The following is a 144,179-nucleotide window of genomic DNA, read 5'->3' as shown; positions in this document are numbered from 1 at the left end:
GGAAGGAAAAAGAAAGAAGAAAGGAGGAGGGAGGAAGAGGTCGGAGGAGGAAGGAGGAAAAGGGAAGAGGAGGAAGGAGGAGGAAGAAGTTTTCCTGTAGCTTGGCAATCACACCCACAAACTGCCCTTGGTGCCATGTAATCGCATCAACGGCTGAGATCCAGAGACTATTAACCAAAGCTCCTGGAAGAGAGCAATGCAGAATCCTGCCCCCATGTCAGGCTGTCTTCACCAGGACACCTCAGAGAGGGATGGGTTGAGTTTCCCTTCCCACCCCAAGCATTACCCTGGCAGCCGAAAACCTCCAGAACCTTACCCCTGCCATGCTCAAAGCCACCCTCCACATGCTCAGATGAGTCTCACCCAAGTGGGAATCAGCAGAAAAGCCCAGGTATATGGAACCCGTGACCAATATCTCCAAGCCTGCTCAGATCGGGACTGAGCCTCTTCCCCCCAGTTCCCCAATTTTCCAGTAGCTTTGCAGTTACACCCACAAACTGCCCCAAATGACATGAAATCTCATCAATGGCCAATTTGATGGCCAAAGCTCCCGGAAGAGAGTGATGCAGAATGTCTTGGAGCATGTGACCTCTTATACTCTAGCCCACTTACTACCAAAAGTAGCACATATTTGTTTGGTTTCAACATACTTGCTTGTATATTCTCTTATATATGGGCCTAAATGGCTCCAGAATAAAATACAACACCTTCACACACTTTCCTCTTATTCTGGTGGGAAGGTACTCAGTGATGGGATTGGTGTTTGAATATCTGCAATGAACTAGTGTGAGTTACTTTATGAAAATAAAATATATAAAAATTGTAAAAAATTAAAAAAATATATATGATTGTACATATGTGTGTAGGAGTATATTTAGCTTTAAAAAGCCCAGCATAACTATACGCATTTATGGAATATAAAATAACATAACATGAGACTGACACCCAAGGACAGTAGACACAAGGGCACAGAAGATTGATCCATAGTCAGAAGCCTGCCTCATGAGCTGAGGGAGAAGGTAGCTGGAATAGAGAAGGGATCACTAACAATGATGGTTGGAGGGATCGATTGGGATGGGAGATGTGGGCTGAAAGTAGATAAAGGACCAAACATGATAACCTCTCAGTATCTGTATTGCAAACCATAATGCCCTAAAGTAGAGAGAGAGTATGGGAGAAATTGCCATGGAGACAGGGGGAGGGTTGGGTGGAGGGCATAATGGGGACATTGGTCATGGAGAATGTGCCCTGGTGGAGGGAATGGTGTTTGATCATTGTTGATTGTAACTCAAACATGAAAGCTTGTAACTGTATCTCACAGTGATTCAATAAAAAAAATCCAGCATAAAACAACTGCAATGTAAATATTGACCAGCTGATAAGTTTTTTCCAAAATCATAGTAGTATCTTGATGTATAAGTAAATGAAAACTATTAAATATTCAATAAATCATCTCAAATATTCAAACAGTGCTAATCAAAGTTATTCTACTTAAAAAAACCTATTCAAATAATTACACTCAAATTAGACCCAAATGAGCCCTCCACTTGGCTCTATTGCTGTCCAATTCATATCATTTAATATTTACCATACTTCAGTTTGAATGATTTCTTCATTTATCAGACATAAAAAATTATGACTTCTTCTGACTAAACTTTAAGATATTTTATGAATCAAAATTGTTTCTTAATAACACTAAATGAGTTAACTCTTTCTTAGAGATATTTAAAATATATTTCTTTTCTTGGGTTTGGCATTATTGGATTCATTTACTCGATATGATGACAATTTACTGTCTTAGAAATGACCAGTCAGAATGTTTCTCTGATGAACAGTACACTAAAGAGATAATTATTTTTGCATAGCTTTAATATGTTAGCTCATTTTAGAGGAAAACATTTAGTATTAAATAAATGTGAAATATGTCTTAATAATAAACTTAAATATATGGCAGAAGTACTTAGACTATACAGACAATACTCACTGCAAACCCTGTCATCCAGGTGCAGTGAGCAGAGCTAATGTGTGTGCAAGTGATAACTGTGCTGTGAGTAATAACATGTGAGGATGACTATCTTCTCCATCATTGACCTACATTATAGGATAGATGGTCAGAGATGCCGATAAACATTCTATCGGCATCTCTGACCATCTATCCTATAATGTAGGTCAATGATTCTACAGTGCACAAGATAAAATTTTATAGCATCCCCATCCCCAGTCCTACCAAGGAATTATCTAGCCCCAAATGTCAGTAATGTTGTTGAAACTCTGATCATATTTTCTAATTTCTTCCTCATAACAAGGTAAATAATGTTATCTTGTGCATAAGAAATGAAGATGGCTGGAGCTATAGGACAGTGGATTAAACAAATGCCTTGCAAGTGTTGACCATAGTTCAATGGATCCAGGAGTAAGCCCTGAGCACCAATGGGCATGGCCCAAAAACAGGAAGGAAAGAAGGAAGGAAGGAAGGAAGGAAGGAAGGAAGGAAGGAAGGAAGGAAGGAAGGAAGGAAGGAAGGGAGGGAGGGAGGGAGGGAGGGAGGGAGGGAGGGAGGGAGGGAGGGAGGGAGGGAGGGAGGGAGGGAGGAAGGAAGGAAGGAAGGAAGGAAGGAAGGAAGGAAGGAAGGAAGGAAGGAAGGAAGGAAGGAAGGAAGGAAGGAAGGAAGGAAGGAAGGAAGGGTCAAAAAACAGTTGAAGTATCTTTCCACCCCACACTCCACATTTAGTGTGAGCCCATATTGCTAAAAACTCTCTTTGACCTACCTTGTAATCTTCAAGAGGTACTTGGAAATCCTGGCTATCTACTCCTTCATAAAAGTTATCAAAATCCTCTCCGCCTGGCTTTTCCTTGTTGATATGGAATAAATGCTCCCTTCATTCTGTGATGTTCAAATGAGATTAAGCAGGTAATTCTTAATTCTTAACTTGGAGCTATACACACTGTAAATGCAAATGAATGATCAGGTTATTATGTGAAAAATAGAGCTGAACTGTGTTCCTAATAGAGAGATGACCTATCAGATGTCAGGAATTGTTATGAAAATTATTTTTAGTATTATTATTATTATTATTTTGCTTTTGGGGTCACACTTAGTGATGCACTGGGATCACTCCTGGCTCTGCACTCAGGAATTACTCCTGGCGGTGCTCAGGGGACCATATGGGATGCTGGGGATCGAACCCGGATCGGCCATATGCAAGACAAATGCCCTACCCACTGTGCTATCGCTCCAGCCCCTTGATATGAAAATTAAAGAAATAAAATGTTGGCTGTTCCTCTGTCCATTATTTATTTGTTTATGTCTTGATTTTTTGTTTGGTTTTGGTTTTGGTTGCACATTAAACTCAAGGCTTAATCTGCACTCAGGAATCACTCATGATGTATACAGTGCTGGTCATGGAAACAGGGTCCACTTTGTGCAACAAAGGTGCTGTAACCTCTGAAATATCTCTAAATTATGTATTAAATCAGGGAGTTGCCTCTCTTATGGGTCAGAAATGGTTATATATTGGTTTGAATAGTCCAATCTAATGATAATTTTATATTAAAATTATATTCTGTTTAATTCTACAATCCATGAGAACTACAAATTCTACAAACCAAGAATAAAAATAATTCAATTATAGTTTTCCCTTATAAGTCTATTAAAATAATTTATGAACTGATTGTCTCATGGATCCACACACTCTTCAGAACAGCCTATCAAAACTAAGGCAACGAGGCAAAAAGTTGGTCTAGTGTGTCTAAAATTTTTTGAGTATAAAAGTTCCTGGGCATTATTGTCTAAGATCAAATTGACCAAACTTTCATTTCCTCTGTTTCCATGATCCAGGACGTGAAAGTGCTAGTGCACTATGAACCATGGAATAGCAAGCAGGAATTTCCACTTTTAAACCTCCAAATGCCACAGCAGCTGAGCTAGATGCTCCTTGGTTAGGAGAGTCTGGAAATTACAGTCCTTAAAAGCATTTACATTCTAAATGTGAGAAGCCACCCATAAAACAGCCAAATTGGAAGATCCTGAGAGCCTGCCATCGATACTGGAATTTGGTTACTCTACCCATAAACTGACCTGAGAAAAGCTTCCACAGGTAGGGGCAAGAGGGCACCACTCAGATGGATTGGAGGGAGAGAGACACTCTCTCCATAAAGAAGAACCATCCCACCCCCGCATGGTACAAATTACAATTTGGAAGAGATTCCTGAGATGCAGAACTTTACCCCGTGGAATGGGGAATAGGATCGCAGCAAACACCGGACACCCCAATCCTATCATATATTTACAACACTGGAATGCAAAGCAAAAATTATAAAGTTGGAACAGGTTGGAGTTGCTGATAGGCACCAGCTTGACATCTTTTTTCCGTCTTGCTGGTAGACAGCATATTGGCTCTCAATCTCCATGATAACCTGCCCCAAGGGAAACTTCCTGAGAACTTCACCACCCTTAGCACACTGGGCGCTAAACTGGGATCTAAAGACAATGATCAAATAGGCTTTACGTCTAGCAACCAAAGAGACCTGGCTCCTTTCAGTCCATGCCTGATAGCTAGTAAGTGAAAGGCAGAAAGTAGCCTGCAAATCTCCTCCTCAGCATATTTAGTAGACTCTCTCTTGCGTTCCATTTATGGCCCAGAGTCAGCCAGATTGCTCCCTGTCAGCTCTGGAGTGCATGCTTTGCTGCCATTTGGCACAGAGTTCCCAGACTCCTTTTATTTTTTTTGGTTTGTAATTGAATCACTGTGAGATACATAGTTACAAGATTGTTCATGATTGGGTTTTAGTTATACAATGTTCCAACACCCATCCCTTCACCTGGGTACATTTCCCATCACCAATGTCCCCAGTTTCCCGCCAACACCCCTCTAGCCTGTCTCTATGGCAGGCCTCCCAGCTTCATTTTTACTGTGCTTGGGTATTAGTCTCATACTATGTTTTTTTTTAATATATATCCCACAAATGAGTGCAATTATTGTATGTCTATCCCTTTCTGACGCATTTCACTTGGCATGATACTCTCCATATCTATCCATTAATGAGCAAATTTCATGAACTGACTTTTTTCCAGTAGCTGCATACTATTCCATTGTGTAGATTTATCATAGTTTGTTTATACAGTCGTCTGTTCTTGGGCACGTGGGTTGTTTTCAGAGTCTGGTTATTGTGAATAGTGTCCCAACCTCCTTTTAAACCCATTCTGGCATTGTTTCTCCAGCTGCCGTCTAGGTCTACACAACCATATCCCCTTAATTGGTGATCCTGAATCTCTGATCACTGCCCCAGGTCTATTCTAAGGTGATACCACTGCTGGTGCTAGGCACTCACTCGTCAATGCCACAGTCACTGGTCAGGTCAGCACAAATTCTAAGTGGAGATGAGGTCATGTGCCTATGGCTGTAAAGTGTCCAATGCCTCCCTAGGCCCACTGAACACAGGCCCCAGCCCCCTTGCCAAACACTTGTGAAACACCAGACATAACAAGGGCATAGGGGAATTCACCCATACCAGTGGAAAGAACCAATAAAATAGAGCTATGCAAGGTACCTGAGAGTTTGAAGTTTGAGTGTTTGAAGCAACAGGCCTATTGATGCTTACTCAAATAAGGTCAATGGGAGGGAAGTTTAACAAAGACACAAAAGTTTGAAAAACTTTAAACAAAGATCATAAACTAAAGAACATAGTAGCTGAATTAAATATAAAATAATGTGGCTCTACAGTAGAATGAAAGAAACAAAAGTTAAAATCAATGTGCCCTTTTGATAAGGCAGATGAGAGCTTAGAAAAGACTGTAGAATGGGGAAAAAAGAATTTAAAAAATGAAGGTTACAAGCTGGAGACAAGATGGGGGTCAAGGCACCTGCCTTGCACAAGTTCAGCACTGTAGCACTGTCATCGATTGTTCATCAATTTGCTTGAGCAGGCACCAGTAACGTCTCCATTGTGAGACTTATTACTGTTTTTGGCATATTGAATACGCCACGGGTAGCTTGCCAGTCTCTGCCATGTGGGCGGGATACTCTCGGTAGCTTGCCGGGCTCTCTGAGGGATGGAGGAATCAAACCTGGGTCGGCTACATGCAAGGCAAACTTCCTACCCACTGTGCTATCACTCCAGTCTTTAAGCAAAACAAGCTTAATGAATTTAAAAGTCATGTACCAAGTTCCCACTCAGCATCTAACTCTAGGAGAATTCCAGAATAATTGCAGCTAACGTAATTTTATTTCCCCTCCCAGAAAGGAAGGCCTTTTTGGTTGCCCTCTATGGGAAAGGGCTCTATCAGAGTTAATAGGTAATAACTGTTAAATGCTCTACATTGATAATAAAGCTTCCATGCAAACAACAATCAGGAAATACTGAGAGCCTTTGGTTATAGTGTGACTGAGAGATTGTTCCATTTCTTTTCATTTTAAATGATTTTAGTTTAAATAGCCTTATTTATCTAGTGACATCTCTATTGGATAACACTGATCTTACTCTAATGGTGCTTTTTTTTGCTGCTAGAAGGTTATATAATAATTTTATAGGGTTTTGTGAATTGAGATAAAATATGAACTAAGTTATTAGTTACCATTTCAGAGATTAAATAATAAATGCATCTATACATGTCAATATGCTAAACAGTTGTACAAATGTTATTTATACATATATATAAGTGTTATTAATATGTACATATGCATGTATACATATATATATACATACATACATATATTTATATGTACACACATATGTATACATACACATTGAATAGGGTAATTTCCAAAGCAATTTTTTTTTGTTTTTGGGTCACAACTGGCATTGCTCAGGGTTACTCCTGGCTCATGCACTCAGGAATTATTCCTGGCAGTGCTTGGAGGACCATATGGGATGCTGGGAATTGAACCCGGTTCGGCCACGTGCAAGGCAAATGCCCTACCCGCTGTGCTATGGCTCCAGTCCTTCCAGAGCAATTTTCTCAATTAATTGATACAGGTGAAGTAGTACTAAAATTATTATTGAAATGTACCACATACAAAATGTTCAATCCTATGACTTTCCCTGTTTCACTTCTTATAATTGCCATAAATCTTAACTTTCAAAAATAAAAGTCCTTTTTGGGGCTGGAGTGATAACACAGCAGGTAGGGCATTTGCCTTGCATGTGGCCAACCTGGGTTCAATTCCCAGCATCCCATACAGTCCCCTGAGCACTGCCAGGGATAATTACTGAGTGCAGAGCCAGGAGTGACCCTTGTGAATCACTGGGTGTGACCCAAAAAGCAAAAAAAGGAAAATGTTGAAGTCTTTTTACCATATCAGTAGCTATAAACATTAACACCATATAAGAGATAATAGCTGGTAGTCTCTTAACTCCTGCCACTCTTCAGGAGAGGGTCTCTTGAAATATCTATACATCAGGGATGAGAAATGGCTTCATCTGGAAAATTAACATTTAGGTGGATTTGGGGGAAGTACAAATTCCCATGATTTATAGTCTGCATGTCTAGTGCCCTTCTACTGAGGGAAGGTGCCCCTGACATAGAGGCAAAACAGCCCAACAAGACAGCTTGCATGAAGACCCAAGGGGCGTATTGGGCTCACTAATAACTGAACACTTTGACACTGACAGCTTAGCTAGACTCGGGTTGCTATACTGCTAGCAAGTAAGGTCACAACTTACATTTCAAGGTTTATGTTTGCTTGAGGAATCTGGATGCACAAATTTGATGTTTGAAGGACAAGTAGCTGCTTCCATCAATATTTGTTCTACATCTGCTATTTAATTCCCTCTGGAATAGGGATGGAACTCAAAGAAAAGGAGTCAGAGCCAAAGAAAAAGTTAAAATAAAAATAAAACAAGATCATGCTCTTTTCCTGAATTTGGACTTTCCCCTCCATCTGGGCTCAAATAGCATGTCTCCAGAGGCCTAACCCAACCAGTATACATATAAATTAAGATTTTCTATCTCACTTTTATATCTGCTTTTATCCTATCACCTTATTAATATCTGTCAGAGTTTTTGAGAATGAGTTACTTTACGTTTATAGCATTTGCTACTAGTTTTTCTGTGTTTTCCTAACCAGATGACAGAATGTCAGATTGAGACTATAGTCTCAATAACCATAGTAGCTTCATACTTCAGCATCATACCTGATACATAGTAGGCATTCAAAACATACTTATTGAATGATTGCATACAAAACAGTTTCTGTTTGAGTAAGTAACATTGGCTGCCCTTCTAACTATATATCAGAATTCTCAAAAATAGTTTCCATATTCCTAGGAATGAATGTTCCCAATTTATGATATGCTTTTTCCCCTCGATCTGAAAGTGCTTAGACTCAGGAACATTTTCCAAAGAGAAACTATGTCCCTGTTTCCATAATCCAGGATATAGGCCTTTGAACAAAGCCCACCATAAACTTATCTGAACAATTAACAAAGAAATGTGAATCTCAGACCTAAGGGCTACCTGGTCTTTGCCTCTAACTATCCCTTGCTTGTCAAAAGAAAAAGAGCAAGGTCAATGCCAACCATGGTGTTGCCCTCAACGTTCTTATTTAAATCCCCTTAAATGTGTAGTTGCTGAGAATTTCATTTCTCCACAAACATTAGAATGTGCCAATGGTGTACACAGAGCCAGGAGTTGGGCCAAATTACAAAGAAGAACGCCAGGATGAAATCGTTTAGGCACAGGCTTTTAAGTCTTACAAATTTGAATTCAATTGTCATATGACAACTTATTGGTGACCCTGGACAACTAACATCCTTCCCAAGCCTGTGATCCTTCATCTATTAACTGGGGTAATAATAGCAAATATTTCATATAATTGTGATGAACTTCAGATGAGATTGTCTTAGGAATGTATTAAGCCTAATTCCTTGACACATAGAAAGCACACAAGAAAGCACTCACTAAATATTAACCATATGTGGTGGTTTTTAAAGTTTGACTCCAAATTCTTTGACACTCTTGAGAGATGGAATTACAGCTTTTCTTTTTTGAATTTAATATGCTTGTAGGACAAAATCACTGCATCTCAGGGCCTGGACTATAGTACAGCCGTAGAGTGTTTACCTTGTACAATGCCAACCCAGATACCATCCCAGGCACCATATAGGGTCCCTAAAGCTCCACCAGGAGTGATCCCTTAGTGAAGAACCAGGAGTAAGCCTGAGTACCTATGGGTGTGGTCCCAACTCCCCCCTCCAATAATATAATAAAAAAGACTGTATCTCTTGCTTCTTGCTACATTTTTTATGGGAATCCTGAGCAGCTTCTAAGAAGTGTCATTTTCTTGAGGCAACCCTGGAGGTTATCTGGGGTGCTCTACTGAAAGTCTCACCTAAGACTGTTCTCCCAGCCATTCTTATCAAGATGATAGACTATCATGGAAGTGAACCTTTTATTTCCAGATGTTCATTTCCCAAGTCACACTTCACTGGGACTGTAAGCACCAGAAAGCCTACTCATGTCATTCTACCTATGCTGTGTTATAATTTCTGACCAATAAACTGTAAGAGACAATAGAGGGGTTGATGTTAAGCAAAAGCTACACACACTATTCATGCCTCTCATGTCAATTTCTATAAACTATCATGATAATTATTGCTATTAGTTCTTATAAAATAAGCATTGAGTTATTCTATACTTGCCCTGCTCCTGGTGCTAGCACCTGGGAGAACCCCCAGAATACTGTTTTTTATTTGGGCTTTTTTTAAAACTACCCACCGTTCACCTGGAATGCCTTTCCTTACTTCCAATTTCTTTCTGACTCACTATTACTCATCTTTTAAGATTTCAGCATAGATGTCTCTACCTTCAGGGAGCCCTCAACTCATTCTGGGGAAGACTTCCTCTGGGGCACTTCAAGGATCTCTGAGTTTCATTTCATAAGTAGCACTTGGTATATGACACAAACTTCTGAGAACTCCTTTAGGGAGAAGTCACTGCCTTATTAAACATTGTTTCCTTAAGGCCTTGCAAAGGAGAGACAGTTTCTGGTGGAGGTCTGGTCTTGGAGTTAGACTGCAGAGGGCTTCAAGGACTCTACTGCACACATAAAATTTCATACAGTTTGAAGATTAAACAATTCGATGAATAGATAGCATTTGGACCAATTCTGGTTACATATCAAACCTCCAATCATTATTGATTATAAAATTACTGACGGCTCTCAAGAGGGGAGCCCTCATCTATTTTTCTGATACTTTATATAGTTTTCCCATCCTGAATGTTTCACATTTGCTCTGTGTGGGGGGGGGGGAGGACTGGGGAAGAGGATGTGTGTTGTTAGGTAGCACTGTAGCACTGTCTTCCCATTTTTCATAGATTTGCTCGAGCGGACACCAATAGCGCCTCCATTGTGAGACTTGTTGTTACTGTTTTTGGCATATTGAATACACCATGGGGAGCTTGCCAGGCTCTGCCATGCAGGCGGTATACTCTCAGGTATTGCCGGGCTCTCCAAGAGGGATGGAGGAATTAAACCCAAGTGGGCCGCATGCAAGGCAAACACCCTACCCGCTGTGCTATTGCTCCTGCCCGTGTTGTTAGGTAACTACCACTAATTCCATAAATGAAACTCCTCTGGGGCAGTCACTTAACAAAATTCAGTTCCTCCCTCCCCAGTGATTTTACCTCTATGAAAGAAGCCAGGGCAGCAGCCACTTTAACAAATTTAGGAGACTGACTCCAATGAGGGGTTCCTTGTACAGGGACAGCATTTAGAAACATTTTAATCTAGGATTTCTACCCAATATTCACCTTACTTTATCTTTTAACTTTATTACTTAATAGGGCACCTCAGACCCACAATTCTGGCCTCTGGCAGTAAATAGAACTTTGTTTAAAACAAACACCCAAATGTCATTCCCATCTCTTTTTTTGATAAGCAGTCCTTTTTTCTTTCCTTATTTTGGGTTTCTTACCAGGTTAATATCTCACCCCTCCCATGGTCTCAGAAGAGGCTCATCATCATTTGTCGTTTATGAGTGAACAGCTGACAGTTTCTTTTAATGCAGTAAAATTGCAAATAAGGGTGATAAATTAAACTGTTCTCTAAAAGAGACCCTCTTTTCTCTTTGACCCTCACTGGTACTTTCCTTGCAGAGGAAAAATGACTGTAGTTTATTCATAAGGGAATGAATAAATGGTCAAAGATTCACTCCAGAGAGTCTGGGTTGTCAAACATAAAGTGCTTCTCCTGTTTTATATAGAGGCATGAATGCTAGAGCAGGTCTTACTAAAATGCCATTCCAGAGCTCCAAGCCTGGCAGAATTAATTTATCCAATCACCTAAACTTGATATATATATTTTAGAGAGAAAGGAGATAGTATAAAATCAATGCATTTAACAGACCTGTTAGGTCTTCTGACTAGTGCTCTGTAAATGCATTGCCCTTTATCTCATTCCCCAGTGATGCTATCATGGCTTAACTGTCATTAACACAGCTGGTCACAGCTGCAAACAAGATGCTAGCAAGAGCACAATGTCAACCATTTGTCCTCATGTGCTGCAGCTAAATTTATTTCTTTTGAGGATAGCATCTGAGATTGTTTTCTAGCAAGAATCTAATCAGCATTTCTAAAAAAACATCAGATCTAAGAAATAACATGAGTTACCATGTATGAATCTTCTTTTGGATATCTACTCCTCTCCCTGAAAAGATACCTAGTTGAGAAATAATCTCTATAGTGACTTTTTTTTGTCAGATCTTAAGCAGAAAATAACTATGGTGAAATAAATGTTCTTATAACCATATCTACACTCCATATTTTAGTGGGTCAGTTGATGCCAAAATGCTCTTCACACAAGTCAATTCAATGCAATGTCACTTAAAAATTTATTGAGTAATTACTACATGGGCTGGAGCCATGGCACAGCAGTTGGGCGTTAGCCTTTCACATGGCCAACCAAAGTTCGATTCCTCCCCCTTCTCGGAGAGCCTGGCAAGCTACCGAGAGTATGGAGCCCACACGGCAGAACCTGGCAAGCTACCTGTGCATATTGGACATGCCAAAAACAGTAACAGTAAGTCTCTCAATGAGAGACGTTACTGGTGCCCGCTTGAACAAATTGATGAGCAATGGGATGACAGTGACAGTGAATTACTACATGCCAAATCAATGCACAGCGTCAAGAACTGGAAATAAAGGGGTCTCACTGATATCATCTTACACCAAAGCAGCTGGAATACATTCAAAAGAACAAAAGCAACCAATGCTGGCCTGGATGTGGGGGAAAAGGGACCTCTTTCACAGTTGGTGGGAATGCCAACTGGTCCAGCCTTTTTGAAAAACAATATGAACAGTCCTTCAAAAAGTAGAAATTGAGCTTCCATATGACCCTGCAATACCACTTCTAAGAATATATCCCAAGGGTGCAATAAAGCACAGTAGAAATGACATCTGTACCTGTATGTTCATTGCACCACTGTTCACAATAGCCAAAATCTGGAAACAACCCAAGTGCCTGAGAACAGAAGACTGGTTAAAGAAACTTTGGTACATCTACACAATGGAATACTATGCAACTTTAGGAGAGATGAATTTATGAAATTTGCTTATAAGTAAATATACATAGAGAGTATCATGCTATGTGAAATGAGTCAGAAAGAGAGAGACAGGTGTAGAAGTACTGCACTCATTTGTAGAGTATAGAATAACATCACACAAGACCGACACCCAAGGACTGTAGATATAAGGGTCAGGAAGATTGCTCCATAGTTGGAAGCCTGCCCACCATGACTGAGTGGGGAGAAGGCAGCTGGAATAGAGAAGGGATCACTAAGAAAATGATTGTTGGAGGAAACAGTTAAGATGGGAGTTGTGTGCCGAAAGTAGATAAAGACCAAACGTGATAACCTCTCAGTATCTGCATTTCAAACCATAATGCCCCCAAATAGAGAGAGAGTATGGGGACTATAGTCTGCCATAGAGACAGTGGAAAGGTGGGAAAGGTGGGGGTATACCCAGGATATTGGTGGTGGGGAATGTGCACTGGTGGAGGGATGGGTATTTGATCATTGTGTGATTGTAACCCAAACATGAAAGCTTGTAACTATATCTCATGGTGAATCAATGAAATAAAAATATAGTAAAATCTTACATATACATAATTGTAAATGCTATAATTTTATAAATAAAGCTCAATAAAATAAATAAGTATTGCAAGTTTTAAAAAGAGGGGGGTCTCATTTCATTAGAATGTAAGCCTCATGTCTTACTCCCAAATGTTTTTAACATGCTTGGCACAGCTTAGATGTTCAATAAATGTTGAATAAATGAATAAATAATACATGCAGTAAATCAGTTGCAAATAAGATATGCTGGGAACAATTCCTAGTTGGCTACAGTAAGATGCTAAGGCACTAGCCAAGCTCAGTGAGAAATGTGACCTAACAGATTAGACATGTTTTCTCAGGGTTGAAAAGGGGTAAGAACAAATAGTCACCTTTATGGGGCTAAGTCTCAGCAATATGGTTACTCATATTCTCCTTCTCATCCACCTATTTTAATTTTTTTATTTTCCACCTCAGTTTCTGAAACCAACAGAGTGGCTAAATTAAACCAAGCTAAATGAGAAAAGCAAATCTTCTGTACTCATGATCCTCATCTTTTCTGAATCCATCTCTTTCCACTCAGAAGAGAATTGATAGATTCTAATTTGAGAGAATCAAAGAGAAGTCTGAAAAACTAATCTCTCTACCACCATGGCTCTACCTGATTGGTAAAAAATTAAAGACAAGATAAAGTGTAGAATTCAGAAAAAATGGTAGAGGTACAAGATTTATATTCCCTTGTTTTAATTTGTTTATACTATGCCACCAAATTCTTAGTGTGCAAAAACATAGCTCATTAATGTGCTTAATTCATCTGACTTTTCTGTTCCTTAAGTGAAAAGTACGAATGAATTTTTCTCTTCTTAATTTCATATTTTGATTTTTCAAAAAAAATGTTCAGGGCATCTAATTAGACAAACATTAAAACATAAACAGTGAAATCTCACACTCAACTAACAAGGTTACACTATTGCAATTTGCTCTATTAAAGATAGAGGAGTAGGGTTTTAATATGGACTACTGTAAGACATGGTACAACATGTATTTTTAAGCATTATCTTGCGATTTATCAAGGATCCATCCAAACTAAACTGGGCACACTACAGGACTGTCTGGCTAAGTCACTAATTTCTCAAGAAAGTTTCACTAATAGCCTATACTTACTGCAGTTATGTAAATTTGTCTGCTCTTTGCACAGGTAGGACTGAAGTTTGGCAACAAAATATAGCCCTCTTTTATCTATATATATTTTGAACTTGATTTGAATCTGCAACAATAATTAATACCCCTTTATACATGGGAATATATTATAGGATATAAGTAAAATACAGATAGATATATTTAAAAGTAAAAATATCTAAAATATTTACCAATCTTTACTATTAGAAGAAAGTGAACACAAATATTCTAAAGTGGATGTCTTTTAATGAACTTGCAAATAATTTTATTCTTCTTTAAATCTAAGCAAGAAGATGAGAGTGCATATTTCAATATAAAAGGAATTAAAAATAGGATTGATATCCAATTGCATAACAAAGTGTTTCTATAAAATTAATCTGTATGAAATGATATTTCATTTGATAATATTGCTTTTTTTCCAATTTTATGGAATTCTTTAGGAGAGCTATAAACACATAATGAGGAAATCAGTTCCAGATAGTATAAATTAATAAGCTTATACTGTCTTGGGACTTAGATTATAAAATAGAGACTCAGTTTTGGAATAGAGATGATTCAGGAACAAATAGGCATAAATGCTGACTATTTCATTTTGAAAAGTTTACAATGACTATATAAAATATACATATATATACAATTTATTCCCTAGTTCCCTAATATATCAATTTATTGGCCATACATCATTCTAAACTTGCCCATTCACTCATACTTTAAAAATATCAACCACATAAGCATTAATAGTATTTCAGACCAATAGAAGCATGAAATCCTTTAGCTACACACTATAAATAATAAAAATAAAAAGTACATACATAAATATGGTCAACTGAAAAGAAACTGAATTTTGCATAAAGCATCTAACTTAAGACATAATTAGTTTCCCTCAGAGACTAATTTTTCAATTACAGTTTGTCTTCAATGCCAGAGGCATGAGAGAAAATTTGTAGAATGTGATTCTCCCTTTATTCTTGCCTAAGGGTTTCAGTTAAAAGAAATGCATCAAAAAATTACAACTCTATAGCAAAAGAGAGAATCCCAGTCTGACCCCTGAGGAATATAAGGATATAATTTTAGGTCCAATATCTATGAAGACAATTATAAAGACCTCTGCAGGCAATGTTTAATCACTGTTGACCTTGTATATATTCAACTATGATATCCTTAGAGTGGGATTGAAAACTTGTAGGTATAGATCCTAGATTACCAGAGAGGATGATCAAGTACCTTGTTGGTACAGCAGAAATTGCATATTAAAGTTTTGTTTCTGGTTAGTGTCCTTCCTGAATTGGTTCGAATCTATTGTTAAGAAAGGTAAGCAGGGCTGTGTCATCTTATTTATGAACATTTGAATTGTAAGCAGAAAGCAGAATTTTTCTGAAGGGAACCATGGCATTTGTTTTCAAAATTCTGTATATTGATAAGGGCACTATCATTTGGGGCCTGCATCACCCATAACTGAACCTAATTCTAACACTGAAATTACTTTCATCCCAAATGAATGGCAATTCACTAAAGAAATGGTGTCATAGTACTTGTGTATACCAGAGTTTGAGATAAAGAATTTATTCTTGCTCTACTAAATTTGGAAAGGTACAATTATCCACAAGCTGTTCACATTGCTTCTAAAACATTGGTATTCATATGAATCAATTGAAAGACTTGTTAAATAAAGATATCTCATCTCTGCCCCAGAATTTCTAGTGTAGTCGGTCCCAGGTGGAATAAAAATGTGCCTCTGTAACAAGTTCCAAGTAATCCAAAATTCCAAACCACTTTGAGAATCACTGTTCTAGAATAGTTCTCAAACTAAGGTAAATCACATCTTTTATTTAATTTTCAATCTGTCCTATACTGATTCCTTTATAAAATATACTGCAAACACTTTCTGGAAAATGAAATAATTATAAGAAATACAGATACCAGCACTATTTAAAGTTTATTCAAATTCAACATTTGCAGAGATATAAAATTACTCTGTAAATTGCTATAAAAATTTTCAAATGCTAACTCCAATGTCTATCTTTACCTTCTTGTTGTCCAGTTAGAGGAAGTTCACAAACAAGCCTTCTTCATGGCCCATAATAGCACTCATTGTCTCATTTGAATCCTATTGGGTTAATCTGTTTCTTCTGTCTGAGAAATTCCTGTAGCAGGATCAAAAAATGCCTTCCATCCCCAAATCTAGGCCAGCATTTTCTCCCCCACTGGCAATGGCTATCAGTTCTTTTCTTGGTCACACTATTTAAAGAGAGAGATGGTTTCGTATTTAATACAACCTAGTTTCCTAGTATTACTTATACTAGAGCATTACAGAGGTGTTTCTCGACTGGAGAGGCAGTATGGGGGTTAAAGCGCTTGTCTTGCACACAGCCAACCCTGGTTCTATTCCCAGCTCAGGAATGACTTCTGAGCACAGAGCCAAGAGTGAACTTAGCATTGCTGGGTGTTGCCCAAGAACAAGAACAACAAAAAGCCGAGAGAGAAACACTTACGCTGCTGACAAACTCTTTGAGAAGATAACAGCAAACAAACACTTGTCATCAGATTTCCTTCCCTGTTATGAGATCTGCCCCTTTAAAGAACACAATCAATAACTAGCATCAGATTTTGCGTGTTTACTGTGTGCCAGGAACAAGAAAAAGTGAATAAGTTGTTTATAATATATGCACTTTACAAGAGTGATGTCACTTAACTTCCCAGTGACTCCAGAAGATAGGTGCAATCATTATCTCCACTTTCAGAGTTAAAACCAGGCCTAGAAAAGCGAACTAGCTTGGGCAAGCTTGTGCCTTGAAAAGCAAGCACTTCAACTAGTGAGCGCTTTTAACCAGTCAACTTCACACCTCATTCATTCTACTGAAGAAACAGGAAAGAACAAGCTGTGAGCTTTATTCAGAGCATCCTGCAGAAGCAACAGGAGACCCAGACATAAGCTTGGACTCTTCCCCTAATTGGAAAAGGGCTAGGAAAGACTAGCTAGAATTTATGAGCAATAATCTCAATCATATAGAATAGAAAAGTCGGTAAGAATAACAACATGAGTCTAAAAAGAGGAATCAAGTATCTCAGACATTTCTTAGAGGTTTAGGCTTCTCTGCATGTGTTAAGGACTGTTTTAAGGCATGAAATAGAAGCACATCCATTTATATTTTTATATTTTGCCTTGTTGCTCCATTTACATATCAAAAGAACTCTAATGTGACTGTAATCTGCACTGTTTAGTGTTCCTTCACTTTCTTGTCCTCTCCCTCTGTTTAGCATGGCTCACAGTCATTACCCTCTTGATCAAGTTACTGACAAAAGCAGCCTTCAAATTAGGCCTATTAGGATTTGTTTTTAATGAGGAGATAATTCTTCTAACAACACAAGCCAGATTCAGCTAGGGTATGATTACACAATCAGGCCATCTTGCAGAAAGGAAAAGAAAAGCAGATTTTTACATCTTCTTTTGAAAAATTTCAGCCGGCCCTGATTAACTCAATGCCACTTGAAAGTAAATATAATATTGGGGACTTCTCTTGAGTGAGGAAGCAATTACATGGCCCGCACTGTGATGTGACAGTACAAGAGTTTCAATTTCAAGAATCTGAACTTCTTAGAAGGCAATGCTCAGACTCCTACTATTGCAAAGCACAGGAGGAAAGATAAATGTGTTCTTTAGCTGAATTCCCTTGCCTGCTCTTGATGTGTTTCAGAAACGAATACCCTAAAAGACTTGAGCAAAATTATAATTTTATGATTAACTCCAAAGTTTTAGAATCCATCCACGTGCTTTTTAATTTTCGTTTTGGTTCTATTAAATAGTGCCAAAATAGACTTCTGGGGGCCAAAGTGCTAGTTCACTGGACTGAGTGCACGCATTGCATTTGGGAAGCCTAAGTTGATTCCTGGTACTGCATATAGTCCTCTGAGTACCACCAGTAGTATGCAGAGCACAGAACTAGGAGTAGCTGCAGAGAACTGCCAGCTCTGGACCAACAACAACAAAGAACAAAAAACAAAAGAAAACACAATAAAATTATCCTCTTCTGCAATTCATTTTCTTTTTTATTTTATTTTTCATTATTTTATTTTGGTTTGGGGAGGTCACACCTGGCAATATTAAGGGCTTACTCCTGGCTCTGCACTCAGGACATTTCTCCTGGCAATTCTCAGGGGACCAGATGGAATGCCAGGGACTGAACCTGGATTGTTGTGTGCCAGGCATATGCCCTATCCACTGTACTATTGCTCTGGGCCCCACACACTCATTTTCTAAAATGCTTTCCTAACAAATCACTTCTAGATTTATTTATGCTCTTTATGTACTTACTTTTAAATCTTGGGTCAAGAAACCTTTCACTCATGGCTTATTAAATGCCTTAAACAATAATTACTAAAATTTAAAGTGTTTAAAGTAGGTAAAGGGCCAAACATGATAACCTTCAAGCACCTGTGTTGCAAACCCAAATGCCCAAAAGTAGGATGGAGAGAAGGAGAGAGGGAGAGGGAGAGAGAGAGAGACAGGGATATGGACAGGGATAGGGACAGAGGGAGGGAGAGGAGTGGGGAGAGAGAGAGAGGGAGGGAGGGAGAAACAGAGAGAGAAGGAGGGAGGGGTAGGGAGGGAGGGAGAGAGAAAGTGTCTCTCATAGAGGTAGGATGGGAATGGGGGAGGGCAGAAGGGAAACTGGGGACATTGGTGGTGAGAAATGTACATTGGTGAAGAGATGGGTGATGAAACAGTATATTACTGAAACCCAATCATGAACAACTTTGTAACTGTGTATATCATGGTGAGTCAATTAAAAAAGTCTGTTGCATTAGACCAAGGCTTAACTTGATCATAAACACTAACACTCCCTTTAAAACACAACCCCCATCTTTTACCCCTACTAACTTGATATAATTATAAGCACTCTCATATTCATCCTTAATGACTCAGCACAGTTCCTCGTACAAAGTGAATCTTCAATTAATGTGGCCTGGTTTCATTACTGTCAATGCCTTATTTCTTTCCCAAGTACAGGCTCTTCTGGATTTCTATAACATTCTTTATCCAAATATTTATATGATCATTTTGTCTGTTCTTTTCTTTCATGGTTCATATAAATCACCAGAGAGCTTTTTCTGAGAACACTGTCTAAAGCAAACCTATCCAAACTCTGTTCTTCTCCATCTCTTCTTGTTTATATTCAGACACAGCACTTAGTTAATCTATTGTTATTATTTTTAAACCCATATAACTTACCATAGTGCAGGATTTTAGAGAATCTTTGAGAGTAAAGAAAATATCCGCTTTGTCTACCACTATACCTCAGACCCAGAGACAGTAGGATAACACTGACATTTAACTTTTGTTTGTTCAGAAAAACATATCTACTTGCTCATATTTCATTGTTCATTTTGATTTTCATTCCCTCATATAAGTTTCCTTCGCTGGAGCAAAACTTAAGTTCTATGTCCCTTCTCCTTCCTTTCTCCATATATTTGAATGTGATTTTGCCTATTACAGCTCAATGAATGTTGGAGGTAAAGAAGTTGAACTCTCTCCTTTGAGACTTTACTTAATATTTCTCCCAGATGAACATTCTACCTCACAAAAGAACTCTTTGTCCTATGAATTTAACCAGCTCTTTGTCTAGGCTGGTATCCAGCACCACAGGAGTAAAATGTCAATGCTCTCTATTTTATCAATGTTTTATTCTTGGCTTGTATTTCAATTCGGGGGGGGGGAGGGCAGGGATGAAACAAATTCACATGTTGTTGCAGATATATTTTGACCCTTATTAATACCTGGTTTATATTATGTGAATTTCATTAATTTCTAATTTATTTTTCATCTGTACAAATTCCTTGGATAAATTATTTTACTAAAATGCACAATAGCTGTGCTGACACGGTCCCCAAACTAACATTATCTCTCTCTCAACCAAAGACGTTCTTTTGTTAATTTTATTTAATATTACTCCAAACGTAGTAGCTATGTGTACCTGGGTTGAGAACTCAACATGAGGAATGACTTGGCACCAGAACTGTGCAGGAGGAAGAGAGCAGCGTGGAATGCCTTCAAGAGCGTTGAAGAAGTGTTTAAGAGGACAAAGAACCTCTGGCTCCAGGCACATCTTTTCGACTCCACCATTCTTCCTGCACTAATATACTCCTCAGAGACCTGGGCCCTACGAAAACAGGATGACAACACTATTTAGGTCTCCCAAAGAGGAATCAAAAGAGCTATGCTTGGAGTATCACCTTTCACTTAAGTGAGAGAAGGAATTCAGAGTTCCAACCTCCATCGATGATCAAGAATCAAGGACGCTGTCTTGTTTGCCAAGGTGTCAAAAATCAGATAGGCCGGACACATAATGCGATTCAGAGATGACTGCTGAACTAGAGCTGTTACCAACTGGATTCCACAGGACGTCAAAAGACCGCGTGACTGCCCACCTACAAGATGGTCAGACTTCTTCATCAAGACACTGAATGAACGGTTTGAGGCTCTTCCTGTTCCTGGGGCGAGCAGATACCATTGGGCTACATTAGCACGTGACAGGGACAAATGGAGATATTACTGTCACCCGCTTGAGCAAATCGAAGATCAACAGGATGACAAGTGATACAAGTGAATATTTACAGTTTTTGTTCAAAATTGAGAGACTTTCACAGGCTTTATTGTATACCAGTGGTAACCAGGATTCATTTTGTGCAACGGTACAATATACACTGAATGATTCAATATACGCTGAATCAATGTTTAACTTTGTATTCCCAAATAAAAATAGTTTCAATGGATTAAGAGTTTGAGAGACAAAGTATTTGCATACTACCAACTAACTCTGATACCTTTTAGAAAATCAGCTGGAAATTTAGCAAGAGGAAACACAGACTCTGGAGCCAGACTTGGGACTATGAGGATATTACTTTTAGCACTTTATTTATTTGATTTTAGCTATGTTTCACAAACTGTAGACCCCTGACCACGTAGGAATCTAGTAGAATATAAATTTGGGACACTCATTCCATATCAACTAAATCAGAAGTCATAGAGCAGAGGTAGCTTTTGCAATGATTTTTTTTCCCTCAAGCCTGATTATTTAACCTGATTATTTCCTCAAATTTGAGACAACATGGGATCACTTTTGAAAATCCTCAGAGATATCCTAACAACCACTGAATTCAAATCATCTGGGAAGATATTCAGTAGGTCCCGAGTGTGACTCTAGAGACTCCATTTCTCTTTTGCTAAATTTCCATTTTTAAGTGGATAGTGAACTGGAGTGATAGCACAGTGAGTAGGTCATTTGCCTTGCATGTGGCCAACCTGGGTTCGACTCCTTCGTCCCTCTTGGAGAGCCTGGCAAGCTACAGAGAGTATCCCACCCACATGGCAGAGCCTAGCAAGCTCTGTGTGGCATATTCATTATGCCAAAAACAGTCTCACAATGGACACATTACTGGTGCCCTCTTGAGCAAATGATGAACAATGGGAGGATAGTGACAGTGAAGCTTCAGGATTGTTGAGATTACTTGAATACTCAAGTTCATAAGCAAGGTTATAGATTACTTCCAAAATAGAACAGACACAGCACGGGGAAAAATATTTTTATAAGTTCTTACAATAGAAACTAGAAAGAGAGCCAAAGAGACACAATAGGAAGTAAGGTGCTTACCTTGTATGCAACCCATTGCACTGTAAGTTCTCCAATTATTTCTGGAGAGCGAGTGACACAAGACTTCAGCTGACAGAACTGTAAATATGTCCAGATATCTGAGCACTACTGGGTGCGATTGAACTCCTACCCCACATTGCCCCCTCCAATAAGCAGACCCCAAGGACAAAATAACTTAATTGCTCACGGATTATCTTTTCTCTGGCATCCATGGACCCTTGTGAAAATTATGAGTGGAAGTCGCTACTGATATTCCTAACCTAGCCACCTATTACAACCAACAGGGCTTCAGATATAGATACATGACACAGTCAAAAATAATTCCAACTATTCTTGAGCACAGGGATTCTTCTTGCATTTACAACTAAAAGTTAATAGCCATGTAGTTCTCGATAGCTTACATAACCATATGAGAATCAAATCCTCTCAAGTCAGTTGGAAATATTTATAGCATCTAAATAGAAAATAGAAAATTAAAATGACATTCTTGTAAAATGCTTACACTGTGGGACATAGTAAGTACTTAAAGGTATGATGATAGTGATCAAATAAAAATATCCAAAGTTTAGTCTTACAATCCAATGGAAAGCATAACATAGAAACAAAGGCAAAGTCTTCTCATGTTCCTTCCATAATTAAGAACCGCAAACTGTATATTCTTAACTTGCTTTTCTTCTCAAGCAATAGCTGTCAAAATCATCTACCTAAACATTCACCAGATGATTGATGTGGCATTTTTGAGTAGTGAAGTTGCTGCTGATTTTTATTTTCTTCTTTCTAATATGACAGGAATAAAAATGGTCCTGTAAAGGGTTTAAAACCTTCCTTGATCTCATTTTATTCCAAGGAAGATTTAGTATTTGCCTGGACTCCTAGTCTTTGGCTGTTTGAATCTAGGCACTGTACAAAGCAGTCACATGGTAAGAAATGACAGCGTTCTAGACCAGAAAGGTCTGAGAACCATGTGTAAAAGAAATGAGTCCATGGAGACTGAAATGCAGGCAGGCAGGAAGGAAAAACAGGAAGGCAGCAAGAGTCAGAATATGGGCATGAGTTTGAGAAAGGAGAAATTGTGAAAGAGAAAAAGCAGTGATGAAATTAATGGATGGTTGAGGAAGGATTTAAGGACATTTCAGGGGTTATGAACTACATTTCCTGTCCTCGCAACTCTTAGGGAGATTTTGGTAAATAGTTAAGTTTATTGTCATTGACTTCTGATGTCAAGTTTGTGACTCTGCTAACTGTGACAACCTGAGGTGACTGACCTGACGTAGTTTGTTATTGATAAGTAACATGCTTTTATATTTTTAAAACAGAAGTATTTATTTTATTTTTACTTGAAAATGTTAGTATATATCTCTCTGTCTCCTCTCTTTCTTTCTGATTCATCTCCTCTCTTATTAAAGGAACTATTCTCTCACCTTTAAATACCCAGAACTGTCTAAATTATTGTCACTTGGGTAAAATAGGGACATTTAGCAAAGTCTGAAGACAATTTTCATTATCATAACTGGGGGTGTGTAACTGGCATTTACTAGAGAGACCAGAGATGATAGATAACACAAAACATCTTACAATCATCTAACAAAAGATGTCCCACCCCCATAAGAAAGAAATTGTCTGATCTGAAATACTTGACCATTGAGAGAACTAAGGTAGAGAATCCTTTACAATATATATATACTTTTTTTAATTAGTGAATCACCATGAGAGTACAGTTACAGATTTATACATTTTTGTGCTCATATTTCCCTCATACAATGTTCGAGAACCCATCCCTTCACCAGTGCCCATTCTCCACTACCAATAAACCCAGCATTTCTTCCACCCCCCAGTCCCATCTCCCCCCATCCCACCCTGCCTCTGTGGCAAGGTATTCCCTTTTGTTCTCTCTCTCTAATTGGGTGTTGTGGTCTGCAATAGGGGTGTTGAGTGGCCATCGTGTTAAGTCTCTAGTCTACTTTCAGCACACATCACCCTTCCCCCGCGTGGCCTCCAACCACATTTTACTTGGTGTTCCCTTCTCTATCCGAGCTGCCTTTTCCCCAGAATGTGAGGCCAGCTTCCAAGCCATGGAGTCAACCGTCTGGTACTTATTTCTACTATTCTTGGGTGTTTGTCTCCTACTCTGTTATTTTATATTCCACAGATGAGTGCAATCTTTCTATGTCTGTCTCTTTCTGACTCATTTCACTTAGCATGATACTTTCCATGTTGATCCACTAATATGCAAAGTTCATGACTTCATTTTTTCTAACAGCTGCATAGTATTCCATTGTATAAATGTACCAAAGTTTTGTTTTTTTTTTTTTTTTAGGTTTTGCGACAAGACAGTTGCCTTCATCTTACACTGATCTTTGGCCTCAGTTGAGTCATGAAGTGGTTTTATTTTGAATATACATCAAAGGGTGTTTTTTCTTTTTTTTTAAATTCTTTTATTGATTCACCATGTGGAAAGTTACAAAGCTTTCAGGTTAAAGTCTCAGTTATACAATGCTCAAACACCCAACCCTTCACCAGTGCACATATTCCACCACCAAGAATCACGATATACCTCCCCCCTTTCTCCCACCTCCCCAGTCCCCCACCCCACATGTGTAACTGGTAAATTTCACTTTACGTTCACTTTACTTTGATTACATTCAATATTTAAACAAAAAATTCACTATTATTGATTTGGAGTTTCTCCCCCCTAAAGTCGATCTGCTGAAAAGAAAGCATTTGGCAATTTGTTTTCCATTGCTGAGAATGAAGAGATATGAGGTCAGGAGGCCGCACCAGCAGCAGCATAGTTTTGGATTTCTGTATTTTAGTATTTTAGTAACTAAGTCCAGAGAAATGTCTGCCAGGAATCGCAACATTGTAAGCTTGTACCTCTCAGCTACTTTATATTCCACATATGAGTGCGATCTTTCTATGCCTGTCTCTTTCTTTCTCACTCATTTCACTCAGCATGATACTTTCCATGTTGATCCACTTATATGCAAATTTCATGACTTCATGTTTTCTGACAGCTACATAGTATTCCATTGTGTAGATGTACCAGTATATCTTTAACCAGTCATCTGTTTTTGGGCACTCTGTTTTTTTCCAGATTGTGGCTATTGTAAACAGTGCTGCAATGAACATAGAGATGCAGATGTCATCTCTACTATACCTTTTTGCCTCTCCGAGATATATTCCCAGGAGTGGTATTGCTGGGTCAAATGGGAGCTCAATTTCTAACTTTTTGAGAATCGTCCATATTGTTTTCCAAAAGGGCTGAACCAGTCGGCATTCCCACCAGCAGTGAAGGAGAGTCCCTTTCTCCCCACATCCACGCCAACACCGGTTGCTTTTGTTCTTTGGGATGTGGGCCAGTCTCTGTGGTGTGAGATGGTATCTCATTGTTGTTTTGATCTGCATCTCCCTGATAATTAGTGATGTTGAACATTTTCTCATGTGCCTCTCAGCTATTCGGATTTTTTCTTTGGAAAAGTTTCTGTTCATTTCATCACCCAATTTTTTGATCAGGTTGGCAGTTTTCTTCTTGTGGAGTTCAACCAGTGCATTGTATATCCTTGTTATCAACCCTTTATCGGATGGGTACTGCATAAATATCCTTTCCCATTCTGTAGATTGTCTTTGTATTTTTGTCACTGTTTCTTTTGAGTTGCAGAAGCTTCTTAGTTTGAGATAGTCCCATTTATTTATCTTTGTTTTCACTTACTTGGCCAGTGGCGTGTCAGCTTTGAAGACACCTTTGGCTTCAATGTTGTGGAGGGTTTTGCCGACCTTATCTTCAATGTACCTTAAGGATTCTGGTCTGATGTTGAGGTCTTTAATCCATTTTGATCTGATTTTTGTACATGGTGATAGATGGAGGTCTAAGCCCATTTTTTTGCATGTAGCCGTCCAGTTTTGCCAACACAATTTGTTAAACATGCTTTCCTTGCTCCACTTCACATTTCTTGCTCCCTTATCAAAGATTAGATGATCATATATCTGGGGGTGTATGTCAGAGTATTCAACCCTATTCCATTGCTCTGCAGCTCTGCCTTTGTTCCAATACCATGCTGTTTTAATGACAACCGCTTTGTAGTAGAGTTGGAAGTTGGGGAGGTTGATTCCTCCCATTTTCTTTTTCCCAAGGATTGCTTTAGCTATTCGTGGGGGCTTATTGTTCCATATGAATTTCAGGAGCGCTTGCTCTATTTCTTTGAAGAATATCAAGGGTATTCCTATAGGGATCACATCGAATTTGTACAATGCTTTGGGGAGAATTGCCATTTTGACAATATTAATTCTCCCAATCCATGAGCAGGGGATGTCTTTCCATTTCCTTGTGTCCTCTTTTATTTCCTGAAGTAGTGTTTTATAGTTTTCATTATACAAGTCCTTTACCTCCTTTGTTAAGCTGATTCCGAGGTACTTGATTTTTTGAGGCGCAATTGTGAATGGGATTGCTTTTCTCAGGTCACTTTCTTCTCTCTCATTATTTGCATATAGGAAAGCCATGGACTTTTGAGTATTGATTCTATAGCCTGCAACTTTACTATACGAGTCTATTGTTTCTAGGAGTTTCTGGGTAGAGGTTTTAGGGTTCTCTAGGTATAGTATCATATCATCTGCGAATAGTGAGAGCTTGATTTCTTCCTTTCCTACCTGAATGCCCTTAATATCTTTTTCTTGCCTAATCGCTGTTGCAAGTACTTCTAGTACTATATTGAACAGAAGTGGAGAGAGTGGGCATCCTTGTCTTGTCCCTGTTCTCAGAGGGAAGGCTCTTAGTTTTTCCCCATTGAGAACAATGCTTGCCATTGGCTTGTGATAAATGGCTTTGACTATATTGAGGAAGGTCCCTTCTATACCCATTTTGGCAAGTGTTTTCATCATAAACGGATGCTGGATTTTGTCAAATGCTTTCTCTGCATCTATTGATATGATTATATGATTTTTATCTTTTCTTTTGTTGATATGCTGGATTATGTTGATTGATTTACGGATGTTAAACCATCCTTGCATCCCCGGGATGAATCCCACTTGGTCGTGGTGTATGATCTTTTTGATGAGTTGCTGAATTCTATTTGCTAATATTTTGTTGAGGATCTTCGCATCTGTGTTCATCAGTGATATTGGCCTGTAGTTTTCTTTTTTTGTGGTGTCTTTGTTTGCTTTTGGTATTAGGGAGATATGAGCCTCATAGAAACTGTTTGGGAGGGTTTCTGTTTCTTCAATTTCCTGGAAAAAAGCTTGAGAAGGACTGGCAAAAGTCCTCTTTAAATGTTTGGAAGAACTCGCTAGTGAATCCGTCTGGACCTGGGCTTTTGTTTTTGGGAAGACTTTTGATTACCATTTCAATTTCCTTGATGTTAATTGGACTATTCAGGTACTCCAGGTCTTCTTGGTTCAGCCTTGGGAGATTATAGGAGTCAAGGAATTTATCCATTTCTTCTAGGTTCTCTTGTTTCGTGGCATAGAGATTTTCAAAGTAGTCTCTGATGATCTTTTGAATTTCATTGGTTTCTGTTGTGATGTCCCTTTTTTCATTTCTGATTCGGCTTATAAGGGTTCTCTCTCTCTCTTTGTGAGTCTTGCTAGTGGTTTATCAATCTTGTTTATTTTCTCGAAGAACCAGCTCTTGGTTTCATTGATCTTTCGGATTGTCTTTTGGGTTTCCATGTCGTTAATTTCTGCTCTAAGTTTTATTATCTCTTTCCTTCCTCTTGGTTTGGGCACCGTTTGTTGGTCCTTTTCTAAGGTCTTGAGCTGTGAAGTCAAGTTATTTATGTGGGCCCTTTCTTCCTTCCTGAGATATGCTTGCAGAGCTATAAATTTTCCCCTTAAAACGGCTTTAGCTGCGTCCCACAGGTTCTGGTAGCTCGTGTCTTCATTCTCATTTGTTTCCAGGTACCTCTTGATTTCTTCCTTGATTTCCTTCCTGACCCACTCATTGTTCAATATAGAGCTATTTAATTTCCAGGTGGTTGATTTGGTTTTCTGCATCTGTCCACGATTAAGTTTTATCTTCAGTGCATCATGGTCTGAAAAGATAGCTGGTACAATGTCTATCTTTTTGATTCTGTTGAGGTATGCTGTGTGGCCTAGCGCATGGTCTATTCTGGAAAATGTTCCATGTGCACTGGAAAAGAATGTGTATTCCTTTTTTTGGGGATATAAAGCCCTGTATAGATCTATTAGCCCTCTCTCTTCTATTTCTTCCTTCAAAGCCAGTATTTCCTTGGTTAGTTTTAATCTGCTTGATCTGTCCAGAGGAGACAGTGCAGTGTTGAAGTCTCCGAATACTATTGTGTTGCTCGAGATGTCCTTCTTAAGGTCTCTTAGCAGCTGTTGTAGGTATTTAGCTGGTCCCTCATTGGGTGCGTAGACATTTAGGAGTGTGATTTCTTCCTGATGTACACATCCCGTGATTAATAAAAAGTGGCCTTCACTATCCCTTCTAATCTTTTTCAACCTGAAGTCTATGTTGTCCGATACTAGTAACGCCACCCCAGCTTTCTTGAGGGAGTTGTTTGCTTGCAGGATTGTTTTCCATCCTTTGACTTTGAGTCTGTGTTTGTTCTGGCTATTCAGATGTGTTTCTTGCAGGCAGCAGAATGTTGGGTTCAGTCTCTGAATCCATTTTGCCAGTCTGTGTCTCTTAATTGGTGAATTCAGACCATTGACATTAAGGGAGATTATTGTTATGGGATTTTGTGCCATCTTTGTGCAAGGGTTTGTTGTGCTTGTAGTGGTTGTTCTTGTCTTACAATAGCCCCTTTAGTGCTTCTTTTAGGTTTGGTTTTGAGTCTATGAAGTTCCTGAGCTGTTGTTTATCCCCGAAGTAGTGTATGATTCCTTCTGGAATCTTTTCTTCATCTTCTCTTTGTGGAGGGGATTTTCGCTGTTTCTTCATATTGTTATGGAATTCTAGAGTTGGAATCTTCTAGTTGTCTCTTTCTGTTCCCTCTTTCTGCAGGGGGGATTCTGTTTGTGCTAAGTTGATGATCATAGCCTTATTCCAATTCTAGAATACTTCCTTACTCTCAGGCACTCTTCTTGGTTTGTGTGGGGCCTCTAGTGATGACTTAAGGCTATGCTGTTTGGACGAGGAGTTTGTGCAGATTCTATTGTTCACTGACAGTTTTGTGAAGTTCAAGTCAGCTAAAGGACTATTTGCAAAGAATGATTGAGATGGCCAGGGTGATTTTCGAAGAAATAGGTTATAGACAGTTAGACAGTATAATGAAAAGAAAATTACAACTGCGGCCCCGTGAGCGCGGGCCGCTCAAGCAAGTAGCCACGTCCCTTTTGAGGCCACGCCCCCAGTAATCTCTTGGGGGCACAGAGCGGTGTAGGGGGGGTGCGGGGTCAAAATCGTCTGAGAGTACCTGATGGACATTTTGGGGGGTTACAGAGGAGCTGAGAGTCGTGTCCACGCGGCGCAGGGGGTTGAGTGGGTTCCAGGGGAGCCCCCGTTGCCTGGGAGCCATTGGGAGAGTCGAGAATCCTTGGTCAATATTACTAGCACAGTTCCTTCCTTAATTCCAATCTCCAGAGAGCGATCAAAATAATTTAACTCTAATTATGGGTATCCAATAATTGTAATTCTAGAAATAAAACATTCTAGGTACCAACAAAGAAATTACGCTATCTTAGGAAACTCTTTCTTCCATCTTCTTTTCTGTCACATTAAATATTTTGAGTGAATTACCATATTCTTTGGAGCTGCCTACCATGGTAATTAGCCCAATTAGTTGATAAAGAATTTAAATTCTGAAACACTGATTACTTTGGAAATTTCCCAGCAAATAACAAAACATATCATAACGTCTTTCTTTATAGGACCTCATTTTTCATGAAATTGCTATGAAATTGCTATCTTAAGGAAACTGTTTGTTAAGCAATTGAAGAGCAGTGAGGTGAAGGGAGAGAGCACTGTCTGCTTCTTCTCGGCTCTGTTCTAGATCCAGCTCTGCAGAGTGTGAGCTCATGTCTTTAGGCAATTCAAACCTCTTCTCTGACGTTTTTTGTGACAACTTGTCACAAAAAATTAGTAGAAATTGGATTAAGCCCACTCTGAGGTCCCTTCTGGTTTTCTCTAGTCTCTGAATAAAAGTCTTCTCTATGAGAAATAGTGCCTTTCAGTTGACCTTTAAAGGCGTGTTCAATAATGCTCAGGTCAGCCTGAAGCTCAAGGAAGTGTTTGTGCTAGTTCTAAAAAAAAAAAAAAAGGCCAGAAAGGAGGAGAGAGATTGGCAAATTGCCACTGTAATACCAAATATATCTAAATGGAAATTCAACATTTTCCTCTAGAAAGACAAATCTGGATCCAAATAGGATTTGAAATACAGTAAACAAAAAAAAAATGTAGATTCCCATAGAAAACAATGAATCAAGACTAACATCTGTTGGAGGTTTTTTTTTTTGTTTTTTTTTCTGCAAGTGAGGCCAACGCCATATTAGCCATGATCAGTGCTTGTTCACTCCCTCTTTTTTGCCTCTTCCACATACAAGTAAAATTTAAAAAAAACACACATAACATAAAAACAATTTGCATTGACTTCATTGTAACAGAATGTAAACCAAAACACATCTTTGAAGTTCCCTGCACAGATGGCAGGTCCCAGCTCTCCCTTGGTAGATGCTAAGCAAAGAGAGACTACACCACAGGAAACTGAGGAGACCACAAATATCTAACACCACAGAAATGGCCCAGAACTACCACTGACAAACCTGAAATGCATTAAACTGATGCATCTCTCCAAGGCAGCATTTCTGGGTCTTCTGAGGCAAGTCCTCCTTTGAATTTGAACTTCCTGGTATATTATTACATTTCAGCAATAGACCATGAGCTCTGTGTTTTAGTAAGAGAGATGGATTTGTGCTGCTTTGTTGACATCTACTACCTGATTCCATGGTGATGTATAGCAGGCATTTGTCAGAAGCCTTCCTGAGGTCTGGAATCATATTGAGCAGATATTTTAAACCTGAGTACATAGTTAGAAATACAATTTCTGTTACTGTGTATGGGTGTGCTCTCTCTCTCTCTCTCTCTCTCTCTCTCTCTCTCTCACACACACACACACACACAAACACACACACGTGTCTCCAGAGAATCAAACGTTCTCTGCTTTCTCTGGTGTTTAGACCCATAGAGCAATTCCTCCTTCCTCTCTCACCCTGTGTTATTTATCTAGATAATGTCTCAGTCAGGCTGACAAGCCTCAACAGTAGGCTCTGTGTCTTTGTTCTCTTTAAAGCAATATCATATGCCACTTAAATACACATAGAAAAGATGAAAATACACTGAATAAAATCATGAAGAAATTAATTCTGAAGACCTAATCTACCCCAGAATATCTCAGAATAAATCAAAAGACTTTGTAAAAATTAGTGAGAGCAGAGGTTGTCCATTTATGTTAGTTGTATATCAGTGGTCCATGATTAGTGTCTAAGTATTATGGATTAACATTGTAAAGAGAGAAAAACTATTCACCTAAATGAATTTATTTGTGATAAAACTGAACTAGTACATCAAATCATCACCTATTTTAGAACTTTGATTATAAAACAATAGGAAAATCTTTTATTATTCAGTTTGTACTGGCTGCTCTTTTAAACAATCTCAAATCATAAATGAACTAATTTAAAAGGTAATGGATGGTTTAAAGAAGTTTTTTTAAATAGTCATTAATTTATCTCAACTCCTAAAATTTTACAAATCTGGACACTGAGCTTCATAGAAGATAAGCAATCTCTCTAATCCCATTCAGTATATAGGGGTACAGCAAGGATGAATAGCATAAATTCCAGATTCCCTGTTAAAGGCATAATTTATCTTATTGATGTGTTATGAAGGTAGTGCATAATCCAGATTCTCTTTTAATGGGTAGTATAAAAATTCAGCAAACATAAAGATTGTCTATAATCAAAACTGTACACAATATTTATTAGGAACTACAAAGATGAATTCCTAACTATAAGACACTAGGCTTAGTAATAACTATAATAATCCTCTTGTTTGATTCAGAAAACATGGGTATAAGTGCTGTAGGTTTCCCATTTATTAGATGAGAAACTCCTATTATTGGTAACCTGCAAACAATGATTTAGAACCTGAAAGCTGTCGCTACCATATATATGACACATCTTGAGAATTCATAGGAAAAAATGATTTGTTTGGGAGATTTCTGTAAGACAAGAAAATCTGGGGTATGAAGCACATGATGGAGTTTAGTGGAAAGACTTTCAATAACAACAACAACAACAACAACTGTCTAAAAATAAAATCCAATGTCAACAGCAGAAAAGTGAAAAGAAAACTCTATACCTGATAGTTGAAGGATATCATTGGTATCAGGCTACAGAGAACCAATTGTGCTATAAAGAGAAGTTAACAATTCCCAAGGAATTTTCCACAGAGCACAGTACCTGGATTTAAATTAGGTCTCATCACAGTGTTGTGTGACCAAACAGGTTTGGAAAACATTAGATTGAAAAGATTCAGCAGGTTTTTACTTTGCAGAACTACTCAGTCATGATGTTGTTAAAGTGCATTAAAAATATCAAGAAAAGGAATAAAACCATAGCATTTCCCAGGCTTACTAGATCACAGTAATGAAATAATGATATAATCATTTTTTTCATTACTATTTTTCATTTCTTAAACAGCCTTGGAAGACAAGTGTTCTATATAGATCATACTTTAGGAAACTGCTATTTGTGCTGGGAAATAATTAACATTGGGAGTTGGACTTTGGGAAAACTGAGCCAATAAAGGGGGGAAAGGCTTCTCAAGAGGGAAGTGAGTGAGTGAATACAAGAAAACCAAATACATGCCAAGCTATGGACTTAGTGCGGGTTATGATTCACTGAAGTTGCATGCAGCAAATAAGAATATAAGTTAAAACATCGATATGTACTATAAAAATTGGGGGAGGGATAGAGAGTACAGAGGTTAAGGCACTCACCTTGCATACTGCCAACCCCATTTTGAATCACCAGCACCACATATGGTCCCCCAAGCTTGGCCAAGGGGTGCTCTTTAATACCTCTAATGTGACTCAAAAAATAATATGAACAAAAGCATTTTATTTTAATGACTGAATAATATTGTGCAGAGATTTTTTCCTCTCAGGTTATAAGAAATTATGGTTATTTTCATGTTACAATAGTATTATAACTCATAATTTTATGACTTACAATACTCAATAGTATTGAGTTACCATTGGTTAATAATACTATTGAATTTCAGGGATATAAATCCATCTCTCTCTCTCTTTCCCTCTCTCTCTCTCTATATGTATATATATGTATATATATATATATATATATATATATATATATGGCTGGTGGATGGAGCATGTCAAGGAGGAGGTGCTGTGGTTGATGAGGCCCCATAAGCAATTCTGGCCAACCAGGAGATCTGTCACTGTCACTGCTCATCAATTTGTTTGAGTGGGCACCAGTAATGTCTCTCATTGTGAGATTTATTGTTACTGTTTTTGGCATATCCAATATGCCACGGGTAGCTTTCCAGGCTCTGCTGTGAGGGCGCAATACCCTCGGTAGCTTGCCGGGCTCTCCGAGAGGGGTGGAAAAAACGAACACAGGTCGGCTGCGTGAAAGGCGAATACCCTACCGCTGGGCTATCACTCCAGCCCATAACCAGGAGATCATTTAATCAAAAGCTCCAGGATGCAATGCATCTGTGGCCCTGTGGTGCTGGCATTACCCAGGCAACCCCAGCAGAGCTGGAAACCTCCAGGGCTATACCTGTAAAGACTTAGGAGCCCTCAGAGCCGCATCCAATGATAGCATGGTGCTGGGAATCAAACCTAGGTAAGGTACATGCGAGACAGGCACATTAACTGCTGTACTTTCTCCCAGCCCCTATAAAACTCTTTAAAATATTTACATATTAGATGCCAACTAAAACATGGGTAAACAGATTTTCTTTAAAGGATTAAAATAATTTAAAAGAATTAATTGAAATAAGAATAGTAAGATTTGATGAGTTATATTATTTTCTTGGCTTTTGTGTACATTGGCTTATTTCCATGATAAAAGTTAAAAATAAAATTAATGTAAAAGAAGTTGGGTGGGAAGATTCTTCATCATTTTAGGTTGCATTCCCTGGGAAATTGGCTGTGAGCCAAAGATGTGTGAACAGTGCTCACGAGGTGAAGCTATGTGGGTAACTACAGGGAATGGAACTGGGCCCCAAAACATCTCACTTGCTACCAACTGCAATAGCCCCTCCATTCACCTGATATCTGAAAACGAGGGATTTATATACCTTCCTCGTCCTTCCTCTAACGTAAGCGATTGGCCAGTCATTGGATTGTAAACTAAAAAACAGAGTGACCAGGACAAGGCACTATTTTTTGTTTGCTTTTTGTTTTTGTGCTTGTTGGGTCACACCTGGCAATGCACAGGAATTACTCCTGGCTCTACATTCAGGAATTACTCCTGGTGGTGCTCAGGGGACTATATGGGATGCTGGGAATTGAACTCAGGTCGGCCACATGCAAGGCAAACGCCCTACCCACTATGCTATCACTCCAGCCCCAACAAGGCACTATTTGGTACAAAAGTACCCAGGACAGTGTTCAGAAATTTCCATACAGGGAACCTTGTGGGAACCACACTGGGCTCCCAGCAGTAAATTAAGGTGGCACCTCAGTTCTGAAGAAAGACTCTGGGCAGTATACCTCTATTTCTCCATCACCCTCTATTTATTCATCCCTCTTTATGTACAAGAATGACATCTTTCTTCCATGTCACATGCAGTTGATGATCATGCTTATGTTTTTATTTATTTATGCCATTAGAAAAGAGTATTTGCACAGAGAGGGCATGTGTTGACAAGAAATAAATCTATTGCTTTAAATTCATCTTGCAAGTGGTTTTCATTGAAATAGCAGGAAACTAATGTCCTTTTAAAACTTTATTAAAATCATCTGGATATACTCAACCTAATAAAAGCACACGGTACATGGCTGCTGGACTTCCTGTAGCTTAAGATATGGAGCAAAAGTAGCTTAAGTGATATCCTACATTTGAAATTGTGTAGAAAGCTCTGTTATTGGCCTAAGAAAATATGTATCTTTTATAAAGAATATTCAGAAATAGCATCCCTGCTCCATTTCTGTTGGCATGATATTTTGTGTGTCTTTTGGCATTCTGTTCTGCTTGAACTCTTCATTCGCTGGTATTTAAATACATCTGTGCTATTTTATTGGGCTGCTGCTTTATCTTGTTCAGTACAAGACATGTCACCTCTCCACCAGGAAAGGACCATTGTGAAGTGAACCTTTACAGAGTTACATCACCAGAAGCTTAAAAATCACTTCAACTTTCTCTTCCAAAGAGGCAAGCTGACTGTTAATTACCGTGAATTATAATTGGATTCTATTTCATCTATGTTAACATTAGAGTCATTTTAATGATTAATTGCAAATGGGAGGGCAGAAACAGTCATAATCAATAAGGTCACCGGGTCTCAGGTGATCCGGTTTCATGGTGGGTCACTGTAATATTTTACAAACTTTTGACAAAAAATGAGTAATTGGCACCTTTTTGTTGAATTATTTTGAAGAAACCACTTCTGTCCATTAGGAATATGAGTGCATGTAAATTCACGCAAACACATGCGTTCCCCTCCTCCTCGAGTGCAACATTCAGCCTCAATTACATTTGATTCCAGGAAACTCAAAGGAAAACGCTGAGCACAGTTGGGTAAAACTCCTTTGCAACCGGGAACAAGGAGGAAGTGTTGAATAGCCTTTCTCTGGCCAACATACACAAGCTTAACATTACTCTTTTGAACCTATGGCCATGTGCATTAAAGATGAGTATTTTTTCCTGTGAAAAACTAATGTCCCAGAGCTCTTACCACCATTGCTCTTTTGTGAAATGGAGTGTGCAAAATGTCTTTTAAAATGAAACCTTTTAGTAACTACACAGTTTCTCCCATTTAATTGGAGCTACTAGTTGGAAAGGCCCCCAAAGAGCATTAAGCAAATGAGCAAATAGATATGAAAAAGTCAACCACCTTTGCAAGCACACCGAGATGGACGGATTAAGTAAGCAGAATGTTCATCCTTGTGTGAAACAAATAAAACGTCTGTGCTATTTTCTTTTCTTGATCATTAAAAAATTGTAAAGCCCATTACTCTTTGCTTGGTTAACAGACTGTGCTTTTTAACAAAGAAGGCTCCTTTTGAAGGTCAAAAGGAAGATGACTACGTTAAAATGGCCTGGCCTGCCAGCCCTGTGAGTTATCAGGTAAATGTTATGTCTGGAGTAGAACCCGAGATAACCAAGCCACATGGGGCCATGGATCAATTTAGTTTTGATGAATGACCAGTTTGGTAAATATTTTTTACATGACGACAAAAGTCATGTCTGTTTCATTCTGGTCTCAAGAGCACGTACAATCTACCATGGACTAGCTTTTAAAGCTATCCCCGTGGGCTGCATTTCCCCAATCTTAACTCACAGCTAGAAGAAAAATTAGTAATGAGGGTGATTTGCTAAAAGTGAAAACACGAGTGAATAATTCAATAATCTAGAATTTCAGTAATTCTCAAATAGGAAAACTCAAAACTCTATTCCCAACAATCAGCAAAGTTTATGGTATTATAGTATTGAACTTTGATTATGCTTTAAAAACTGGAATTGTTGAAAAAATATTACGAGCTTATAAAGAAATGTGTGTGCTTGTATATTTAACTATAGCTCAAGCTCCTTAGTGTGTCTTTTTATTTTCTTTTCCTTGGGTGGGATGCTTCTAAGCAGTGCTTAGGAGGCCTGGAGCCACTTCTGGAAATACTCACCAAATTACTCAGTTGTCTCAGTGCTTGACACAGGGATACAGTGTTACTTAGGCACTATAATACCAGGATGTTGGGCTCAGGGGTTACTAGGGCCACATCTAATGGTACTCAGGCGTCATAAAGTCCCAGAGATCTAAGTGAGATCCTAAGAATGCATAGCACATACCCCTGACCCTGAAGCTATTTCCTGGTTCCAGAGTGTATCATCTTTTGTATCATTTTTATTGATCAGAATTTTATTATACTCTTTGTCTATATGTATTCACTTATTCTTTCACCCTATAAGTATTTATTAAGCACTTAATTGTGGTGCTTAAACTAGTGGTTGAAGCCAAGGGTCATCAAATATTTTATAAAATAGGCCTGTAATATTATGATTTATAGGACATACATATTTGATCATTCCAGAAGACCAAAGTATATTTCTCAAAAGTAGTCTTCATTCAGAGTTCCTGGCTTATAGATTCCAAAAGCTTCAGAGTATCCTAAGAGCTGAGAATGAGTTTCAACTTTGGGAAAGAACCTGAGGATGGAGATTGGCTTCCAAAAGAACCATTTGTGGTACTAGAAGATTGAAACTTTCCATTTTACCCCCAGAACTCTTAAAGATCAAACTCAAACTCTGATAGCCAGTGATTTAATCAACTGTGCCTATGTATTGAAGCCTCTGTCAAAACAAATATCTACCTGCTCATCAACCAAGAGCATGGCATGCTAGGATAAACACTGATCTTCTCTCCACCCAAACATTCCACTGTGCCCTACCTCACATTCTATATTTCTTCACTGGGCTTATGATTTAGGTGCTTCATTAGCATATTGTCAGCAAGTGGGTCTCTGAGCTCTGTGAGCCACACTTGTAAATTAATTGAATCTTTGAATCTGAGGATGGGGTGTTGGGGAGCTCTGACCTAATAGTTCAACCTGGGTCTCTGAGCTAGTTGGCCAGTAGCATAGTCAGTTGTCTAGGCTTGTGACTGGTATCTTAAGGGGCAGTGGTGGGAGACTGAGTCCTTATAGAATTGTATCATATCTTTGGTAGTTGGTGGCAGAATTAGAGAAAACTGCACTGAGTACTAGGTCTAAGAACTGATTCTTAGTGAGGAAAATTCTCCATACTCACCGACATCGGACACAGGTCCAAACACCCAAGTCAGAGGCAAGTTGTAAAAGATTTAAGGACACAATCTGTCACAACATCTCAGGTCTGATGGTGTTAAACAAAATCACAAAACATGAAAATAAATACGTATTTGGTGATGTTTCAATAAAACCTTATTTACAAATAATGTTTTATTATGAGTCAACTTTGGCCAGCTGACCACAGTGTGTAAAACCTCCCACAAGACAAACAAAACCCAGCATACATTTTCATGGCAGGAAGCTGAGGAAAAATAAGTATTTCAAAAAATAACTAGTACAGTGAAGGAAACATGTATTTCTCTTTGTTGGATTGTTGATTATGAAGAATATATACTTGTTGCTCAGGTTGTTGCAATGCTATGCTTTATTCAACAATATTTTGAGAATGTTTTCTATGCAGCTATTCAATCTTCATATATTTCCTGATGGTTCTGGCCTCATTATATCCTGGCTCATTGCTATCCCTGTATTTTACTTAAATCTTTCTTCTATGTTATCAATTTAGCTAGACCTAATTTATAAGCATACAAATGAAGGAATAAAATAAATCAAGAAATTCTTCTTCAAACAAACTTTCCCCCCTAAATCCTTTGTCTCTGTTTGAACAGAAAAACCCAGCAATTCTGCATCAGGAAAGGGAGCACAAATGAGCACAAATGCAAGAAGACTTTGCCCTGTGCTAGGAAAGTTTAGTTTGATGCATTCTATAAATTTTAGGGTGATCTCAAAAAGCAGCATCAAAAGAATGGAAGCAGATACATAGGATTATCACACAATCAGGGTCTGTTGTTTTTCCCTCAGTTTTTAGACCATTAGAAGCTTTTGTTCAGCAGACGATGTACACATAGGGTCATAGATATATTACAGGGGTTAAGATGCTTGCTTTGCACAGGCTGATCCTGGGCACCACATATGGTCTTCTAAGCACTTTCAGGAGTGATCCCTGTGTATAGAGCCAGGAGTAAGCCCCACGAATTTTTAGATTTGCCTACCTCAAAAAAAAAATCCAAACACTGAGTACTGACTAGATGCAAAGCACAGTGCTCATCATTTTGGTACTCTATTTCACTGTGTTATAGAAAAGATACATGGCAACAAAACCCCTTCTCCAGGTGCTGAGAGGAATCTTCGGCTCCCTTCATCAAATTCAAAACCAATTGTGTCCAGTGATGGAGTATATAGGATATAAACTCTTACTCCTCTCTGTTCAATGTTTAGCATAAGATAAAGGGTTTTATAATCCCTGATTCAGGAAAAGAATGCACTGGAAGCAATACTTCTCTATAAGAATTTGTTCGGTCCAAGCCAAGTTTATTATTTTGCTCTACTATTCCTCCCTTTATAAGGAAGAGTAAATTCAGATTATACAACCATTTATTATAATTTCTATGTCTTAGATACCAACCAATGTTCCCATTTATTCAATCTTCCTGACAGTTCTTTGGGGCACTTAGTGCATTCACTCCTATCTTCTAGGAGACCAAGTCACAGTGAGACTTACTCTGCTGTTTGACTGATAAGCAATATGGCCTAATTTACTTGTGCACTAGTTGTGTTTTCTTGTACAGGCCCATGTTCTTAACTTCAATGTTCTAAGATACACCTGAGGATTGAGGGTATTCTCCTCAGTTCTACCATAATACCAGAATATCTGTATAAAGACAAAATCCAAACCTTGCTTAATACTCTTTCTGTCCATGATGGAGGCACACGAGTCATTTTGATGTGCAGATACATGGGTTTCCTTGGCATGGATGATCAATCAGATTTCACAGAGGCAAAGGGTTTGTTAGTAAAACACCTAATACTTTCATCTCTCTTAGTTTGACTGCTGCATCTATTTCCTCAAAAATTGTGCCAGCTGGAAAGGGAAAGGATGTGATTATTATCCTAGGTCTCCTACATGGGATAGGTGTGGATACTAGAAGTGACATGAGACAATAATTTTAATTAGTCAGATATCCTATTAGTACTTTAGTTTATGTAGTACATACTTGAATATGACAAATCCCAAAGAGTAGAGGCTAAATGTTATGAAAAAGGAATCAAATTTTAGTTGCATGAGCTTCTGATAAATAAAAGGAATGACTGATTGACTATACAACATATTAATGGACAAACACCACTTTTGGAATTTGATATGCACAGTAAATTATTCTACCTTTCATAGGTTCAGTCACAGCAGTTGATATTCAGTTTTGTCTGAGAGTACTCAAGACATCTTTCAAAAGTCAATAAGGTCAACCCTGATTGTCTCCAGACCATCACTTACCTCTCCATTGCTGAATCCCAGTCATTTTGGGTGGATCAATTTCTCAGCTGCCCCAAGCGACTTCTTATTCTACTTCTTGTTGCATCTTTCTCAAACGTTCTCTCTTCATCTCTCTTTTCGTTTTTTTTTGGGGGGGAGTGGGGAGGACACACATAGAAATGTTCAAGGGTTACTCCTGGCTCTGCACTCAGGAATCACTCCTGCTCTCTTGGAGGACCATGTGAGATGCTGGGAATCAAACCCAGGTTGGTTTGATGCAAGCCAAATACCCTACCCACTGTACTATTGCTCTGGTCCTCATATCTGCTTACATATATGCTAGCAAATATCCTCAGGCTTCAGTTGAAATATTCCTTCCCTGCCAGCCTAGAGTTGTAAGTCCCTTCTGTTAGAGGTCCTCATTTTATCTCATTCCTACATTTTGTAGGACTTAACTTTAGCTGTGGTATCTTCTTGGGTTTTGTAGTTACCTATTTTTTGTTCTGACTTCATCTAAATATTTTTAGATGCTCCATAATAAGATTCAAATCTATCTTGCTCTTTGTAATGTTTAGCATAGTGCCTGGGACACATGAACCCAAATTTATATTGCTGAATTAAAGCCAAAAAATATACTGGGAAAGCCTGGCTCCAGGAGCACCACCCACATGAGTAATAATATCCAAGATACTATCTGGACATGTGCAATATGACAGTCTTATCTGGATAAAAGAATGGATAAATGAATGGATCATTTATGAAATCTCTGGCACAGAACTAACTTATAGCAGAGAAATATAACTGCTGTCCAGTATTTTCTAAAATCTGTAAAATACCTCATTATACCTACCTTCCACACATATCATACAGAGCAGTTACTTGGGCATTTTTGGCATTTTATGTATTTCAAATGAGACTGCTTTTGCCCTTATTTGAGTTCCACATATTCATTTTAATAATCTTGAACTTGGCTCATAACCCTCTTGGTAGCAGTATAAAATCCCACTTCAGCTTTTTAATTGTACAGAGAACTCATTTTAGACCAGCAGGTGAAAAAGAACCAAAGCTGAATCTTAGTTGTGAGTTTTAAGTACAGTTTTAAACAGTGTTCAATAGGGTCCCTGAGTAATATCTGCAGTATTACAATATGTTGGTAAAATGTATGCAATCATCAAGGAAGGAAAAAAAAGTGATAACCAAAAGAAGTTTACAGATTACAGTGCTGAGAGCTGGATGCAGCTGGTACAAGGAACTTCAGATAATGAGGTGTCTACTGAATATACAAAATGTTGGCCAAGAGGTCAACCTCCAGGTCCTGTTACATATTCTACTTAAAACACTAGGTTTTTCTGCAGCAGAAATCAAGTCATACTTATTTGTAATACTTAAGATGGGCAGGAATTTAAAAATAAAATACATAGGGTTGGGGTATAGCTCAAAGGGCAAGAGTGCATGCCTTGCATGAAGAAGACCCTAAGTTTGGTCCTCAGCACCATGTAGTCCTCAAACACTGCTGGATGAAGCACTGTTGGCCCTGAGAACTGCTTCAGCGGCACTGATAGAGCCAACACCAATGAGTGCAAGCAGCACTGCATGAGCAGACCTGAGCACTGAACCACCATGTCAAGTATCACCAAGAATAGGCCCTGGCGCCCTAAATACAGTTGGAGAGGACCCAGGTATACTTAAAATAAAACAGAATGCATGTATTCATATCTACAAAGTCTTTTTCACTTATTTGGGTTGAATAAACCATGACTTCTATGGATCAAAAATTACTGCATCATCTCCAATAATGTCCATGTTCATCTGCTACTCACATTCCCACATTTCACACTGAAGTTCTAAGATTCCCCAGACAAAATCTAGTCTTGAATTCTTTTCTGTGCCTAACTTAGACACCCTTGACAATACTGTTTACTTAGAGGATTTACAGAGTTATTCATGGGCTGACTGAATAAAATTATTAATCCAAACAGCTGAATGAAACCAGACTTCAGATTCATACTTCCCCTGATATAGCACCACACTGATTATTCCACCTAAGAGCAGTGCATTGACTTGGGCAAGTTTCTCCCCTGAATTTAATCCATCAGATAGTGAATGCCTTATCCCTTAGATGGTGAAGGCCTTGATGTGCCATGCACAAACCGATTCAGGAATAAAGGACTTATTCCCCCATGAGGGGAATGCTGCCAAACACAGCTCTTATTTTTTTATTTTTATTTATTTTTTGCTTTTTGGGTCACACCCAGAAGTGCACAGGGGTTACTCCTGGCTCTGCACTCAGGAATCTCTCCTGGCAGTGCTGGGGGACCATATGGGATGCTGGGAATCGAACCTGGGTTGGGCCGAGTGCAAGGCAAATGCCCTACCCGCTGTGCTATCGCTCCAGCCCCCAAATGCAGCTCTTGATTGCCAATGCTTTGGGAAAAAAATAACCTGCTGGGTAGATTGCCTCTCCCTTCCAAATCCTAGTCAGCTGATTCCTAAGTGCACAGTAATTTTAAAGGCTGAGTTCTCATCTTTCCTACCCAGGGCAGGTTGAAGGGCCACCTCCAGATCCAAGATTCCCATGGGGTCAACTGAGGCCTTTGCCAGGCAAGCAATGTGGTCCAGCATCTCTCTCTGCCTCACCCAGGTGTCCCTCTCCTATTCACAGGTGTTGAGTCCGAGAATACTCACTACTAAATCCCCTAAATGCTAATATTTATCCCAGGGTGAGCTTCCCACAGAGACCAGCGTATAACCTCCACAAATAATTAAACATGGAGAAATCAATCCAAGGACTTTTCCCCTCTGCAACAATTTGGTAACGAATGACGCTCTTATTTGAGAAAGAAACTGGACCTTGGGAGCAGCTGCAGTAGAGAGCTGAATTCACAGTACTCTTAAGATATCAGAATAAGACACCTTATTTTTACTATAATAAAAATATTATTTTATTTTTATTGTATTATATTTATGACAATATATTTAAAATATTTATATTTTATAAATATAAAATATTTTATATTTATAAAATGTAAATATATAAAATATTTATAAAATATAAATGGTGTGTCGGTTGTATGAAGTGACAGCAGCATTTTTCTGCATTGCATAAAACCCTAACAATTTAGGAAAGTGTGGTGGTGGGGCACAAACACATATGTCTGTGTGAAATACGCATACATATATATGAAAACCCACATGTATGGTTTCAGATCTAATTTTTCAATTGAGTCCACAAAACTAATTTTTATTTAATGACTGGCTATTGTTTGCCTATATCTACCCCCCTAAAATAGACACTAATATGAGAATGCTTAAAGAAATTTCCAAGACCTAGATTTTAAAAAGTCACCTATGTTCCGTTCTAACTACTATAACAAAGTATAGCTTCTGATGGCACTTGGGTAATTATACTTAAAACCTGGTATAATTATTGATGTGAATCTTGTATAAAACTCCTCAAAGTACAGGCTGGGTGAGAAATCCAGTCTACCATGGACCACATTTAGCTATATCTATTCATTAATATATTGTCTAAGGTAGCTTTCAGAAGATAATGTCAAAACTTGGTAGTTATAAAGAATTGCATGACTTGAAATACCTATTTACAGTTTGGCCCCTCACTAGATTTGTTTGGCCCTTCTACATTAATATAGTAACATTTGCTGTGGTATTAAATTTAGGCAATTTTGTTTAAGGAGAGTAATATGTAAAGTGTGCATACTATAACTACACACACACAAAATTATTTCTGGTCCATGAGTTCAGAAAACTTTTTTGTATTTCTTACTATAGTTTTCATATTTTCCACAATAAGCACTGGTCATATTTTTAATTTGAAAATAAATGCTATTTTAATGAAATTTGTGTGGGTTTTTTCCCCAAAACATTTAGAATTTTATCATTTAACTGGTTGTTTATAAAAATAGTTATTTATCTAAAGTCCAATTAAAAACAACTTTGAATAATGTTTCCTAATGCTACCCATGTCTAAGGAAAATATGTAAACAACATAGTGTAGAGAAACTGGTCCAGCTACTGGATTAAGCATCAAGTTGACCATCAGAGGTTTGAAAAATAAAAACAATTCTGGGTTGATTTTTGTGACAGCTGGCTCCATTTGGTCACATACACATTATGCTAGGAAATATGGCTTATTCAGCCCGTGGTTTATAATGCTTTTTCTTTTTAGTTCTCCCAGCAATACAAAGTTTTGAATTTCTAAGTATGAGTACTATCTGGACTACAAGGTAGCTCTTAGAATAATATAACTACCACTTTAGAGACATTTTCTTAACAAAGTGCAAGCCCAAAGCTTGAAGTCTGTTGTAGCATCCTTTCTCCAGTTAGATGAGAAATGCTTTCTCAGCTTATATTTCATATGAAGAAAAAGAGCTTCATGTAATTTAAGTGGGTGGCCAAAAGGTCAACACTTAGTAGGTGGCTTGTGAGAAGCCAAGCCTGCTCTTTTTGACTGATCCCACTAACCAAGCTCTGTGGAATCCTGACGGTGTTCACGTTACAAAATGTGATAATGCCCAGCACCCATTCTGGAAGAAACCTATTACTATTGGGTATTGGCACCCAATAAATAAATGCAGGCAAGATAACCAAAAGACCATGTTCATTCTTCCACTAAGAATGAGCATAAAATAGTTGTTATGATATGAAAAAATGTTGGCAGGTGGTGATTTTCATATATCAAATTATTTTGGCACAGTATTTTCAGAGTCATTCAATAACACAGAGAGGCTATTTCTATGTAACACCAAAATCACTTCTGATTTTAAATAAAACACTTGAAGAACTTTTTGTATAAAGCTAAGTTCAAATTTATTCAATAAGTATTGAATCTTGTATAGAGTTGTATCTTTGCTTAATTTAATCATGAACATTAGTGTCACAAAGAGAAATATAATTGGTTTGCATTTCTATTTTCTTGCACTCTTTTAGATACAACATCAACAGAAAGAAGGAAACGGGGCAAAAATTGTAAGTTAAGTGCAATAGTCACTGACTGGAGACTTGGTTTGTGCTTTTTTCTAACTGAGTTAAAGCAAGTTAACCTTATTTTTTAGCATGTAACCATGAATATATATAGATTCAAAAATGTATATATCCATAATTGATACTTTTCTATGACAGAATTCAAATTTGAGTCTAATATTCTGAAATTAATTTTCACTGTATCACTTGTCATCCCATTGCACATTGATTTGCTTGAGCGGGTGCCAGTAATGTCTCCATTTGTACCTGTCGCATGCTAGTGTAGCCCGATGGCATCTGTTTGCTCCAGGAACATGAAGAGCATCAAACCGTTCATTCAGGGTCTTGATGAAGAAGTCTGACCATCTCGTAGGTGGGCCAGGCGTTCTTTTGACGTTCCATGGAATCCAGTTGTTAACGGCTCTAGTCCAGCGGTTGTCTCCAAATAGCATTAGTCACATTAAATGAAAAGTCATCAAACCCTGCTTTTTCCACAAAGAGTTAAGGATCTTTCCATAGTACACACACGGAAAAAGAAAAATTTGATTCAAAACTTTTGGTTTAGGGGCCACATCCAGTGGTACTAAGGACTTACTTCTGCCTCTGCTCTCAGAGATCACTTCTGCTGGGCTCGGGGGACCATATCAATTCTTGGGGGACCATTGAGAATTGAACCCAGAGCAGCTACATGCAAAGTAAGTACCCTGCCCATGATACTATCTTTCCAGCTCAGGAACAGAAATTTTAAATTGGCAGTCTCGAATTTGTGGCAATTTGCATTTTCAAATGATGGCATTTAAAATCACTAATAAAAACTAGAATATATATGTAGTACTGTAGCACTGTAATCCCATCCTGTTGCTCATTGATTTGCTCCAGCAGGCACCAGTAATGTCTCCATTGTGAGACTTGTTGTTACTGGTTTTGGCATATCAAATACACCAGGGGAAGCTTGCCAGGCTCTGCTGCGTGGGCGGAATACTCTTGGTAGCTTGCCGGGCTCTCTGAGAGTGATGGAGGAATCGAACTCGGGTTGGTCACTTGAAAGGCAAATGCCCTACCCTCTGTGCTATCGCTCCAGCTCCAGTATATATATAAATACACACATGCATATATATATGCGTGTATATATATTATATATATTGTATATGGGTCACACCTGACAAAGCTAGAAATTGTAGGACCACCTTGCTCAGTGTGATAGTGCTCTGGGCCACCTGAGCTTATACCTACCAGTGTTCATGAGTCAAATGATATTAAGAATTAAATTTAGGATCTTACTCTTTCTAGTCAATGCTCTGCCACAATCCTCAGAATATATTTTTTAACCTTTCCAAGAATCAGATTTGAGAAAAATGTTAACAATGCAGACACTTTATTGTTAATCCTTATTTAATGGAAGATAAATCTGAGGCTCAGAGAGACCAAGATATTTCCCCAGGGCCACACAGCCCTAAAGGTGCAAATCTAGAGAAATAAGATCCTGGGACAGGGTTTCATGACCTCAGTACTATTATGGGCTGGGAAGTCCTTTGCTGTGGGAGATTGGGCACTGTAGGATGTTTAGTAGCATCCTTGGGTTCTGTTTAGTAGATGCCTCCTTCTCCACACCCTTTGCCCTAAGATGTAATAACCAAAGAATGACTTTGGGTATTGCCAAATGACTCTTGGAGGCAAAAATCCCTTTTGTTCAGGAGCACTGCCCCACAGTCTTCATCTTCTGCACTGCACTTTCCTGTCTGCCTTTCAAAGTAGGTGACTTTACCCTTGCAGAAGGGCCCCAATAAACTTGTCACAGTCTACACACATCTGGGCAGTAGCCAATTTAGTTTCTCCCTCATTTTACCTAGGAAGGAAATGCCGGCGCCCACAAACTGGGGTGGTTTGGGATATGGACCCAGGTTAAATTAATAAAAGAAAAAATAATGAATTGCTCTGGTCTCATTACCAGAAATCTGAGCCAGAGCTGAATCCATGTGCTTCGGGATGAGATTGTTTAAAAGGGAGAGTGGCGGGAAGCCTTATTCAAGTTCAGGGTACTCTCTGTTTCACTTAGAATTAATTTGATGAAGAAATAGAATAAGAATTGCAAAGTCATCAAAGATGATGGCTTTTCCTTTATGACCCTTGGCACCAGAACAAAGAGCCTATTTTTGTGGTTTTTGGGATTTCTAGAATAAAGGGAATAAAAATGTTTAGGTAATGTTTGGATGGTTTAAAGACTCTACGTACACATTAATGATAGGTCAATTAATATCTGAACAGTTCAAAGAGGCAATTATTTTAATTTATAAATCACTTCAGAGGTAGGGAGCTGCCATCCATTAATGTGGTTTTTACAAATAAGAGTGCTCATTGTTATGTGTGTTTGTGTGTGTGTGCGAGTCTACCCATGTCATTCTATCTGGCCTGAATTTTCCACCAGATTGCATACCTCTGTGATTATGTATTTGTCTCTAGAGCACTGCCAAATACATAAAGCATTGTATCTGCAATTTGACCCTTGGCTGAGACCACCCTATTTTTTGAGTTTTCACTGTGCTGAAAGGTACCACCGTGAACAATGTTGCTTCCAGAAGTGGATTTCTTACATTACACTCTAAATGGCAGGGTCTGGGAGCTAAGACTCCCCAGGGGGTTACAATGGCTGTAAGCAATCATTCAGAAAGGAGGGAAGGTCACAGTGATTTCTAGCCAGGATAGGCTTCTCAGACATTTTGACAGTCAAATGTCCCAAGAGGCAGTCTAGAGAGTTCTTTTAGAATCATGTAATAAGTATCGTTTCATTTTATTTGTTTGCCTACTTTTAATTACTATCAAGGAAGTGCTCGGTAAAACTGCACATAGTCCTTCATCAAGGCTAAAACACTAGGGATTTAAGGATATGCAGAACAACTGTGGTCTGAGAGAGGAGGCAAACTAGGGAATGCAAAGTTATAGTGTGAGAAATGCTACAATAGGTCAAGTGCAAAGTGATGGAAGGCAGGCAATGCTGGGGAAGTTCCCAGAAGGAAGTGACCGCTACATCAAAGATAAAAGATGAAAACAAAATACTGAAAGATGATTAAGTTTTAGTTTGGTGAATTGCAAGGAAGAGGGGTATTTGAGGCAGAAAGACAGGAAATGGGATAAAAGAGGTAAAAGAGAAGAGGGTGATTTCAGGAATCAGGAAGAATAATGACTAGAGTCTAGAGAGGAAGGAATCAAGGGACAAGCAATAAAGCAAGATATCTGAGCCCAAACAGCATAGTAAAATATTTTCTAAAAACATTTTAAAGATTTTGACTTTATTTAAAAAAAACACTGGCATAAAAAGGAGATGCTTTAAGCTGGGAAATGACAGGTCCAGGTTGGCAAAAATCAACAGAAGAAGCTGGGGAAAAGTTAAAGGGGGTTTAAGCAGGTAAGTTTGGGTATAGCCAATGTCAATTGGTTTAAAAACTTGGGAAAAAAAGGCCTTATGGACCATATTTAATGAAGGTAACTGCATTTAATTGAGAATGAAATAAGTTTAGATATTAATAAATTCACCGATGACTCTTTCCATTATACCTGCCCTTTCCCTTTTAATTCAGGGTACTTTCATTGCATTATATAGGTAGAAGTTCCATCTCTACATAGATATATGTAATCTGCATGTGGTTGCTTTCACTAATTTAAAAATCACCAATATTTGTTCAGCAACTACAACATTCCTGATGTTGCTCGAGGTGTTAAGAAAACTTCTGCAGACCACAAACCATAACCTACTCTCGAAGAGCTTTCATTTTGTTGATAGACACAGACAATAGCAAGAAGTCAGTGTGCAGATATTCAGATGGAAATCAAGGTCTTTTGTAAAGATGAACATTTATAGGGATGTGTAAAAGGTGCAAAGGAAGTAACTCTCTGAGACAGAGATATTTCAGTTGAAACCAGATCAAAGCAGAAGCATCCCTAAGAAGAACGGAAATGGTATTCCAGTTGTGGAAAAAGTGAAGGTCTTGGGATTGGGGATGGTAGCGATCATTACCTTTTGGGGAACTGGAGAGCCAAGTGACACAAATCATGAAAGGCCTTATTAGCCACGGTAAAGAATTTGGATACTCTTCTGAAAAAGGTTGAAATCTTGGAGTCAATCATTTCTTTAATGATTGTAAGTTTATTAAATCCTCCTCAATTATTTAAATAAAGTGCTGTCCTCTGAGTTAAGACATATCCCAATTATCAATGAAAAAACCATTTTATTTTTAAGATTCTTATTTTCCATACTGAGATGATAAACCCTTCTGTGCAGTGCATCTTAAAGGTAAAATAGAGCTGATATCTTGAGTAAAAGGCCTTAACGAGGGCAATGGTCTTATGTCCAAAGACCAGAATGCTAAGGGTTGACCCATTGTTCCAGTCATTTCTTAAAAGAAGATGAAAACAATGCTCCACAGAGTTCCCAACCCTCACTGTAGAGAGAATATATTCAACCTGAGTGACATATTTGGTCTGTGCTGGCCTGCTGCCTTGTCAATAATTAATTCAGTTCCTTAATTACAGAAAAGTCTTTCAGAAACAGAGGTAATGAGGAAAAGATCATCATCGGGAATGTGTGTGTTCCATGGATTCTCTTGGGCACTGCTGACTTTCTTTCTGCCCCTGGAGGGAATGTTGGGGTGCATGGAAGAGTAGGAAAATGTTTCTCAGAAGAGTGCATAAGGTGTTCCCACCCACTACTGGTTGTGTGGCCTCAATTTCCCAAATCTTTAAAACAGACAATAACACATGGCTCATATGACTGTGGTGAGTGAAAATCCAGAAAATAATAATCAGACTCCCCAGAGAGTAGATTTTTGTCACACTTACATGGCAGCTTTGCTCTACTAGGTCCCAGAGTTCTTTACATAATATCAGATTTTAGAGTCTCCAAATTAAGCGTAGATGTTTCTTCTGCAACCACCATCTTCAACTGCAAATGAGAACAGATTGTTACCACTTCGCTCCATTTTATTATCACCAAAGGGTAGCAGTTAATCAAGGAGCTGCTTATAAAGAGAACCTTGAAACTCTTTCTGACATAGGCTTACTAAAGGCTACTGTTTGTCATTAAAATAATACCCTAGGCTGGTAAAATTTAAAAGGACAAAAGAAAGTGAAGTGGAAAGCAAAAGAAGTATGAGAGAATTTTTAGTGGATGCTAAATTAAATTGGGCTCATCTCTAACAAGTTACAACATATTATTATGAAAACATTATCACGCTATTACAAAATGTTTATAGATGTACCATTAACATTATTTATTTTGATTCCTTGTCATTATATCATCTCATTAAAATGAAGAACATTTTCTAGTGTTGTAGATATGTTCATAGCTTTCTACTTTGAACTGTACTTATTTTGAGACTTTTCAAGTACTTTTGCAGAAAGAGTATATTTTAACATAATACTTCCAACCTTTTCTTTACAAATTTGTTTTATCACATTTAATCTCAATAAACAGAAAGAAGGAGAACACATGATTTGGAAAGAAACATAGATTGGACCTAACTCTGAAATTAACTGCTAATAATTCAAGGTAGAAAAATGTAGTTGCAAGGAATATATATTGAATTCTGGAATTACAAGACTGACATTCAAGTCCCAACTCTGCCCTTCATAACTATAACCTCTAGGCCTTACTTTTCTTATCTGTAAAACTGACATAACAACAATACTATTAATCTTATAAGTTATAATTACATTTAAGTTTTATAAACCTCGTAACAACCATTAGAATGACAGATGGTAGAGAGTAAGAGTTCAAGCCATTGATAATGCTAGTCAAATGTTTTACTTTTAGCAAGCTGCTTTACCAAAGCAGACTTTAAATTCCTAACTTATAAAATAGAAGATTTGGATTAGAATCCATGTTTCCAAAACTTCAACATCCTAGCACAGCTTTCAAAATTTGCATTGTTTTAATGGGTGAACATTTTCTACAAAGACCATCACTGTATCATTGTCATCCTGTTGATCATTCATTTGCTGAAGCGGGCACCAGTAATGTCTCCATTGTGAGACCTGTTGTTACTGTTTTTGGCATTTCAAATACACCACGGGTAGCTTGCCAGCTCTGCCGTGTGGGCGAGGTACTCTTGGTAGCTTGCCAGGCTCTCCGAGAGGGACAGTACACACAGATATTGAATATGTTTGTATACATTTATAAATTTAAACTAAATTGGCAAGTGTAATATGGATGCATTGGTTTTCATGTAAAGCTGAAAATACTCATTTTTTCAACATCCTACTGCAAAAGAGCCCATCTCAGTAATCAATTCACAAGCATATATGAGCACCAAGTCTGTGCCAAATGCATGACCACAGATCCCTGCATCCCTTTTTAGGTTTATCTTGGCAAAAAATAACTACTTACATATTTTTGTTTCAAATGCACATTATATATAGGTACAGGTGAAAATAAAAGGCACTGTGTAGCTGCTGAGAGCACAGAACCCGGATTCACCCAGCCTGGGTTCCAATCCATGCTCTGCCACTGGCTTGGTGATAATGTGTAAACCACTTAATAGCTCCATGCCTGTTACCTCATCTGTAAAATCAGAATGATAAGCATGTCAGAGTATTATTGCATAGTGAATTTAAAAGGTGTAAAATGTTGAGACAGTGTTTGATATCAGTGTTTTGGTCCAACATAGGTAAACTTCACACCCTTCAGTGAACATCGTCTGAAAGGACCTGAATCTTCTATTTTGGTGCTGAAGTCTTTAAGGAGTTGACAAAGAAATCTAATTAAATCTCCATACTTGGATTTAAGGACAAAGACACACATTGTCCTTATGACTCAGATTTTTCCTTCTCTAAAGTGATTGTCATACTACCTCCTTTTAGATATCCCCCAAGTATGGCAAAGTATAGAATCGATAATAGGTTCTACTTTAATAGGTTTAACTCTCTCGACACTTGCCAGAAGAAGATCCTATTGTTAACTGTGACTCTTAAGCCTGAGCAGAGGATCAATGTGAGAAGCAAATGTTGGTTGGTGACTCTCCTGTTTAAGCAAAACCACAAGGGAAAGAAAGCCATTTCTCTTGCTATGGATTTCCTGCCAACAACACTGAAGAAAATTAGACATAACATGAATACCATATGTCTAAATATATTACTATTCCATTTGGTCATAAAAATTAAGTCTCTCTGGTCTACCATATCTGAATCCCAAATCATTTATATCTCAGATTTAAATCCTTCCTCTAAATCTTTAAACACCTGCATTATGTTGACATCAAAAATAAGCATGATTCATTGAAAAAATATGAGATTTCTGTGCAAAAAAAAAGAAGATACATGAGGGTATGAGAACCTTTGTGCCCATAGATTTGAAGAAAGACATTTAGATAGAGGCGGTGTGGCAAATAGATTCCAGCTTCAGTAGTAGGAGAGATGGAAGAGGACAAATCAAGTGCTTAAATGACTCAAGTGGAATTATTGTGTGCTTAATTATTATGTCTCAGATGAGAGAGTTTTTGTAAATCACAGTGAACTGGCAATTACAGTCTCAGACACAGTGCAGCAAGTCTTAATAGCACGCACACCTTTCAGCTTGAATGCGGTCAGGTTTCGCTCTGGGAATAGAAAAGTTCTTGTCAGAACTGTAAGCAGGTAGACAAATCCCAGTAAAGGCAGCAAAAGGGGGTTTGATGCAATGATGCCAAGTGCAAGGTAATTGTATTATCTAGTGCTGGTTTTATTTGGTTTGAAAAGAGAGACGATCCAAAAATCAACAGGATGGCATGGCTTGGCTTCACCTCATCTGTTACTAGCTGACCACCTATAGGATAATCATTTTCTCTCCAAAGATACCTCATAATCCTGAATTCATCCATAGGTTTTTAAAAGCAAATTTACCAAAAATGTGACTACAGTCTGCTTATTCCTTAAAACTTGGTCATTTTTTGGATAGGAAAATCATAGTATAGATTATATGCTACTAAATTACAACCCACCTAGTTAAGTATGGCAGGATATTGAGTTATTCCCTATAAGCCACTATGTATATCTAGTGTATAATACCCCCCTTCAGTAATTAACTTTTCTTGTTAACCAAATCTATTTTGGTTTGGTTTATAGAAACTCAGAAGTAATATTATAATTGAGGACAAATGTATCTTTCTATCCCACTGCATCATTTTTGCATAAGTTTCTGAGATGAACTTCTTTCTTCTCCAAGCCCCGTGTTTGCTGGGTTGGTAAGGCTGGAGGGTTCTCTTTGCATATCAGTTCTTGATTGACTCTGGTTCTTTAAACTTGCCATCACCATCTTTCTAATAAAATTCATTTTGCTTAAATTTGACAAAATTTATTTCTATTACACTCAGACAAGCCCATCCCAACAGAAGATGCTAGCCAAAAAGTGATATATGTACTATAATGTACTGAGATAAAATGGCTTATTACATGTATAAATCATTTATAAATGTATATAAATAGTTTATAAATTATATGTATAAAAAGTTTATTATATGAGCCCAGGCTCACCCTCATGACAAGGGTCACCTTCATGCAGGGCTCTGCTGGGCTCTGACAGCCCTGAAGCACCTGGCCCGCCACGCCCGACAGCTCCTCGAGCTGGATTCTAGAGTGTCTACTCCACGGGGAAAGGGAGTCTCCCTTCGTCCTTCAGAGCAGATTGGGTGGGTGCACACCCAGGCTGCCTCAGGAGCCTTGGGGACAGCTGGTGGCTTCAGGGGCATGGATTGGGGGCCCCAAAATGTCCTTGGATCTCACTGGTTTTGAATTATCCAGGTCAACCCCTCACCCCTCACAGGAAAATGCCCACTGAGGTCACAGCTGTGGAGCTGTGGCTTGGTAACAGAATGGCCAGTCCCTATGGAAAAAAAAGAATGTAAATGATGAGAGAAAGATACAGGAAGGAAGGAGGTAACTGGCCACTATGTGAGTGGGAAGGGTATTCATTGAGGGGACTGGGACCGAGAATGAATCTGGACCCCTGAGAAAAGGAGGAGGAACTCAGTCCCTGTGAAGAAGTGGAGAGAGATTCGTCCCAGCCAAGCACCCATGCTGTTTAGTCAGTCCAGTCTCTTTACTGTGTGACTAGTTGATGTGATTGAGGACATCAGTAAATTTGAAGGAGTAACCAGGAATAAGGAATGGAAATCCCTGGACCCCCAATGTATATTACAGAGATGGTTCATTGTTCTATCAAAAGTTTTTTTTATATTGTACACCTAGTTCTTGTCGGCCACTATTAGAACTAGGTATATAATAATAATAATAATAATAATAATAATAATAACAATAATAAAAACCTGGACTCCACACCAGGCTGTTTTCACTTGTTTGCCCCAGAAAGGTGGGTGAGAACCCTCCCCCCACTCAAGGGAGCCAGCCCCAGCAGGCGACCTTCACTACCCAACTGCTGCCATGCTCCAGGCTGCTTTCCAGACCTTGTGACTGCTTCATGGCAGCAACACATTATAAGACACTTCCTACCTACTTTCCATAATTACCACACCATACTTGATGGAGTTCAGACAGTAGGCAACAAATCAGACAGTAATATATATAGCATCTCTCTCAGAGAGCCTGGCAAGCTACCAAGAGTATCTCACCTGCACGGCAGAGCCTGGCAAACTACCCGTGGCATATTCAATATGCCAAAAATGGTAACAATTCCCCTGACCCTGAAAGAGCCTCCAATTGTTGGGAAACATGAGTAAGTAGAGGCTGCTAAAATCTCAGGGCTGGAAGGAATAGAGATGTTACTGGGCCCATCCGAGTAAATCGATGAACAATGGGATGACAGTGATACAGTGATACATTGAAAACTTGCCCTGCACTAAACACAGTCATTTATGCTGATGTATTTATGAAGATATTAGTTTTTTGCCCACACTTCAACACTTCTGATTCTCTTCCCTGATCTACTTTTATCCTTTTTGTTTCAATACAACCTTTCTACATACTTACAATTTTTTATTATATTTACAGTTTATCTGTCTTTCTCACTGGTTGTTAAGTTCACCATTATATCTCAGCTGAACGAAGCAGTCTTTCACACTTGGCAGAGATTTTTTAAAAAAGTGTTCAATTCATTAATGAGTAGATTACCTATCAGCTATGATTTAAAGCTTCCTTTCAATCACAATGTCCTCTCACCTATTTTGCAGGACCTGCTTAGGTAAAATGTTTGTTCTCTGCTCTCAAGCTTTCTAAGTAGGGGCTAGATTTTCACCTATATGCCTTTGCACAGTAAGCAAGGGACTAGATCAAATGACCTCCAGAGAGCTCTCTGGCCCTTGACATTCTAATTCAATTCCACTTAAATGTTCTAAGAGTAATTTGTGGTGAAATTCTTTTCCTCCTCCTCCTCTTTCCAACTGGAGTACACATTTACCTAATTATTTCCTTGGTAGATTGACCTAACTTTAAAGGAGCACCATGTCAGCTCTCATGCATTTTCTCTATGTGCTTACTTTATAAAACTAAGAGACTAAAGAGACTCCGCTCTCTAGGGAATTAAATTGCATTCAGACAAGATTAAGGATTTTTGACTCACAAAAGCAAGGACAATCAGAGGCTAACTAAGACTAAGACGAAGCAATTGTTCAGCAAACTAATCCAGACATGTTACACACAAAGGGACTCTTACAATTGGTCAGGGAAGAAAAATGCCCGTAGAGAAAATGGGCCAGGCTGTATGGCGTGATGGGAGTCTTCTTCTAGGGTTGAAAGCCCTAACCCTCTACTTCTGCCATGACGGCTATGTTTAGTTTCTAAACGTAGGCATTTGCAGCCCAATATCCTCCCACTGGATTGGATTAGATTAGAGCTGTCTCAAAGAGCCTCACATTAGGCCTTGAAAGTCAGGTATGATGGATCCAAGCAAAAAAATTCCTACTATAGGGGACACAGATATACAGGGGTAAAGTTTTTGCCTTGAATGGGGTTAGTCAAAAAAAGGTACATAAAAAATGGTCTATGTAGCTAATCATCATGGAGATGCAAATCAAAACAACAATGATTTGTTGATATCATCTCACACCACAGAGACTGGCCCACATCAAAAAGACCAAGAACAACCAGTGCTGGCATGGCTGTGGGGAGAAAGGAACTCTCTTTCATTATTGGTGGGAATGCCAACTGGTCCAGTGTTTTTAGAAAGCAATATGGGCATTCCTTCAAAAACTATAAATTGAGTTTCCATATCAGCCAGCAATACCACTTCTGGGAATATATCCTGAATGTGCAATAAAGCACAGTAGAAATGACATCTGCACCTGTATGTTCATTGCAACACTGTTCACAATAGCCTGAATCTAGAAACAACCCAAGTGTTTGAGAACGGACAACTGGTTAAAGAAACTTTGGTACATCTACACAATGGAATACTATACAGCTGTTAGGAAAGATGAAGTTGTGAAATTTTCTTATAAGTGGATGGTCACGGAGAGTATCATGCTAAGTGAAGTGAGTCTGAAAGAAGGGCAGACATAGAATGACTGCACTCATTTGTGAAATATAAAATATCATAATATGAGACTAACACCCAAGGACAGTAGAGAGAGGGCCAAGAAGATTGCTCCATGGTTGGAAGTCTGCCTCATGAGCTGAAGGAGAAGGCAGCTGGGATAGAGAAGGAATCGCTAAATCAATGATGGCTAAGGGGATCACTCAGGATTGGATATGTGCCTGAAAGCAGATAAAGGACCAAACATGCTGGCCTCTCATTATCTGTATTGCAAACCATAATACCCATAAGTATAGAGAGAGCAAGAGGGAAATTGTCTGCCACAGGAACAGGGGGAGATGTGAGACAGGGGTTGGGGGAGGATACTGGGGACATTGATGGAAAATGTGCACTGGTGGAGGAATGGGTGTTTGATCGTTGTATAACTGAAACTCAGACATGAAGGTTTTGTAACTGTAACTTGTGGTGATTCAATAAAAATAAATAAAATAAAAAAAAATAAGTGGGCTAGTCCAGGTTCCAGTCCCAGTACTGCATATGGTTCCACAAGTACTACCAGAGGTGATCCCTGAACACAGAGCCAAGAGTAAGCCATGAGAATTGCCAGATGTGACCCCAAACCAAACCAAACAAAAATCTTTAAAATTCCTAGAGTAAATACTGAAGCAACGGTTCTTAAAGCCACTGACTAAGCACTATATTCAAACTCTGAGCTGCATGTGTTCATTGACATTTGTTCAAACTCATATAAGACCTGCTAAGAACCTTTTTGTGCTGGCTCAAGTAAACAATGAAATATTGCAAAAATTTTCAGTACCACCATGTGTGTTTCCTGCTTAATAGGTTCTTGTCACAGACTGGCAAAGTGCTCCACACTGCCTTAGCAGAGTGATAAGACTCCTGTCACTTTTGACCAACTTGTCCTGTCCAATTCTGGGCTATCTTTTAGTTTTAAATTATAGATGTATTTGATTTTTAGGGACACACCTGAGTGCTCAAGGTTTCTTCATGGCTTTCTGGTGGGCTCAGAGAACCATATGATATGCTGGGGATCAAAATCATGGTCATCCATGGACAAGGCATGCACCCTGCCTGCTGTACTTTCTCTCTGGTATCTGGATTATTTATATTTTAAAATGGAAAATCCTACAACCTTGGAACCCTTCAATCCCTCACCCAGGTAGATGGATGGAAAGTACTTTGGAGTTTGAATAATGGGGAGCTTTCACCAATTTATTTCTCTGGGCCTCAGCATCTTAGTCTCTAAACAGGAATAAAAATAAATGCTTTCCCCTTGTGGTTGTAATAAGCATGGCTTTTTAATTTTTTTAAAAATTTTTTATTAGTGAATCACAGTTACAAACTTATGAACATTCATGCTTGCATTTCACTCATACAGTGATTGTTTACCCATCACTCCACCAGTGCCCATTCTCCTCCACCAATGTTCCCAGTATCCCTCCTACCACCCTACCCCATCCACCACCACCTCACCCTGCCTCTGTGGCAGGGCATTCCCTATTGTTCTTTCTCCTTTTGGGTGTTATGGTTTGCAATAGAGGTATTGAGTGGCCTTCATGTTCAGTCTATAGTCTATTTTCGACACACAGCTTTCAACCCAAGTGGGTCTACCCAACATCCTCTACTAGGTGTTCCCTTCTTTATTCCAGCTGTCTTTTCCCCCAGTTTCCAACGAGGCAGATCTCCTGGTTCTTAAATATACTACTATTGGGTGTTAGTTTCCCATTCTGCAACTTTATTCCACAGATGAGTGCAATCTTTCTATGTCTGTCTCTCTCTTTCTGACTCATTTCACTCAACATGATACTTTCCATGTTGATCCACTTATATGCAAATTTCATTACTTCATCTTTTCTAATAGCTGCATAGTATTCCATTGTGTAGATGTACCAAAGTTTCTTTAACCAGTCATCTGGTTTTGGGCACTACTTTTTTTCCCCAGATTTTGGCTATTGTAAACAGTGCTGCAATGAACATACAAATGCAGATGTCATTTCTACTATACTCTTTTGTCTTTCTGGGATATATTCCTAGGAGTAGTATATCTGGGTCAAATGGGAGCTTAATTTCTAATTTTCTGAGAATCGTCCATATTGTTTTCCAAAAGGGCTGAACCAGTCAGCATTCCCACCAGCAGTGAAGGAGAGTCCCTTTCTCCCCACATCCGCGCCAACACCAGTTGCTTTAGTTCTTTTGGATGTGGGCCAGTTTCTGTGGTGTGAGATGATATCTCATTGTTGTTTTGATCTGCATCTACCTGATGATTAGTGATATAGAGCATTTTCTCATGTGCCTCTTAGCCATTCGAATTTCTTCTTTGAGAAATTTTCTGTTCATTTCCTCAACCCCATTTTTTGATAGAGTTGGCTGTTTTCTTCTTGTGGAGTTCAACCAGTGCCTTGCATATCCTTGATATCAACCCCTTATCAGATGTGTACTGGGTGAATATCCTTTTCCATTCTGTAGATTGTCTTTGTACTTTGGTCACTATATTTTTTGAGTGCAGAAGCTTCTTAGTTTAAGATAGTTCCATTTGTTTATCTCTATTTTCACTTGCTTGGCCAGTGGCATGTCATCTTTGAAGATACCATTGTAAGCATGGTTTTTTGAATAGTGTCTATGTATGACCCTTTTGGTCAGAGAAACTTTTATGTACCCGCATGTATATAGGCATATCAGAAGGATATACAAGTCAAGCACTGATAATAAATCACAATGAAATTTACTTTAAGACAAGTTAAAGGAAGCTAAAGGCAATGCCACTGACCAAGTTAGTGTAAGCAAAGATAAACAAATGGAATTACATTAAAGTAAGAAGTTTCTAAACCTCAAAAGAAAGTGACCAAGATACAAAGACAGTCCACAGATTGGGAAAAAATATTTATCCAATACCCATGGAGAAGAAATGAACAGAAACTTCCTCAAAGAAGAAATACAAATGGCCAAAATATACATGAAAAAATGCTCTTTGTTGTTAATTATCAGGAAGATGCAAATCAAGGCAACAATGACATATTTTACATCACAGAGACTGGCACACATCCAAAAGAACAAGAGCAACCAGTGCTGGTGTGGATGTGGGGAGAAAGTCTCCTTCATTGTTGGTAGGGATATCAACTGGTCCAGCCTTTTTAGAAAACAATATGGGCATTCCTTAAAAATTTAGAAATTGAGCTTCCATCTGACCCAGCAAAGCCACTTCTAGGATTATACCCTTAGTTCACAAAAACATACATCAGAAATGCCATCTGTACTATTTTTATTGCAGCATTACTTACAGTATACAGAATCTGAACACAACTCGAGTGCACAAGAACAGATGACTGGATTAAGAAACTGGGGGCTGCAGCAATAGCACAGCAGGTAGGGCGTTTGCTTTGCACACAGCTTACCCAGGTCCGATTCCCAGCATCCCATATTGTCTCCTGAGCACCACCAGGAGTAATTCCTGAGTGCACAAGCCAGGAGTAACCCCTGTGCATTGCCGGGTGTGACCCAAAAGCAAAAAAAAAAAAAGAGACTATGGTACATTTGCATAATGGAATATTATGTACCTGTTAAGAAAAAATGAAGTCAGGAAATTCACTTATAAATGAACATGGAGAGTATTATGCTAAATGAAATGAGTCAGAATGAGATAAACAGACATAGAATGATTGCATTCATTTGTGGGATATATTAAAAAATGATATGATAATAGTATACAAAAACAGTAGAAATAAGAGCCAGGAGGACTCTTGGAAGCCTGCTTCAAGTGCTGAGGGAGAAGACAGTTGGAATAGAGAAGGAACCATTATGACAAAGATAGTTGGAAATAATTACTCTGGATAAGAACTGATTGTTGAAAGTAGGTAAAGGGACAAACATGATAATCTCTCAGTATCTGTATCACAAACCATAATACCCAAAAGAAGATAGAAAAAGATAGAAAGAAGAACAGTGACTGCTATAGAGACAATCTTGGTGGGAGGGAAACTGGGAACAACAGTGGTGGGAAATTTAAGCTGGTGGAGGGATGGGTGTTAGAACCTTGTGTGACTAAAATCTAATCATGAACAGTATTGTAACTCTATCTCACTGTGATTCAATAAAAACAAAACCCTAATAAAGAAATAAATATTTAAAAGTAAAAATAAAACCATTTAAAAATTTGTATGACCCAATATGAGGTTGTGACCCACAATGTAAAAAGCTAGAATAATATGGTTTAAAAGAGCTATGCAAAATCCTGAGTGCAGGTCTGCCATATTATAAGTATTCAAGAAATAATGTTATTATTTAGATTGTGGCTGTCATATTTGTTCCTTTCTCTCTTCCCAATTTCATTCCTCCTATTACGAGCCTTACCTTTCTCAACACCTACCTAAGTCTTCAAGACTCTCCTATATTCTACTATCTAAGAAGAATTTGCTCACTTCATACACAGTAATGATTAAATATATTTAGTTGAATCACTGGAAACTGACTTCTGTAAGTCAAGAGAACTAGATTAGGTGCAGGCAACTAAAGGCGTGTGCAGATTCAGCACAAGGCATGGCAATCAGGTAGCTGTCATTTTATAAATATGTGCCACCCTTTCTTCTTTCATGCATGATCCTCTTCTTAACCTGTCAATGGTCAGTCATGCAGGTTTTAATCAGAGCTCAGATCTTATGTCTTTACAATCTTAATTATGCCTTTACAATCTTACTTAAAAGAGAAAATTTTTTAAGTAAGAATTTATTGGACTGGAGCGATAGCACAGTGTGTGGTGCATTTGCCTTGCATGCGGCCAACAGGGTTCGATTTCTCCATCCCTCGAGGAGAGCCCAGCAAGCTAGCGAGAGTATCCTGTCCGCACAGCAGAGCCTGGCAAGCTACCCATGGCGTATTTGATATGCCAAAAACAGTAAAAAGTTTCAAAATGGAGACGTTACTGGTGCCCGCTTAAGCAAATCAATGAACAATGGGCGACAGTGCTACAGTGCTAAGATAATTTATTAAATGGTTATTTTAAATGATTTTCTTTGGACACACCCACAGGTCATCAGGACCTACTCATGGTTCTGAGCTCAGAGATCATTCCTGACAGAAGTGGGGATTGAAAAGTAGTTGGTTGGTTGCATGTAAGACAAGTGCATTACCTCTGCACTATTTCCTCATCAGAGTCAGTAAAATGATTTTTAACTTTTATAAATGTAATATGAAATAAATGTAAAATCTGACAAACCAGAGGGAAAACTATTCCAGTTTGTTTTCTAGACTGTAGTCATTGTGTATTTCTTTCTTCTGGCAATAACTAATACACTGCCTTTTTTCTCTCTAATTAGTTTTTATGTATGTCTTGGGGCAAGTCTTATTCATGTCATAGTTTCCGGTTTCTTTTACAAGATTCATGTAGCAAAAACATATATAATTTTAGATAACTGAAAAGAAAACTTAAGTGTCTTAGAAATTAAATGGATAATTTGCATTGCTGAGGTTTGGGGCTCAAACGAACATCCATAAAGGTAAAGGTTCCAACTAAATCTTGGGAGCATTGCTGTCCATTATGGTAGCCTCTGTCCTCTTGTGGTTATTGAGCACCTGACTCTAAGAGCAGTTAGTGTGGTTAAGCCAGATAAAGATATGCTCAAAGTATCAAATATACACTGGGTTTTATGGACTGGAGTGACAATACAGTGGATAGGGTACTTGCCTTACATGCAGCCAAACCAGGTTTAATCCACATATGATCCTCAGAGCCGTACCACAAGTGATCCCTGAGCACAAAGCCAGAAGCACACCCTGAGCACTGCTAGGTGTAGCCCAAACAATAAACAAAACACACTCACACACACAAACACACACTAGATTTCAAAGCCTTACAATAAAGTATACAAAACATAGTATTTTTATTTGAACTACTTTATGGTAATTCACACTAAAATAATTATGTTGGGTTAAATAAAATATTATGAAAATTAATTATTCTTATTTCTTTGACAATTATGACACATAAAAATTCAAGTGTGAGATAAAATAAATTTTCATCAACAGATAATTTATCAAAATATGGTAAACACATAAAATGAAGTATTATTTAGCCTTAAGATAGTACAATTGGGGATGGAGTGATAGGACAGCAGGCAGAACTGTAGTCTTGCATGTGGTCAATGTAGTTTCAATCTGTGGCACCACATATGGTCCCCTGAGGAGCCAGGATGATCCCTGAGCACAGCTGAGCATGGCCCAAAAATCCCCAAAAAAGATAGGAAAATCTGATATATCTTTTTTTAAAATTTTTTAAATTGAATCACCATGTGGAAAGTTACAGAGCTTTCAGTCTTAAGTCTCCCTTATACAATGCTCAACACCCATCCCATCACCAGTGCACATTTTCCACCATCAGGAGCCCCAGTATACTTCTTCCCCTACCCCTGCCTGTGTCACTGTCACTGTCATTCCATTGCTCATCGATTTGTTCGAGCGGGCACCAGTAACATCTCTCATTGAGAGACTTATTGTTACTATTTTTGGCATATCCAATACGCACGAGTAGCTTGCCAGGCTCTGCTGCGCAGGCTCGATACTCTTGGTAGCTTGCCAGGCTCTCCGAGAGGGGCGGAGGAATCAAACTCGGGTCGACTGTGTGAAAGGCGAACGCCCAACCGCTGTGCTATCGCTCCAGCCTCCCCGCACCTATGTAGCTGATAGATTTCACTTTACTTTGATTACCTTCAATATTTCAACAAAAAACTCACTATTATTGTTTGGAGCTTCCCCCCCAAAGTCAGACCTGTTGAAAAGGAACCATTTGATAATGTTTTCCATTGCTGACAATTAAGAGATATGAGGTTTTGGATTTCTGTATTTTAGTAACTAAGTCCAGGGAAATTTCTGCCAGAAATTGCACCACTGCAAGCTTTTACTTCCCTTTTGTGGTGCTCATAAAATGGAAAAGCCGAGAGAGAAAAACCCTTCCCCTCCTGGTGTAGCATGGGGCAGTGGCTCAGTTCACAGTCTAGAGACATTTCTGCAAGCTGCTGGTGCCCAAAGTAGTTTAGCTGGCCTCTGGGGTCATGCTCATGCTCAAGTGGAAAGGCCACACACGTGTGGCCAGTGTGCTTAAATCTCGGCTGAGGGCGAGTCCAGTACCTCCCCCATCCTGGGATCTCCTGCTCGTCCCATTGCTTCAGGCTGGTACCTCCTTTTTGTGCTCATAAGATGGTGGTCGCCATGCTGTGCCCAGGAAGGAAGAGCCGAGAGAGAAAAATCCTTTCCTCCTGGTGCAGCATGGGTCCGTGGCTCAGTTCATAGTCTAGAGACATTTCTGCAAGCTGCTGGTGCCCAAAGTAGTTCAGCTGGTCTCTGGGATCATGCTCGTGCAGCAGTGGCAAGCAAAATCTGATATACTCTTAAGCACGGATGGTTCATGGCAACATGACCTTAAATAGAGTAAGTCAGACACCAATAGACAATTACTGCATGAATCCACTTATATTTAGATAATAGGCCAAATGAGTAGAAACATAAAACTGAACAGAGGTGAACATGGCTAATAAGAGGGAAAAGAGAACCCAGGGTTTAATGGGTACAGACTTTCCCTCTGGGAAGATCAAGAGCTTCTGGGAATGATAAGTAATGATTTATCATTATTTATACAATACAACATTGTTGGTATATTTTATGCCACTAAATTATATACATAAAATTGTCTGAAGTTCTAATATTTGTGTTCTATTTTACCACAAATTTAAAGCAATTTGCACAGGGGCTTGCTCTTCGAACCTATATTTTCCCTATCTGACTTGCTTGTCTCTCTGTCCTGTTGGTTACTTTTTTCACACCAGAGAAGCCCGTGTTCTCTCTTGAACATGGACTTACTCTCTTCCTCTCCCTTCACATCTTTCTAAGTTCGGCTTAATAAAAACTATCTTGCTTCACTTAACAAAATATTTCTTTTGACAAGAGCTGCTCTAGAACTTTGCCTACGGCCAAGAAACACTCCCTGCTGTCTGCAATACTGGTGTCTGGGTACTCAGCCTTGGAGTCAGAAGATGTTAGGATCTGAGCGCCAGTTCTGCCCCTGGCTGGTCAAGAAACAGAACTTATGCCAACTTCAGTTTCCAAAGCAGAAAATTAAGGATTGTAAAGGAAGCACCAGCTTCTTTCCATCTAAGAGAGTATCTAGGGCTTAGGGAGATCAGAGGGCTGGCACATATCCTTTCTATGCAGGAAGCCCAAGTTTGATTCCCTAGTGCTACACGGTTCCCCAATCACCACCAGGAACAATCCTTGTGCATAAAATCAATCACCCCTGAGAACCACAGATTTAAACCAAAACTAAAAAAATTGAAAACTAAGAGAATGTTTATACACATTCTCACATACTGAGTAGTAGAAACATAGGAGCTGCTACTACTGGTACATTGAAAAAAACGCTACTCGTTTCATTGTAATATAGATGAAATCAAGATCTTTCCTTTTTATAAGTACTTGCCATTTTGCTAATATCTGAGGGAAAAGCCCAAAAGATTTACTTATTTGGGTGAAATATAACCAGTGAAAGCAATCTTCTTTCTGGGGACTGTGGGAAAGAGTTCCATTTTATTCTGTGGAAAATAGTATTCGTTTATAACTCCTTTCCCTGTTGTCCACAGGAATATCACCTCATAGTGTGATAAGTAAAGGTCTTAATCGATCTTCTTGTGAGCAAATGCATGTGCTGAAAAGAGCGGTGATTATGAAGTTTAAAAAGTTGGGGCATGCCACTCAACGTCTATGCACCTTCGCAAACATACTAGTCAAAATGTACAACTGGTACATAGGAAAATCTGTTGGCAAGTCAAAGGATTTTGAGGGACCTAATGAGGAACCAGTGAAGTGAGGCTGGTGGATTGGAGGTTATATGCGAGGGTTGGAAGTGACTGTTTATCTATGAGTTCAGAAATATTTATTATCTTCATAACCAATATGGCTGCTCTGTTCATATTATCCCAGGATGGGAAGCAAGTTATGAATTTCACTCAGAAATCTCTTCCATCAGACTTTTAGCAAAAAGTACTTACTTCTCCTTTCATCTTTATTGAGGTGTTCTTAATAACCATAACCAAAGAAGGAGGTACTTTGGTTATGAGCATGGTGTTGCAACTCCACAGGGCTAGAGGCTGAACAATTGGTTTTAAACAGACATGCTAACACACATGCACCCACACACAAGTAGAGGATGCTGGAGGTGTGTTAGATGAAAGAGGGTAGCAGAAAATGGAGGGTGGAAATGCAGCACAGTTATGGAATTGCCATTAAGGTGAGCATCAGAACATGTAACCTGTATGAACTAAATGCTGAGCAAGGTGAGTTCATTCCTGGAGAAGGAACCTCAAGTGTGAGAACTTTTGTTAAAATGCCCTTTAAAAAATAGTCTGGTAGAAGGGATATAGCTCAACTGGTAGTATACACACCTAGCATTTGCAAGGCACCGAGTTTCTCTCTCTCTATGACCCCCCAGCATTTCTGAGTGTGGCCCTGGTAGGCCCCATCCTCACTGCACCAAGTCCTCTGGGTCTAGGGCCACTTCAGGTGGCAAAATTAAAAAATAAATGAATTAAATTAAAAATAATTCAAAATTCTTCTGATGCCAATACTACTGGCTGAGTTGAATTTTCCTTCCTTGCTGAACCTTTTAAATAAATTCCTGCTAATTCAGTTCTCCTTGCTTAAGGAAATAGAAAAAATCACATATAAACACTGTCTTTTCGCATGGTATCCACAGCAGACCTCTTGTAGTCACATTTCAGAATTATGTACATGTCTGCATCTTTTCTTCAGGGATGGTGCTACATACTTGGCTGTGATTATTATTCACAATAGCTCTATATAACTATTGTGTATGCCACTGTGATTATGTCTATTTTAAAGTCAATTACTTGTTCAATGATCCTGTAATAAGTAGCACTTGTATTCACATTATGGGCTTATCAAAAAACCTATCCTCTTAACCACTGTTCTAGATTACCTGGTGTTTTCAGAACATCCAGGTTATGACAAATGAACTGGAATCTTCAGCAAATTTTAGGTTTACTTTATCTAAGCTCATCTCAATCTTTTCTGTTGCCCTTTCTGAATTTCCCTCATACAATATTAATGGGCATAGATGAAATGATCAGGCATATTTCTTATTTTAAACTACTTGGGACAAGTAAGAGGTATAATGTCATCTGTTAAAACCTCTAGATTTGAATTACTGTGAGTTTAACTTTTGAAGGTAGTCATTCATTGATTTGCTCAAGTAGGCACCAGTAAAGTCACCAATGTGAGACTTGTTACTATTTTTGTCATATCGAATACACCACGGGTAGCTTGCCAGGCTCTGCCATGCGGGCAGGATACTCTTGGTAGGTTACCGGACTCTCCAAGATGGACAGAGGAATCGAACTCAGTTTGGCCGTGTGCAAGGCAAATGCCCTACTTGATGTGCTATCACTCCAGTGAAGGTATAAAATGAAAATCATTTAGGCTATTGTTTTATGTCCCACTAAGTTTCCAGGTGATAAGCTAACAGAATAGTATCTAGGCAGAACTAGGAATGTCCAAACTACCAGCTCAGTTACTGTTAGGAGTCATGATATGCAAACAAGTCTTAAAGATTTTTTGCTAACAGAACTGGAGAGTTCAGTCCACAGAGCTGAGTTTGTTGGGGATGCAGTGGGGTAAAAGGTGGGGTCTTTGGGAATTTGGTGGAGGGAAGGAAGTACTTTGGTTATGGGCATGGTGTTGGAATAATAGTATTGTACATAAGAACACCTCAATAAAAGATTAAAGGATAAATAAATACTTATTGCTAAAAGTCTGATGGAAGATATTTCTGAGTGAAATTCATAACTTGCTTCCCATTCTGAGATAATATGAACAGAGCAGTCATATTAGTTATGAAGATAAATATTTCTAAACTCATGCATAAACAGTCACATCCAACCCTCACAATAACCTCCAATCCACCAGGCTCACCTCGATAGTTCCTCATTAGATCCCTCCAAATCTCTTCATAGTTCAGGAAACTACAGAGCTCACTTCCTGTCCATGAATTCTCCAGCTAATACTCATTCTAACTGATTAATGACTCCATCAGACTAACTGTTCAGTCTTTCCAATTAGCTTTGCCTGACTCTTGATAGCTAAATAGTTGACAAGATCACAGCTGCCCATGTTTATAGAAATGAACTCAGGGATGCAGATGAAAGGAAATACTTAAAAAACAAAAACAAAACATGATCCCACAGGATAATTCACCTACTTTTTGAGTGTGAATTTTTTAAATTTTGAATTCATTTATAGAAAGTCTTTAATTTAAAGATTGGAAAGTTTTAGGATTGTCCACCTTTGCCTACAGTGGTCTTTTTTGAATGGCATAGCATTTGATAAAATATTGAATTCAAAGATTAGGCAAAAACTAAGCAAAACCAAAAACTGTTTCTCTCCACACTTCTGTTTTGGCTGATAACTCAACTACACATTTGAAATCTTAATCTGCTCCCTGAAGGTATTTAAGCTGAAATCCCCGTTTCACATAGAACATTGTCTCAGTCCTTTTATTACTTACTCATCAGTGCAGGCTAACACCCAACATACATCTGACTTGAGCAATGATGTTTATATTTTGCTTAAGCAATATATGTTAAGTCTACATTCAGGGGAAGCCAATTAAGATTAATTAAACTTTTCACCAGACTTAACAGATCTAATTAGATTTGATTCATCTCGAGTTTTATTACCAATGAGCATGTTTTGATGATTCTTTTTACATCTTCACTTCACAGGAGACAAATGCTCATCTCTTCCCCTTGGGCTTTTCCCATTTCTCTAAGGGGTGTCATGATGAGTCATCTTTAAGAGTCCCTGTTCTCTCTAACTCTCTGCCCCATTAAATCAGCCCATTTGGAAGCTAGGATGCAATCTGGGACTCTGGGCCAGCCTTTGGCTTTGGGCCATCTGCTTGGATTATTCATGTGGAGCTAGGCTGAGTGAGTGTCCAGCCACAAAGATCCAGAATCTAGGCCAAGGAAAAGATACTGGTCTAAAGTAATTGAGGAGCCATCACTGACGCCAATGACTTGGCAGCTCCAAGTAGAAGCACATGATTTCAGTTCCAACCCAGTGCCCCTTGACCCACTACCCAGCATTCTTATGTCAGCTATCAAAGAAGCTCCAAGGACCCATGGTAGCTCTGTGATCTAGTGTAAATTCAATACTTTGGATAATTCCTCTCGACAATGCTGCAAAAGATTCTGAAAAGCCTTGGGATTTTCAGAATAAATATAATCTCCTAACTTGAGTTTCTCCCTTTCACTCTAGTAATTATCTTCTTGGTTTTAAGTTGATTGATCATTTTTAGTATATTTACAGAGTACCTATTATGAGCAAAATAATCTGAGGGTCCTTAGGAGAAGAATAAAGAACTAAACATAACACAGATTCTGATCATTAAACATATTAAATTTCATTTGTAATCAACACGGTAGTAACCAAAGTAAGTGATATCTTCAGGAAAATACTAAGGATTCAAGGAAAACATATAGAAAGAATAAGATCTAGTAATGATGTCTATTCTGCTACCACATGGATTCAGAGTCTATTCCTGGCATAAAGCCTAGCAAGGAAGCTAAATACTCTTTGTTTAAAAATAACAAACAGAAACCCCACCCCCCCACACACACACCAAAAAAACAATCACTAACTTTGGGTCAGAGCAATAATACAGTGGGTTGGGTGTTTGTCTTGCAGGCAGCCAACCTGCATTTGATCACCAGTATCCCATATGGTCCCATTAGTCTTCGAATAGTGATCCCTGAGCACAGAGTCAGGAGTAAGCCCTGTGTACTACTGGGTGTGGCCCCAAAACAACAACATAAAGGTATCATTAATCTTACTCTGTATTGAAAACATGCTAGAGTTAAGTACTAAAAAACACTTTTAATCTCATGGTTAAATATGACATTGTTTCACCTTCATCATTTATGGCACTTTTAGATTGAGGCTTGACTAATTTGATTTTTTTTTTGGCTTTTTAGGTCGCATCTGGTGATGCACAGGGATTACTTCTGGCTGTGCACTCAGGAACCACCCCTGGCAGTGCTCAGGGGACCATATGGGATGCTGGGATTCAAACCTGGGTCGGCCGAGTGCAAGGCAAACGCCCTACCCGCTATGCTATCACTCCAGCCCCAACTAATGTGATCTTTATGATCACCCAATTCCATATGCAAAAGTTCAAAAGCTTACTTTCCTAGAATGTGGTAAAAGGGGGATTTCTTGAGTTAATTCTCAGGTACTAACTAGTAAGTCATCTAATCTATGCAGCCATCATTTTCCAAAATGTAAAATGCTGAGAACAATTTGATAATTGCTCAGGTACCTTTCATCTCAGGTCCTCTAAGGAAATTCAGTTTATTTCACTACTGTATGAATAGACTTAAAAGAAACTGACAGAAAATGATCCAAAAAAATCATACGCACTTCCCTATTCCATAAACAACCAAAGAGGCTTAATTGTTTGTTGTCATTCCAAGAGAAGAAAAGGCTGCTGCTGTAGTAACTTCATGTGACCCATTTGGATAGATTTTGGAGTCCCTAGGCTTATGGACAATAGAGTCAATGAAGTTGTCAAGGGTATAGTGACCTTAGCATATCAAATAAAACAAATGAGTTATTGTCTCATACTCATGACCAGGTCACTGGAGGTCACTGAAGGTATGTGGGGGGATAATATGTTCTGGCAGAGGTTACAAAACTGTTAATATGATTTTGCTGGGGGCACACAGCATTATGGAACCTACTGAGTAGAACATTGTCAAAACCCTCCTCAGTTACCATTCAGTGATTCAAATAGCTCTCGGGAAAATTTGCTCATTTCTTTATTCAGGAAGTTTCCCCATTCATGTAATTTTAGAGGTATTCTTTCAAAGAATCCAATAGCTATAACAAATAGCTTTCTAATTTTACACTTTCCTTCATCAAATTTTAGATAAACTAGATTCATATGTACTATGTGGGGATTCATATGTACTATGTATTGTGGTCATGACTAGGGTGTTCGGAACTTATTCCTGGTTCGAGGATCACTTGAGGCAATGCTCTGTGGACCATAGGCAGAGCTAGTGATTAAACCAGGAGTGGCTGGGTGCAAAGGAATATCTTCACATCTGTAAAGTATCTCTGTAACACTTTTCTAGTTATATTTCCTGGTTTTTTTCCCCAGAATATTTTTGCAGAATATAGTTTTAAGGAGCTACAAGAAAAATTGATATGGAGGCCCTCCCGCGCCCCGCTTCCCGCCGCCTGGACTCCCCGAGACCTTCCAGCCGCCCCAGCCCGTGTCCTCTGCGCCCCGGCTCCTCCCCGGGCCCCCTAACTGCGGCCCGCCCTCGCAGGAAGACACTGGGGGCGTGTCCTGTATGTTAGTGGGCGTGGTCTAAAAGTGGGCGTGGCCTCCTCTCAGAGCGGCGGCCGCTAAGGCGGCCGCAGTTATTCTTTGTTACCTCAGCTCAATCAGTACTTGTATGTTTTTGAAAATTCACTTTTGCAATCTCTAACACACAAAATAGCCATTAGCTTAGTCTGACACTATAAAAGCTCTCAGTTAATAAGGGAAGTTTAGCACGATCAGAAAACCTTCTTTCCACAAGAAGGAAAAAGGAACAAATAACTACAGAGCTCCAACTCTATACTTCCGTAACAATATGAAGAAGCAGCGAAAATCCCCTCCACCAAGAGAGGGAGAAGAAAAAATTCCAGAAACATCAATGGGGGCTACTCACATCTATGACCTCTCAGATAAACAATTTAGAGAGGAGATCTGGAGGAGAGTCGACCTACTCCAAGCAACCATGGAACAGACATCCAATAAACTAAGGGAGGAGATGAATGAAGCGCTGGAACGGTCTACCAAGAAAATTCAGGAAGAAATGAGAGCAGAAATGAGAGCAGAAATTTCAAATCTTCGAACGGAAATCTCACAAATAAAGGAATCGGTAGATGAAATAAAAATCTCACTAGATGCCCTCAACAGTAGAATGACTACAGCTGAAGAAAGAATCAGCGACCTGGAAGATGAGCTGCAGAAAGCTTATAGACAACAACAAATCATGGCCAAAGACCTCAAAATGGCTATAGAGCGAATCAGAGCCCTGGGGGATGACTTCAAGAGAAACAACATAAGAATCATTGGAGTACCAGAACCACAGGGAAGTAACCCCAATGAAAAAAAACACAGTCAAAGACATCATTGCTAAGAAATTCCCAGAGCTGGAGAAGGCAGGCATCCAGATACAAGGAGTCCGAAGAGTACCAGCAAAAAGAGACCCGAATAAAAAGACTCCAAGGCATATCATAGTCAGAATGACGGATGCTATGGATAGAGACACAATTCTGCAAGCAGCAAGGTCAAAGAAGGAAATTACATACAAAGGAGCACCCCTCAGATTTACAGCAGACCTGTCAGAGGAAACCCTCCGAGCCCGAAGACAATGGTGGGACATAGTGAAAAGACTCAACGAAATGAATGCCTCACCAAGAATACTTTATCCGGCTAAACTCTCACTCAAACTCGAAGGAACCATACACTACTTCTCGGATAAACAACAGCTCAGGTCCTTCATAGACTCAAAACCAAACTTGAAAGAAGGTCTCAAGGGGCTACTGTAAGACAAGGTGGAGCCACATAAAAACAACAAATACCACAGAAATATGACACAAAATCCTATCACAATAATCTCTCTCAACGTCAACGGCCTAAATGCACCCATCAAGAGACACAGAGTGGCAAAATGGATCCAGAAATTAAACCCATCATTCTGCTGCCTGCAAGAAACACACCTGAACAAACAGAGTAAACATAGACTCAAAGTCAAAGGATGGAAAACAATCCTGCAAGCAAACAACCCCCGTAAAAAAGCTGGAGTGGCCATCCTAATATCCGACAACATAGATTTCAGGTTGAAAAAGATTAAAAGGGACAGCGAAGGTCATTTTCTGTTTATCAAGGGATATGTTCAACAGGAAGAAATCACACTCTTAAACATATATGCACCTAATGAGCGACCAGCTAAATATTTAAAACAACTCCTAGCAGACTTCAAAGAGGACATCACTAACAGCACAATAGTAGTCGGAGACTTCAATATGGCCTTATCGCCTCTAGATAGATCGACAAGAACAAAACTCAACAAGGAAACACTGACTCTGAAAGAAGAAATTGAAGAGAGAGGCCTAATAGACCTATACAGGGCCTTACACCCCCAAAAGAAAGAATACACATTCTTTTCCAGTGCACACGGAACATTTTCTAAAATAGACCATGTACTGGGCCCCAGAACATACCTCAATAGAATCGGAAAAATAGAAATTGTATCAACCATCTTTTCAGACCACGATGCGCTGAAGATAGAAGCTAACCACTCACTGACACGGAGAATCAAGTCAAACACTTGGAAATTAAACAATTCAATGTTGAACAATGAGTGGGTCAGGAAGGAAATCAAGGAAGAAATCAAAAAATACTTAGAAACAAATGAGAATGAAGACACGAGCTGCCAAAACCTATGGGACGCAGCTAAAGCCGTGTTAAGGGGAAAATTTATAGCTCTCCAAGCATTCCTCAGGAAGGAAGAAAGGGCCCACATAGACAGCTTGACTTCACGACTCAAGACCTTAGAAAAGGACCAGAAAAGGGAACCCAAACCAGATCGAAGGAAAGAAATAATAAAAATTAGAGCAGAAATTAATGACATGGAAACCAAAAAGACAATCCGAAAGATCAATGAAACAAAGAGCTGGTTCTTCGAGAAAATAAACAAGATTGATAAACCGCTAGCAAGACTCACAAAGAAAGAAAGAGAAAGAACCCTAATAAATCGAATCAGAAATGAAAAGGGGGACATCATAACAGAAACCAGTGAGATTCAAAAGATCATTAGAGACTACTTCGAAAGTCTATATGCCACAAAACAGGAGAACCTAAAAGAAATGGATGGATTCCTCGATTCTTACAATCTCCCAAGACTGAACAAAGAAGACTTGGAATACCTGAATAGACCCATCAATGTTAAGGAAATTGAAGCTGTGATCAAAAACCTCCCCAAAAACAAAAGCCCAGGCCCAGATGGCTTCACTGGCGAATTCTTCCAAACATTTAAAGAAGACCTGCTGCCTGTTTTCCTCAAACTTTTCCAGGAAATTGAAAAAACAGGAAATCTCCCAAACAGTTTCTATGAAGCACACATCTCCCTAATACCAAAAGCAAACAAAGACATCACTAAGAAAGAAAATTACAGACCAATATCCCTGATGAACACCGATGTGAAGATCCTCAACAAAATACTGGCAAATAGGATCCAACAACTCATCAAAAAGATCATACATCACGACCAAGTGGGATTCATCCCAGGGATGCAAGGATGGTTTAACATTCGGAAATCAATCAACATAATCCAGCATATCAACAAAAGTAAAGATAAAAACCATATGATCATATCAATAGATGCAGAGAAAGCATTTGACAAGATCCAACATCCTTTCATGATGAAAACCCTCGCCAAAATGGGGTTTGGAGGAACTTTCCTCAAGATAGTCGAAGCCATTTATCACAAGCCTACGGCAAGCATTATCCTCAACGGGGAAAAACTAAGGGCCTTTCCTCTGAGATCAGGCACAAGACAAGGATGCCCACTCTCACCACTCCTCTTCAATATAGTACTGGAAGTACTTGCGATAGCTATTAGACAAGAAAAAGAGATTAAGGGCATCCAGATAGGAAGGGAAGAAATCAAACTCTCAGTATTTGCAGACGACATGATACTATATCTAGAGAAGCCTAAAACCTCTACTAAGAAACTCTTAGAAACAATAGACTTATACAGTAAAGTTGCAGGCTACAAAATCAATACCCAAAAATCCATGGCCTTCATATATGCAAACAATGAGGCAGAGGAAAGGGACATGAAAAAAGCAATCCCATTCACAATCGTGCCCCAGAAAATCAAGTACCTCGGAATCAGCTTAACCAAGGAAGTAAAAGACCTTTACAAAGAAAACTACATAACGCTACTCCATGAAATCAAAGAGGACATGAGGAAATGGAAACATATACCCTGCTCGTGGATAGGGAGAATCAATGTTGTCAAAATGGCAATACTCCCTAAAGCATTATACAGATTCAATGCGATCCCTATAAATATACCCATGACACTCTTCAAAGAAATGGATCAAGCAATCCTAAAATTCATATGGAATAACAAACGTCCAAGGATAGCTAAAACAATTCTTGGGAAAAAGATGATGGGAGGCATCACCATCCCCAACCTCAAACTTTACTACAAAGCAGTAACAATTAAAACAGCATGGTACTGGAACAAAGGCAGAGCCGTAGACCAATGGAACAGGGTGGAATATCCCTACACACAACCCCAAATGTATGACCATCTAATCTTTGATAAGGGAGCAAGAGATGTGAAGTGGAGCAAGGAAAGCCTCCTTAACAAATGGTGTTGGCACAACTGGACAACCACATGCAAAAAAATGGGTTTAGACCTTGACCTGACACCATGCACAAAAGTCAGATCAAAATGGATTAAAGACCTCAACATTAGACCACAAACCGTAAGGTACATTGAAGACAATGTCGGCGAAACCCTCCACGATATTGAAGATAAAGGTATCTTCAAAGGTGGCACGGAACTAAGCAATCTAGTAAAAACAGAGATCAACAAATGGGACTACATTAAACTAAAAAGCTTCTGCACCGCAAGAGATACATTGACCAGAATCCAAAGACTATCCACAGAATGGGAAAGGATATTTACACAATACCCATCAGATAAGGGGTTGATATCAATGGTATATAAAGCACTGGTTGAACTCTACAAGAAGAAAACATCCAACCCCATCAAAAAATGGGGCGAAGAAATGAACAGAAACTTTACCAAGGAAGAAATACGAATGGCCAAAAGGCACATGAAAAAGTGCTCTGCATCACTAATCATCAGAGAGATGCAGATCAAAACAACCATGAGATACCACCTCACACCACAGAGACTAGCACACATCCAAAAGAACAAAAGCAACCGCTGTTGGAGAGGATGTGGGGAGAAAGGGACCCTTCTTCACTGCTGGTGGGAATGCCGACTGGTTCAGCCCTTCTGGAAAACAATTTGGACGATTCTCAAAAAATTAGATATTGAATTCCCATTTGACCCAGCAATACCACTGCTGGGAATATATCCCAGAGAGGCAAAAAAGTACAATCGAAACAACATCTGCACATGTATGTTCATCGCAACACTGTTTACAATAGCCAGAATCTGGAAAAAACCCGAATGCCCCAGAACGGATGACTGGTTGAGGAAACTTTGATACATCTATACAATGGAATACTATGCAGCTGTTAGAAAAAAGGAGGTCAAGAATTTTGTAGTTAAGTGGATGGGCATGAAAAGTTTCATGCTGAGTGAAATGAGTCAGAAAGAGAGAGACAGACATAGAAAGATTGCACTCATCTATGGTATATAGAATAACAGAGTGGGAGACTATCACCCAAGAACTGTAGAAATAAGTACCAGGAGGTTGACTCCATGGCTTCGAGGCTGGCCTCACGTTCCGGGGAAAGGTCAACTCAGAGAAGCGATCACCAACTACATTGTAGTCGAAGGCCATGTGGGGGAAGGGAGTTGCGGGCTGAATGAGGGCTAGAGACTGAGCACAGCGGCCACTCAACACCTTTATTGCAAACCACAACAGCTAATTAGAGAGAGAGAACAGAAGGGAATGCCTTGCCACAGTGGCAGGGTGGGGTGGGGGGGAGATGGGATTGGGGAGGGTGGGAGGGATGCTGGGTTTACGGGTGGTGGAGAATGGGCACTGGTGAAGGGATGGGTTCCCGAACTTTGTATGAGGGAAGTATAAGCACAAAAGTGTATAAATCTGTAACTGTACCCTCACGGTGATTCTCTAATTAAAAATAAATAAAATTAAAAAAAAAAAAAAAGAAATAGATTCTTATTGTATCCTGAGGAAGCATACCCCTACTAATATCTTTATTTTTACTCAATAAAATAGATTTCATGTTTTTAGACTCCAAAAAAAAAAATAAAAAAAAATAAAAAATAAAAGCCTAAGGTTTTTCAAAAAAAAAAAAAAATTGATATGGAAACAGGAAAATCTATTCATTTTTCAAATAAATTCCTGGATACTAAATAGTTTAATACAGAAAAACACCTTTAAATCAAATATTATTTACTATTTTTGTTTTATATTTATATTTAAGTAGGATTCCTTTGTTAAAATTAAAATTTAAGGTCACAACATTCAAAATGTAATATATTTTAGAAATAAATTTGCATCACAGTAAAAATTCTAGTTGAAATGTAAATGAAAACCCCCAAAACTTGGTCTGGTAAAGGCACAAATTAATATTTATGCCAGAGACTTCAATACATATTTTAGAAAATCAAGTGTAAGTAAAGGCTGTTTAATGATGAAATGTTTAATTTTATACCACACAACCCAGTGGAACTCCATTAAAAGCCATTCCCTTGGTATTCAAATGTGTGAATCATACAAAAGGTTGGCTGGTTCCCCCCCACAAAACCCTCTGAAGGTTATAGTGAAGAAATAGTGCCTGAGGCAGGAAAGTAAGTTTCATTTGCCTTCTATTAAGATTCTGCTCACCAACCCAGCCAAGGAGAATCCAGAATAAACACCCAAAGAGCTACAAGGGAAATGTAAGGCCTGAGAAAGAAAAACTCATCTCTTTCTTTCATACTATCTTATATCTTTCTGCATTCATTTCTTTGCTCCCTTTCTCATCGCTCAGCTGCTAGTGAACAATAGAGAAAATTAACTGCTGCATATTAACAACTAGCAATCACTAGATGTATCCAACTCTTCCCATCAAAAAATATGTCTTGGGTTAGAGAGATTCACCTATAAGGCCCCCTGAGCACTGCCAAGAGTCATCCTGAGCACATATTTAGGATGAAGCCATGAGAATTGTTGAGTGTGCTCTTGCCTACCAAATAATATGCCTTAGTTATCTATCCTTGAAACAAAGTTTGGGTGCTTATAATAATGATTTGACTTCCACATGGCTTGAGTTCAGTCCTGTGAATTGTGGTCAACTAAATTATTCTGTAAAGTCTCATCTGGCACTAGTTATGAAGTTTGCATTATCTAGAAACTCTAAGAGGACCCCACTCACACAGTCTTATGTGACATTGGTACTGGTTCTATCTTGACTCACATGTCTAAGAAGAATAGACTGGGTTATTTCATAATTTAACAGTATTCTGAGAACCAGGCCCCAATGCAAAGGGCTTTCCAAGCAGATATTTCCACTGCATGTTCTGAGTTCCCTTGGCCCACGGAGTCAAATTAGCATGCCCAGTCAGTGGGGAACTGGGACTGTGTCAGAGATGGGTAGAGGAAGAGATGACTCAGTAGGGATCATACTATAATAATCTACCATAGTAGGCATGTGTAAATAAACGGCAAGGGGGAAAAAATCTTATTCTAATTGATCGGAGTAGCATGTTTAAAAGAACAAAAGAACCAGGCTCCAAGACTGGGACTACAACCTCTGATTTGGATTCTGATAATATAAGAGAAGGATACAAAAGACTAAGAGTGTCAGTCCCAGCCCTGCTGATGAAAACTGGCTTACTCTAAATTACTTGGGTCTTTCAAACACATTTACTTCCCTAAGCCAATCTAAAAACAAAGTAACTCTACTTTTGTTGATTATTAACTCAACTAGTTTCCAGATATTTCCAAACACCTGTGTTATACATTGTAAAAATAACATAAACTTGTGTGTATATATGTATATATATTTATATATGTATAAATATATATAAACACATTTGGTCATGGCGTATTTTTGTTATCAATTGGAAGGAAGATCTTAGTCCAATGTTTAAGGATCTGGTAATTTTAAGATCATAGTGTCGTAGAGTGTCATCAGTCACTTATTTTTGGAATTTTAAAATGAGAAACTTTCCTTGCTATATCCACTACTCTAAGAACCCCAGCTATGTAACAGACATTCTAAAACATACTTGTTTTTGAGGTATCTGCCCAATGGCCCATCTGTAAGATCAGAGAATCACAAAGTTGGAAAGAATTTCAGCAGTTTCCCCTTTGCTAGTCAACTTGTGGTCTAAATTATTCAAGACAGATGGACCATCATCCTATTTTAACATCTTATACTGATGTTTGTCTCTTGCCAAATTCCTCTCCTAACACACATCTTTTTTTATGATATAAAAGAAATTGTAATCTCTCCCTTGCTTGATCCATTTATAAGCCTATATAAGATGAATGAAACTTGGAAAAGAGTCAAGGTTTGGCTAAATTCATACAGATCTCAAATTTTTAGAGAAAGAGAAAGAGAGTTATCCATTCACATGAAGCATACCTTCCAAAATGGAACTAAGCATTTAAGATGCATGTCCCATTTCTAAAAATTTCCTCATGTGCTTCATAACATCAGCAATAAGTAATACGGATTGACTGCTGTGCCAGGCAATGGGCCCAATGCATCGGAATTTTAGCATGAGATTATGTGTCACTGGGATGAGGATGTGGCTCAGTGGTGGAGCACACGCTTTGCATATGAAGATCTGCTTCAATCCTGGGGGGAAAGAGCAAAAGAAATAGAAATTAAGTGTGTGAGTCCAGTGTGTCAGACTGGATTCATGATAAACAGTCATTTCACCAACATGTGAAGAAGATATTAAGAAAAAGCAGAGCCAATAAGGCAGCCTTTAGGGAGCAGCAAAAATGTCAGTTCTATCATTTCATGCATAATGGAACACCATAAGTCAGGAAGAAAGTTTGCAACGGATCCTAAACTTTTAAAGGATTTTCTCCTCCACAAATTCAGAAAGAAGAACTAAACATTCTCACAGAGTTTTGCAAACAATTCCAGTTCTCATAGAGATCCAGAAACCTAGTGGACAATTTGGAGAGCAAGCGAGAGAGAGACACAGCTAGAGAGAGTGAGAGAACTAGGAAGAACCCTGGTTCTTATTCAAGTCTTCACTGTGGCCTTGACATACAAAACAATTGACATACATGACACTTGACACACATAACAATGACCTTCACAATGGCCATGAAAGATGGGGTTTGAGGTTCCTATTTGGCAGATCCAGAAAATAAGATTTCCCCCAAATTAAATATATACAAAGGTCACACTACTAGCAAGTCCTAGACAGAGATACAAAGTTGTTCTTGCCCCCTTTCGTCCCTAGGCCTAGCTCCACTAAATATAAGAAATTAGAATTCAACACGAATGGGCATTTCTATAAGATTTTGCATATACAAACTACCTGATACCTCCAAAAATTACTGTTAAATATATCATGATTAATTGGCTAATGGAATACTATGAGCATTAAAATGTTCACAATAGTAAGGTCACAGAAGGAGGATTCAAATACAGATAGTTAAGAATATCTCTTCAGGGCTGGAGCAATAGCACAGTGGGTACGGCATTTGCCTTGCATATGGCGAACCCGGGTTTGATTCCCAGCATCCCATATGGTTCCCTGGAGCACCGCCAGGAGTAATTCCTGAGTGCAGAGCCAGGAGTAACCCCTGAGCATCTCTGGGTGTGACCCAAAAAGCCAAAAAAAAAAAAAGAAAAAAGAATATCTTTTTATATAATCACTTATTTAGATATATATGCAAACACTCTCAGAAAACTTTGATGATAGAAATGCTTTATTGTCATTTTATTCTTTATTCATGTTTGCATTAGAATGATCATTTGATTTTTTTTCCTTTTTGGGTCACACCCCGTGATGCACAGGGGTCACTACTGGTTCTGCACTCAGGAATTACCCCTGGCGCTACTCAGGGGACCATATGGGATGCTGGGAATCGAACCCTGGTCGGCCACGTGCAAGGCAAACGCCCTACCCGCTGTGCTATCACTCCAGCCCCTATCATTTGATATTTTATGAGAAAATATTCAATCTTTTTAAAAGTTGAGGTACAGTACTTAAATGTCAAAAATCTTCTCTAAGACAAAATGAGAAACTTTTTTTACTATGTATTTTGAGGTACCTACATTTACAGCACTATTTATTATACATTTCATGTATACATCATTCCATCACCACACACATTAGTGCCTGAGTCTTTCCACCAGTGTCCCAAAGGGCCCCTTTTTACCATTTCTTCATGCAGACTCAGTTCTATAGACAAATTCTCCAGTTTCAATGATTATGGTCATTTTTTGTTCCCTTAATATGTTTCTTTACAGCACACATATGAGAAATTTTTTTTGGAGGGAAGACTTTTTATTATTATGGAGATGGTGACACCTACACATAACAAAGCTTAACTTCTAAGGTTCCACAAAATTGTAGATAAATGCTAAGTTGATAAAAATTTTTTCAAAAACTTTGCTATATACTTTTTATAGGTATATGCAATTTAAAAATAGTATAAACAATTTATGATAATACATTTTTGAAAGTTTTATAAAGCAATAAATCCTACAAACAAAATTTAGTAAGAATAAAGAGAAGAGAATTTTTTTTTAATTAAGGGAGGGGACTGGAGATACAGAACAGTGGTTAGGGCTTTTGCCTTGCACACAGACGACCCAGGTTCCATTCCCAGTATGTCAAATGATCCCCTGAGCACCACCAGTAGTAATTCCTGATTGCAGAATCAGGAGTAACAAATGAGCACCTTCAGATGTAGTGCAAAAACAAAAACAAAATCCAGGAAATAAAAAAGGAAAAATTTAAGGGAAAATCTGAATAAGCCTATGAAGGTATAAAGGTATGTTCCATCATTAAAAAAAGAATATTGGCTTTATTTTAGAACAATTGGTAATGTGTAAACACCCATATTAAAATATTGTAATAAAATTTTTATAAATGCAAAGAAATCACTTGAATAGAGATAGAACAATTCCTTTTTAATGAGGAGGAAAACTAAAGCCCATATATGTGTTCCCTAAAACTAAACAAAGTTTGCTTAAAATTGATGGCAATGTTGTACAGTATAGCCTATTATTTTCCCTTCTATGTGCTTTATGAAGAAGTACAACCTTATCTGGAAAAAATGTTCTCACACTGAAGCAATGTTTTGAATCTCTGTGGTTACTATGTATGTGTGAAAACAAAAAGAAGTTTCTGTTAGAAAGACAAATTGCCCAGATCCTGCAAACTCCAATTCTCTTTCCCTCAACCTTTTTCCAAGGGCCTACCCAGGTTCCCCCTAACCAGAATTTGAAACCAAAAGAACAGGGAATCCAGCTTCTGTTCCGGAAGGCCATTTTCTACCAAAAGTGACTCCTTCTCTCAGATTCTCCCTTCTGAGTGTATCTTCTAAGGCCTAGGGTAGTTGAAAAGAAGCAAGATATCCTCATGACCCAACTTCCTCAGCTGAACCCACCAGAATTTTTCTGGCAAAGGTTGAAAATGGATGCATTTCAACCTCTGGGGAATATTCAAATATGTGTATATTTGCTTCCCTAATCACCTTAAATATTTACATTGTCCTTATCAGTAGATTACAATATGTATTTATTTTGAACTATCATTTACAGTGTTCTCCCTAATTAGGAAAAGAAACAGCTGTTTGGCACTGAAAGGAACCCGTCAGGTTCCCTTTGACTAATCATTTAAAGGGGACAAGGATTATGAGTATTTACTTAGGATTTCTAAATTACAGAAGACCAAGAATAGGCTAAATGAACATGATTTCTCAGGAATCTTTGGCTATGCATATTACAGAGGAATAAAGAAGACTAATGAATGGAAGAGTAGTTCCTTAGGAACAAATGGCATTTGTCATAAATTTAGATGAGATCAATTTGTGCTGTATTTGGTGTTTCAATTTGAAATGCCTGATGTCACAATTCTGGGTCACAAGTCTTACAGCTGAGTATGAGATGGTAATGATGAAAGTCTTGAGGTTGGTGGCTCCTTGTGAACTAGGACTCATCTCTAAGAAAATGTTTTCTTAAGTAACTGTTTATACCAAAGAAGGGAAATGCTTTTACTTTTGTCATTAATCCAAATTATAAAAAACAAACATATTGAGTTTTTAAATGACTAATTTGTATTAGCATTAAATATTAATGGAATTATAGTATTGCCTTTCATATAAATGGAAAAGAAAGACTAAAGACCAAGTATTGTTCCTTTTTAAAAAAGTAACTCAGATGTAAAACTACTTTTGTTAGTACTTACAGGAACTATAAAATACATAGTCAATATTGTTTTTTTTTTTCCTGGCTTGGCGCACATGAAAATGTTATACTAACATGTGAAAAAGTGACTGTACTTTGGGGAAAAAATAAAGTGAGTCTACCCTTAGAGTAGCTATGTTAATATAAGAGGAAATAGTTGTGTTTACTAATGCCATATCTAGTTAGTAGTGTGTGAAGTTTAATTTAAAAATCCTTTATGAACATTTTATTGCATACAAATGTGGTCAGTTAAAACATATTTATTAAAGAATATCGGATTTAAGTATATTTGTGTTAACATAGCTCTCCAATCCACCATTATTATCAAATTATTTCACATTATCTTCAAGGGAAATGGTTTTGGATCCAGTGGTAAACACAGTTTATCATTCTACTTTGAAGGGGGGCTGGTGGGGGAAAAAGGGTTGTATTTAGTGCGGAAATAACTCACCACTTTAGTTCATGGTATTAGACATTTTTGAATAGTAGCCAAAGGGGTCTTGTCAGTTTCAGGAATTTACTGAGTACACACTTTCGCTTTTCAAAGTGGGCCTGGAATCAAACTCTTAATAAAATGAGATAGCAAATCTGTGTCATGGACTCCAGAAATGGCTTGAGGGCCCTTTTTAGAATTTCCACATACTAGGAATGCTCAAGAGTCAATAAAACTAAACTTTGGAGTCAAGCAGTCATGGTGGGAAAGTGACTACTTAGAGATTATTCGCAGAAAAGACAAACATGGTAAACTTCAAATAATGATGGAGAGATGAGGCCCAGAGCAAAGCATTGCAAAGTGGTTTCCAATGAAGTTTTCAAGTACAGGATCAAAAGTTAGGCTTTTCTGATTTGGGCTGTGTCCTGAAACAAATTAAAATCATTTTTCTTAAAGCTATTTATTTCTTCTATGGCACAATAGTGCCATGTGTCTCCACTGGGCAGGTAGCATTTAACACACTAAAAGCTACATTCATTTGTGTAGTTCTTTGTTTAACATTAATCTTCTCTTTTAGACATTAACTTTTTTAAGAGTTCAGCTTATCCTTATATCTCGAGCATCCATCACATGCTTGGCATACTGAAAGTATTCGCTGATGATTTGTTGAAGAAGACCTTATAGTGCTGGGATATTATGTAGAACAGATGAAACAAATCATGGGAAGTTTAGCCCAGTTTAGTACAAAGTGAGTCTAAAATGTAATGGAGAGGCCATTGTTATACTGTCATCACCATTAGTTAGGTCTGTTAAATAAAATAGCGAGTACCGGGCTCTTTGGGGATAAATCTCACCAGGTCACTCAAATTAGATGATGCTCAAGAATTATGTTTTGTTAATTCAATTTGTAGTGGTCAAATCTAAACCAAACACAAGTTTTGTTTCTCAGTTCAAAGAAAATTTATACTTTCTTACATTTACAATATCCAATACACACCAGTAGCTTGCCAGGCTCTGCCGCGCGGGCGCAATGCTCTCGAGAGAGGCGGAGGAGACGAACAGGGGTCGGCCGCGAGAGCGTTTCGCCTTTCACACGGCTGACCCCAGTTTGATTCCTCCGCCCTTTTCGGAGAGCCTGGCAAGCTACCCGTGCGTATTGAATATGTCAAAAACAGTAATAATAAGTCTCTAAATAAGAGACATTACTGGTGCCCGCTCCAACAAATCGATGAGCAACTGGATGACAGACAGACATTTACTATAGAGTATTTTTTTCTATGGGTAATGTCTTCTCTAAATCAAGGCATACTGGCCATAGATGTATCCTGACCCAAATTTTACCAACAAAGTCACCGATACCTTTCCAGTGACTGACAGCTCTCTTCTCCCTCTCTCCCTCCTGCTCTCCTCTCTCCCCCTCTCCCCCTTCCTCCTGCTCTCTCCCCCTCTCCTCTCTCCCCCTCTCTCCCCCTCTTTCTCTCCCCCCCATCTCTCTCCCCCTTATAGAATAAAGGATTAAAACTGCAGAAATGTCCTATCGATAATAAAAGTTTATTGCTGAATGATTTTTTTGGAAACTACTTCTTTAACTGGACACTAATTTTCTATATGACAAAAGTGAGTCTCTAACTAAAAGATGACTTCCAAAATAAACCCAAGGATTGAACACTGATTTTCTAAATATGGTCCTTCCAGTTTATCACTCCACTTAATACTAATATACCTTATTGAGGCTGCTTGAAAAATTGTTTCCCAAATATTATTCCCATCATTGACATGAAGATATAATCTATAAGTATTGCTTTCCAAGGAGAAAAAAATCTTTGCTTGTATGATCCAGATGGAAAATTTATGTTGGATTTCCAGGTAGGATTCTAAATGCAATTACATATATCTCTATAAGAACTAGGAAGGGTCAATAGAAGCAAACATCAAAAAAGGTTAAGTGAAGACAAAGAGAAAAGAAAAGATGCTGTCTTTAAAGACCAGAATGCTGTGATTACAAAACAAAAGATAATTGGTGGCAACCAAGGGTTGGAAAAGGCAAGAAAGAGTTTTCTCTAAATCCTCTGAATGGAACAATGTCCTGTCAATACCTTGATTTTGACCATTGATAATTACTCGAATTCTTAACCTCCAAAATAGAGAAAAAATAAATTCCTAGTGTTTTAAGTCATTAGTTTTATATTAATTGCAATAGCAGGCCCAGGAAATTGATATACTTAAAACAGCAGTGGTAACATTTTCCTATTTTTTTCAAATAATGTATGCACATGATATGACCATAGAACAAGATATTTCATACTCAAAATTTCTAGGATATTTCACACTACCCTCTACCCAAACCACGTAGTAATGTCTCAAAGCAAATAAATATTGTTTATTTTGTATTATATAGATATAGATTGATATAGATATTTAGAAGGTATTTTGCGGATAGTATTTTTCTTTAGATGTCTTTAGGAGATGCCCTGTTCTTAATGGGGAGTTGAGATATGAGGTTATTAGGCATTGACTCGATGGCATGTACTCTATTTCCTCTAGATGCCCCTGTCTTTAGTTTTTAATATTTTTATCTTTATGGAGGTAGAATATTTACAATATTGCTAAAGATCGTTTTATGCATACATCATTCTAATACCACACTCATCACCAGGAAACTTTCCGCCTTCCACCAATGTTCCAAAGATCACTCCCTGTTCAGATCCACCCCCTCCAATACATATTAAGTTCTATTGTCTTTGGCCCACTATAGCTACTTTACTATGTATCTTTAAATCTCACATATGAGAGAGATCATCTGAATCTATGCCTTTCCTTCTGAATGACTTCACTCAACATGATATCCTCTGATTCTATCCATGTCACATCAAATTGCCTGATTTTTGTTCTTTCTTATAGCTACAGAGTACTTCATTGTGATTGTGTATTTATACCACAACTTCTTTTTCATGGGGACAGGGGGAATGGGCACACCTAGTGATGCTCAGGGGATACTCCTGGCTCTTCACTCAGGAATAACTCCTGGTGCTCAGGGGACCGTATGGAATACTGGAGATCTAATCTAAGTCCACTGTGTGCAAGGCAAACACCAAGCACCTGCTCTACTATTACTCTGGCCCCATATATATATATATATAACAGCTTCTTGATCCATTCATTCAGACTAGAGCATCTTAGTTGTTTTCATACCTTGGCTGTAATATTAGGCAATGTGATAAACATTTAGAGTTAATGTTTTTGCTGGAGCAATGACACAGTGGGTTGGGCTTTTGCCTTGAACATGGCTGACTCAGGTTCGATTCCTCCATCCTTCTCAGAGAGCCTGGCAAGCTACTGAGAGTATCTCACCTGCATGGCAGAGCCTGGCAAGCTCCCTGTGGCATATTCAAGTCTTACTGGTGCCCGCTTGAGCAAATCGATGAGCAATGGGATAACAGTGATACAGTGATGCAGTTTTTGTATATTAAGGATAGATGCCAAGAACTGGATACCCTTATCTTATAAGCAGTACATTGATGAATTATAATTTGGCATGATATTTCAGGGGATGATGATTCAGAATTTCTCCAGAATTTAGATAGACTTCATATGAGGGAACTACAAGTCCCAGTCACTCTAAATAGCAATAATGACTCATCTATTTTTCCAGTATATGGATTTATGCATTGCATAACATTAGTTTTTATATAATTAGTGGATAATTTTTATCTAAATGAAATTAATTTTGGCTTAATTACTGAAAGCATGTAATCTAGCATTGGAAAGGATGGGATGACATGATTGAAAAAGTTTTTTTTCCATCTTTTCTTCTCTTGATAGGTTTTATTACAGTAATTGATTTGTAAACATTGAAAACATCCATGAATTTCTGGAATAAATCACACTTGGTTATGCATGATTCTCTTAAAGTACTATCAGATTTTGTTCACTAAGATTTTGTTCATTAAAGTTACTGGTCTGGTCCAGAGATAGCATAGGGACTATAGATTTGCCTTGGGTACAAAAAGTCATATGGAATCAGAAAAGACATTCCAAAGCCAAACAAATCCTAAGAACAAAAGATGAACAGAATCACCATATTCCCCAAATTTAAACTATACTGAAGAGCTACTAAAATTAAGACAGTATGATGTTAGACTCAGAATAGACACACACAGAAAAAACAGAATTGAGAGACCAAAATTAAACCCTCATTCATTTGAACAGTTAATTTTTACTAAAGAGACAGAAAAGAAATTGTAAAGTAAAAATCTCTTCAATAAGTGATCTTGGGAAAACACCACCACCATATGCAAAGGAATGAATTAGATGACTATCGCATACCTTGCACAAAGTTAACACAAATGGATTTTAAAGACTGGGTGGTATCACCACACTGTAAGCTATAGTACAGAGAATATAGTAAAATACTCCATGAAACTGGTTTCAGTGATGAATTCGGAAATTTAATTCCCATGATAAAGAAATGAAAGAAAGAAAATGAGCTTACATCAAGTTTACATCAGGTTTATAAATTTCTGTCAAGAAAAACAGCTAGTAAAATAAACTATTATTAAAACGTCCTATGAAAAGTGGGGGTAATATTCTCACAAACCAAAAAATAATAGTTAAGGTATTCATAAAACTCAACAGTAACAAAATAAACATCCATAAAATGAGAATAGCTGAACAGATATTTTACCAAAGAAGACATAATTATCAAAAACTAAATACTTATAATTACTTGCTCTTAGGGAAACAAAAATCAAAGCAATAGTGTAATATTACCTTAAATTTATAAGAATCATCTACATCAAAAATGCTGGAGGGGCTGGAGTGATAGCACAGCGGGTAGGGCGTTTGCCTTGCACATGGTTGACCTGTGTTCAATTCCCAGCATCCCATATGATCCCTTAAGCACTGCCAGGAGTAATTCCTGAGTGCAGAGCCAGGGGTAACCCCTGTGCATCGCCAGGTGTGACCCCAAAAAAAGCAAAAAGAAAAAAGCTGGAAACAAGTAGAATTGATGGAAGTGTAGATAAATAGAAACACTCGATCACTTTTAGTGAGAATATAAATGAATCTAGCCTCTATGGAAAACAATATGGAGATTTCTCAAAATATTAAAAGTAGATCTTGCGTATTATCCACATTTCCACTCCTAGGTATCTATTCAAAGAACATAAAATACTAATATAAAAATATATATGCACAACTATATTCACTGTAGTGATATTTACAATAGTCAAAATCTAGAGATGTTCCATATGCCATGATGAGTTGATAAAGTAGTATATATACATATCTCATACTACTGAACCTTAGGTAGAGAGTCTCTTGCCCCCAAGCCTGGCTCTCTTCACCGGGGTCCCTCGGAGGGGGTGGGTTTCAGTTTCCCTTCTCACCCAGAGCAGAGCCCCCTGCAGCCGAAGACCTCCAGAGCCCAGCCATAGCCATGCTCAAGGACCCTCTCCATACATTCGGACAAACCTCATGCATGAAGGAATAGGCAGAGGAATCCAAGTATGTGAGACCCGCGGCTAAGATCTCCAAGACTGCTCAGATCAGGACTGGACCTCTTCCACCTAGATCCCCCATTTTCCAGTAGCTAGGCGGTCACACCCAGAAACTACCCCTAAAGCCATGTAATCCCACCAACAGTCAACATCCAGAGACAATAAAACCAAGCTCCTAGACATCTTATAACCTAGTTCACCCTCTCAGAGAACCTGGCAAGCTACCAAGAGTTTCCTACCCACACAGGAGAGCCTCGCAAACTCTCCATGGCGTATTCATATGCCAAAACCAGTAACAATTATGGGTCTCATTCTCCTGACCCTGAAAGAGCTTCCAATATTGCACCATTGGGAAGGATGGGTAAAGAAAGTCTTCTAAAATCTCAGGGCTAGGATGAATGGAGACGTTACTGAGACTGCTTGAGAAATTCGACAATCAACAGAATGATGATGATGATGATGATGATGATGATGATGATGATGATGATGATGATGATGACTGAACCATAAGAAAAATGACATTTTTCCCAATTTCTTATTCTGGCTTCTAGGTAACATACACTAGGACTCAGGGGCTGCTCCAAATTTTGTGTTCAGAGGTCAGTCCTGATGGTGCTCTGAAGACCATATAGTGCCAGGTATTGAACATGTGGCTCCCCTATGAATTCCAGGACCATCATGCTTCATGTCTTTTGTAACAAAAGATGTCACTGGAGAAGGTAAAACAAGTCAGAAAAAGAAAGGCAAATATCAGATGATCATGCTCATCCGTGGAATAGAAGGAAGCCAAACAAAGGGAACACACAAATCTGTGAGCTCAGACTACCAAAGTGAAGTGACCATAGGGAGAGGAGAGGGGTGGAGAGGGGAACAGGTCCAGTGGACCAAGTTGGAGGAATATTCGTATTTAATAGTGGATTTTGTAGTGGTAGTATGCCTTTTGAAGATGCAAAATTATACCTCAAAATATATATAATTATGTAAACCAATGTTAACTTCGATAAAATAAGATGTAATCATTAACAAGAAAATTTCATAGTGTTAGGATGAGATATAATCATTTAAAGTCAATGGTAAAAATAAAAGAATATTTATTGCTAAGATTATGTTTTACTAAATTAATGTTCATTGAGAGTAGAATTTTTAATATTAAATGAAGTGTTGTCCAAAAGCTTTTGTGATCATTATATTAATTGTCATCTAATTCTAGGCATTAGCTTTTAGCAACAATTGGAATTTTATTTTGTAGAATTGTATTAGTCTGAGCATATTAATCAGAAGTAGCATATTGTCACTATAGCTCACAAAACCACTGTAGTTCATATAATTCACTAATAAAATGTTAAATATTGTGATAAAGTATAAATGTTCATCAGTTAATATTTTATTTGGGTAAAAAATAGAGAAAACGTCTAAAGAATGTAAGAAAAAGGGGGTGGGGGTGAAAGTTATCCCAAAGAATAGAGATATTTTAAAAAGTCATGTTCTCTTAAAGAATAGGGAGAGGTGTAGAATAGAGGCTGGGGACATGATAGGGCTTTCCTGGTATGTTGCCAACTGTTGCCAACCCAAGTTCCAACTGATATGGTACCCTAAATCCTTCAGGCGTGAGCCATGAGCACTGTCAAATGTGCCTGAAAAGAGGAGAGTGGAGGGGAAGAGAGGAGAGGGGAAGGATAGGGAAGGAAAGAGGAGGAAAGGGGAAGAGAGAAAGAAAGGAAAGGAGAGGGGAGGGGAAAGGAAGAGAATCTGTTAGTCAAGACACAGGAAATTGCCATGGGGATGGGGCTCTCAAGCTGGGGGTAGGGGACCAGGCCCCCTCCTGGTGATTCTCATCTAACCAGCCTTGGATTTGTGCTTGGAACCAAGGATGCAGTCTCTCTAGGCTCTGTGGTGCTAAAGACTACCAGGGCTGCTCTGGCAGCTCTTGTGGGCCTCCAGGCTACAGTCGGTGACACTGGGGGGAGAAATGATATGATGCTGGGGATAAAACAAGGGTGATCAGCATGTTTGACATGTACCTTAACCCCTCTCCTACCTCTCTGGCCCCAGAAAGTGCCAATTTGTGGATCAGAAAAATGGTATAAAGAGGACAATCATTATGGTTCAGCTTAGTACTTCATTTGGAATTGATTGATCTTGGATGACTTAAGTCATCAAATTCAAAGTTATGACACAAACACATTGTTCCTTATCATCTATTTTCCCACTCAAATTCTTTGTGTGATATTACTTTCCATAGACCTAACAAATGTTCTTAAGTCTGTGTCATAATTTATACTTTAGAGGCGGCTCCTTGCCAGTGGTGCTCATGTGGCCATATGGTTTCTTGGGCTCTAATCCAGGGTATGTACTCCATTTCTTTGGGTTATCTCCCCTAAGACCCCCTTTTGTCATTAAAGAGAGAAGGGGGAATTTTTGTATTTCAAAATACTGACACTCTTCACTGAATATCTTGGAACTTTCCAAATGATTAAAACACATTAAAATAGGAAATGAATGCAACATCACCTCATTTCCCATCCAGCCGTAACCCAGGGATAAAGTATCTTCTGCTGGATCATTGCACCTTTCATAGCCAACAGGAACCCAAATAAAGAAAGCACCTCATCCCTCCAACCCGAGTACAGAGCTCCCCAAGAAGATCTCAACTACTATGTACTTTAACAAAAATCCACTGTTCACCCAAAGAATCTGCCTATGTACAGAAAGTACAGTGTATTGCGATCATTTTTCAGAAGGCACTCATAAAATTAAGAGCAGCAAGGTTATCCTTTTATCAGAGATAACCAGGGACACAATCAGTCAAGGTATGTGATGCGAGGAGCAGTGAATAAAAGGGTTACGACAAAGGATGGAAAAACACCACCCATGATTATGTCATAAGGGAGTGCTGCTAAAACTAGGTGGCCCTCAAAAATTCATTTATTGAAAGCCTAATATATTCAACTCCATGATACTTAAAAGTGGGATCTCTGAGAGTAAAATTCTGCAATGGAATTATTTTTTTTTTAAAGAATAAGTTTGCAAAGAGATTCTTTACCTCTTCTACTGTGTAAGGACAAAGACTTTGTGAGAGGACAGCCATCTACTCTCTGGACACCAGCATGTCATTACCAAACACAGGCGCTGTTGGCACCTAAGTATTGGACTTCCCAGCCTCAAGAACCAGAGAAACTTGTTTCTATTGTAAATAAATCCCCAAGTCTATGTGATTTTACTCTATGTGGTAGAGTATAGCAATAGTGAGTATGTGATAGTAAAGATTAGTTTACTGTGTTCACTTTGAATTTGAAATCAGGTGAGAGTAGCAGAGGAGAGGGATGTAGGAAAGAAAGGGGAGAAGTAGGGAAGAGATAAAGAGGAAAAAGAGGAAAGGAGAAGAAAGGAGGAGAAAGGGGAAGGAAAGGGATCTGATAGGAAAGGAGAGGAAGGTACAGTGCCACCAGCAGGTCAACCTGTACCTGTGGAGTGAAGTGCATCAGCAGCCTGATGGTCCCTTCAGGCTTTCTGATACCCCAAAATTGCCACTGTGCCTTTAGTCAGACCCCAACAACTTGCAGCCAAATTTACCAAGAAATTAGATGGCCAAAAGTTAGGAATGTGGGAACCACACCCACAAACCACCTCCGGCTCAGCTATATAAGCACATTTATTGGCCTTATTTCAGAGACCAATAGATAAATCTTGAAAGAGAACAAAAACTGCAGTTAGGGCCAGCGGAAGAGCACACTGCGGGCAAGTGGGCATGCCCTGTAGGGCATATGCCAATAGTTTATTTCTCTGGAAAAGATAGAAATAAGGGCCATGATTCAGAGACACACAAAAGAATCTCCCAACCAAGCAACATGGGCCGGTCCCTCTCATCTCCCTGCCACCTATGGGACCTTGGAGGTCACACTCACAAACTGCTTCCAGCTGCTATTTAAGCTCTTAACAACCATGACCCAGAGAAACACAAAAGAATCTTCAAACCAAGCATCTCACTGCCAAGATGTCTCCAGACCCTAATTATCTGGAATTTTGGAGTTCCAGGAGCACATGGTGACTTTTGCAGCCATGCAACATCTTATGCTATTCATAACAAGCAATGTAAAAGAGAGTATAGGGAGACTGTCTGCCACAGAGGCAGAGGGAGGGGTGTAATGGGGGGCACTGGGGCTCTTGGAGGTGGAAGATGTGCACTGGGGGAGGGTTAGGTAATCAATCATTGTATGACTGAAACTCAAAAAGGAAAGCTTTATAACTGTATCTCATGGTGAGCGGTAGCACAGTGGTTGGGCGTTCGCCTTTCACGAGGCTGACCTGAGTTCGATTCCTCCGCCCTTCTCGGAGAGCCCAGCAAGCTACCGAGAGTATCGAGCTCACACAGCAGAGCCTGGCAAGCTACCTGTGCATATTGGATATGCCAAAAACAGTAACAATAAGTCTCTCAATGAGAGAAGTTACGGGTGCCCACTCGAACAAATTGATGAGCAATGGGATGACAGTGACCAAAATAATAATAATAATAAATAATAAAATAAAATTAGATGACAAGCTTTTATAGCAGTAAAATGTCTCTGGTCCATGTTTAGTTTTTTAAAGCTAATTAAAAATTCCTTAAAAGAGAACAAAAGTGTATTCAAATGAGAGCATAATTGGTCATTTTTTCACAAAGCACCACAATATGATAAATTTAATTTCTGCAGGAACCAATTTCTGAGTAGAAACCTTAAAAGTAATAGATGTAACGGAGGGGCTGGGTTGATAGCACAGCAAATAGGGCTTGTGCCTTGCGCGCGGCCAACCTGGGTTCGAATCCCAGCATCCCATATGGTCCCCTGAGCACCACCAGGAGTAATTCCTGAGTGTAGACCAGGAGTAACCCCTGTGCATTGCCGGGTGTGATCCAAGAAGCAAAAAAAAAAAAAAGTATGTAAAGGAAGCAATATCCTTCACTAAAGGACATACATAATTTTAGGAATTCTATATTAAATCTGTTTAATCTTAGCATTTTTTCATGAAGCAATAAAGAATCAGCAAATGGATTCTTAATTGATGGTGTTTTTCCACTAATATAATATTTGGAAAAGAACCTTAGAAGTAATCTAGTCAAGCTCTCTTGTTTTTTATACATAGGTAAAACTTCAGGTAAAAGATATTTAGTGACTCATCCATTGTTTAAAGCTAGAAAGTTGCAGAACCTACACATCTCTCCTGTTCCACTGTTATTGGATAATAAAATGTTATCTTAATATAGCAAGAAGCTTGCTGTACTAATATTCCAAGTGAAATAGGTTTTGCTTGATTTGAAAAAATAAAAAATGAGGGCCTGAGTGATAGTACAGTGGGTAGGTTGTTTGCCTTGCAGCGAGTGACCCGAGTTCAAACCCTGGTATCCCAAATATGGTTCCCTGAACCCCACCAGGAGTATTTCCTTAGGACAGAGCCAGGAGTCTGAGCATCGCTGGGTGTGACACAAAAGCCAGAAAAGAAAAAGTTTTAAAGTATGCATATTCCTAAGTAAAAATAATGTTTTGAACCTAACAGAAAATTGTATTCTCTCTGATAAAAATAAAGAATTTATACAGTTAAATCTAGTCTTGTTACCTGCAAAGCCTTTTGGTAGGTAATTCTGGCTGGGTTGGTTTTGTGCGGCTATTATTTTTGTTTCAAATTCAAGCACTTGATATTTCATATAGATGTTGAGAGAATTGGGGAAGTTACTACCATGTTACAGTGTCACGGTGCAAAATTAGTAGGGGTATGTGCTATCTTAGTTTTCATAGGGTCGAAAATATTGAAAGTCAAAAGTAATAGCAATCACATCTTTCTTTCTTTTCGTTCTTTCCTTTCCTTCCTTTCTTTCCTTCCCTTCCTTTCCTTTCTTTCCTTTCTTTCCTTTCTTTTGTTTTTTTTCGGTCACACCCAGCAATGCACAAGGGTACTCATGGTCCTGGCTCGTGCAATCAGGGATTACTCCTGGCAGTGCTTGAGGGACCATATGGGATGCTGGGAATCGAACCCTGGTGGGCCGAGTATAAGGCAAAAACTCTACCCATTGTGTTATTGCTCCAGCTCCAATCAGCATCTTTCTAATGCTAATAAATAAGTTTTCTTCAGTTAATTTTTAACTTTTATTTTATATCAGTTAAAAGCATCATGAATATCAAGCATTTGGAAGTTTTAAAACAAATATATTTAAGCAAATATTTAATTTTCTTGTCAGTGATTTTTCTTCAATTTAAAATATTGATAGAGCATTTAAGGAAAAAAATTAATTTTTATTTTTAAGGAAAGAATTTTATGGCAACCATTTTATCAAATTCTTTGGATAAACACTGGGATACATGGGAGTTTAAATCTACCATTTTTATATATACCTGTAAAAATGTGGGTAAGGCATTTGCCTTGTCCGCGGCCAACCCAGGACGCTTACTCCATCTCTCTCAGAGAGCCTGGCAAGCTACTGTGAGTATCCCACGTGCATGGCAGAGCCTGGCAAGCTACCCGTGCCGTATTCGATATGCCAAAAGCAGTAACAACAAGTCTCACCATGGAGACATTACTGGTGCCCACTCAAGCAAATCGAACAACAGGACCACAGTGCTACACAGTGCTAAAATAAAGTTGACATTCTGAATAAAAAAGAAGTAATGCGTAGGTCATGCCCAATTCAATTAGCTTTAGCAATGGATGAATAAACAGCAGTATTCCTACATTATAAAAAGAAGAAGAAAGGGAAGGAGAAGAGAGGAAAGGAAAGGCAGGAGGAGAAATGAGAAGGATGGGAGATGGAAGGAAGAAGAGCAAGGGAGGATAAAATTCCAGGAATGTTCATGTGCTAAGATTGACTTGGAAATGGGTCCAGGACCAATCACAGCCACTCACAACTCATCCCTATACTTTCTCTGGAATAAACCAGAAATACATGTATCAGACAGTGGGGCAACTCTTTTTATTTTCTTTTCACTTTACATTTTAATGGCATAATATGAAACGTGGAGCTAACAAGTAGAGAGAGTCTCAGTGTGGCAAAGCAGACATACATATTTGAGTGAAAAGAGAAGAAGATACCCAATCCTGATGACAATTTCTTGAACTGCTTGGTTTAACTGATACTATTCCAGGTTTTCCAAGTTATGAACTGACATATTTAACTTTTCAGATACTTGGAAAAAAAACCTTCCATGATTAACTACACAAAAAGGCATCTGGTGGACTGGAAATGCTTAGAAAACATTCACTGAATTAATTAAGTGGAATCTTCGCAAACTGATATTTGTCAATGTGTCAAAGGACTGAACCCAAATCATGAAGGTGATCGGGTTTCACACTCTTCCTTTTAGTTTTAGACAGAGCTTAAAATGCGTTTGCTAGAGACAGATGGAACTTTATGTTCTCCTCCAGCACATGACACAGTCAGAGGGAAGATGGTTTGTGGTTGAATAATGCATGAGGAAGCAGGGGCCAAGCCTGATGTTTTCAAGGTGTTGAAAACTTATGATGAGCCTGATGATTTTTCAACCAATCTGCAAAGCTGATCCTTAGGATCATTTGACAGTTTCTATGTGGGAAGGGGAGAATGTTTGAAACACTATTTCCTAACATTAACATGTAGGAAAAGTTCGTCTAAAATGTCCTTTTCTAGCAAGCATCCTCTTTTCTCCCTTTATCCTAATTCATCTCTCTTGGGCATTCTCCTGCAACATTAGCTGTCACTCTTTGGAATTTCTGAACTCTTCACAACCATTCCCTCACTCTCCATCTAACCCAAAGCAACAGGTTGACCAAAACGTATGTGGGAATTTCTCGGTCAACTGTACTAAGGGCAGGAGCCTAAAGTTAGGTCATTTCCTCCATCCCTGACTCCCCCCAGGAACCTGGAATTGGTGCAGAGAGATTGAGTGAATGGAATTGATTCAGTCATTCCATGTGCCTGGAAATATAACATGTGGCCTTGGGAGCTGTGGGTGGGCATCATGTGGATGAGGAGCAGAGAAGATGAATCTGCTGAGACAAGAAAATAGAGCAGATGTGCAGATACAAGCAGAGTATGTTATTGTGCACATGCACAACATTTTCTTCCTAACTCCAGACTGCCCCTCTAGTTGACTTTTCTAGTCTTTTTCTGAGCGTTCACTACATTCCTACCCATAATTCCATTGTAACACCTTTGCATTTTTACATTAGAGCCTCATTTTTTATTAAGGCATCATAAATTGTTGTCTGTTCCAAGTAATCAAAAAATTCACACATTATCAAAATATTCCTAAAATAGGGAATTACCTAGGTGAGAAGAAATCCTAGATGAAGGGGAAATCATCTAGTAGAATGAGTGGCAGGCATTCCAAAGTCATTAAAGCAATGTTTCTTAGCTATAAGAAGAGAAAAGGAAAGCTGCTCAGTCAGCCAGCTGTGCAGAACGAAAATAGAACCACTCCACGGATTCATAGAGCTGCTGAAAGTGAATTTTATTCTGCAGCCTGTAGATGAGCCATGAAATGTATTCCCACTTAAAAATTCCTTTCCAAGTCCTAACCCATGATTTCACAAAGTTGTGTGCACACAGAGCATCTCCAGCTCTCAAACTGAAAGATGTTGTGTTTGCATCATCACTGACACAGAGACGAGGGTTTAGATGGTCCATTAAATAAATGCCCCTTACAAGTATGGAGCACATCTGGTGATTTGACAGCCCTATCCTGTCTGGTTGGAAATCCCCACCTTGGCTCATTAAGAAGAAACAGGCATTATGATTGTGTCAAAACACATTAGTGCATTTTACTCAGTCACTGCATTTGCCTATTGGCATTTGATGAAACTAAAGAGATTTTAGGTTATGAAATCTGCATTTCCCCTATGTCTTTGTTTTGAAAATGAGTATGGCATAATGTGAAAGGGAAACATCACTTAAGCTTCTGGCCCATTCTCCCACACTCACAAATGGACTGGCATCTCATCCAAAAAAAAAAAAAGTCTACCTCTGCTCCAATTTTTCTTGTCTGTATTTTGAGCAAATAGACTATTAAAAACAATAATAGAAAGCATGTTCCTTTTCATTCTCAAAAAGAGCACACGTGCAAGAGAGAAATAAATGACCTACCCCTTACTTTAGTTGTAAGATAATCATCACCGTTATTAGACATCCTTTGGAAATAATCTGGACAAAGATATAAAGAGCACATTAATGAAATCTGCAGATGATACTAAATTGGGAAATGCTATTTTCATTATTAATGACAATGGATCAGGAAAACAGACTTAACAACTGCATCAGTGAGAGGAAGGATTCAGTAGACGAGGTTTCATTTGGGAGAAAGGCAAAGGGAACTATGAAAAATTTAAATGAATTTAAAACCCAGATACGCTTTGAGTGGTAGACAGGTAAGTACTAAAAAGTCTTGTCAAGCCAACGTGGACATGAGTAGATGGCCAATTAGAGATCCCCATGCTCCGGGGACTGAGAGTGTAACTATTTTTAGATCTACAAGTAGAGGCATTGTATCTCAAAACAGATAGTCTTTTCTTCCAAAACTTTAATAAGGCTGCACCTGGCATAGGATGTTCAGTTCTGGAACAGTATCAGAAAGACATTTTTTTTAAAATGTGCAAAATTTTTAAAACAATTGCTAACCTATCAGCTCTTATTTCTTAGATCATCCTAGAATGTTCCAAAAAAGAAATGTGGATGCTAGTGAACATTGCAGAATTAACCTTTTTAAACTTCCACAGTGAACCTGCCCTTTCTTGAGCCTTCCTGGTCTCTGTTATTAGAATTCCAGTTTTTCAGTTACTTAGGCTTTAAAGCAATCCTGGACTCTGTTCCTTCTCTCAAACTCCACATTCCATACATCGGCAAATCTGTTTGCTCTGCTTCAGAATAGATCTGAAATGTGTCATCACCTCCAAGGCTACCACACTACACCTAGTCACCAGGCCCTCTTGCTAAGTTTACAGCAATAATATTCTGTTCTCTCTGCTTCTGGCAAAAGGTCAAATCATGTCCTTTGCCTTCTCAAAGGTCTCCAGTGCATTCCCAAATCAGTGTGGAAAAGCGAACAAGACCCTTGTGATCTGGCACCTCCTACCTTTCCAACCACATCTTTCATCCCTCATTCAATCTATTCTAATCACAGTGTTTCTGTCCTTGCCATTTTTACAATACATTCCTATTCTACCCTTACACTTGCAATTCCTAGTTTCTGGAATTGTCTTGCCCCGATTGTCACATGGTTCCCTCACATCTCTAATTTAAAATTACCTCTCTGGGGGGGGGTTAAAAAAAATAAAATAAAATAAAATTACCTCTCTGGGCTGTTTAGATAGCCCAAGTGTTAAATCACGTGCCTAGCATGCTCAAGACCTTGGGTTGGAGCCCCAGCACCACAAGGTACCCCCCAAGCACTACTCATCCCAAGCTTCATGAATCACAATGGCTCCAGATTTCCTGAGCTTCACTGAGATTCCTATTTAAAAAACCATCTCTGGGACTGAAGGGATTATGCAGCACTTGCCTTGTATGTGACTGTTCTAGGTTCAATTCCTGGCACCCCACATGGTCCCCTGAGAACTAACAGGAGTAATTCCTGAGTTCAGAGCCAAGAGTAGCCCCACAGCATCACCAAGTCTGATCCAAAAGACAGAAAATAGATAAAAATAACCTCTACAAATGGTCTTACCTGATTTCTTAATGAAAATGATCACAATAACATGCAGGTCTCATGCCTTCTCCTCTATCCCTATTTTATTTTTCTTCATCACACCTGCTATTAGCTAACTAACAGGCTACATATTTTTTTCTTAATTGCTTATTTTCTGTTTCTCCCCTTTTAAAAAAAATGCTTCAGTGTGTGTGTATTAGTCGTAATGTGGAATCTGGAACCCTCTCATTGTAATTTTCATAGTCTGCTATAACAAAAATCCATAGCTCCATTTTGTATTGTGCTTGTTTTTGGTCCCACACAGGATTGTAATACTATAAAATGAACACTTAAATATACTATTTGATGGCTCTTTATATACCTTCCAGTTATTTTTTAACATATTAATTAATTCACCAAAAATTATATATTGGAAAGCTAACCAGCTATGGTGGCAGGTAAAAGTTTCCCATCGCTCTAATTTTTGCTTTTGGGCTTAAATTGTATTATAATTTTTGTTTTTGTTAGTTTTCATACCTTTCTGAACACAGAAATTACTCATGACTCTGTGCTCAGGGCCCATATGAGTTCTGGGGATCAAACCAGGACTAGCCACATGAAAGGCAAGCACCTTGTTCCATTTACTATCTCTCTAATCCCTCAAATTGTATTATTGACAGCAAATGCTTCTAGGTTATTGTCCCAAATCATTGATACAATATGTATCTCTTAGCATTAACTCTCAGTTATGTTCTCGTTTTCTGAAATGATTGGTTTATATGAGCATGTTCATTTCTTGCTCACACAATGTCCTTGGAGTGAAAGTGACTACAACTTAAACAATTAACATCACTCATAAAAAACATTTTGTTTAGGAACGAATGCATGTTTTCACTAATTGCTCTTAAGCACTCTGTAAAAAGTATCGACCCAATTTTTTAAAAGAGATAAATATTGGCTTAGTTTTGCTATGCAAATAATTTTGACTACACAGCACTCTGAAAGGACTTCCAGGCCCAGTGAACACTAAGTACATTCTGGAAAGGTGCTTGCTAAACAGCATTCCACAGACATGCAAACCCTATCTCTTTTTACAACCTGTGAGACTGTAGATTCTTCAAGCTTCAGTCTCCTCACTTGTAAAATAGTTATTGATACCTGTTGGATTATAGTTCTAAGTATTTTTTAAAGTAACATTGGTTTGTCCTTTCTTTCCCTAGAGGGAGCTTAGGTTTACTAAAGTACATCCACCACAGTTCTCCTGAGGCACATCCAATTCGAGGAACACCCAATTCTACCAGGGCACTCCCAGTCCTCTGTGTTTATCTTTAGCCTGTCCACTTTGCTCTTCTTTTCCTGCCTGTTAATCACAAATATCCCCAAATCAGACCCTGTAACCTGAAGGTCAAATCTTCTGAAGGCTCTGGATTTTGAATGTGTAAATGAAATATTGTTTTTCTCTTTCCTTTCTGTCCTTTGCACAGTTTATTTTAGAACAATGTCCTTTTGTATAGACACAGGAAGACAGTTAATGCTATGCTTTTATCACCTAGGAGTTCATTGATTCTGAGTAATATTTATTCCTGGGCACTCCGTCATATTTACTTGACTTAAGCCTCAGTTGCTCTTAGTTCTGAACATTCCACACAAAGGTTATGCCAGGGACTGGAATGGAAATACTAACCTGACCTGAGGATTGTAGTCTGAGATATATAGTGAGATGTCCCCAAGAAGAAGTACCCTTTAAGTTTAATATACCTCTTTCTGTGTTATACAAAATGACTAGAAACATTATTAAGATGATCATTTAAATAGATTATTAGCAAAGGAAAGGAGAAAGCAATAAGCTCTTCGATGGAATTCCACCCTTGGGCAGATCTCCTAGTAGAAATCTAGAGTGCTGGAACCCCTAGATGATATTCTGCCCTTGGGTGGGTCTCCTAGAAGAACTTCCCCAGAAGGAAGGGCTTTATATCTGTTCATCATTTATGATTTTCACCCACTCCTATCTGCAATTGCTACTCCCAACCCTTCATGATTTCTCTATAACTACTGCTGAGAGACTTGGATAAATGGCCACTGATTATGACAGCATGGCAGCCCCATTCCTTTGTCTATCAGCTGGCCAGAGGGACGGTGATCAGCTCCAAAAGCACCAGTGGACTCCTGGGTCACCACGGGGTTACCAAACAACAACAATACGAAATGCTGATCTCACAGAATTTCTTGAAAACATGAGGTAATTATATATTAACCTTATGACGAGGAATCTAGTAAATAGTAGTTTCTTGGAAAATAGTAGCTATCATGATCAACGAGAAATTTCACAGCAAGCTATCGGCAAAGCTAGAACCCAAACTTGTTTTCTAATTCCTGGCCAGTTTATTTTTTGTTGTTGTTGTTGTTATTTGGATACATATCACTGGACTGGAGCTATAGCACGGTGGGTAGGACATTTGCCTTGCACACGGCCGACCTGGGTTCAATTCCTCTGCCCCTCTCTGAGAGCCTGGCAAGCTACCGAGAGTATCCTGCCCACACAGTAGAGGCTGGAAAGCTCCCCGTGGCAAATATGCCAAAAACAGTAGTGACAAGTCTCACAATGGAGACGTTACGGATACCCGCTCGAGCAAATCCATGAATAACATGCTATAGTGCAGTGCTACATATTATTAGGCCCAGCACTACTACTCTGTAACCACTCTTAGAACTTGCAAAACTTCCGTTGATTTCAATGGTCTTCCTAGTTAATGTTCTAGATAACAAAAACACGTTAAGTGTCATTAAGAATGTCCTATATTCAGGTGCAGAATTTGCAGTGTATGTTCTGTGTAACTTTTACCAAGTTCTCAGTTCTCTATTCATTAAAATTGACCAATAATGCATTAACCCAATTAGACTGCTTTGAGAATTAAATGATAGCGCATAGAAAAATGCATACAAATATACCTAAAAAGTACTGGCCCAATATAAATGCTAGTAATGAATAGTTGTTTGCCATGTCAATAATACTGAGTATTATCCAATATTCAGCTTAATATCATCTCCTAGAGAAAACTTTTCTGGCTCACTAACAAAGTTACCCAATTTAATATCTCATAGTCACAGTCTTCTCCATCACTGCACTTACTAGAGTCATAAAATTACATTTCAATATATGATTACTTTATTAATGCTTCCCATAGTCTATAAGCTCCATCTACACACTAATCTACAAGCTCAATAAAGACAGAAGTGAGATCTGTTATATTCATTATTAGAATGAATTCTAACATTTGGCTCATTTTTAAGCATAAAAAAGTCTTCTATATATATTTGTTGAAGGAATGAAATAAATGATTGATTTCCTAGCCTGAAATCTGTAGACCAGCAGCCTACCCTAGAGCTTGGTTTAAGTGCAGAATCACAGGCCTGATTCCAAACGAACAGGATACAAACACGCACCCGAACACAATCCCCAGGTAATTCATAAGCTCATTAAAGTTTTAGATGTATGGACTCTGCCCACTCTTCACCAGTCAATACATGGAGAGGAAAAAGAGAGGTGACGTGGAAAGAAGAGAAAACTAAAAGAAAAAAGATGTGAGGGAATGGAAGGGGAAGTCAAACACTAAACTTGTGTGTAAAATAGCACTCTCTTCTATAATTGCAGATCTCATATTTCCAGTACAAACATTATTATAAATATTGCCATTTCTAAAAACTAGTTGCATTTTCTTCCAGTCACAGTCAAGTTGTTTTAGTTTCCTATTCACAGATGATATTTTATTTCCAGAAGACTATTTTGGCCTCCATTGAATTATTTATTTCAGAGACTTTACATCCTAAAATATTCTCTGGAAGAGACAAAAACATCATCTGTGCCCAATCCTGGAAAAACCAACCCCACACCATGAAGTTGGGTGTCATTTGAGTCACAAAGTTCCAAAATTTGAATGCTCGCTTGCCCACTACAACCTCACATCAAAATTACACATCAAAATCTCTTCTTTATAGGGTATCAAACCAAACAGTATCAAACCAATTCCATCCCAACCACTCAAAGAGATTATAAAAGTATGTGCAGTACCCAGATGACCCTTGGAAAAATAACAGCCTAGCTATTTAATTGACAGGTTATTGTTTTTAGAATGTATTTCCATTTTTCAATAGTAAGAGCCATTTGTTATTGGATAATGAGAATCAAAGAGATTCAATGAAGGATCTCATTGCCTGTGTTCATGATCATACACGTTTTTTTAAGATCTGATTTCAAAATTCCTTTGTAGCAGTGTCCTCTGCTCCAAGGGAAGAAATGGACCTAGCCAAAAACAACATGCATTTCTCTCAATTGAGTCCTCCCTCTCATCCTACCTGGCAAGGCTGCAGCTGGAGAGCTGATGATTTCCCAGTGACACTTGAATTTGTTGCTTAAAGTTCTGCCATTGCTTCTCATTCACCTACTACTCCTCTCTTTGACTCTTCCTTCTGTCTCCATTGCACATAAAAAAAACACCTGCCTTGGAATATTCGGAAGCTGCTGAATCTCTAGAGCTAATGCTTTCCCTTAAATGCAGTTCCCACCTCTAAAGCTTGTACTTGGAGTATATTGGAGTATATTATTCGTTCAGAGCCCAAGGTCACAGGTGTGCATAATATTGAGAAGTGGATGTTTGGAATTAGGACACAAGCTAGACACTCAGCGGAAGCAATAGCTGTCCTATTAGAAAAAATCCAGCATTCAACTACTAGTCCATTGGCCAATGCTACTCCACAAATGTAGAACGTTTAAAAACTTCTCACCTATCACCTTGGTTATAATTGCCAATCCATGAACCAGTATGCAGAATAGGGGATGGTTAACAAGTATAAAATGATTAAAGAATGCTGCTCTAATCCAAACATATGAGCCAAAGAACCCTAAATAGGGCTGTTACCATCATGTGGGGACATACCATAGTATCAATAATTTCTTCAAGGAAGGCACTTACCAATTACCCAGCACAGCACAGTACAATGTAAAATACGTGAATTTTGAAAGCATACCACTCAGAGTTTGAATCCTGACTCCCATACCTGCTGGTTATTACGCCTGGGAAAATTGTGTTTTATTTTCTAATTTTCCTCATCTTTTTTTTAAATAAATTTATTTATTTTTAATTAATGAATCACCATGAGGGTACAGTTACGGATTTATACACATCTGTGCTTATGCTTCCCCCATACAAAGTTCGGGAACCCATCCCTTCACCAGTGCCCATACTCCACCACCAGTAAACCCAGCATCCCTCCCATACTCCCCAATCCCATCTCCCCCCACCCCACCCTGTCACTGTGGCAGGGCATTCCCTTCTGTTCTCTCCCTCTAATTAGCTATTGTGGTTTGCAATAAAGGTGTTGAGTGGCCACTGTGCTCAGTCAAAAATATGGAACGCTTCACGAATTTGCGTGTCATCCTTGCGCAGGGGCCATGCTAATCTTCTCTGTATCGTTCCAATTTTAGTATATGTGCTGCCGAAGCGAGCACAATTTTCCTCATCTTTTAAAAATACAGGTTAAAAAATAATACAGGTGGTTCATAATTCTCCTGCTTTAAAGGGGATCTTGTCACCAAAGTGTCTGACATGTGGGCAACTGTCAGGAAGTATTTATTTTTCTCACCTTTTCCACCCCAACAGATATAGTTTTCCAATCCTGAAAAGAAGTAGAAATGAAGTAGGAGCAAGGAGAATGGAGAGAGGAACATAAAGAGACACCTAGTCAGTACTTAGAGATAAGTGCAACTTAAAGAAAATTTGGTTGTCAAAGCAGATGTAACTCTTGAAGTGATGGTTAAAAGGGATTTCCTTTCCAACATAAAGTCTAGCAAAGACTTGTTTATGATTTCCTTTTTTCCTATTAGCTGTTTTAGCATTGCTTACATTTTAAAACCAATCAGGGCCTCTCCTGCACCAATCACTGAAGCAAACAAGTCCTGCTGCTATCCAGACAAGTCATTATTGGTTCTATCCAGTCTTTGGAAAGAGGATTAACAAGGTTCTCAGTCAAAGCTTTGAAACTTGCTCAGGTGGCACTGGGATCCTATCCCAAGAAGCTTCCCTTTTGCCATATACGTGGGCTGCTTTATCAAAGAATGCTGAGGAGAGGGAGACACAGATTGATGGGGAGTCAGGAAAAGGAGTCTTAATCCATGGAGCTCCTGGCGCCAGGCATAAGACAAACTTTAAATTGTAGTAGAGACAACAGTAATCTTGAGATGTCTGGAGGGAGTTTCAGCAGCTACAAGTCTAGGCTGACACAAAGGGAATCCTCCCATAGTCCTTGGGGCTTTGTTAATGGATGACATTGGTTTGTCCAAAGTGAGGGCTTAAGGGTGAATAGTGAAACAAGTTAATGACAGTTCAGCAGCTAGGATCCTCATGGATGGGTACTGCTTGACTCCAGTTATATTTTATTCTAGAAATCCTGACCTACTTTGAGTGGTACATTACTTAAGACATTTTGTAGGTCTTTCCATTGTTTTCATACTCTCATACCACCACCAGCCATTTCACCAAAATTTAATTTTAGAAAAAAAAAAGGCAAGACTTTTATAGCTATGTAACTGTACACCATGACTCAGAGAATAGAGTAGAAAGTAAAGGTGCACACTGAAATCACCTGGGAGTCCCCAGTCCCCAGTCAGGCCTCTGATCAACTAATTCTGAGTCTGAGAGCTGACACAGACATCAGGGTTTTATTTATAAGCTTCCCAGATGATTCTAATGTGAAGTCAGATGACAGTGTAAAGGCATCAGCGTAGAAGCTTGGTAGCTTGGGAACATCAATAATACCCAACAGGATGTCAAGATAAATCAAGCTGGATGGTGGGTATCATTGGTAGTTTTGCACAGGGCAATTGCATGCCTTTTTTTTTGCATATCATCTGAAACATTTCATATAGCCAAATGTGCTTTCAGTGAGTGTAAAGTTCCCCAAGATGCCAAGTAGATTAAGCCTCGATCCCTGATTTTTTAAAAATCATAACAGTTTTGCTCACACCTGTTCCAGGCATACTGCAAATTGCTAGAGATGTGATTAGGATGGTATTTAAAAGAGCAATAACAACCAACATCAGCTGAGAGCTTACTCTAGCCTGGTACAATGCTAAGCACTGTATACATATTTTCATGGAGTTAGCCCATAAATACTGAGGTTCACACAACCAACCAACATTCCCACTTGAAGGAGGGGATTAAAGAGATTAAATGATTTGCCCCAGGTTACACAGCCAGTATGTGCCACTGTTGAGTCTTTAAGTCAGGTATTTGAATTCTCATTTGGAATGCAATGATGAATTAGGTAAACGAGGCAATGTTCTACTCTTCATTTGTATTTTTATTAGTTTATTTGGTAGACCCTTGCCATTTTGTACAAAATATCTGCTGGGGAGACAGCACAAGGGCTGAGCTCCTGCTTCGCATGGAGGGCCAGGGTTTCATTTCCAGCACTTCATAGTTCCTTCCACCTCCCCTGCCCCCAGCATTTCCAGGGGTGACTGCCAATGCCAGCGCAGTGCAGGGAGTAACCCCCAAGCACTGCTGGGTGTGGCACAGAAACATCATCATCAACAAATAAAGTATTTGCTGAGTTAGACAGTTTCCTGTCTTCTCAGTCTGGTGTGGAAAAATATATATGATTGTAAAAGGACATCTGAAGGGTTGTCAGAATATAAATAAAAGGCAATTAGTTCTGCCAAAATAGAAAGGATTGTGTTGAGGGAGGCTTACAAATAGGAGATTGTGTTTTGTAAGGACTTTGAACATTGAGTAGAAGTCTGCCTGACAGGAAAAAAAAAAAAAGCAGGCCAAATGAGGGGTCAGCAGAAAAAACACAGGGTACAACACTCTGAAGTAATGGTCAACCAATACCAGCAGAATCGCCTTGTTAGAACAACGCTGGGCCCAGTCTTCAGAGCTTCCGATTCGGCAGAGCCCTGCAAGATCACTAATTTGCATATTTGCATTTCTAATGAGATCTCCTGGGAAGCTGATCCTTCCTGATAATAGAGGACACTTGGTTAACAGCCGGAGCCCAAGCAGAAGGCTCAGCTGGAAACCACAGTAGCCTGTGTGAGAGGCTTGCCAAAGCCCGCAAGTCTTGCACCAACAGAAAATTCCCCAGAGACGGAGGATTTCTTCTCTTTCTGCAAGGAGTGGTAGTTAAATTTTACCACTGGTTTGGGGAGCAATTCATACTGAAGTCTGCCCAGTAGGAGGAAGTAGAGAAACCACAACTTGGGGCTGAAACAAGGGAACCTAGGATTTAATTGCATTTCTGCCTCATCAGTACCCCTTTCTGACTGAGAGGGCCCAAGGCTAGAAAAGGGCCAACACATTGGCTCTTTTGTTATGTGAGCTAATGTCTGTAGCCAGCTCGTGTGAAAGATGGCCCTTTTCACAGCTCCCGGTCCAGTTCATCCAGTTCTGAGGCAGTGTCTGCTGAGCACAGGTGAGTACCTGTGTTTAATCACCAAGATGACCTCTTGACCCCCCCTTGAACAATGCTTTCCCCAATGGAGGGGAAGCTGTAAACACAAGCTCAATTGGAGGAGGCTGAGTGGAATGACATCCTTGTGAAAGTCTTTTCCTTCTACCTCTAATTCAATTACCACACTTTGCTTCTCTCATTTCCCAGGATGGAAAAACCTAGGTTGCATTTGCTATTGCTCTAAGCTACTTGAACCGAACTGTGATGAGCAACTCTGAAGGTCTGTTCCCAATGCTCAATGCTTGGATCCCTTGCTATTCTCTCTGTCTTTGTCTCTCTCTGTGTCTGTCTCCTCTCTCTCTCTCTCTCTCTCTCTCTCTCTCTCTCTCTCTCTCTCTCTCTCTCTCTCTGTCACACACACAAACACACACACACACACACACACACACACACGTCTTACTTGTCTAATAATTGAGGAAAAAGAGGCATCTTGCTCCAGTTCCCACACTTTTCACTAGAATGCTGTGCCAGATGATGGTGAACAGCTGTGTGTATTACATTCCTGGCACGGGTCCTTCCCAGCCCCACTTCTCCTGCCAGAACTGACAGAGAAATGGGAAATGCCTACCAGAGAAAGACAAAAGAAACCAAATCATGTTATTTGGATTCTGTGTTCCATTTTTAGTTTTCTTTCTAATGCAACCTCCCTTCATTCAATTGCAAGCTTTTGGAAAACCTGTAGAAGCCCGTTGAACCACTGGTCAATATGGTGCTGGGGACACTTGGGTTTCATTTTGAAATGATCATTTTTCTTAGTGTTGACTTGGAAGAAGAGGAAGAAAAAGAGGTGGTCAGATAAATCTCTGAGATGTGGCAAGCCTGGTGCCTGAGATTGCTCTGGAGGCCTGAGCGTCATTGTAGGCTAGGGAAATAGGAGCTTTATTATCAGCATTATTGATGAGGTGTTAGCTTCCTTTCCAGAGATGAGTTCATTTTTGTCCTTGTGTCTATTAGCCTTCACAAGAACCCAATTAAGGGTGATTGCCTTAAAAGAGGGGGGTGATTAAATTCACAGATTTCTGGGAAAACCACTTTGGAAGTTGTGGAAAATGAGTTTCACTGCTGAGCTTCCTTTTATTTAAAAAAAAAACAACAACAAAAATAAGAATCAAGGTGCAAACCTGTATCTTGGATTTTCCATCTACAATAGATCATAAACTAATAGCCATAAATTTTCCTGCACTTTACTTTTCTCCAGAGATGCCCTGGATGCTTCTTCCAGGCCCAGACTGCCTTTTCTAAGAGGAGGTTAGGGCTTCTTTGTTTATGGGGCACAAGGGGAAATTCTGACTTGGGAGTAGTAGACAGGCCAACCTATTGCCGGGATTTACATGGAAAGGGAAGGATTTCCTTTGCAATCAATACGGGAAAAAAGGTTCTTGTTTTTATTTGGGTCCTAAAAATGTTGCTAAGGGGGGTATGATGTAAATGAAATCTGATTTTTCACGGAAATGAGGACAGCTTGGAGAATACACACTTGACCCATACATTGATACTTTGATACCCCAAATGTTAAAGAAATTACCATCACTGGCAAGGCAGAGAGTAGTCCTCAGCAGGAAATATGAATATTGAGAGAAACATAAGTACCACTTTCAAACTTTTAACTGTATAACAAGGATATTCAAGATAAATACCCACCCATCCAAAGTCTTAGGCTTTATTTATTTAAGAGACTCTTTCCCAAATCATTTTTTGCAGAACCTGAACCTCAGCTGAGGCTCTGTCATAAAAAGCTTTAGGGTGGTAGAATTGGGACAATGCTGCAGCTCACCTATCCCTAGATTCAAGCCCTTATTGACATCAAAATAGCAGCTGAGTTAGTGAAAGTCTACTTGAACAAAGTGTTAATAAGTGACTTTTATATTTCTACCCTATGAGGTCTTCAAAATATGCTCCTAGGAAGCAGATACTAACACCTGATTTTACACACCAGGAAAGTGAGGTGTGGAGTAGCTAAAAGAGTTGCTCAATTAAAAGTTAAAAGGTAAAACATGGTGGTATATTTCAACCCCAACTAAGCTTGTAACCACTAAGCTTATCACTTTCATGCTGTGTCGATACTTTCTCTCCTTCCATAATAGCACTCTTTTCCCTTATTGCTTTTCTACACACCTAAGTCCATTTCGAACTGTGACCACTGATCACACTTCTTTCTTGTGATCTCTTAATTATTTTCTTATGCCATCCCATAGAGCCTGCTTGGCATAATTTTAGAACAGAACTTTTCCCAACATGTAGTTTTTATGCTTGAATCTTAGTTGGCCTTTGTGTAACTGCTTCCAGCACCCTTTAGTGGATTTTCATCTATATCTTTGACAGTTTATGGATAAACAAAGATGTAAGGAAACAGGATGTATCTGGGTTGATTTACCCCACCCTTAGCAAGGGAATTTTCACCCATAAAATGAAAGTAAATAATCACGAATCACTAAATCCCCGTTAATTGTCAATTTCTTGAGCGGGCTCAGTAATCTCTCCATTCGTCTTTTCCCTGAGATCTCAGAAGTCTCTCTCAACGATGTTGCACTGGAGGCTCTTTCAGGGTCAAGAGAATGAGATCCAGCTTGTTACTGGATTTAGCATATGAATACACCATGGGAAGCTTGCAAGGCTGTCCCATGTGGGCAGGAAACTCTCAGAAGCTTGCCAGTTTCTCCCAGAGGGAGAAGTGGCCACGCACTTCTGGGAGCTTGCTTTTAAGTCTCTGGGTGCTGACCATTGATGGAACTACACACACCTGGGTTCCTCTGCTGGTACCTTCATGCGTGAGGCCTGTCCAAACGTGTGGAGAGGGACCTCGAGCATGGCTGTAGCTAGGTTCCAGTGGTCTTCGGCCACCAGGAGCTCTGCTCGGGGTGGGGAGGGAAGCTGGAACCCATCCCCTCTGAGGGACCCTGGGGAAGACAGCCAGGCGTGCGGGCAAGAGACCCTCTGAATCGCTCTCTTCTGGGAGCTTGCTTTTAAGTCTCTGGATGTTGACCGTTGATGGGATTACACACACCTGAGTTCCTCTGCTGGTATCTTCATGATCTTCATGCGTGAGGCCTGTCTGAACGTGTGGAGAGGGGCCTCGAGCATGGCTTCAGCTAGGTTCCAGTGGTCTTTGACCGCTGGGAGCTCTGCTCGGGGTGGGGAGGGAAGCTGGAGCCCATCCCCTCCGAGAGGCCCAGGGGAAGACAGCCAGGTGTGCGGGCAAGAGAAAGTGAATTAAAAAAGGTAAAATTAGGAGTTTAAAAAATGATATGCAGGGTATAGAGTTAGTTGTGCACAACTGAGATTACTATACACTGAGATCTGAATAGCTGCTAAATGAGGTTGTATTATCTGATGGGTATGTGTGTGTTGAGGAACAAGGAGGTAAGAAGAAACAGAGAGCCTTCCTTTCACATTAAAGAGACTGTTCATGGGCCGGAGCTGTTCGGATACCTATGTTACATAGGCTGACTGGGTTAGATTCCTGACACCCCATAGGTTCCCCCAAGCACCGCCAGAAGTGATCCCTAAATATAGAACCAGGAATAAGTTCCTGGCACTGTTAGTTGTCAAACAATTAAAACAACAAAAGTTTGAAGAAATGAAACAGAGGGCCAAAGAGACACTACAGGACATAGAGCACTTGCCTTGTTCATGTAGCAACCCTGGGTAGAGTCCTAGTACTACATGTGGTCCCCTGAGCACTTTCAGAGGTCACTGTAGAGCACATACCCAGAAATAGTCCCTGAGAACCACCAACTGTGGCCCAAATATCTCAAAATAAAGTAATGCCTAAACGCATGAGAACCAAGTTATTTGTTAATCACTTTACCTTACCTAAGCATGGATCCACTCAGAAAATGGACTTGTCACAGGTGAAGAGAATGGTTAGTTATTAGCCTCTGACAGTCCTGTCTGAAGAGAGGCAGAACAGAAAGGGACCATAAGTGATATCCTTGGTTGCATAAGATTGCACACACTACCTAAATCTCCTCTTACTAAATTATTATCCTTCCTGCTGCTACAAGTAGCAAATGGTTCAACTGAAGATCTTTCAGTTTTGTACCTGTGCAAATGCTGTATGCATTCTGCAGAAACTGTACTGCAAATGTTAAGTTCTGATCATTTTCTTAGGCTAGAAATACTCAAGACCATACAGTCTCATGACAGTAGGCAGTGGCAATAAACTGCAGAATACAATCAATCTCACATTCAGCAGGCCAACAGTCTGCACCCTGCAGTGTTCAGTGATCAAGGATTTGGGAGTATTGTGTTTTTTCATCTCATCAAGTGCCCAAAGAGTCCATCTGTGTCTCCCATTTCTGGTGAGCAGAAAAGAAAGGCAATTACTCTTGAGATGAAACTCAAGATGACTGTCCAACTGAAGGCTAGTCTAAGCATGCTGAGCACACTTAAAGCAGAGGGGTTTCAGCTGGGAAGTTTGATAGCTTAAGTATGCTAAGGGCATTTTTTGAGGGGTCTCTCAAGTACTTAGGAGTTCCCAAGTACTCAGGGTCACCCCAGTGTTTCTTGATTAATCAGATGGATAGTTTAATGCCAGGGTATGTGAATGTGGCACTACTTGGGTTCTGTGGTACCAGAAAGCCCCAGGGTCACTCCAGCAGTGATCTGGAGCTCTTTGATCTATACCTGGCAAAGTTCAAGGACTGTGTGTTCCTTGGTCAAAGGATCAAACAGATTCAGGAACTTTCAAGACATGCACGATCACCTCTCTATTCACTCCTTCACGCCAATACTTTCAACTAATTATGGGTATAGGGGTATATGGTTCTATGATAAATCAAGGGGCAATTGTATATGTTCATATTCCCAGAGCACCAACACATGACGAATTTACCCTCCTCTCACCTTATCAATGAGGAAAAAGTTAATGAGCACCTACATAGAACTCAGAATTTTCTTTATACACTGTCAATTTGCCAATGTATAAATATGATGATGATGTCTGAGAAAGTTTTGTATGGTCAAAACTGGCCAATGTTCTCTATGGATAATCTCCTATGTTCCTAATGGCTTTACAAAGTAGAGTCTGTTATTAATTGTGTTTGATCCAGAAGAGAAAGTGGAGGCCAAAGAGAACCAATAACATATCAAAAATCATAGAGCTTTAGAAAGGGCAGAGCAAAACACCAAGGTCATGGCCTGAAATTTTAAAGACTGCATCTTTACAGTTCTCAGATCCTAGGGACATGAGTGGGAATTTCCCCGCTGTCACTTTTCTTGCACTCTGTGGGGTCTGTTTAGGAAATGTCAATAAAAAAGGAAAACACTTGATTCCCAGTTTAAAGACAATTTATATTGCTACTCAGGTAACTGGGACCTCAAATGTTGCTGGGAACAATAATAGCAACAACAGTAACAGCAACAAAAAAAAAATCAGATCATTTATTTCTTGGAAAATGCTAATTATACGGATTTAAATTTTTTTTTGGTTAAAAATGCCAAGACTATAAACCAGTACTTGCCTACAGTCCAAACATGTCATTATTTAGGCAATGAATATTAGAAATTATTCTCCTTCCAGCCTTAAAAAAAGTACTAAAATTGTTCTGTCACTTAATTCTTTAAAATAACTCATATACTACCTTGTAAAACTGAGAGACGAGGTTTATGTAATCTCTCATAATGACAAAACAAAAACAATAGGAGAGGGAAGGAGATTGTGGGATGACTATAATACTTCTGTGCATGAAAGCTTTAAATATCAATGAGAAACTTTTGTAATTTAAAAAACAAAAAGCTGCCAAGCCACAAAATACAAGGGGGAAACTTAGATGCCAAGTGAAAAACATTAATCTATAAAATCTGTATTCTGTTCAATCCCCACTATATTCCCTTCTGGGAAAGGCAAAATTTTTTTTTAGCTTTTTTGGGGTCACACCTGGCGGTGCTCAGGGGTTACTCCTGGATCTGCACTCAGGAATTACTCCTAGTAATGCATGGGCAGGCCATCTGGGATGCCAGGATCTAATCTAAGTCAGCTGCATGGCGGGCAAATGCTATAACCACTGTGCTATCACTCCGGCCCCTGGGAAAAGCAAAATTAAGGAATCTGGTTGCTGACAGGGTAAGTGGGAAAAACATGCACCCTCACACAGAAAGAAATAAATGGAGAGAGCACAGAGGAATTTTAGTAAATCTATTCTCTGTCATATAGTGGTCACATTTATCCAAGTCCACAGAATGCAAAGTGGGAAGAGTAAACCCTAACATGTGTATGGATTTTTGCTAATTATTAACACTGGTTTATCAATGACTACAAATGCAACATGCTGGTTCACTTTAAGAGGACATTAACAATAGGGGAAGCTTAGGGCATGAAAGTAAATCTGGGACCTCTGGATGTTCTGCCAAAGAGTCTTATAAACCAGACACTGCTCCCCACAAAACAGACTTAAAAAATATTTGTGCTACTTTTAGGTATCCTAGTATCCCTGTAGACAATAGTGTCTTATGGGGAAAAAAAAGTTTATAATCCTCTCCATGTATGATATCAATTCGGCACATGGGTTGGGACAAATGAGGATGACATGAAAGGTCACTTGAAATGTCTCAGTGGGCTGAAAAAACAAAGCAAACTTTGTGTCACAACTGCACTCACCCCATGGAACCCTAGAGATGGCAGGAGATAAAACAATACTCTTTATCACCGGCAGATTAACCAGCAAGGACATGTTCTTTCTGTTTTTCCTATAGGCTCCCAGTACAAAGTGCCCTTTGTCCTTACACCTGTGGGAGGGTGCAAGAGCTCTTGACAGAGACCTGGTGAGGTTTATGTGAGGCCACACAGTTCAGGTTTCTTACCTGTGTCTCTGATGGGTCCCATCCCATTTCATAATATGCCTTCCAGCAAAGGAAGTTGGAAACCAAGCCCTTCATGTTCAAAAAGAAAGAAGTAGGTCCAAGCTTTCCTTGACCAAAATAAAAGTCCAGATATGCATGCTGGAGAACAATCTGACAGTCTGTGGCATGTTTGGCTCTCATCCAGACATGGGCATGAAGTCAAGAAAGGTCCTTCTCTTCCCCTGGCTTCTAGCTTGGCATCAGGTGCAGAGAAAAGGTCCGGCAATGCCAATGCTTGCTGAATAAATGTGTCTCCAGGATTGCTAAAAAAAAAAAAAAAGGAAATGGCAAAATGATTTGTTGAGCTTGACACCTGATTTTCCCAGCTGTTTCGCTAAAGTTTTGAGACAATTGCTGAGGGCATGTATGGCTATGAGCCTGAATGGCTTTCTTTGTTCTAGATCCTTGTCTGTCATAAGAACCATTGATTCTAACTGTCTTCTGGAAAAAATACTCCAGTTTTCTTTGGGCAACTAACCGTCATCCTATTCTTTTTGTCACCCTGTTCTTTGTGTTTGAAGTATATCTGTTGATACTTTTTTTTGGCACAAGAGATGGTCTGTGCTAGACCCAGCCAAAGACAGCACCATTTCTCCTTAGCCTTAGTGGCACTCAGAAAAGAACCCATACAATTCAATCTGAACTTGTGAGTATTACAACTGGGATTTGGGTGGCATGGTTTAAATGTTTGCTTGTTTGGTTGTTTTTTGGCTACAATTGGATTGCTAAATTGGTTACATGAACAGTTAAAGTTACTACTTAAGTTTTTAGCTGTCACTTGAAGGAAAATCTTCAATGAAAATGAAGCAAAATTAGAGGAAACTTGAACTGAAAGACAGAAAGCAAACAAGTTCTGGTGAAAGTATGTGAACTTGCACCAGTTTAAACCTGAAGTCAACATATTACCTAGACTTTTCATGAAACGTACCACCAGATTTCCCAGATTTTAATGCCCCCTTATCATGAATTAGGGTTTATAACATGTCCATTTCCCCCTTTGTATTTTAATTCTGAGTCATGAGTAGCATTTTCAATTAGAATCAAGGAGGAACATTCTAACCGGAAAACGTTCTATCTAGAGCTTCCACCACATTTTTAGATTGAGCACACCTGGCGGGGGATGGGGAAGATAACATCTAACAGGAAGAATCCTTGCAATAGCATAGCCAAATTCCAACAAAAGGAAGAATTCTCCTTTGTTGAACACTGCATTTCACCATGAACTCTAAATCTTTTCATAGCTTAGAAAAACTTGGCATGTAGCAAAGTCCTGCCAACTAAGATATCCGAGATGGGCCCTTGGGCCATTCCTGGCCCACATCCTGAAAACATGCTCCCCACACCCCCAGTCATCTCACCTTCAATATACCATTAACACTAGGATTAGGGCTCAAAGCTAGGGCAACTGGAGCTTGAAAATAACCTTGATATCCATGGACAGGTTTAAAGAATGAAGAAAAATGTTTTGCAGCTCTTCACCCTACAGTTTCCATTAAACAGAATAAAAAACCTAACAAATATAGAGTGCTTAAACATCCTTTAGTCAGCTGAATAACTGAGGCTGAAGAGAAGTCAGCCATTGTTAAAGAAACAGCTTTAACTGGCGACTAAATAAATGGTTCAACTGGTGGAACACGCTTTGCATGTAGGCATTCGGGAAATCTGGGTTCAATCTCTAGCACCACATGGTCCCCTGAGTACAGCCAGGAGTGACTTTTAAGCACTGAGCTAGGAGAACCCCTTGATCACTTCTCAGTGTGGCCAAAGACACACACAAAAGAACCAAGCTCTGAAATCTAGTCCAGAAGCACCAATTATTTTACAATGTCTATCCGTCATTTTAAGATATATACTCGGCACATCACATAAGTTACTATATAACTCAATAATACTGATTTGTTCCATAGGTATCATCATTTCAGAGCTTCTTGTCATTACTAAAATTTTAGCAAATTACACCGTCCTGAGACACTGTCCCTTGCTCTCAGGTTTCCTGGACCTCTCCACAATTGAGATACATTAGCCAATGTCTGCTCCACTGTTAGATTACATTCTCTTTAGTCAATTCCCTCTTCCCTGCCCCAGTTAAAGAGTTTGAATATGACATTTGTGAACAAGAAAATCAAGCACAGAAATGATCCTTTCGTTAAATAATTATCTGGAGCTTCATGGGTAAATTTCAGGCCAAATTTCAGTCTTGAGGGATATTGCTGATGTAAGGTTTTAAATAAAAACTAACTGGACCAGCTTTGTCAAGGCCAACATGAGACCAGAAAGGAAAAAGTTGAGAGCTGCATCTGGGAATTCCAAGGGAAACATTTCATTTGTTCCTACCTACTAGGGTAATACATATTCTCCTCAGAAAATAGAGGAGTAAAGGGTGTTTAAACTGCTAGAAGTATTGTTAACCTCTTTTAGCATCTTTGGTTTTGGAATGGCAAAGCCATCTCCTGACAACCAATGGGAATGACCTGGCAGCAGTGGTGCCTGAACTGGGGCCTCTGTGTGCAACAGCACTCATGCCAAAGCCCCTGAAGGAGGTGCCACCCACCGTGAAGACTCTGGTGGGCGCCTACAATGGCAACAGCAAGACTTTCAACAAGACATTCAATAAGTTCACCATCACCTAAAAGCCCCCCCACCTTACACACACACATCATTCGCAGAATGTTGATTTACTTGCCATTCCCTATTCCAAACCAAACTCACCTAGCATTTCCATAACAACGTATTACTTCCCTCTGCAACATTTATTATATTTCTAATGATTTGCTTAATGTCTGTATACCCCACTGGACCTAAAATATTCACTTGGAGAAGTTGCATTACTCTTATACAACCTTAATACCTCGAGTTCTGTAAAACAGTGAATACTTACTGAATAATGAATGAACACTACAAGATCTTGATGTTAAATCTCAGCTATTTATAAAACAAACTTCTGAACTATCCTAAGAACATAGTGAAAAGGTGCTTCCAACAAGAAAAGTCATCGATATGTCAAGTTCATCAACATTACCAATTCATGGAACACTGTCCTGCCTTTTCTTTCTGTTTAAGTGTGTTCTTCCCCACAATATGTATGGTTTAAGGGAACTTTCATTCCACGTTGCTTTGACTGGTATGATAGCTGACTTATTTTCAAATTAGGAGCCCAAACACCCAGTGGAGGCTGGCTTTCCTTAGAGTTCTCTAAATTCCATAAGATATTTGAAAAGAGATCAAAGAATATACTGAATCACACATATGAACATTCGGGGAGAGGATTCTGGACCTGGCTTTGCTCAGAACATACTCCTGGGTCTGGGTTCAAGGGTCACTTCTAAAGGTGCTCAGGGGACATATGTGATGCTAGGGTTTAAGGCAGGGTTGACTGTGTGCAATCAAGAGCCTTAATCCCTATACTCTCTCTCTGGATTTCAGATAAACATTTAAAACATTTAAAAATTAAATATAACCACATGGTATTAATATTTGGAAGTTAAAACATACAAATTCTCTCATACTCTTCTCTACAAGGCTAAGAAGGTGATGTGGCTTCTACTCAGCCCTCAATTTTCTTGCTCTCTATTTCTTCTTCTTGCCTCTCTCAGATTGCTTGGAGAAATATGTCCATAAAAGAAATCTAGCTTTACTACATGACTCTGATGCAGAGGCTAAAATGGAAAGATAGCAGAGATTGCTAGAACAGCCCTAGCTATTCAAACTTTCCTAGCTCAACTGCCAGGCGTGTGATGGATAAAGACTGAGATGATGCCCATCGTCAGACACCACCTGACTACAGTTAGAGGTACACAGAAAATCCAAAGGAACTAGGAGAGAGAGAGGATTACAGGATTATTGCTGTTTTTAAGGCACTGAATTATATGATACTTTTTACAGAGCAAAATTTAGCTACTATGGTGGACAGGTGATCTGCAATGGAACCAGGTATTTGTTAAAGGCAAATGATAATACAGTCAGACATAATAAGTGCACTTCAAATGACAGGTAAGGTTTTTAGTAGTATGAATCGAGAAAAGTGACAGAAAATGGTTCGTCAAACCCAACTTGGTGTTTCAGTGTCTCAGAGGAATCTGTATTCAGTCAATACCATACTCATGTTGCAAGAATTTATTGATTTCAGCTAAACTTCAACAAACCCAGTCACTTTTAAATTGTAACAGTTTTGCTTTTAAATTTTCTCTGATTTTATTTAACTGCAATTTTAAAATCTATTTTATTAAGTATACATTTAAGCAACATTATAGTTCAATTAAGCCAACACCAGAGAACAAGAATTGTTTTTCTCTAAATGGAATCTTTTCTTGGGAGATCAATGAGGGAAGATCTTCAGAAAGAAATTTGATAGGTATTTAAATTTTTCATCTCATTAACTATTAAATAAAGTCATATCTATATGGCCTCCAATTAAATTAATTTTTCTTAACATCAGGATCCTCCATGAGCTATATTATGAATACACCACCAGTATCTCACCATTCTACAAAGAAGTGATCATCGATGCAAAGAGAGGGGTTCGGCAGGGCGACACCATTTCACCAAATCTCTTCAGTGCCACCCTCGAGAATATCATGCAACGACTGGAATGGGAAGGAATGGGAGTGAAAATAGATGTTCGGCAACTACACCACCTCTGTTTCTCTGATTACATAATTCTAATAACACCAAATATCAGCCAAGTGGCACGAATGCTGGCTGACTTGGACCGCAAGTGTGGGAAGGTCGGACTATAGCTGAATCTCATGAAAACAATGTTCATGAGAAACAAACTAGTTTCTAATGTTCCATTTGCCCTGAATGGAACCAACATCTGTGAATGCAGCAGTTCTGTGTACCTAGGTCAAGAACTCTACATGACGAACGATCTGGCACCTGAACTGCACAGAAGGAAAAGAGTGGCGTGCAATGCCTTTAAGAGTGTCAAAGAAATGGTTAAGAAGGTGAAGAACCTCCAGCTCCAGGCATATCTTTTCAACTCCACCATTATTCCTGCACTAGCATACACTTCAGAGACCTGGGCCTCATGAAAACAGGATGAGAACGGTATTCAGGTATCCCAAAGAGGAATCGAAAGAGCTATGCTTGGAGTATCACATTTCAGTCAAGTGAGAGAAGGAATCTGGAGTTCTGATCTCTTCATTGATCAAGAATCAGGAATGCAAGGCCAATTTCCAAGCTGTGGGGCAGAGAGGGATACTGGGATCATTGGTGGAAGTGAATGGGCACTGGTGGAGGGATGGGTAAACAATCACCATATGAGTGAAATGCAAATACAAAAGTTCGTAAGTTTGTAACTGTACATCACAGTGATTCTCTAATAATAATAATAATAATAAAGAATCAAGAGTGCTGTCTCATTTGCCAAGGTGTCGAAAATCAGATGGGTTGGACACATAATGCGATTTAGAGATGACCGCTGGACTAGAGCTATTATCAACTGAATTCCCCAGGGCCCCAGGATGTCAAAAGTCCACATGGCCACCCACCTACGAGATAGTCAGACTTCTTTATCAAGACCCTAAATGAACAGTTGAAGGCTTTTTGTGTTCCTGGAGCAAGCAGTGCCATCAGGCTACACTAACATGTGACAGGGATGAATGGAGCCTGCTCAAGTAAATGACAAGTGATATAAATGATGACATCATCCTGAAGAATTGTTCAAGTAAGTCTACAAATATGGATATGAAGCAGATCAATTGAAAGATAAACATACTTGCCTAAATCTTGGCGTTTGAAACTCCTACAATGACAATGATGCTTCACAAAAATATATTATTAGTACATACAGCTTTCTTGATCAGAAACCCTGCTTTTATCAGTTTCTGTCAGAAAATAGTCACTTGTCTTTACACATCTTTCTAATTTCTCCATCTTAAAAAGTTTTATCATTGTATCACTGTATCACTGTATCACTCTCATCCCATTGCTCATCGATTTGCTTGAGTGGGCACCAGTAACATCTCCATTGTGAGATTTGTTGCTGTTTTTGGCACATCGAATATGCCACGGGTAGCTTGTCAGGCTCTGCCATGCGGGTGAGATAGTCTCAGTAGCTTTCTGGGCTCTCCAAGAGGGATGGAGGAATCAAACCCAGGTCGGCTGCATGCAATTTTTATAAGACACTTAAATTATTTTTGAAATCAGACCATAAATGTACCTTTCAAACCTAACGAATAGTCATTTATTCATTCATTTTTTATATTACATTTAAGAATTCAGAAGCTTAATTTATGACTCAGGTTAATATATTTAAATGTCTATTTTTCTCTTCCTTGTATTGTAACAAGTTTTCCATTATATTTTGTTAAAAATAGTAGGAAGTAATGTGACTTCTTAATCAAAATATTATATTGGTAATTAAACCAACAATTCATTGTTATTTCAAGTACTTACACAGTCTGATGTTAAAGACGTCACTTATATTATTTTGTATAGTCCACATTACTTACCTAGTGAGATTGGTAAAATTTTCATTTTTGAGAGCTCATTCAGGTGGCTATTTGACCAAAAATAACAACTGCAACTGAATGAATTAGGCCTTGAACTCAGAATGCTGTGCCTTTAATAAATGCAGTTTTCTACCCTCCTTAAATTCTTTTGACTGCACTTCTTGTTAGTAGAGCTGTCATGAATTATGTTTTCCTATTATTTATATGCCAAAATATAATAATAAATGATAAATTATGAGGCCATGCTTTATTACTAGATTTCTATTTTATATTGATTTGGAAGTGCTCATTAGTAGACCTAGCTGGATATGTTTAACTAATATTATTGGATGTATTATTTTATCTAATATTATCATTTAGACTATATATGTAAGTGGAAATTGTGAACAAATTCTAGACACCCAATTCATAATATGGCTCTTACGATTCACTTTCCAGATAAAAGTCATCAGTGTATTCTTCCACAATGCCATCCTCTCGGTCCCATTTCTTTAAGAGTTTTCAAATACAGAATATGAGTTTTTCTTCATCTTTTTTCACAAATTTCAATGTGTATTCACATACCAGGTCAATACCTCTAATTTAGACATTGAAAACTGCACCTCTTAGAATCAATGCAATGTCATATTATGTTATCATGTTAAAACTAAACCATCTATCACTTTAAGTGTTGTACAATGTTTAATTTATAAAAATCATCTGTACCTAATTCAGGCTTCAGCCCGCTACAAATCACCAGTATACATTTACAATGTTTTACTCAATTATTTCCATTTGTTGAATATCTGTGATTCACCAGGTACTACCTAGATTTTCTTTAAATTTTAACTCAGTAAAATATATGCCAAGGAAGCAGCATATTATTCCACTGATTCAACATGATCCAACTAAGATTTAGATAGTTTAAATAAATTTCTCATAACTACATTACATTTCAGTGGCAAGACGAGCATCTGACTTCATTTCCTAACACCAAACTCCATTCTGCTAACTGCCTTATGATATCACCACCACATAAATAAATCCATGCACTGGCAGTACAAGAACTGGTAACATATTAGTGATTCTTATCAGGTACTAAGTAAACTATTTCTATTTTTCTTAGCCTGCTTTCTGCCTACATATGAGTGTACAGAGTACCATGAACACAGTTTTATTAATGGCTCTTGCAAGGCCAAATAACAATAACCCTTCAGAAAATAAGCTAGAAGTAAGGAGTGAATATTTCTTACAGCCAAGCAATGCAGTGCTTCAACATTGGCCTCAAATGTTTCTGGGGTAGCTATGTACAAAAATTACCAGAGTGCTGACCATGTCACAAACTCTTAAGATATAGGTCTGTGCATTCTTACTTTGCTACAGGTCAGAAAAAAATCTTGTCAATCATGCCATAGACAATTACTATTGCTTCCTTCCCATGCTTATTGCACACAATAAAAGGAAGGAATGTGTACAATTATTTTATGTTGTGCCTAATGCAAAATATTTTATTATTTATCTGTGGACCAATAAATATTTAAGGTAATTCTGTTGCTTTTAAAAAGAAGTAAAATCATCTCAGGGGACTCTGACCTTACTTGATATTCTGGATGTCAGAGGAACAAATGTTTCCTATACAGTAATTTATACAATTTACTAACCAGGAATTACTTACAAAATAAAACAGCAGCTTTCATAATGTTAAAATTCGTGGATTTTTGAAATTTTCAGTAAAAGATTCTTCCCAAGGTACCTGGTGACAGTCTCTCTAATAGCTCATTCCAGGGTTTGAAAGGAAAAAGAGAACCCGGTATCTGGAACTACTGAGCTATGCTTCTTGGGAAAATGTCACCTTCATCTGAGAAAGCTTATGTGACACTGTGCACCAAGGCTCAGCTAAATGAGATACATTTTATAACTGTCATTGTCACTGTCATCCCGTTGCTCACAGATTTGCTCATTGATGGGTCGGCCGCATGCAAGGTGAAAGAAACACCCTACCTGCTGCACTATGGCTCCAGCCCACTTAAAAAAAAATTATTAGAGAATCACTGTGATGTACAGTTACAAACTTATGAACGTTTGTGTTTGCATTTCACTCATACACAGTGATTATTTACCCATCCCTCCACCAGTGCCCATTCACCTCCACCAGTGATCTCAGTATCCCTCTCACCACCCCCACCCCATCTCCCACCACCCCACCCTGCCACTGTGGTAGGGCATTCCCTTTTGTTCTCTCTCCTTTTGGGTGTTGGAGTTTGCAATAGAGGTATTGAGTGGCCTTCATGTTCGGTCTATAGTCTACTTTTAATTTGGATCTTCCAACCCGAACGGGTCCTCCCAATGCCCTCTACTTGGTGTTCCCTTCTCTATCTGAGCTGCCTTCTCCCCAGCATGTGAGGTCAGTTTCCAAGCTGTGGGGCAGACCTCCTGGTCTTTATCTCTACAACTCTTGGGTGCTAGTCTCCCACTCTGTTATTTTATATTCCACAGATGAGTGCAATCTTTCTATGTCTGTCTCTTTCTTTCTGACTCATTTTACTTAACATGAACTTTCCATGTTGACATTTTATAAGCTATCCATTTTTTCAAGTCTCAGTATCTGGCACCGCCATCTTCCCAGCTCCTCAAAAATGAAATACTTTTTATTTTTGCTTCTTATTTTGTCCCTTAATCTACTCAAACTTAGTCTCCTACTTATTCTCCTCAATATTGCCCCAACGGGCTTTCTTTTTCCCATCCTAATTGTCATAACTTCAAGTCACTGCCATGGTCCACATGGACAACTAGGTCACTCTTACCTAATCTAACTGATCCTTCCTGCCTCCAGACCTACTGTTTATGAAGTGAAAAGTCTAATCATATCACTCCCTGGCTTAAACTCTTCAATGGCTTCCTGTGACTCTTGAGATAAGATCCCAAGGCTATTGAATTTACAAGCCCCCTCAAGGTGAGGACCCTGCAACTTCTCAAATTTCCTTCCTGTCCCTTTTTCCATCCCTTCTCTATTTCTCTGCTTCAGTTGAAAGATACAACTTTCAGCAACTCAATTTCCTCACTTTTAGATCCTTTCACATGGAATTTCTCTTCCTATAATGTTCTTTACTTTCAATTCTAAAGTATCTAAAGATGAGTACTTCCATTCACAGGTTACTTTCATGCCCCTTTCCCAGTAATATTTTTATTTCCTTATGATAATTCTATCATTTAAAAATATTTTTATTGAGATTCTATAGTTTACAATGCTATTAATGATGATTTCTAATGCAAAGAATTCTAACACCACACCCAACATTTAATTAATTTTTTAAAAATTATCATTTATCGGGGCTGGAGTGATAGCACAGCGGGTAGAGCGTTTGCCTTGCATGTGGCTGACCCAGGTTTGATTCCCAGCATCCCATATGATCCCCTGAGCAACTCCAGGAGTAATTCCTGAGTGCATGAGCCATGAGTAATCCCTGTGCATCGCCGGGTGTGACCCAAAAAGCAAAAAAAAAAAAATTATCATTTATTTACCTTTTCTACTATCAAGAATTTCCTGAAAGCAAAAAACCGTCTCTTGTTCAAAGATGCATGGCAGAAAATTTATTTCCACACTATATATATCATTGCTGGTACAAAGAATTGACTTTTAAATACCATTTAAAACATTTTAATTTTTTATATTCCTGATCTTTATATTCTCTTCAAAAATGTATGATTTTTTTCTTATTTGGGTCTCATATGTACAAAGTTGGACGTACTATAGTTCTTATTTCATGACGTAGTCACTGCTGGTCCTTGCTTGATCTTCCTCAAATTATTTTGCTTGCTTTACTCTACTATGATAAGTAATTCCAAATTCACCATGCAAATCAAAAGCCAAGAGCTTCAGGGTAGTTAGGATGAACCTATATAAGTACAAACCTTTTTCTGTACCTCTCCACCTCACTCTACATACTATGATCTCCATTATCTTGTTTTCTATTTAAATAGTTTAATTGCCTCTCCAGGTGTGTGTGAGGGAAGGGGGGTGGAAGAGGGCTCCTTTCACCAGGGCCCCTCGGAGAAGACGGGTTGAGTTTCCCTCCCCTGCCTCAAGCAGAGCCCCAGCAGCCGAAGACCTCTGGAACCCAGCCACAGCCATGCTCAAGGCTACTCTCCACACGCTCGGATGAGCCTCAAGCATGAAGGAACTGACAGAGGAACCCATAAAAAACCTCAGCCCCAGGTGTGAGGGACCCGGGGTTGAGATTTCCAAGCCTGCTCAGATCAGGACTGGGCCTCCCCCACTCAGATTCCCCATTTTCCTGTAGCTAGGCAATCATACCCACAAACTGACCCCCATCGCCATGTAATCTCATCAACAGCCAAGATCCAGAGACTATGAAACAAAGCTCCCAGAAGCCCGCGGATGCATTTGTAGCCAGGTGACCTCTTTTAGTCTAGTTCTCACTCTCAGAGAACTTGGCAAGGTACTGAGAGTATCCTGCTCACATGGCAGAGCCTGGCCAGCTCCCGCTGAGTATTCGATATGCCAAAAACAATGATGGTCTCAATCCCCTGGTACTGAAAGAGCCTTCAACGCAACACCATTGGGAAGGACAAGTAAAGAGAGGCTGCTAAAATCTCAGGGCTAGGACGAATGGAGACGTACTGTGCCCACTCTAGCAAATCGATGAACAATGGAATGACAGTGATACAGTGATACAGTGAATTGCCTCTCCATTTCCATGTTTTTCATATATTGATTGCTTTTCACTTTCTAAAAAGGGTATCATTCATTTTAGGGTACCACCACTTACAAACTTTTTCTTACCTAAATATGTCACTGAAGATCAGCTATGTGATTGCTTGTTGCTGGAGCACATTTGGCTTGATTGCTATTTAATATTTCATTTATGAATTCACCATAACTAAAACATCAATTTACCTATTGATGGGCATTAGGGTTGTTTCCTGATTTCTGCCATTGTGCATAGCAGTATTTTGATATTTGAGCATATATATAAATGCTTCACTAAAATATAAATGTGTCACTAAAATATAACTTAGGTCACAGAGTGTAGGGATAATGCACCAATTTACACTAGCACCCGTAGCATAAAAAAATATATGGACCCAAATTATCACGAAATTTTGGTATGGTCACTTTTTCATTTTGATGACTAACATGTCAATCAAATGTACTGGATAGCAGTTTATTTTTATTTCCCCAAAGACTAAATAGTATTCAACATTTTTCTTGCATCTTTGTGCACATCTGATACATTTGTGTGGAAAGCTTATTTATTTTTTCCTCTTATTCCATTTTTGTCTTGTTTTTACTGGTATTCAGAAGATTTCACATATGTTTCTACCTAGTCTTTGTATATTACATGTATTTATTATATAATATTAAAGTTGAAAACATAACTTTTAAAAACTTTAAGGTGCCCTAGTGAATATAACAGAATCTGAAAAAATCATTGTTGACTTCTGAATAAAATGGCACAGAATAAAATAACCCAGTCTCAATTTATGAAGTAGATGGCAGCTTTGCTCCGTATTTGAGCTGTTTGTGAGCTAGAACCTACTGCCATCCACACTTGTTTAAGGTGCAAGGCACCACAGGCAGTCTGCCAGAGCTTCCTGGAATGATCTAAAATCCTCTATGGAAACAGGCTTACTAATAAGAACATTCATCCTCCAAGTTGTTTTAACAGATGGCTTGTTTTTAAAAGGCACAAAATATGTGTAAAAGAAACTAAAGAATAAAATTTATCTGTAGATGTTCCTCAAGGTACTAATGAAATGGTGTCTGGTTATCAAATATGGTTACATGGGTCAATTTTCCTCTCTTCTAAGATTATGTTCTGGTGATTAAAAAGAATATATAAATAGGTACTTCTTATAGACTTAGTTAAAAATTCTGTTGCATTGTAAAACATAAAGATGTTCTTGCTTATATTGTGAAATTTCTCTTTCCAAATAAAGGGGAGGAACTCATTAAAGGAGGGAAGGATAGCACCGTGGTTAAGGCTCATGCCTTGCACTGTCAACAGGGGTTCAACATGAGCGTCTCTAGTGGAGCCCTGGGCCCCCCCAGCACTGTCAGGGTGACCCAGAGAATTCCTAACTGTACAGGGCTAGAGGAACATCATAGTCTTCAGCCTTGCATTGAACCCCTCTCATCTGATAGGCTGAGAATTGCAGAGAGGGGGCCCTGGATCAACTCACCATTGCCTGGGAGATGCCCCTCCACAAAGGAATTAAATACTATTTCTTAAAAGTCATCCATAATCTCAAATCCTCTTCTACAAAGGAAGCCATCTATTTTCTCCTTTGGACTAATGATTTCTCACACAGTCACAGAAACAAGGACATATATATATGTCCACAATATTATAAAAAGTGCAAAAACCATGACTTGACATCTTTTTACATGAAATCTGGCCAACTGTTAGAGGGGTCATGCCCATAAGCCATCTCCTGCTGGCACCAGATAATCTCGTCATCAGCCACCATCCAGATCGCAGTTTTTCTCCTGGAAGGGAGTATAACATGATGCCCGCCATAACCATGCCATCTGACCCTGCGCCACACTGTTTCACTCAGGGCACCTCAGAGGTGGGTGGGTGAGAACCCTCCCTTCCCCAAGGGGCCCAGTGCCTGCAGCCAAAAACCTTCAGAACCCAAACACTGCCACGCTCCAGGCCACGCCCCACATGCTTGGGCCAAGCCTCACCCATGAGTGAACATATTCCTACACTGTGTGGCCACGACACACCATAAGAAACTCCTTACCCATTGTCCAAGAGTTCCAACACCATATTTTATGGGGTTCAAATAGCAGGCAACCAATCGTAGAAAGAAGTATATATATATGTATATATATGCATATTTTCAGATATATATACATAAAGCCTCATATCACTAAACCTTTAACAACATGTTATTGATATCCTAAAGAATGTCTTAATGACCCCTGCCAAAATAAAACAATCTTCTCACTCTTTCATCTTTGGATACTTTTTTGTAGCATTTTCAGTGGTTTTTCATAACAGACTCTACAAAATATATTATTTCGGTTGTGCTTTGGGGCAGGGCTTGAGGCTTGGGATGGAAACATCCCAAATATGGTGGTGGGAAGGTGTAATGCTGGTGGAATTGGTGTTTGACTATTAAATGCAATCAAATATTGTGAACTCCCTTATAAAATAAAAAAATTATAAAAAAATTAAAAAGACATAAGACCAACCTCTGTGAATCTCTCCTTGAAAATATCACTTACCTTCTACTCATCAGTGCTGCTCGCCTCCACATGATAAAGGCAGAGAATGAGGATGGGGGTAAGAATGTCTGCTCTATGTCTTTGTGTTTTCCTTGGTAAGATTTTTCAATGCAAACTTTTAGAGACATATTTTTAAATTTTAGAGTTTATATTAATATTTTTCATAAGACTACATTTTTCACATGTGAGGAATACTGTTATGCCTTTTGTCCCCATATCCAGTTTTTTAACTCCCCATGGCGTATTCATACCCCCAATACAGTAAAAGATATACACATACCTCTTGGAGAGCCTGGCAAGCTACTGAGAGTAGCCCGCCCACACGGCAGATCCTGGCAAGCTACCCATGATGTATTAGGTATGCCAAAAAACAGTAACGATAGGTCTCATTCCCCTGACCCTGAAAGAGCCTCCAATTGTTGGGAAAGACTAGTAAGGAGAGGCTGTAAAATCTCAGGGCTGAGTGTAATAGAGACATTACTGGTCCCCGCTCAAGTAAATTGATGAACAATGGGATGACAGTGATACAGTGATATTAATATTTTTCATAACAGTACATTTTTCACATGTGAGGAATACTAATATGGCTTTTGTCCCCATATCTAGTTTCACTGTCACTGTCATCCCGTTGCTCATCGATTTGTTCAAGCAAGCAACAGTAACGTCTCTCATTGAGAGACTTATTGTTACTGTTTTGGGCATATCCAATATGCATGGGTAGCTTGCCAGGATCTGCTGCGTGGGCTCGATACTCTCGGTAGCTTGCCAGGCTCTTCGAGTGATATCTAGTTTAACTAACAAAAAAATTTCTAGTCCTTCTGCAACTCCCATATCAATTCCCTTTTTCTTATTCAGTCATTCAAAAATATCTAAGTGACAGCACTGGAGAGATAGTACAGCAGCTAGAGTACCTTAAATATGACCGACCCAGGTTCAACTTCCAGCCTCGGGCCCAGAAGTCCTGCCAGTAGTGATTTCTGAGCACAGAGCCAGGAGTAAGCTCTGAGTATTGCCAGGTGTAGCCCAATAATAAAAAATTAAAACATCTAAATGAATCTTATGTGCCAAGAACTGTTCTAGGCATTGATAAACTAAAGAGTAAAATGAAAAAATAAACAAAACTCCTCTGCTTGGTGGTACTGCTGTCTGATCCAGCTCCTCTGGAAAATGGTGTAAAGCTGCCTAATAAAATTAATAATAAACCTTCCATACACCCTGAAATTCTCCTCCTAGATATCCATGCCAAGAATGCTAAATCATTAATCCTCAAAGATATATTCTTACCAAGTTCATCAGAGCATTATTCACAAAAACAAAGGTAAATAATCCACGTGTTGAAGAATAGATGAGTAGCTAGCACAACTGTGCTGTAGATAGACAAAGGAACAGTACTCACCTGTGAGAAAAGATGAAACTCTGCAGTCTGCCTCAGCCCGGCTGGAATTGGAAAGCATCATGTTAAGTGTGCCAAGTCGGAAGGGAAAAGACAAGAAAAAGACAATCATGGAAGGATTGCTCTCAGATATGGGGTATAAAGAAATAAAGCAAGGGATTAGACAGCTCCCAGTGGAAACAAACCCCCAAAATATGGCAACAGAACACCCTACTTTGGCAGCAAAGGGGGAGAGGGAGAAGGGATCTCGGGGTTAGGGTAGAGGGTTATTGATACTCTAGTAGTGAGGGAGATTAAGTAGTGTTATAAGGATTAAATAAAACGGAGTCTGTTATAAACCACATTGTAGCACTATAGCACTGTCATCCCATTGTTCATAGATTTGCTCAAGTGGGCACCAGTAAAGTCTCCATTGTGAAACTTATTGTTACTGTTTTTGGCATATCAGATACGCCACCGGTAGCTTGCCAGGCTCTGCTGTGCGGGTGGGATATTCTTGGTAGCTTGTCAGGCTCTCAGAGAGGGACAGAAGAATCGAACCCGGGTCAGCTGCATGCAAGGCAAACGCCCTACCCGCTGTGCTATCGCTCCCCATAAATCACATTACTTCAACTTTTTAAGCTCAAATTCATGGCACATGCATTTTATAAAAGGAATGTATTAATCTGAATTTTGCATTTATCATTTTCTTTTTTCTCCACTATGGTTTTATAATACTTACATGAACTTCCAGTAACACATTCATTTATTGTCACACTATCTTCTAAGTACTGGGCTTTTTTACTTACTATTCTAGTGTATAAAATGCTAGTTCATTCATTTTTTAATACTTAAGAACTTCCATTATGCAAATAGTTCATAGTGTATGCATTTTCCTGTTTAGCTTTTTTGCTATTACAAAGAATGCTACTCTGAAGTGATTTCACACGAAACATAATTCTAGCTGGGTTATCATGCTCAGCATTATGTTTTTGAGATTCAGTTTTGGGGTTGTCAGTAGGAAAAACTCATTACTGTTCACTGATACATAGTTTGTTGATGTGTGTAAGCATCCGATTTACTTACAATTTTGTGTTTTAACATTGTTCTTACTTCTAGCAATTGTTTAAAACCATGCTTACATATATGTCTGTTTTTCAAGGGTTGAGCTTGTCACTCAAGGAAATTCTTCTGACCCAGTTGCATTTATATAGCTAATCTAAAATAAGCAGTTTTTCCACTATCAGAATGGGCTTATAACAAAAGACAATTGTGATTTGCAGATCCCATGTGTCTCCTAAGAACAAAAGAGATAAAGATCACTTTAAAAAGCTGAGAGCAGGGCCAGAAAAGGGCTTAACAATAGAACATTTGTCTTACATGTGTGACATCCTGGGTTTGATCCCTGGTTTCAAAAAGAAAATAAATAAAGAATATAGTATTGAGAGAGCTACTATAAATGAAGAATTCAGTGGGGGAAACTGGTGGTTGAAGTATAGTGATTTTTCATTTGCTGGGTGATGGTGTTCATGCTGGTTAAAATGCTAATATCTTTCCATCTTCTTATTTCTTGTTATAGTGACTTGCTGTTTTCAATGTACCAGTCCCTCACCTCCTTTATCAATTTGATAGGTCTTTAATTCTTTTCCATGAATTTATAAAACAAATAATCCCATCAAGAGCTGTGAAGAAGAACCTGGAAAATAGCTCAACTGGTAGAATACCAGCCTGAGTTTGATCCTTTGAACTGGAGACTCCACAACATTGCAGGGAGTGTCTCTGGGCTCTCCTTCTGCTACAGAGCTACAAAATATGGCTCTATTAAAAAAATGCAGAGAAGAGCTGAACAAACACTTCACCAGAAAAAAGTATTCTTAAAAAATAGTAATAGGCACAGGAACAAAGCTCATTATCACTTATTACCAAGGATATACAAATCAAATAAGAATCTGGTATCACCTTGTACCAAATAAAATGGCTAACATTTCAAAGGCCAGAAGTAGCACATGCTGGCACGGATGTGGAAGAAAAGAATCTCCATTCACTTTTGGTGGGAATGTAAACTGGCCCAGCCTTTATAGAAAACAGTATGGAGTTTTCTCAAGTATTAAAAATAGATCAACCATATGATCTAGCAATTCTATTCCTAGGTATCTATTCAAAGAACACAAAACACTCATTTAAATAATAAATGCACAGCTATGTTCATTGTAGAGCTACTCACAATGGTGAAGAGCTGGAAAAAATCCAAGAGTCTAACACCAAGTGAGTGGTACAGAAGATGTGTTCTATGTGTACAATGGAACACTATGCATCTTTAAGAAACATGAAGTCTTGGCTTTTAGTACAATGTGGATGGGAGTGGAGGGGGTCATGTTGAAGTCAATCAGAAGGACAAAGACAAATACCAGATAATCTCACTTATATGTAGCTATAAAGGACCCAAATCATGGAAAAGACCAATGTTCAATGAAAATAAATCCTTAGACTCTGACTAAAATTATTGCTATCAAGGGTATGCAATGGACACCAATGAACTAGTGAGGAGAGTTCATATCTTCCCAAGATATGGACACACAGGAAGTAGATGTGATATGGCACCATTATATCTCTAAAACTTAAACATTTAAACTTCTGTAAACATCATAATCTCAATACAAAATAAATTTTTTAAAGTCCAGCTTGTATAGTTATTATCAAGAGATAATTTATCAAAAATTAATATGCTATTGACAGAAGTAACACCATCTTAATAGATTTTAATTGGGATTCTTCACATTTAAAATGAGTTGACCATTTTTATGAGGTTATCAGCAACCAGTGTTTTCACTTAATCAAAAATTTTTTATTAGTGTCTTCTTGAGTTATAAAAGTTTTGTTTTATTGAAAATTCCATTTTATTTAAAAGATAATCATCTGTATTTTAATTTTGGGTTAGCCCCCATCAAAAAACGGGGAGAAGAAATTAACAGAAGTTTCCTCAAAAAAGAAATACAAATGGCCCAAAGGCACATGAAAAAATGCTCCACATCACTAGTCATCAGGGAGATGCAAATCAAAACAACAATGAGATATCATCCCACGCCACAAGGACTGGTACACATTCAAAAAAACAAAAGCAACCAGTGCTGGTGTGGATGTGGGGGAAAAAGGATGCTCCTTCACTGTTGGTGGGAATGCTGACTGGTCCAGCCTTTCTGGAAAACAATATGGACAGTCCTTCAAAAATTAGAAATTGAGCTTCCATATGACCCTGCAATACCACTCTTGGGAATATATCCCAAGGATTCAAAAGAGCACAGTAGAAATGATATCTATACCTATATATTCATTGCAGCACTGTTCACAATAGCTAAAATATGGAAACAACCTGAGTGCCCTAAAACAGATGACTGGTTAAAGAAACTTTGGTACATCTACACAATGGAATACTATGCAGCTTTTAGGAGAGATGAAGTCATGAAATTTGCTTATAAATGAATAAACTTGGAGAGTATCATGCTAAGTGAAATGAATCAGAAAGAGAGGGACAGACATAGAGGACAGACATGCAGTACTCATTTGTGGAGTGTAGGTTTGCATCACATGAGGCTGACACCCAAGGACCATAGATACAAGGCCCAGGGGGATTGCCCCATACCTGGAAGACTGCTTCATGAGCAGAGAGAAGGCAGATGGAATAGAGAAGGGATCACTAAGAAAATGATGGCTAGAGGAACCAGTTGGGATGGGAGATGCATGCCGAAAGTAGATAATGGAACAAACACGATGAGCTCTCAGTTCTGTGTTGCAAGCTATAATACCCAAAAGTAGAGAGAGAGTATGGGGAATATTGTCTGCCTTAGAGGCAGGGGGAGGTTGGGAAAGGTTGGGTATATCTGGGATATTGGTGGTGGGGAATGTGCACTGGTGGAGGGGTGGGTGTTTGATCATTGTGAGATTGTAACCCAAACATGAAATCTTGTAACTATCTCATGGTGATTCAATAAAATTTTTAAAATTTTTTAAAAAATTGTGTTAGCCATATGAATTTTAGGCTACAATTATTGACTTTTACTTTAACTAATTCAGACACTACTTTTTCTTAAAGAATTTTTTTTGAACCACTATGAGATAGACTATCAAAGCTGTTCATTATTAGGTTTCAGTCATATAGTATTCCAACACTTATCCCTCCACCAGTATACATTTCCCACCACGTGTCTACACTTTCCCTCCTATCATCCCCAACCCTCCAACCCTCTCTGCCTCTACAGCAGCCACTCTCTCTCTCTCCCTCTCTCTCTCTCTTTCTCTCTCCCCCTCTCTCTCTCCCTCTCTCTCTCTTTCTCTTTCTCTCTGTCTTTCTTTTTGGGCATTGTGGTTTGCAATACAGATAATACAGATACTGAAAGGTTATCATGTATATCCCTTTACCACTTTCAACACTCAGTTCTTGTCCACCGTGATCATTTCCAACTATTATTGTCATACTGGTTCCTTCTCTGTCTTACCTACCCTCCACAAACACTTGTGATACTCCAACCTCAGACACTATTTGTAATGCGTCATATTTATTGGAATTTTCTCTATTGTGCCCTTCGTTTTATTTTTTATCCTATCTCAATGTCCTATCATATTCTCCTATATATTTTATCTAATTGTTTAAGGTTATTCTTTGAATTTTTGTCCTTAATCTGTTGGAAATCCAAGTTTGTATATGAGATGAAGTATGAATTTGATTCAATTTTTAATAGTAATAAGAATTTTTCCCAAAATTATTTATTAAGATGAATAAATAAATCTATATCAAAACACCTTAATTTATAAAGAAGAAACCACTATGGCAATAATAGTTGGAAATGATCACTCTGGATAAGAACTGTGTGCTGAAAGTAGGTAAAGGAACAAACATGATAACCTCTCAGTATCTGTATGGCAAACCATAATGCCAAAAAGGAGAGAGAGAGAGAGAGAGAGAGAGAGAGAGAGAGAGAGAGAGAGAGGTGAAAAGTGCCTGCCATAGAGGCTGGGGTGGGAGTGGTGTGAGGGGACAGAAACTGGGTTCATTGGTGCTGGGAAATGTACATGGGTGGAGGGATGGGTGTTGGAACATTTTATGACAGCAACCAGGGATGAACAGCATTGTAACTGAGTATCTCATCTTGACTCAATAAAAAATAAAATAAATTTTAAGAACGCTTAATTTTAGAATACTATTCTTCCAGGGAACTCTATTGCGAGTATTGGAGATAACAATTATGCAGTGTTCATTACCTATGTTCCCCAAAGAAATAGCACTGTAGCATTTGCTTGAGTGGGCACCAGTAATGTCTCTATTGTGAGACTTGTTACTGTTTTTGGCATATCGAATATACCACGGGTAGCGCCAGGCTCTGCTGTGCGGGCGGGATACAGATGGTAGCTTGCCAGTCTTTCCGAGAGGGACAGAGGAATTGAACCCGGGTCAGCCGCGTGCAAGGCAAACACCCTACCAGCTGTGCTATCACCCCAGTCCCCCAAAGAAATAATGCCTTTTAAATTTATCTCTACTTATTTCTTTCCCATAATTTTAGTTTCTCTTCCTCATTGTGTCAGCAATATTTGTCAGAAGTTAACTATTTTTAAAGCCCTAAAACATAATGCAAAAATAAGATGGATGGCAAAGTAAAATCACAAAACTTACAAAAGATGTGGGATGTTATCAACTGAGGAGAATTTCTTTCATCTCCAAAGGCAATGACAGATGAGGATAAAGCAGAATCACACCAGTTAGCAACCAAAGAAAAGAACATAGTAAAGTAGGATGACATTATAGATGCCTCAAAGAGAATGACTTAAACATAAAAACTTAAAAGCCATCCTTGAGAAAAGTGTATAAAAACTTTATACATTTTTTGAAAGCTGATCTTTGTGATGAAGACTTAAAATTATTATTGAAGTTATGTTATAATTCAATGTATTAAAGAGGAGTTACACACATAACAGCATTTGCCTCTCACTTTGCGTGTACTGCAACTCACAGTTTGATTTAGGATCTAAATCTTCTTATACAAACAGTAAGACCTTCTTTTTTTATAAGTTTTTACTTATAGTTTTTACAGTTTATTTTACTTATAGTTTTCAAGATAAAATTTTAATCAAAGCTTTTTAGCCGATATTCCTTATAAATCTTCAATGATTAAAGATTAGAAGAGTCAGAACTTCAAATTATATCTGTGACACAAATGAACCTCACGCTGGATTTTTTTCTTGGAGGGTTTGGGGCCATACCTGGAAATGTTCAGGGAACATTCCTGGTGATGCTCAGGAGATCATATGTAGTGCTGGGATTCAACCAACCAGGGTTGGCTGCATAACAAGGCAAGCAAGCACATCACTCCTTATACTATATCTCTGGGCCCCACAATAAACTTATTTCTTAGGACAGGTTCATTTATTATCAGGGCCAAAACCAAAGTGAGATAATTGTAAGCCCTAGAGTCAAAATTTACCAAGCATTAACTCTCAGAATTTTTTGTGCCCACTCTGACCTGATCTGAAACTGTGCATTAGTTTTGCCTATTCTAGGACTTGGAATGAAACTACCATATGCCTTTTTGTGCATCTGGCTTCTTTTACTGAGAATACTTTAGAGATTAATCTATGTCATGTGCAACAATAATTCATTTTCTTTATTACCCAGAATTGCATTATTTTAAAATTTTATAATATGTCACATTTGATAAATATGCCATTTCATATTTTATAGTATACCTTTTATATGGCACAGTATACCACAGTATATTTATTCATTCTTCTATTGGTGAACATCTGAGTTGTTTTCAGATGTGGCCTATTAGAAATAAATTTAATTGTGGTCATTCTTATTGTGAGTACATTTTTCATCTCTTTTGGACAAATATCAAGGAGTGAAAGTGCAGTTGTATGGCTATTGTTTATCATCACAAAAAAGCCCATAAAATTATCCCCCAATTAAAAAAAATCATTTTACACAACAATCTGCAGTCTGTGAGCTTCAGTTATTCCAAACCCAGACAAAACTTAGGTTTTATTTGCCATATTAACATTAGCCATTATGTTCTTATTTTAACGTGCCCTCTATAAGATAAATATGATATTGAATATCTTTTTTGGGGGAGAGCACACATGGCAATGCTCAGGGCTTGCTACTGGCTCTTCACTCTAGAATTACTCCTGGTGGTGCTCAGTGGACCATATTGGATGCTGAGATCGAAACCGGGGTAGCTGTGTGGAAGGTAAATGCACTACCAGCTTTACTAACTCTCCAGCCCTGTGATGTTGAGTATCTTTTGATATGTTTACTAGCTATAAATCTTTTATAAAGTACCTTTTAAAATCCTGAGTCTATTATTTATTTGAACTCTTGGTCATTATAGAGTTAAGTTTAACTTATTTGGCTTGCCTTTTAGTTTTTCTCAAGATAGCTTTCAAAAACATTAACTTGGCTAAACTCCAACTTATCATTTTCCATTTATATTTAGTTTGAAATTTTTGCATACCCCAAATTGCCAAAGTTTACTCCTATATTTTGTTCTAGAGATATTATAAATAGAGCTTTTTAACTGTAGATCTGGCATCAAATTTTAGCAAATTCTGACTTATGCTGTAGACAACAAGGCTCATTTTTAATATAAATATCCAGTTCCCAAATAATAATTGAAAACAACTTTACTTTCCCCTTTATATTACTTTGGAATAATTCCCAAAATTTTACTGAATTAGTGTGTGGGACTATTTCTAGACTCTTGTGTACCATGGATCTATGAATCAATACATTTGTCAACACCTTTTCAAGATTATTGAAGGTTTATACTAAGTCAAAAACAAATAGTGAGCTTCTTCCAATTTTGTTACTGTTCAAAATTATTTCAACTCTTCTTGATCATTTGCATTTCTATGTAATTTGTAAATTCTAAAATCAACTTGACAATTTCTACACAATTTCTGGAACTTTGAATAGAAAGCATCTCTATAAATAAATATGATAGAATGTGGTGAAAAAAACTCTGATCCACTTTTGGTAGAAATGTTGCCTGGTTCAACTATCGAGAACTGTATGGAAGTTCTCAGAAAATAAGACTAGAGCTGCCATATGGCCTATGAATTCCAGTTCTTAATATTTATCCCCCCATAACATAGAGAAATTCACTCAAAATAACATAATGATATCCACTCAAAATGAATAAATACACATAATTACTCTTTATATCACTTGGAACAATAGCTAGAATATGGAATCAACCTAAAAATTCAATGGCAGATGAGTGGATAAAGATGGTGTGGCATATATACAAAATGGAACACACTACAGCTCCAAGAAATGATGAAATTATGCAACTGGACGCAGCTTGAATGGAACTGGAATACATTAAGTAAGCAAATAAGAAGGATGACAAACACTGAATGATCTCACTTGTGATACAGAATATCAGGACAAGGGAATGCAAGGTATGTATCAAAGGGAGATATCTAGATACACTTGACCCTGGATTATAGAAATAAGAAGGTCAAGGAAGGAAAGAAATCAAAGAGGAAATAAGATGAGGTAGATGGGAAGTAACAGACACAGGAGTCAGGATCCTTTATCATGTTGGTGGTATAGAGGTGTGTTACATGCAAATATCTAAACCACAGAGCCAAGAACACTCAAAGCAGAAGTCTAAACTATAACAACCAACTTTAAAATGTGGCTGTCAAGAGGGTGGAACTTGGTGACACTGATGAATAAAAAATGACATTTATCTCTACACATATGGTTTGCTGAACTAAATGCAGAATAAAACAAAAACAAAACTGCATGCCTAAAACTCAGTAGCACTGTAGCACTGCACTGTCATCCCGTTGTTCATTGATTTGCTCGAGCGGGCACCAGTAATAACTCCATTGTGAGACTTGTTGTTACTGGTTTTGGCATATAGAATACACCATGGGTAACTTACCAGGCTCTGCCATGCTGGTGGGATGCTCTCGGTAGCTTGCCGGGCTCTCCAAGAGGGATGGAGGAATCAAACACGGGTCGGCCTCGTGCAAGGCAAACACCCTACCTGCTGTGCTATTGCTCCAGCCTAAAAATCAACTATGAATAATTTTGTAAATCATGGGGCCTCAATAAAAACAAAGCAAATAAAGTTTTAAAAAGAAAAAAGTTTGGAAATTTCTTAAAAAGTTGACTTTAGAAATATTATATGATTTAGAAATTCCACTCTTGTTTACAAACCAAAAAAACAAATGAATTGAAAAATGTACTCAACAGATACATCCCAGGTTCATAGAAACAGTATTCACAATAGTCAAAAGATGGAAACAGGGACTGGAGCAATACCACAGCCTTGCACACGGCCAACCGGGGTTCAATTCCCAGATCCCATATCATTCCCCAAGTACCGCCAGGAGTAATTCCTGAGTGCAGAGCCAGGAGCAACCCCTGTGCATCACTAGGTGTGACCCAAAAAGCAAAAAATAATAATAATAACAATTTTTTAAAAAGATGGAAATGGCCCAAATGTCCAATAATGGATAAGTGGATAAACAAAATGGTGCATCACATAACATGAAATGTTATTTCATCCTAAAAGAGAAAATGGTACTCATACACAGTACAATACAAGAGAAATATGAAAGCATTAAAAAGTCCATGTTTTAAGGACATATCCTTCATGCATTCATATGGTAAGAAATTCACTGACCTAGAACACAGATTTTTGATTATCAGAGGTTGGGACGTTGGGAATGGGATATAGCAAGATTTACTAACCATAGAATTTTTCTTTCTAGTGATAAAAATATTTTGAAACTAGAAAGTGATGGTTGCCTAATACTGAATGTACTAACTTTCACTGAATTTTTATGTGATTCATTTTATGTGAATTTTATATCATTTTTAAAGAGATAAAATTGTGAGAATCTATATTATATATATGAGTATGATGTATAATATATGAATTTTATAACATTTTTAAAGTGATAAAATGGTGAAGATCTATATTAGGTATTTGTATAAAACATCATTTCTCACTTGTCATCCCATTGCTCATCGATTTGCTTGAGTGGGTGCCAGTAACGTCTCCACTTGTCCCTGTCACATGCTATTGTAGCCCAATGGCGTCTGCTCACTCCAAGAAAATGAAAAAACCTCAAACTGTTCATTCAGTTTCTTGATGAAGAAGTCTGACCATCTCGTAGGTGGGTTGCCATGTGTTCTTTTGACATCCCGTGGAATCCAGTAGGTAACAGCTCTAGTCCAGTGGTCATTTCCAAATCGCATTACATGTCCGGCCCATCTGATTTTTGACGCCTTGGCAAATGAGGCAGTGTCCCTGATCCGAGATTTTCTATGGAGGTTGGAACTCCAGATTCCTTCTCTCACTTGAGTGAAACATGATACTCCAAGCATAATTCTTTCCATTTCTCTTTGGGAGACCCAAATAGCGTTCTTATTCATAGGCCCAGGTCTCTGAGGCATATGTTAGTGCAGGAAGAACAGTGGAGTCAAAAAGATTTTACCAGAGCCGGAGATTCTTCATCCTCTTAACAACTTCTTTGATGCTCTTGAAGTCGGTCCACACCTTCTCAGGAATATTGTCTTCGTGAGATTCAGCTACCATCCAATCTTTCCACACTTGTGGTCAAAGTCAGCCAGCATTCGTGCTGCTTCGCTAATGTTTGTTGTTATTAGAACAATGTCATCAGCGAAGCAAAGGTGGTATAGTTGCTGACTGTCTATCTTTACTCCCATTCCTTCCCATTCTAGTCATCGTATGACGTTCTCAAGGGTGGCACTGAAGAGTTCTGGTGAAATGGTATTGCCCTTCCAAACCCCTCACTTTACGTCGATGATCACTTCCTTGTAAAATGGTGAGATCCAATGGTAAATCCGTAATACACTCGCAGACGATCCTGATGTACTAAGCTTGATGCCCTGTTTGGCAAGGGCTTCGATGACTGCTTCAGTCTCAACAGAATCAAAGGCCTTCTTTAAATCAATGAACGTTAGACAGAGTGGCATCTTGAGGTCTCACAAAACCTCAATGAGCTTGGTCACTGTGTGGATATAGTCGATCATACTGAATCCTTTTCAGAACCTAGCTAGTTCACATAGTTGTCCTTCATGTAGTGTTCTGCTAATACTATTCAAGATGACTCAAGTGAACAACTTGTAGGAGACAGACAACAGGCAGATTGGGCAATAGTTGCCAATATTGTGGATGTCTCCCTTCTTGTACAAAAGGCCGGTCCTGCTGGTTTTCCATTGGGATGGAACCTTGCATTCAGACAGGTAGCAAGTGAAGAGCCGAGCCAGTGTATTGACGTGTACTGGTGGCAGATTCTTCAGGTGTTCGAGTCTGACCTTGTCTGGACTGGGTGCCATATGCTTCTTTACTGATGAAATGGTGTGTCAGATTTCAGAAGTGAGATCACTGGAAACGGCATATCCATCTTGCGGAATTTGGTATGTGGGCAGGTGGACGTGGCTATCGAAGAGATCCAAGTAGAAATCGGGTATAACCTTCTCCATTGCCCTTCTGGAAGATGTGATAGATCCATCAGGATGTCAGAGGGCAGTCATCTTGGTCTAATAATTGGCGAAGGACAGGTGGGCATTGCGAATACTTTTCCCGGCTTCTGCCGCATTGGCCAACACTGCTCCTCTTCTCAAAGTCTTTGTGGTCCTTCTCTGCACAGCTTTGTGAGCTCAGACATTAGCTTGTGATTGCCTGAGGTTCACCACAAAGTGGATTGGTGAATGAGCTTGAGAGTTTCCAAAGACAGGCATCTTTTTGTGGCATTCTCTCTCAGCATTCCTCGAACAATCACAGAGGTGCTGAACCAGTCTATCGTATGTCTTGTCAATGTTGTCAATGATGGCATCTTCCCATATTGCCACAATCATGACAAAAAACTCCCAGTTGGTGGTCTTTCTAGGACTTCCCTTCTTAAACTTTGTAGCACCTTCTCCCTGCTCCATGAAGTAGAATTTTGCATGAAGGACATGGTGGTCTGATCCCGTTTGGAATTCTGGGACAACGGTGACATTGGTCAGGCAAATGTCCGTTGATTGAATATGAAGTGGTCAATTTTGTTGTGGAACTGTCCACTGGGAGACTCCCATGTCCAACATTTAGATTTGGCCTTCTGGACCTGCGAGTTACCATGGATGGTCTTGGTCAACATAATGAACTCAGACAGTTTCTCACCCTGTTCGTTACATTCTAGTCCATGGGTGTTCTAGTCCATGTGGAGTTCTTCGGGCAATCTTCACAGTCCTATCTTGGTGTTAAAATCACTGACAATGACCCTGTAGAAGGAGTGGTCTTCTTTATAGACCATCTCCAGCCCTGTGTAGATCTTCTCAATTTCTTCTTCATTGTAGTTGGATGTTGGTGCATAGACAATGAAGACAAACTGCCAGCAATGAGCCACATCTATTCAAATATAAGTGTCCCAATCTGGTTGTTAGGAATTCGAACGAATCAATGCTCATGGCCAGGTTCATGTTGACAAGGACACTGATACCACCAATGCCTCTACTGTCGCATATTCCGAGGAATAGTTCTTCTCCAGTGTCAAGAACAGTGAGATGTGATCAATGCCTTCTTGTCTCGGTCAATCCAATGATGTGTACTTGATCTTCTACGCGTGCACCATCAGGTCCTCCGTGGATGCTTCCGATGCCAGCATACATGCATTAAAGGTGCAGACAGTCATTTTAGTCCTTCCTCATTTTGGCAGTCTAGTTCAGCCCTGAGATTTTAGCAGCCTCTCCTTGCTCATCCTTCTCAACGCTACTGTATTGGGGGCTCTTCCAGAGTCAGGGGAATGAGGCCTATTTTTGTTACTGTTTTTGGCATATCGAATACACCATGGGTAGTTTGCCAGGCTCTGCCATGCAGGTGGCATGGCGGTGAGCCATGGAGAGGGTGTATAAAACATATACTATATATGTGTGTGTATATATATATATATATTACTACTATTCCTCAAGTTAATATAAGAGTAACTGGTATGCAATAGGCACTCAAAAGAAACCTCTCTCTCTGTCTCTCTGTTTCTCTGTCTCTGTCTCTCACCCCCCTCTTTTTTGTTGGGATTCCTTCCAAGTGGTGCTCATGAGGCCTGGGGACCACTTTCAGTGGTTCTGGCCCAAACTGCAGTGGTTCACACCTGAAGGCCCTGAGCTACAGTGCTGCTCAGGCCTTCAGTGCTGGGAACCACCAATGCAATCTTAGCAAGCTTAGGGAAGTGCTCCGTGTTCCTTATGGTGCCATATATCAAAGCAAGGCATGTGCCATACTAGGTACTATCTCTCTGGCTGCCTAGCACCTTTCTTTTTAGCCCAGAAATTGTCTTTCATACCTATAAGAGTACCTCTACATTTGCAGATTTTCTGAAGCCAGACCTAACCACCCATGCAATTTCCCCAAAAGATAGAAGCCCAGATCCTGAAAAAACAACTCCTTCTATGCTGTGAACCTAACTCTGTTTCTTTAAAGCTGAAATTTCTGTGACCAAGACCTGTGACTTCTCCCTGGCTCCCTACAAAGTACTCAAAACATAAAAAACACTGTAGTCACCACATTGACTTTTTATTATAACAAAAAACACTATGTGAAGCAAATCTGTGCTATTACACAAGCCACTGTGAGTGCTGTGACTTAACTTTGCCAAGAACTGCAGAAACAAAATAAGGCAGAACACAGCTAGTTATTCTAAACACATTGAGATAAATACATCGGGAATCTTAATTAGCTATCTCTCTTCCCCACCCCCATCCCCCACCCCCTACCCTCCAGCATTCGTGATGTTGGGAACTGTAATGAATCTTTACTCTCTTATGTAATGGAATTTTCCCCCTGGTATTTCCATTATTGGATAAGGATGCAAGGGCTCTTAGAAGTGACTTAGGAACCACTGGGTCATGCAAGAAGAGACAGAGAAGGCATTTGAACTTAGATTCTCATTCTCATTCTCTGACATTGAGCACTGACTTGATTCTCTCTTTTTGCAGTATATTTCTTCACTAAGTAGAGTCTATGGTAGGCAGCAGTATTATTGCTTTAGTACAACTGCTAATATATGATAATAATATTACACTGTCATGTAATAGTGTGATTATATTAAACTTGAATTATTGGGTTCCCAGCCAGAATGAAAAAAGACTCCAAGTTAAGGCCTAGAGAGATGGTACAGGGATTTAGGTATTTGCCTTGCATGCAACTGATCCCAATTCAGTTCCCATCTGGTTCCTTGAAGACCTCCAGAAGCAATCCCCAAGCAGAGAGCCAAACCAAGTCCAAACACCATAAAATCCCCTGCCTTCCTCCCCATGAAAACAAAAAGGACTCCAAGTTCAAAACTCAGGGAAGTTCTTTCAATGATTTAACATGTGTCACTGGCAGAATGCATGTATTGCAGTGGCATAATGCAATAATGGAGACTCTCCATTATT

The 144,179-nt window shown here is 38.8% G+C and overlaps 1 long non-coding RNA gene and 1 other non-coding gene across 2 annotated transcripts; both read right to left on the bottom strand.

The window, feature by feature from the left end:
* Positions 1 to 48,733: 48,733 nt before the first annotated feature.
* Positions 48,734 to 114,928, bottom strand: LOC129404422 (uncharacterized). The gene is made up of 3 exons (XR_008629853.1): positions 114,631 to 114,928; positions 111,643 to 111,720; positions 48,734 to 50,007 (listed from the first exon to the last, which is right to left on the bottom strand). It is a non-coding gene; the product is annotated as an uncharacterized LOC129404422 (long non-coding RNA).
* LOC129404500 (U6 spliceosomal RNA) lies at positions 104,721 to 104,827 on the bottom strand. The gene has a single exon (XR_008629898.1). It is a non-coding gene; the product is annotated as a U6 spliceosomal RNA (small nuclear RNA).
* Positions 114,929 to 144,179: the final 29,251 nt, after the last annotated feature.

Source organism: Sorex araneus, chromosome 4, assembly GCF_027595985.1.
Source record: "Sorex araneus isolate mSorAra2 chromosome 4, mSorAra2.pri, whole genome shotgun sequence".
Classification (NCBI taxonomy): Eukaryota; Metazoa; Chordata; class Mammalia; order Eulipotyphla; family Soricidae; genus Sorex; species Sorex araneus.
Note: the sequence above shows the minus strand (reverse complement) of the source record. Positions and strands in the feature narration are given on the sequence as shown.